The sequence below is a fragment of the Cetorhinus maximus genome, chromosome 8 (genome assembly GCF_964194155.1).
Source record: "Cetorhinus maximus chromosome 8, sCetMax3.hap1.1, whole genome shotgun sequence".
Taxonomy (NCBI): Eukaryota; Metazoa; Chordata; class Chondrichthyes; order Lamniformes; family Cetorhinidae; genus Cetorhinus; species Cetorhinus maximus.
This window is the reverse complement of record NC_135886.1, coordinates 21,061,392-21,201,394: the sequence shown is the minus strand read 5'-3', so window position 1 is coordinate 21,201,394 and position 140,003 is coordinate 21,061,392. Positions and strand designations below refer to the sequence as shown.

Sequence of the window (140,003 nt, the reverse complement as noted above, 5' to 3'; positions counted from 1 at the left end):
TAGGGGATCTTCCTGCTGTGTCCACAATATCTCACTAACCCAGTGAATAAAGGAAATTGTCTACACTGATTCAAAGTGCTGGCAGCTTCAGGAACATAGGAAGGGTTCACTCCAGTTACTGCATTGCGTTCCACCAATTTTTTTTCCTGCATTAGTGTCAGGGGGAGGTTTGTGCCATTTTGTTGGGGCTCCATAGATGCAGGTTTCAGTGGCTCCAAATGGTTGACATTAAGGCTGCCACTAATTGTGGGAGGCCCTTGCTTCTGGGACCCGTGACACAAGCACCTCACTGCCGCCAACACGAGTACAGATTTAGAAAGACTTGTTCAATTTTCTTTTGAATAAATTGTTTTACCAAAAATTCACCTTGTTCTGAGAGCCGACCTATAGTACCAGATTTTGTGACTATACTGCAGATTGGAACTGCAGTACATTCTACATACAACATTTCATCTGGGAACCGTAAACACATGTTATAGCATACTGTAAAGTTAGTTTCTAACCATCACTTTAGAATGTTATAGATATAGCATACAAGGTAACTTAATGACCACAATATATTTTTCTTTACCAGTCTAATACTACATAATGTGATCACATAACCATAAATGGCAGCATCCAATGTGATCCACCTTGAATAGATAAAACAGATGCTGCCTGCATCAATGAATTATATTTTAAAATGGTAAATTTACATTTGCCTGAGGAGATTTGAAGAGGAATTAATGTCCTAATCTATCGACTCATTTTGCAAGATTTTCAGTGTCCCTTAAAAACTGAAAAATGGTTGCAATGTTTAAACTCAGCAGGTCTGACAGCATCTGTGGAGAGGAAGACAGAGTTAATGTTTCGTGTCTGTATGACTCTTCATCAGATCTAAAGAGAAATAGAAATGTGGTGAAATATAAGCTGTCTAAGAGGGGGTGGGACAGATGGAGCTGGATAGAGGGCCAGTGATAGGCGGAGTCAAGCCCACCGACCCCCACAGCTACCTCGACTACAGTTCCTCATACCCCACTTCCTGTAAGGACTCCATCCCATTCTCTCAATTCTTTTGTCTCTGTCACACCTGTTCCAATAATGCCACTTTCCAAAATAGTTCTTCTGACATGCCTTCCTTCTTCGCTAACCGAGGTTTTCCACCTACGGTGGTTGACAGGGCCCCGAACCGTGTCCGGCCCATCTCCCACGCATCCGCCCTCACACCTTCTCCTCCCTCCCAGAAACATGATAGGGTCCCCCTTGTCCTCACTTATCTCCCCACCAGCCTCCATGTTCAAAGGATCATCCTCCGCCATTCCCACCAACTCCAGCATGATGCCACCACCAAACACATCTTCCTTTCACACCCCTGTCAGCATTCCGTGGGGACCATTCCCTCCGGGACACCCTGGTCCACTCCTCCATCACCCTCTACACCTCAAACCCCTCCCACTGCATTTTCCCATGCAACCGCAGAAGGTGCATCACCTGCCCCTTTACTTCCCCTCTCCTCACCGTCCAAGGGCCCAAACGCTCCTTTCAAGTGAAGCAGCACTTCATTTGCACTTCCCTCAATTTAGTCTACTGCATTCGCTGCTCCCAATGCGGTCTCCTCTACATTGGAGAGACCAAACGCAGACTGGGTGATCACTTTGCGGAACACCTTCAGTATGTCCACAAGCATGACCCAGACCTCCCTGTCGCTTGCCATTTCAACACCCCATCTTGCTCTCATGCTCACATGCCCGTCCTTGGCCTGCTGCAATGTTCCAGTGAAACTCATCGCAAACTGGAGGAACAGAACCTCATCTTCCGATTAGGGACTTTACAGCCTTCCGAACTGAATATTGAGTTCAACAATTTTAGATCATGAGCTCTCTCCGCCATCCTCACCCCCTTTGTGATCCCCTTTTTTCTAATAATTATTATTTTTTTTTTATATATATAGTTTTCTTTTCTCACCTATTTCGATTATTATTTTTAAAATTTATTTCCATCTATCGTTTTATCTCCACCTTTTAGCCTATTTTGATCCATTCCCCCCACCTCACCCCCACAAGGGCCATCTGTCACTTGCTCATCCTGCTTTCTACCCTTAATGTCACCATTAGCACATCCTTTAACTAATATCACCACTGTTAACACCCCTTTGACCTTTTGTTTATGACATATTTGGCAACCTCTTCTTTGCCTCCGCCTATCACTGGCCCTCTACCCAGCTCCACCTGTCCCACCCCCCTCAATCAGCTTATATTTCACCACATTTCTATTTCTCTTTTAGTTCTGATGAAGGGTCATACGGCCTTGAAACGTTAACTCTGTCTTCCTCTCCACAGATGCTGTCAGACCTGCTGAGTTTTTCCAGCTATTTTTGTTTCTGTTTCAGATTTCCAACATCTGCAGTATTTTGCTTTTAGCAATGTTTAAAGTGTTTTTCATTGTCGATATACGGTAACACGTGTTGGTACTTTGACACCTTGCTACTGACACCTGTGGACCTCAGATTTTTCGACAATGTGTCTTAATATATGCCTCTAAAGTTTGATCTTCAGACCAGATTTTAGAAAATTTGAAAATATGAAATACATTGTGGGAAGTGGTTCAATTTGTTGTGGATGCTTTTTTAAAAAAAAGTTAAGTGCATGTTTTTGATTAAACTGACAAAATATTTTTAAATAAGAATATTGTGTGTAAAATAACCCTAATGTGTTTTGCCTCAGCTTACAGCTTTTCTAGGATTGCAGTGTTAAGATTACTAACATATGGCTCACTGTGGTAAGGTGTCAAAAATGTTTTAACATTTGTCTGATAAATATGATTTATACTTCTAAGCAAAAATAATAAAGATAGTTAAAACAATGGACGTTTTTGATTTTGCATAGAACTTATTGACTGCAGAGAAACATGGTAGCAATGAATAGGTTCACCATGAGATAAGACATCTATTCTATTCAGTGCATACAACGCAATTATTTTTCATCACTGGGAAAACTCAGCTGGTCTGACAGCATCTGCGGAGAGAAATACAGTTAACGTTTCGAGTCGACTCAAAACATTAACTGTATTTCTCTCCACAGATGCTGTCAGACCTGCTGAGTTTTTCCAGCCTTTTTTATTTTTGTTTCCGATTTCCAGCATCCACAGTATTTTGCTTTTATTTTTCATCACTGTTTATTAAAACACTTAATTAAACATTAGTCCGCTATACCAGCACATCGCCGTTAATTGACAGGAGCACAGGGACCTTGCAGCCGCATATCTTCTTTGTTCCTACACACCATTGTATAAGCATTGTATGTCATACATGGACACGCAGAACATTGTGATGGTTTACATTGCCAGCTTGTATGGATTTTCCCTGACATTGGGCAGGGCCAACAACCACCAAAACGGAAGAAACGATTGTGGGCGCCCAATTACTTCACTATTGCTTTCAGTGCTCACAATCCCAGCTGCCTTGAGAACAGGGGTAATTTCAGAGAACTAATGGCCAGCACGTGGAATTGTTAATAGAAATGGCTCTGTAGCCATTGCATTGGTTACTTATTTAAAAGCCTGAAATGATCATTAATGATATTTAGGATCTTTCTGGGTCTCATTTAAAAGTGTGCATTATAAACATTCGCCTAATATTTTGATAACTGAGGGGCATTGCAACTTTAACCTTAATCCAAAACTATCAACAGACTGAACTGAGTTATGGTTATTAAGTGTCCTCAATCAAACAAGTTTGTCCAATTCCAATTTTCTATGGCCCACAATATGAAATTCAGCTTCAGTAGAGCATTCAATAGTCAGAGAGATAAACTCCCCATAAAGCGCAGAGGTTAAATGTATCAGCTATGTTGTCATTGCCATAAGAACATAAGCAATAGGAGCAGGATTAGGCCACTTTTCAGGCCCCTCAAGCCTGCTCTGCCTTCTAATAAGATCATGGTTGTTCTTTGATTTCAATTTACTTTCCTGCTCAATCCCCATACACATCATGAAAATCCCAGATCAATTTGTGGCTTGTGTTGAGGTAGCTGATCTCTGTCAGGGCATCATAGGGATCACTATTTACATGAGAAACAAACATCATCCAAGATTCCTTATCACATGTGTTATCTCATGACTCTTGATAGAAGGTAAATACTCATGTTGGATAAGGATAGGTTTAGGTTGGACTGTAATTCTGCAATCTCAATGTCTGAGTTACACATGGAAAACATATTCTTGCAATAGCTTTAAATGCAATGCTATAAATAAATATTTACCAAATGTTGGTGAATGAAACTCAACAGTAGTCTACAGGAAATTTGGTGACAGGTCTAAAATGAAAATGACAATTAGTGCCTATGGAATGATCGCTTTGCACAGTAATTATTTAAAATTCTTGTGCTTGGTTTCATAATCACTCCATGGTTCCACCTCTCCCAACTCTGCAATCTCCTCCAGCCCAACAAACATCCGGGATCTCTGCATTGCTCCAATTATGGCCTCTTGTGCATCCCCAATTTTATTCACTCCACATTTGATGGCTGCCTAGACCCTAAGTTCTGGAATTCCCTCCCTAAGTCTCTCCACCTCTCTCCCTCTCTTTCTACTTTTAAGATGCTCCTTCAAACCAATCTCTTTGACCAAGCACTTGGTCACCTCTCTGAATATTTCCTTATGTGGCTTGGGGTCAAATTTTGTTTGATAATCACTCCTGAGAAGCACCTTGTGATGTTAAAGTTGCTACATAAATGTGAGTTGTTGTTAAGGCATAGTTAAAAGAAATCTCCAAATCAGTTACCAATGTTAGCATTTTAAGCATGACAAATGATGGAAAGCTTACTAAAGTAGGAATGTTGACAGGTTTAAAACCCTGAAAATATGTGTTTAATGTAGTTGCCAGATTTTTGTTGGCCCTTGTTTTGGTGGACTATTGACTCCGTGCTTTCAATCTCAGCCTTCCTCCTATGGAGTAATGATTCACCTCTGAATATCCAATGGAATAGTTCGCATTGAAAAGTAATTTTTCTCCTTGACTTTAAAGTACACTTTCTGAAGTGTACACTTTTCTATCATTGGTTTTAATTCAGTCAGAATGGTTTTTTTTTAATATCCCATGCTTTGGCTCTTCCTCAAAGTGCTAATAATACAATTCATCTTGTGTATTGCTGAAAAAAAGATTCAAGCTGTTGAAGATTTTTATCTTGCACTCATCAGGACAGACTCAAAAATACCAAATTTCAAACCGAGCAACAATTTATACTGCATGAGAAGAGGGTGCTCATTGGTTAGCAGGTGGACTCTGATTGGTCGAGGCATTGCCATGGAGAATGTACCAGAAAAAAATTACACCCCAACTTTTGCTTGAATACATAAAAGGCAAGTCAACTCTGATTGGTTGAGGCATTGTCATGGAGAATGTACCAGGGAAAAGTTGCCTCCCATGCATTTGTTTAGTTGAAAAGGCACAATGCCTGGACATGTTCTTTATGTTTGCAAAGGACAGGACCCTGCATATGAACACATGTAGCTTCTAACAAGTATATATGAGCCACTTGACGAGCCCGACTGATAAGCTTAAATTGTTTGTGAAATTCCTAGCACACTCAGGATTGATCAATAAGTGCTGTCCAATCATGGAATCACATCTAATGTTGGACACTATATTCTGCGTTTTGCAAGCATGGGCTGGTTGAGTACAGTCAGGGCTCGCAATGTAGCTCATTTACACTTGCTAGAAGCCATATGTATTCATACATAGGGGCCTGTCTTCTGCAAACAGAAGGAACATGTCCAGGCATTGTGCCTTTTCAATGAAGCAAAAGCATGGGAGACAACCTTTTCTTCATGCATTCCCCATTGAAATACCTTGACCAATCAGAGTCAACTTGCCTTTTTGAATTTAAACAAAAGCTTGGGACATAACAGTTCACTTGTGCATTCTCCATGGCAATGCCTTGACCAATCAGAATCCACTTGCCAACCAATCAACACCGTTTTCTCATGCAGTATAAATTGTTGTTCTTTTTGAAATTTGGTATTCTTGTGTCTATCCTGATGACTGCAAGACAAAAAGATTCAACAGCATGCTTCTTTTTACAACAATATTCAAGTTCTGTAGTACCAAGCGACTAGCTCGTCTTGTATTAAAATGTTTAAAAATGATATACTGTTTTACTTTTGATATGTAGGCAAAGGGACTAAAGACTGTGTGGGACTGATTTGTTACAGGTGATTGTGAGCTCCAGACATACTTCCACTTATATGAATGACCTTCTTGACTTCCAGCTTTAACAGTCATGAAGAACTGTGCAGCTCAGCATCTTCATTACTGACACATCCTTTGTTTAATTTAACAGTTCAGTCAACAATGCAGCCAATATGTGTTGCCAAAGGTTTGTTTCAGAACTCCCCGATCCTGTGCAGGTCTTTGCCAAAGATTTGATGTGCAGGTTTACAAAGCTTTCTGTGCACTATCATAAATTAAAATGTTTCAATAAAGTATGGAAACATTAATATTTTGTTGCTGCTGTGCCAATGTACGTATTGCATGTTTATCAGTGCAAGCGTAATTAAGCCTTTGAAGCTTGATCTTTAGTACTTAAGATCTTTCATGCTTCAGTTAGTCTCAAGCACAATGGCTATAAACGTCATCCCATGATTCCGGTCGGCGAGTGGAGACGGATCTCGCTCGCTGATGTGTAAAATGACACGTGGTGATGTCAGACAGGCGTCACCGCACGTCATTTAGATTTTCAGTTCGGCGGGCGTGCAGCCAAGTGGCAGCTGTGTGCCTGCCGAACAGTCAAAGGCCTATTAAGTCCTGTTAAAAACTAATTTAAACAATTAAATGAGCTGCCCATCCAACCTTAAGGTTGGCGGGCGGGCAGGCGAAGAGCCCAGGTGGCCCTCGCATTTTTCATGGAACCTCATCCACGGGCGGGATGAGGTTTCATGAAGTGTTTAAAAATTCAATAAATTTTTTTTTTTAAATCATTGATATGTCCCAGTTCATGTGACACTGTCATATCAGGGGACATGTTTTAAAAGTTTTCAAATACTTTATTTAAAAATTTTAAATTTAAACACCTCCGTGCCTCAGGGAGATTTCTGCCCTCTTTCATGCGCATGCACGAAAGAGCACACTCCCGACTCAGGGAACTCCCCCCCCCCACCCGCACAGGGAGTGCTCAGCGCTTCCGGGCGAGCGTCATACTGGGCGGACCTTAATTGGCCCACCCACATAAAATGGCGGCGTGCACCCAATCATGGGCACCGATCGGGTTCACGCCCACCCCCGCACAACCCCCCCCCACCCCCCAACGGGGGTCAAAATCAGCCCCAGGAGTCAGCAGTTATACATTAATTATTTATCATAGTGAATATGTTATTTTCTCTGCTTAGGGTACTTTCAACTTTCCACATTGCAGTATGGCAGCCAAGTGGATGGAGAAGAGGGAGAAGTAAATTCACCTTTTTTATGTTAGATCCGATAACTTCTTCAAACAAATGAATTTATTTTGGCGAAGGGTGAAAAATAGGAACTGTGTGTGCTGTGCTAATAAGATACACCTCGTCTTAGCACAAAATTTTGGCGATTCTCATCATTTGAACTTGCTTGAAGATGCTAAAACAGACGCCTGCTGAAGCACCGAATAGACACAATTTTCGTGGACCAGGATATGTAGGCTCCACACACCCATGTCACTGAAGGTGTGGAGTATTCTGGTTTTAGGGTGGATTGGGGACCAGGTGAGTGGGTGCACTGGTTCTCAGACACATCACTGGTGGTCCTGGTGGAGGAGGTCCAGAGGAGGTGGGACCTCCTATAGCAAGTGAAAAGTATGTTCTTATTTGCCCTTAAGTAGCACTCATAAACCTCTTCAATGAGTTGTTTATTCTCAAATCATCTGGCTGCTGTTAGATGGTGTTAGATCAAGCACTATCCATCAGAATACTGTGCAGTCTCCTTAGTGAGTGCAAACCGACAATTTAAGATGGTCAGTGGGACATCCAGTCCCGGCGCTGGCTTCAACTCCTTTACCAAGTTGACGTCTTGCCCTAAACATGGACTAAGCCAGTGTTTCAGTTTAAAACCCCAGCTTGCCCACCTTGGAGGCTCCCTAACACCTAAAGTACCTGAGGAAAACTGCCCCCAACAGGCCACAGATTGCATTGAAACCAAAGACAAACAATAGGTTAGAGTAACTAAAATTGCTTTCACTGCAACGTGGTTAGCCTGCAGAAACCAAGCAACCTGCTTCTATGTGGTCATCAGATTAGCATATCATAAAAATTCTAGCAAACACATTGAGGAGGTGGGATATATAATTTTGTTAGAACACAAAGATAATTTGATTGCAAGATATGAAAAACTTGGTCCATTTTGTCAAACTGTAATGCTTAATACACTAATGATAAACTGTTGATAACTAGAAAAGGTGGTATTATTATGAATATTCTGATGAAACATAAGGTGTTCACACCATGTCACTTTGGGTTTTATATGTAGATTCATTCTTAATCATCAATTAGTGAAAGGTAGATACAAAGGCACACTGGGGCTGACATATTGCTGATGGATTTCATGGCTAGAATCCTCGGGTCAGTGTGCAGGGGCGGGCTCCACTGGCCGACGCGTAAAATGACGCGCGGTGACATCGGGCGTGCATTCCGACGTCACTGCGCGTCATTCAGATCTTCAGTTCAGCGGACGTGCATCGGTCGGCTGCATGTCCGCCGAACTGTCAAAGGCCTATAAAACCATTTAACTATCAATTAAACTAATTAACAGAGCTGCCCATCCAACCTTGAGGGTGGGGGGCAGGCGAAGAGCCCGGGCGGCCTTCACATTTATAATGAAACCTCATCCACGGGCAGGATGAGGTTCATGAAAGTTTTTAAAGTTTAATAAAATTTTTAAATAAAGTTCATTGACATGTCCCAGCTCATGTGACACTGTCACATGAGGGGACATTTCTTAAAATTTTTATTGTCTTTATTTAAATTTTTCAAACTCAAACTAATCTCCCTGAGATAGCTCTGTGCTTCAGGGAGATTTCTGTGCTCTTATGCATGAATGCATAAAAGAGCGCAGGCCCCCGACTCAGCCTACTCCCCCCGCCCACAAAGGGAGCACTCAGTGCTTCCGGGTGCGTGTCGTTTAGGCCTACCCACATAAAAATGGTGGCGCGCAGCCGATCGTGCTTCACGCCCGCCTGCGCCCACTCCCGCTCAGCACCCCCCCCACCCCCGCTCAGCACCCCCCCCACCCCCAGACAGGGAGAAAATTCTGCCCCGTAGTTTCTTGTATCAGTTTTTTTTATTCCAAACCTGATTTCGTAGTAAAGTTTGGCTTTTGAAATATCATAAATGCTAAATGAAACTAGAAATATCTACTGTGTAATTTTAATGGTCCAGTACAGTGTCACGCTTGACGCTGCAAAATTAATCTCTGTAGAAATGATTTGTCTCATTGTTAAAGCCTGCTATGGCAGGCTTTGGCATTATTTATCCAACTACAAGCATTATTAATAATTATGAATTTGATTGCTGCCCAAAAGTTCAAAAAGAATAGATTCTGAATCTAAACCAGGGGTCCATAAATTTGAGTCCGTTGAGTTTACTTGCTTCTGTTGGATAAGTTTAGTCACCTCATCCAACCCTGTGAGATCAAATCCACTGCTCCAGTGATAGCTCTGACTCTCAGGTAAGAAAAATCTTCTCCATTCCTATTCACTCCACAAAAATATATTGTTCTTAGCTAGGCGAGATTGTGTGGAGATTAGAGTCACTTGATGTGATGTGTTACTTGGCATTTAAAATATATTAAATGTTTTATGGTACATTTGATGATAGTGGTATTTACTGGAATTGCACTGTTGATAATAACTAATTGTTTTAATGAGGTGATGGGGGGTTTTGATGTGGAAATCGAGGTACACCACTTCATTAGAAGTGTTGCCGCCTCTATGCAATTGTTGTTTTCCCAAGACACAATTCCACCACATGCATCAATCACAAAAGGGATCCATATGCAAAGTAAGAATGCTTGCAAGTGACTGCAAACTCTTGTGTTCAACTCACAACGCCTTCGTGCTGCCAATCAACACTTCCAAGCACTTTGAACAAGGAGCTCAAATGAATAGACAGTTCCTTAGGTCCGTAATTATAGTCTGAGAAAGGTCCTGTGACGACCCTCCATCATCTCAAATCACCAGAACAGTACAGGCATAATGAGACATGATGGGCAAAATAAAAGATAACTGAAGTAATATTTGGCATGCTGCAGCTAAAAGCCAGAACTATATGCCAATATAAAAAAACATGCATGAAGCTCCTGCAAGCTGTATCACAATGTCTGCTTTTGATTACTTTTGTTGGGCTCTGCCTATTCATTGAAGTGCGTGGGTCCTTTAAATCTTCTTGTGCGGCTGCAAACGCAATGTAATTTAAAGGGGCTGACTTGTGTTAGGCCTTGTTGGACACTGCATGTATGCTGCGCTGCTTAGAGAGAACATGGCTCCATAATCATGCCTGTCAGGATGCATTGCAGCAACACATCAAGATTAGTTTTACCACATATCCCACCCCTTGAGCTCCACCAATGAGAAGGACAAAAGCATGAGAAAGGCATCTCCTCCAAATTACATGCCACTCTTCCTTAGACAGGTATCACCACTGTCCATTAGCACTGGGTTAACATCTCAGAATCCCCTCTCTAACACCATTGGGGAAAAGCCATTTCCACTAAGACTGCAGGAGTTCATAGAGGAGACCCACCATTATCTTCTCAGGGCAACTAGGGTTGTGCAATAGATGTGGATGTTTCCAGCATTAACCACATCCTGAGAACAAATTGAAAAGAAGATGAAACACATAGAAATCTCATAATGGCTCAGTGATTAAAGACACCAAACAATGTAATACTAGCTATAGAGAATAGAATGTTCCTCTTCTGAATGGTTAACTGGTCCCCAAATGGGGCAACCACTGAAGCACCACAGTTGGCTCAATATATTCAGGTGAGGTGAGAGTGACTGCCCTTGACATCAAGGTAGCATTTGACCAAGTGTGTCATCAAGACGCCCCAGCAAAACTGGAGTAAATGGGAATCAGGGGAAAAACTCTCTGCTGTTTGGATTCATATCTAGCACAGAGGAAGATGGTTGTGGTTGTTGGAGGTCAATCATCTCAGTTCCAGGACATCACTGCAGGAGTTCCTCCGGGTAGTGTCCTAGGCTCAACCATCTTCAGCTGCTTCATCAATGACCTTGCTTCCATCATAAGGTTAGGAGTGGGGATGTTCACTGGTGATTGCACAATGTCCAGCACAATTTGCGACTTCTCAGATACTGAAGCAGTCCATGTCCAAATACAGCAAGACCAGGACAACATCCAGGCTTGGGCTGACAAGTGGCAAGTAACATTTGCACCACACAAGTGCCAGGTACTGAGAGAATCTAACCATCACCCCTTGACATTCAATGGCATTACCATCATCGAATCCCTCACTATCAACATTCTGGGGGTTACCATTTACCAGAAACTGAACTGGACAAGGCATATAATTACTGTGACTACAAGAGCAGGTCAGGGGCTAGGAAACCTGCGGTGTGTAACTCACCTCTTGTCTCCCAATCTACGAGGCACAAGTCAGGAGTGTGATAGAATACTTTCCACTTGCTTGCAGCTCCAAAAACACTCAAGAATCTCAACACCATCCAGGAAAAGCAGCACCCCATCCATAAACATTCACTCCCTCCACCAAAGCACAGGTGGCAGCAGTGTATACCATCTACAAGATGCACTGCAGCAACTCACCAAGGCTCCATAGACAGCACCTTCCAAACCTAGAAGACAGATGGAAACACCATCACCTGGAAGTTCCCCTCCAAGCCACTCAACATCCTGGCTTGGAAATATATCGTTGTTCCTTCACTGTTGCTGGGTTAAAATCCTGGAACTCCCTCTCCAACATCACTGTGGATGATTCTACATCACATGGACTGCAACGGTTCCAGAAGGCAGCTCACCATTACCGTCTCAAGGGCAATTATGGCCAATAAATGCTGGCCTAGCCAGTGATGCCCACATCCCTTGAATGAATAGAAAAACTGAAGGAGCAGAAAAATCAGCTAGGGTTCCCTTTCCTAAACAGGCATAAGCATATAGTTTGTCTGCCTCATGCATACCTAGATGCAGGAAGCCTTCTAAATCTAAATATAATTTGAAGTCCCTTTCCTGATTGTTTTCCACTGTTCCCTGTTAAAAAGTGTGCAAATGCAATCAGTGTGAGAATAGAATCAGTTTCATTTGTAATGCTGCTAGTGCCCAGTAACCTCCTGGTACTTGTTCCTTGGTTCACATGTGAAGAACTACCATTTGGATAAGGTTCCTGAAGAACCTACTTCTGGAGAAAAGGAGAAATTGGAAATGAAAATAGCCATAGAAATTTAGGGTGAGGTGAGAGTCCTTGCTAAAGAAGATTCGGAGCTCCAACAACCAGCAAGAGAATAAGACACCCTGGGAATTCAAAGGGAAGTGAGCTCCACTCTCTGTTGGAATTAACAGATAAGATCTGTCCTTTATCCGGCCAAAATATATCTGACTCACCAAGATTCCACGACAGAGGCTCGAGAATCTTACAAATAGACCTAGTGTATCAGTGAAAATGACAGGAGGAGGTCAACTGTGTAGGTATTATCTCCTCAATGCATTGCTAATAGGAGAAAATTGAAAAGAATCTCCTCTAGACTGAGGACAATTACCATGGTGAGTAAGGCTAATGGGTCCCCACCAAACACATGAAGTTGCTCAAACATTGCAGGCTCCAAGCAGTCAGTTCAAAATATGCCACCATATCTGCCCAGTTCCTAATTATCTGAAACTGCCTCTACAACTTGCTTCCAAAATGGTGGATTCCCTTTCATAGACACAATGCTGGATCGAGAATACAGATAATGCGAGTTCAAATCCCACTATGGTAGTTTAAAATTCAAATTCAGTTTTTTTTTAAATGAAACCAGTATCAGTAAAATTGACCATGAAGCTCTCACATTACTGAAAAACCCAACTGGATCACTCATTCCTTTTAGTGAAGAAAACCTGTTTTTCTTACAAGGCAATTATAGGTAAAATGCTGAGATTATTTGTCATGTGGTAACTGCTTCTGCTGTTTGGTTTTGATAGTTTAGGGTTAGTAATGATAAGTGGCCCTGATGCTGGAGCTGCTTTATTGCTGTAAAATTAATAGCCACGTCTATCCCTCTGCTGCAAGGTAGTGTACAGTGTCCAAAACCACTGGGACCAGATACAATGCTAACACATGTTCCTTTTCTTCTGCTGTAGGGATCTCCCAGGGTGAGGATGCTGGTAGCAGGGAATAGGGGCAACCTCAGCACCCAATCCAGATCTCATGTGCAGCAGCCCAAATAATCCACTGTCTGGAATTTTGATGGGAAGGTCAGGATGTAATAACTGGTAAAGCACTGAGCACCAGTGACTAGGGGCAAGAGGAGGTGGAACCAGCAGAAGGGAGAATTAGGATAGGGAAAAACAGCTTATGCAGGATTTGTATCTTATGCAAGAACACAAGAAATAGGAGGAGGAGTAGACCATCTGGCCTGTCGAGTCTGCTCCGCCATTCAATATGATCACGACCGATCTTGGGCTTCAACTCCATTTTCCTGCCCGTTCCCCATATCCCTTAATTCCCTGAGGTGAAAGATCTGGCTTTCCCAGCCTTAAAAAATATATTCAACAAACAGGAACTGCATACTAATCTGCACTCATTAATCAGTAGGTGTTTACCATGTTGTCCTTAGATAACCTCCAGACTCATCCATCTATCCTTCACACTTAAATTACTGCAGATCTGCCAACAGGTGAGCAGGAGACACTGCAACAGACACTGCACTAACAATTGTAGAGCCATCTCATTAACATAAGGGGCAGAATTTTAACTGCAAGGGAGGGTGGAGTGGGATGGGGGTCTTTTTGCGTGCATGTGAGGTTTGGGCTTGGGTGTAGGCAAGGGTTTAAAAACCTAAAAAGTGCTGTCAGCTTTCACCACAGCATCGGAGAAGCATATGCAGTTCTACCTTGCACCTCTGACGAGGAACAAGGAGCAGCAACACCAATAGCATCAGGAGGAGCAGGGGCAACACCAACAGCAGTCTCAGCTTCCTTCTCCTCACCCACATGCCACCCCACAGGACAGAGGGGAAAGACACAACTCCAAGGAGGTGAGATCCCTAACATAGTGCCTACAGGCAAAGAATCAGCTTTCTTGACATGTGTGAATGCCAATTTCTCAGGAGGCTCAGCCTTTCATTGCTGACACCTGCAGCCTTCTGGACTAAGAACTCCTTCCCAGTGGACCAGGACGGCACACATTGCCAAAGGCTGACATGGTGGCCATTACTGGAAGCATCCTGCCCCAACCCCACCCCCAACCCCATCCCCACCTCCACCAGTTCTCTGCCCCTGCCTGGAATTGTGCGCTCTCTTCTCCTGCAGGGAGAGAAAGCAGAGAGTTGTAAGTGCAAGAAATGGATTGTGTGGAGAGGCGGGAAGGACAACTATTGTGGAGACTGACTGTAAGGCAGAGGGGCAAGATGGCACAAAGATGAGTGCATGTGTATTGCCTGTTCAGACAGGGATGTGAGGAGATTCTTGGAGCTGCAAGGTATGTTGGTCTGAGGAGTGTTGTGCAGGAGAATGCTGGGAAAGTCAGAGGCTGGGATTTTCCGGCCCCCATTTCGGGTGGGACCCACCGTGGGCAAGGCGGCGCCCTAGCCAGGAGCCCATTGACTTGCGGCAGGACCGGAAGATCCCGGCGGTGGGCGGGTGCAGAAAATCCAGCCCAGAGTGTGGGACTTGCCACTGACCTTCCACCCACCACCACCCCCCACCCCTTTGCCACTGACCTTCCACCCACCACCCCCCTCCACCCCCTTTACCGACCTCGCCGAAGTTTTTGAGACAGAATCCATCTCCAAGTTTGAGGGACCTCACTCTTGCTGTTCACTTCCGCGATCACGTCCATCCATGCCTGCCTCTTTGACAGGTCAGCACCTTCCTCCTGTGCCTGGGAAACACCATCTCATCCCAGTCCTTCAGATCCTTGAGCAGGGCCTCCAAGTAAAAGTGGTGGGTGGAGGGGGGGCGGTGGGGGGTGGTTGAGGGGGTTGGTGGGGAGGTGGGAGTGGTTGGTGGGAGCATCCTATGGTTGTTGAAGCCTCAGGAATCAATGTGCAGTTCAGCCATTGTGACCCCTGGCAGGTCCCTTTAGCTAGTAATCCTTTCTTTGCCAGGTTTGGCACATCATTCCACCCACCTTCTCTGATTGGTCGGGGAACCCAGAAATGAGATTCTGATACCATGGCTGAGTTAAAGAGCCATGGCAAAGCCCGCTACTGAGTCAGACGCAATCCCAGCCAGCTAGCGTCCTTCCCGCTGTGTGCTGGTCCGTTAGGATAAAATTCTGTCCAAGGAGTCAGAGAGCTATAACAAAACAAAGCGACTCGCGCTGAGATGCAGCAGCCAGCTTCCTTATTCACTCCTATCACCGGTGGAGAACTAAGAAGGTACCCTATGTTTGGCTCCAAAGGACTTAAATTATGGACTGTCACCAAGAGGAAGCACCAGAGTGAAAAACACCAGCTACAAATTTACTCACATTTCAGTAATTACATTTGGTTGCAATTTATTTCAATTGTGTCTAGACAGTTTTCTTCCCCTAGTGTAGGGTACGCCTTTAGTAGATGAAGGAACAGGAACCATGATAAATGAACTGGCGTAGCTGCCAATTTTGGTGAAGTTATAGTTGGACACGATATGATGCAGATGTGATGATGACTGTTAATGGATTGGACAGATGAGGCACTTGGTCTAATGGTTGAGACCTTCAAATGTTGCAAGGCCCCAGCTAAAAGTAGCATCAAATATCTCCTCCTCCTGCATTGTTACATCTCAAAATGGGTGCAATGTGAAGCACACAGTGGGCAGAATTCGATGCCTCGGAGACAGTGGGGAGGTACCGTGTGATCTGCTTGGAGGGTTTAGGGTGGAAGCCCCAGCTCCTTTCCATTTCCCTCCGATTAAGTCCGGAGTGGGAAGGCTTCGGGGCGGCCTCTCCACCCAGAGGCCAGTTGAGTTCCTTAAATGGCCATAAAAGGGCTGCATCCCACACTTGTTATTATTCAGTCAGCGGTAGGTGGGCAACTTGTCATCCGGAGAGGCCGTCCACCAGACTCTGACACACAGCACAGCATTCCACCTGGAGGGGGGGTCTCTCATTCATGGACACTCTGTGCAATTGAGGGACCCAACATCGGGAAGGTGCAGCAGCCCCTTCTCTTGCTTCTAACCCCCAACCCCTCTTTACCGGTGGCCCACTCCACAGTTCACCTTTATCTCAGGATCCATCAACCGATTCCTCTGGCAGACCACACTGTAGTACCAACCGTGGCCACCTCTCCTGGTGGTGCTGCCCGCACTGGAGAGCTGCTGACCTCTGATTGGCCAGCAGGTCTCGGGAGCGGGATTTCACCCTACTGTGGGCTTAATCAGATGGAAGACCCAACGCTGACCAGGTAAGTGCCTGATTGGAATTAACTCATGTCGGGCTTCCCGGAGAAAAACAACACGGGTCTCCAATCAGTTCTCCACGCAATAGGCAAGAGCCCCGTCGCATAATTAAATCCTAGTCAATGATTCTGAAGATCTTAAATGGGGCTGTATTGTAGGATAGCATTTGTCCAGATATCTTGAATGTTTCTTACTGTGCATTCAGTAATGATCAAAGTGGTTGCACACCAAGTTGTAGCTGCTTTGCACAATGTCCCACAGGTGGCATGAGTCAATGCCCAAAAGGGTAGCCTTGTTCTCCAAAAAGCCAAGCACATATTCTTTTTGGTGATGCCATTAAACTTGGCACTATGGACTGCTTTCAAATGCAAGTATTATACAAAAAGAGAAAATGTTGGAAACAAACAGTGGGTCAGTCGACATCTGTCGAAAGAATAGGTAAGTTTCCATTCCATCTTCAGAATTGAAACATAAGGGATCGGTAGGCAGTGAATACAACCAGGAAGAAAGGGAAGGGAAGAAATATATAACAGAGACAAACCCAGAGAGGAATCGTGAGTGGAATAATGTGAAGCTCATTTCAGTCAAGTAATGGTCAGAAGTATTGAGATATTTAAGAAAAAAAAGGGTGCAAAAATAGTTAACGTATGAACATACAAACATGCAAATTAGGAGCAGGAATCGGCCATTCAGTCCCTCAAACCTAAGGAAGTGGGAATCCTGGGCAAATGCAAACAGGAAAGATGGAAAATGTGGTAAGACTAGGGGTCAGAAACTAAAACTGGTTTGAGAACAAAAACAAAAACTGAGGATGCTGGAGATCTGAAATAAAAACAGAAAACGTTGGAAATACTCAGCGGGTCAGGCAGCTTCTGTGGAGAGAGAAAGAGAGAGCGGAACTATCCCAGATTTCCACTAAGCATGGCAGCGGGCAGGAAAAAGAACATTTTACCTGCCAGCCACAATGGCGGCTTCTCACGCCGTATTGTCCAAATCCCGCCTCATTAATCATGCATTCCCGGGAAACATGTCAGGTTGTTGACAGGCGGCCTCTCATTTGCCCCCCCCATGGCATCACTTCACCGCTTCCTCGTGCCAGACGGTATATTTAAAGTGCAGCCGCACGCACACCTCTCAGTGCATCCAGCCCAGGACTGCAGTACAGACTTTGAAAATAGAGTCATCCAGCTTGTCGGCAAAGATCTGGACCGGCCCCGTGCTGACGGTGAGGTCAGCGGTGCTTTACCAAGTGAGGATCCAGCAGTGCAACATCCATCATGCTGTGAGTGATGTGTCCTCTTTCACAGGCCACTGCCCTGCACTAATTATCTTCTTGCTCCAAAAGGCAGGAAGACTGCAGCCCCCCCCCCCGATTCAGTGACGCGTCCCTCGAGCGCCTTTTGGATGCTGTGGAGGCCCGCCGTGATGCCTTCTACCCCGACTCTGGCTGTAGGAGGGGCAGCAACAGCATCAATACAGCTTGGGAGGCGGTTGCAGCTGTGGTCAGTGCCAATGCCCTTCAAAAGAGGACCACAACCCAGTGCCAAAAGAGGATGAATGATCTCTTCCGTTCCGCCAGGGTAAGTCACTCTTCTCATCACTCTCAACTCACATACTCACAAACCCATCACACATCCACAGGGCCCTCACTCACTGCCGGTTCAAGGGAGATCACCATTCACTCTCTCACACACACTGCATTGTCCTCATCCCATCTATGGGACCACTCACCACCCACACATGCCAGGCATACTTATCTCGCCTGGCAGGTGTCCTGCTTACACTCTCTCCATCTGTCTTCATGCAGGACAAGCTGGCACACATCAAGAGGGAGAGGTCGCAGACTGGTGGAGGAATGCCCAACATCAAGGTCCTCACAGACTTTGAAAATAGAGTCATACAACTAGCTGGCAAAGATCTGGACCGTTCCAGTGCTGATGGTGAGGTCGGCGATGCTCAACTAAATGAGGATCCAGCAGTGCAACATCCATCAGATGACCATGCTGTGAGTGATGTGTCCTGTTTCACAGGCCACTGCCACGCACTAATTATCTCCCCTTGCTTTCACAGGCACATCTGGGAAACTGCCGAGGTCCTCAGCTCAAAGCCTGAAGACACCTCAGAAGAGGAATCTGTTGAAACCCTAATTGAGAACCCATCACAGTGCTCATCCACACTCTCCACCCACACAGAGGCACGCACTCGGTGGGACCAAACTTAGAGTAGGCCTCAACACTGTCATCCTCGCCATCGAGGACCTCCTCACCCTCATCCCCGTCGATGTCCTCCTCATTGGAAGAGGTGTGTAGCTCTTCCACCTCCTCCTCAGCGAGCTCCTCTCCCTGTTGCAGTGCCAGGTTGTAAAAGGCGCAGCAGACAACACGTGACACTCTCTGTGGACTTTGCAGGGCTCCGCCAGACCAGTCCAGGCACTGGAACCTCTTTTTCAACATCCCGATGGTTTGCTCCACCAAGTTGTGAGCTGCAGCATGAGCCTCATTGTCACTTATCTCTGCTGCAGTCTGAGACTGCTGGACAGGAGTCATCAGCCATGTCCTCTGCGGGTAGCCCTTATCCCTGAGGAGCCAACCCTGCAGCCTCTGTGGACTCTGGAAGACGTCAGGTGTCTGAGACCTACTGAGAATGTAGGAGTCGTGGACACTCCCTGGGAACTGTGCGCAAACCTGCAGGATGTATTTGTGGCGGTCGCACACCAGTTGAACATTCAGCGAGTGGAAGCCCTTGTGGTTGATGTAGCTAACTGCTTGTTGCCACGGAGATCTGAGTGCCACATGAGTGCAGTTGTTGGCACCCTGCACCAGTGGAAAATCTGAGATCTGGTCTAATCCCAGCACTCTTGCTTCCTGGCTTTCCTAATCCCAGGCAAAATGCACAAAGTTGAGTGCCTTTGCAAAAATGATATCCGTGACCTCATGGATGCATTTGTGGGTGGAGGCTTGTGATATCCCACAGAGGTCACCTGTGGAGCCCTGAAAGGAGCCACTGGTGTAAAAATTGAATGCCATGGTCAATTTCACGACCACTGCCAGTGGATGCCCTCCATGTTCCCAATGCGCCAAATCCTGCAGCAGGTGGCAGATGTGACCAACCTGTTCCCTGGACATGTGCAGTCTTCAGCGACACTTGTTCTCAGTCATCTGCAGGAATGACAAGTACCGTTAATAGACCTTGGGTCTAGCTCGGTGCTGACCATCGATGTCTCACTGTGGCTCTTCAGCAGCATGCACAGGAGCCCCAGCTGCCCCTTCTTCCTGAGGATGCTGCTCCTCCCTCTGCCCAGCCAGGCGCCTCCGTTCCTCTCTTCTCCTTCGTCTCTGCTCTCTGTAAGCCATGAAGTATAAAGCTAGATCACCAAGCTCCATGCTCCTGATGTACTCCTCACTCCTCCTACAGGATGAAGAAGAGAGATGTGTGGGTTAGCTTGGGTGTACTAAGAACCTCTCTTGGTTAAGTCTGAATGTCCCTTAATGCATCCGAGGGGTTGCTGGCCACCGCTTGAATAGGCAGAGTTTAATGCATTGCATGGCTGTGCAGTCTGTGCCCAAGAGGTTAAAATCTCTGGAGCATTTGGTGGCACTTTCATGCCTCTGTGTTGCTTGAGTGGGTAGATAAGCCAGAGGCCCAACTCCAAGCATGTCAATGTGGTTGCGCCTGAACTGTCTCAGCTGCGGAGGGATGGTCACTTTATACAAGGTTTCCCTAATGAGTGGCCACTTCCCTCCCCACCCCACCCCCCACATGTGCTTGTGCACTACCTTCAACCACTGTGCAACCCTTGCGCCCCCCCCAATTCGCCTCAACCTCAATGCAGCCCTTGTTCCCCCACAACTTGCCTCAACTGCAGTGCAGCCCTTGTCTCCCCACACCCCCAACTCACCTTAACCACAGTGCAGCCCTTGCCCCAAGGCCGCACTGTCAACCAGCCAGGGAAAAGCGACTTGCCTGTGCCCTCACCTGAATGTGCGGCACCTCAATGTTGAGGTCCAACAGGCGATCCTCGTGATCTCTGCGCAACGTTACTGTGCACTCACCTCCGAGTTCCCCTCGAAGTGCAGCTCGCCAGGTGCATGCCTTATAAATGCTGTTATGAAACGCGTTGGCATACAATCACGCTGGCGCGCTCAGATGATCCAGATTGGGGGGAGGGTGATTCCGGCAAGCTGGGCTTATATTGATATGCTGATGTATTACAATGAAGTTCCCAATGTGTGGTGGCGGGAAACACAGCCCACCATTGACGGGTGGAGCAGACGATTGCAAACTGGTTTCACGATGTCATGAAACCGATTTTTGCCATATTGTCCACTCATGCCTGCCATGACACCCGACACCAGTGGGCAAGGAAAATTCCGCCCTGAGTTTTCAGGTTGACGCTTAGAGAGTGCTTAGGAGAAAGATAGATACAAAAACCGGCGTTTTTGAAGGCTAGAGGCATGTAGAGTTAAACGGGTGTCTAGCCCATTACCTTCCCATCACACCTGAGCTGTCCCCCATATTACAGTGAGCAGGTAAGGTGTCAGCCAGCCCACCTGCCCTTTTGCCTATTGAGGCCTTTAAATAGCCAACTATAGGTCACTTAAGGGCCTATTTCTGCCTCCGTTGCCATAATACAGGGGATGGGGGAAGTCAGAAGGAAACTAGCTGGCCCAGCATGGAGCAAAGGAAGGTCCCCCATGCCCATCAGCGACAGCCTTCCAACCAAGATGGTACTCACCCTTTGTGCCTCCTCATCCAACCACCCCCCACCTCACTAGGGTCCCCAGTCCTTCCTTGACAAAAACCCCCGGACTCACCTTGAAGTCCGGTATCCATGGATCTTCTCCTCCGGACTGCCTTGTCGTCCTTGCACATTATTGCTGCAGAGCAGCCCTTTTTAAAGATGACAAGGCGCCGAACGACTTTTCTACTGGGGGTGTTGGGGGGGGGGGTCGAGCAATATGCCCACCACCACCCCCCACCCTGTAAAATTCACCTCATTGTTCTCGAAACAGGCGTTGATTTACATTGGAGCAATCTACAGAGTCAATGACAGAGATGAATGTTCTGATGAAAGGTCATCGACCTGCATCGTTATCTGTTTCTCTGTCCACAGATGCTGTCTGACCTGCTAAATGCACTAGGCTTTAGGGTGTACACATAAATTGCTCTGCATTGATTGGACATATTATGCACTGAGTCTAGTGGGACAACTAGTTATCATTCTCTAAGTACATGTTTGCTTATTTTTTCTTCTTTGGTGAAGCAGTCTACAACTTGCATTATATTTCATCTGTCATTTTTCTGCCCACTTATATCTTTTGTCCAACTCATTCTGCCATTTCCCAGCTGCCTCCTAAATTCAACTGCCACTTCCCAGTTAGATATTACCTATAAATTTGATCACTTTGGCTTGCATTTCTGAATCCAGGTTATTCATTTAAATCGGAAATATTAGTGTCCCCACACTGAGTCCTGACATAGACGACTGGGTACTTCCACTCTCTCAGACATACATATTTTGCAGCAAAAATGATACATATTTTCAGACAGTATGTCTGTCTGCTATAAAAATGGTTTATGCTGTGTTCGCAAGGGATTTTATATGAACAATACATCCATTACAGTTTTCACGATAGTTCTATGCTGCCCCCTGTTGGAAGTTTTGTCAGAAGAGCCGAGATATAACAAATTCACTTCTGCAACCTCACAATTTATAATTAGTAGTTCTTTTTTGCTGAAGTAATAATTGCATGGTTCTCTGCTCATGCATACGGATATGTTATCACAGTGTTGCTATTAATATGTTCCTGGAAGTAACTGCTCAACTGACTATCTCGTAAGGTACCCATTGGAGCAATTAATTTGATAGAGTATAATATGAGAAGGCGCTGAATTTGGCAGCAAAAATTAAAGTATATATTTAGGCTTGTAAAGTTGATACATGTTATTGCTAAGGGATTCCAATTTAACCCTCTGCATCCCAGCATGCAGTTGTAGTCTGTTTATAAACAGCAGAAACGCATGTGGGAGGAACCCTGTGACTCCCGGCTGTTCACCTTGGGCCTAAGTGGACAGACTGTCACCTTCATGATTTTTATGTCTTGCAAATGCGTGAAACTTTATAGGCTTTAAATAAAAATCTTGCTTTGAAGTAGAGCTAAATATTCTGGAATCCAGGGGGTGAAACAAGATAGAATAAGCTGACCAAGAATCTGTCTTGTAGTATCAGAATGGACAATGTCACAATTAGCCTCCGTGTCCCTAGCTTGATGGGGAGAAAATCAGCCAGGATTGCCGCTTTGGCCACTGCTTGACAGTGAAGAGAAGTGTTTTGATTGAAAACAAGGTTTGGGGTTGTGTTGGTCCACAGGCGATAAAGCAATTCAGGACTGGTGTGAATGGTGTAGAAGGAGGCAGCGAGATATTGTCTCCCATCAAACCGTGCTCCAGGGGCGGAGAGGGAGAAAAAGAGAAACCCACTGGAAAACAAGCTAGAGAAAACAAATAAAATTAACCCCGCTTATACTCCCTCTATAATAAAGTGGACAAAGATCAAAAGGAATTAAAAGGACTCATTTGAGAACAGCAATGTACAGCACAAACTGGGAGAATGTGCCATTCTTGTTTCTTCCGATGTTTATAACTGTCTCATGGATGATGGAGGCCATTCAGCCCATCAATCCTGAAAGACCCTAAAACATTCTCATTGCGTGACATACATTATTCTTGTAGGGAATTCGTTCCATGTGTTATTCAGCTCCTTGTGTGTAGAAGAACTTCTTAACATCAGTCTCCAATTTCCCTTTTACTCATTTAAACCTATGAGCATGTTGCCCGACCCTCACAGTTTAATTTAAATTTCCATATATACAATCTTTATAAGTCTTTAAGTTCATCTCTCAGGTGTTTCCTTTCAGAGCTGGTGAACCAAAGTTTCTATAGAGTTTCTTCATAGCTGAAACTTATAAGATTGGGAATCAGACTCATAGCTTTTATCTGCATCTTAATATTGTATCCAGTTCTGGTCAGTGAGGCATATGAGTGCTGGAGGCCTAGATCCCTGAATGGCTTGATCATGATTTACCCCGACTTGTTTTCTACTGTTTTGTCAATGTAGTTCAACTTTCTGTTGGCTTTGTTGATTGTTTCTCTGTATGGGTTGGACATTTTAAGCACTGACTCTGCTAAGGCATCGATCCCATCTTTCCAAAAGCAATTCTGACGAAAGGTCACAACCTGAAACATTAACTCTCCCCACAGATGCTGCCAGACATGCTAAGTATTTATGGCATTTTCTGAATTTATTTCAATTCCATCTTTGGCTATTTCAACACCATTAATACATGTGTTTCCCATTTAGCCTGCCAATATGTAGCATTTTACATTTGTCCGTAGTAATCTTTGTTCACCATTGTTCTTTCCACTTAGCTATTTTGTCCACTGCAGCACTGAGGGCGTACTTCACTGTTCAGAGCTTTTCAGATGAGGTGTGAAACAAAGGTGCCTTTTGCCCTCTCAAGTGGACTTAAAAGACCAGAAACTTAACTGGACCAGCCGCATAAATACTGTGGCTACAAGAGCAGGTCAGAGATTAGTTATTCCATGGTGAGTGAATCACCTCCTGACTCCACAAAACCTTTCTATCATCTACAAGGCACAAGTTAGGAATGTGATGGAAAACTCTCCACTTGCCTGGATGAGTGTCGCTACAACGATGCTCAGGAACTTCTACACCATCCATGACAAAACAACCGACTTGATCAGCAACCCCATCCATCATCTTAAACATTCACCCCCTCCACTGCCCGCGCACAAGGTGCACTGCTGGAACCCCCAAGGCTTCTTTGACACCACCTCCCAAACCCATGACATCTACCACCTAGAAGAACAGGGATAGTAGACACATGGGAACACCACCACCTGCAAGTAACCCTTCAAGCTACAGGCCAACCTGACTTGGAAATGTATCACCCTTCCTTCATTGTCACTAGGTCAAAACCCTGAAACTGGCACTGATAACTTGGTCTGAATCATTTTTTAGTTGCATTTAGTAGGTGTCGGAAATAAGTGCCAGTTTCCTTTGCAATTCTGCAATGAGCTCTTGCCCCAATTGCAGCCCCTGACCCTGCATTTTATTCAGACTACTCAGTATGTGAGATGATGTGCTGCATTTATAGATATTGAGCTGTCTAATCTGTGGTCCTAGGGACTACTGGACACCATTCTGATAAAAGGCCCAAAACTTGAAAACCTTTGTCTTTTTGGAGTCAGAAGGGGGAGCAGTGCCTTTCACTGACTCCACAAGACAAAGAAAGAAAGTCTTCTATTTATATAATGCTTTTCACGACCACCAGACATCCCAAAGTGCTTTACAGCCAATGAAGTACTTCTTGAAGTGTAGTCACTGTCGTAAATCAGGAAACGTGGCAGCCAATTTGCACTCGGCAAATTCTCACAAGCAGAAATGAGATAATGACCAGATACAGTTTCCAGACCCCTTATCCAGCATTCCAGAATCCGGAAGGACCCGAAATCCGGCAGTTTGGAATTGGTGCGCAAGCCCTTTTATTCTTCATTAGATTCTCCTCATTCAGTGACATTTTGTTAACTTGGTATCAGGAAGGGCTCTACTGTATCTCATCCTCCAGCTTCTACTTAAGAAGCGTAGTTGACAGCTGACCTTATCAAAGAAGTCTTGGAGTGTCACTTCTGTTACAATCGGCGATGCTGGTTGTATCGGAGATGCTAGGAAAATACTGGGAGAATGTGTCTGGATGGCTCCCTGACTTCTTCCCATCACTGGTCAAAAATTCCCCCGGGCAGCTGGGGACCAGGAACAGGACCCCTCTGGCCAGTGACAGGTATCCAATTCAGGCTGTTATGGGGGTCATTAACTGTGATTTTGTGCAGCGATTTGAATGTTGTAGGAAATGCGCGGGTCCCACAGATCTTCAGTGGCTTAACAAATGAGGTGAGAGCACAACAGGAGGAGGCTGTTGTTTGTAACTTTATCCTTCATGCTTTATTTTACTTTACTTTATGTATTAGAAATACAGGACTCAAAATTTGTAAGGATACAGGGTCCCACACCTGTAATCTGTTCTTTGTGATGTTGATTGAGGGATAAATATTGGCCAGGCCACACTGCTCTTCTTCGAAATAGTGCCATGGGATCTTTAACATCCATCTGAGCCAGCAGCTGGGGCCTCAGTTTAATATCTCATCCAAAAGACGAAATACTGCAGCACCCCCCACCTCCCCCACTCCCCCCACCCACCCTGGCAGCTCGCCCACACATCCTTGAGGGAAGGCAGGGACATAGTGAGGGGATGCAATGGCGGAGTGAAGAGAAGCGGTAGCATAGTGGTAATATCATTGGACTGGCCTTTCAGAGACCAAGGCTAATGCTCAGGAGACAGGGGTTCAAATCCCACTGTGGCAGATGGTGGAATTTAAATTCAACTAAGAAATCTGAAATGAAAAGCTAATCTAGAGGTGACAATGAAACCATTGCTGATTGTTGTAAAAACCTATCTGGTCCACTATTGCCCTTTACGGGAGGAAATGTGACTCCAGACCCACTGCAATGAGGTTGACTCTTAAATACTCTCTGAAATGCCCTAGCAAGTCACTCAGTTGTATCAAGCCACTAGGAAGCCCAATAAAAGGACTGGATGGACCACCCAGCATTGACAGTGACCTCAACAGCTGGGGGATCAACCCTGGTTCAATGAAGAGTGCAGGAGTGCATGCCAGGAGCAGCACCAGGCATACCTAAAAATGAAGTGTCAACCTGGTGAAGCTGCAGGGCTACTTGTACACCAAACAGTGAAAGTAGCAGGCAATAGACAGAGCTAGGCAATCCTGCACCAAAGGATCAAATCTAAACTCATACACAGGCATCTTCCACCCCCTTAAAAAGATTTTTGGGATTTGGAAGGTAAGGACTCTCATGGGCAACTCCGACAGCGACAGACCGGAATCGCATACTGCTATCATTGCCCGGAAGCTCAGATGTTTCGACATTGACATCACTGCCCTAAGTGAGACCCGGCGGGCAGGGCAAGTCCAGCTCAAGGAACAAAGTGGCAGTTACACCTTCGTCAGTAGAAGATCGCCATGTCTACGGGGTTGGCTTTGCCATTAAAAATGAACTAGTTGGCCATTTCAAAGATACCCCTTGCAGAATAAATGGGTGCCCCATGACCCTTTGGCTCACCCTAGCCCAGAACCAATGTGCTACAGTCCTCAGCATGTACGCCCCAACACTGAGTGCTACAGACAAATCCAAAGAGGAATTGTACTCCAGACTCGAACAATCCCTGCCCTGAGTCCCAGCAGGCAATAAGCTGATCCTCCTTGGCGACTTCAATGCCAGAGTTGGGAATGACACAGACCTCCGTGGAGATGGTAGGGAAATCCAACGCCAATGGTACTCTTCTCCTGACAAAATGTCTAGAGCATGGCCTTGTCATAACCAACACCTTGTTCCATTAGAGAGACAAGTACAAGGCCTCATGGCTGCAGCCTCGTTCCAAGCACTGGCACCTGCTCGACTACATCATTGTCCAAGCGAGGGACCATATGGATGTGTGTATCACCTGCACCATGACAGGAGCCAATGACTGCTGGATGGACCACCACCCAATTTGCTCTGTCATCAACATCAATGTATCCCCAAAGCAGCGATGGCAACAGAAACAATGCCACAGGAAAAGCAGCACTGAGGCACTCAAGGATCCTGATAAGAGAGCCCTATTCAGCCAGTGCTTCACTGCCAACTTGGCAACTCCCAGTGACCCAGAGATGCAGAGTGTCCACAGCGCCTGGTCTGCTCTCAAGGCCTCCATAATCAGCACCTGTGAAGAGATGCTTGGTCACTTGACCAGGAAACACCAAGACCGGTTCAATGAGAATGACCAGGAGCTCCAGGAGCTGATAAGCTGCAAGCGCAAGGCACTTCTGAAGCTGAAACAGCAACTCAATTCGAGAGCAAGAAAGCAGCTCTACAGATGGCTGAAGGCTGAGGTCCAGCAAAAAGACTGCAACCTAAAGAACAAATGGCAGGTGGAGAAAACGCAGGAGATCCAACTGTTAGCCAACAACCGTGACGTGCAAGGTTTCATTAGCGCAGTCAAGACCACCCACGACCCAAGCACCCAAAGCCCCACTCCATTGCTGGCCAAGAACAGCGAGGTGCTTACCAAGGGCAGAGAGGCAGTCAGCGCCCGCTGGAAGGAGCACTTTGAAGATCTTCTTAACAGGTCCTCTGTGTTCAACATGAGTGTCCTCGACTCTATCCTGCAGCATGACACCCATCAACATCTCAGCACAACCCCAACCCAGCACAAGGCAGAAAAGGCTATTTGACAGCTAAAGGGCAACAAGGCATCAGAAGTAGATGGAATCCCCGCCGAAGCACTAAAGCATGGCGGAGAAGCACTATTGGTGCGAATACGTGGCCTCATCTCCCTTAACTGGAAGGCGGAGAGCAGGCCAGGAGATCTTAGGGACGCCGTAATCATGACCATCTTCAAGAAAGGTGACAAGTCTGACAGCAGTAACCATAGAGGAATCTCCCTGCTGTCGACCACTGGGAAGGTCATTGCAAGAATCTTCTTCAATCGTCTTTTCCCCGTGGCTGAAAAGCTCCTCCCAAAGTCGCATTGCGGATTCCACCCACTAAGGGGCAAAACAGACATGATCTTCACCACGCAGCAACTGCAAGAGAAATGCAGGGAACACACCAACCCTTGTACACGGCCGCCTTTGACCTCACAAAAGCCTTCAACACTGTCAACCGCAACGGGTTATGGAGCATCCTCCTCCCTTTCGGCTGCCCCCAAAGGTTTATCACCATCCTCCGCCCCACGATGACATGCAAGCCATGATCCTGACCAATGGATCCACTGCAGGCATGATACACATTTGGACTGGGGTCAAGCAAGGCTGTGTCAATGCACTGATTGATGCACTGAAGATCTTCTCGATCTTCCTTGCCGCAATGCTCCATCTCACCCTCAGCAAGCTCCCTGCTGCTGAAGTGGAGCTAAACTACAGAACTAACGGGAAACTGTTCAACCTTCACTGCCTGCAGGCCAGATCTAAGGTTGTCCCAACCTTTGTCATTGAACTACAGTTATGTAGACAATGCTTGCATCTGTGCACGCCCAGAGGTGGAGCTTCAAGCCATCATCAACACCATACCATCACCAAGGCGTACAAGAGCATCGGCTTTACACCAAATATCCATAAGGCAAAGGTCCTCCTCCAACCTTCCCCCTCCACCCCCCCCCCCACAAACCCACTCCTCCCCGACCCCCGGGTTATCAAAATCCAAGACGAGGCCCTGTACAACGTGGACCATTTTCCATACCTTGAGAGCCGACTGTCAACAGGGGCAAACATCGAAGACGAGGTTCAACACCACCTTCAGTGTGCCAGCGCAGCCTTCGGCCACCTGAGGGACAGAGTGTTTGAGGACCTCAAGCCCGGCACCAAGCTCACGGTCTACAGAGCAGTAGTGATACCCGCCCTCCTAAATGGCTGAGAGATGTGGACTTTATACAGCAGGCACCTCAAAACTCTGGAGAAATACCAGCAGCGCTGCCTCCACAAGATCCTGCCAATCCATTGGCAGGATAGGCGCACCAACATCGGTGTTCTCACTCGGGCCAACATCTCCAGCATCGAAGTATTGAGCACGCTCGATCAGCTCTGCTGGGTGGGCCACATCGTCTGCATGCCTGACACGAGACTCCTGAAACAAGCGCTTTACTCGGAGCTTAGACATGGCAAGTGAACCCCAGGAGGGCAGAAGGAATATTACAAGGACAGCCTCAAAGCCTCCTTGAAAAAGTGCATCCCCACTGACATCTGGGAATCCCTGCCCCAAGACTGCCTGAAGTGGGGGAAAAGCATTCAAGAAGGAGCTGAACACCTTGAGTCTCATCACCAAGGGCTAGCTGAAGCCAGTTGTCGACATCAAAAGGAGCGCATGGCAACCCAGGCACTCCACCCACCCGTTCCCTCTACCATCTCCTGCCCCACCTGTGACAGAGACTGTAGGTCACGCATTGGACTCTCCAGTCAGCTGAGAACTCATTTTTAGTGTTGAAGCAAGTCATCCTTGACCACGAGGGACAGCCTAAGAAGGAGAAGAGACAGTGGCTGCAGTGTGTACCATCTACAAGATGCACTGCAGAAACTCACCAAGGTCCCTTAGACAGCACCTTCCAACTTCGTGACCGCTACCACCTAGAAGGACAAGCGCAGCAGATACATGGGAACACCGCCACCTGCATGTTTCTCTCCAAGCCCCACACACCACCTTGACTTGGAAATATATCATTGTTCCTTCACTGTCGCTGGGTCAAAATCCTGAAACTCCCTCCCTTTCAGCACTGTGGGTGTTCCTACACTGCATGAACTACAGCAGTTCAAGAAGGCAGCTCATCGTCACCTTCTCAAGGGCAATTAGTGATGCTGGCCTAGCTAGCGACGTCCACACCCCATGAAAGAATTTTTAAAAAAGCTCCCCACCCCTAACCTCTGATCACATCTGCAACCCCACCCCCCACCACTAACACCTGGCTTCACAGATGTAATTGTGGGCCTTGAAACTAATGGAAATTGAGAAGGCCCAGCCCAGGGAGGCAGAATTATGAAAAGAAGATGTAGCCGTTAAACCAAATTAAGTGACTGACAATTAACTGCCAAGCATTGTTTGAAATTTAAACCAAGCAGCTTGACCCTGACCAATTGCCTTGATCAATCAAGGTCAAGCTGCCTAATTCAAAACGTCAAACAATGCTCGGCAGTTAACTGTCAGTCACCATCAATGGTGCATTCTCCATGGCAACGCCACTTGCCAACCAATCAGCACTCTCTTCACATACAGTATAAATTGTGTTTTCCCCTCACGTTGGTTTCTTGCGAGCTGTCCTGATGAGCACAAGATGGAAAGCTTAGACATGTCTCTTTTTTCAGCAATCCTCAAGTCCCTCATCCTTGGGATCATCCTAGTAAATTTCCTCTGCACACTCTCCTCAACATCAACCATGGAGTGCGGTCCCCAGAATTGACCAAAATACTCCAGCTGGGGCTCAACCAGCATTTTATAGTGTTTTAGCATGATGTCCTTGTTTTTTGTGTTCATGCCTTTATTTATAAAGCCAAGCGTACCATATGCCTTTTTTTAACAGATTCCTGAACATCTTCCTGCCACTTCAAACATTTGTGCACATACACCTCCACATCTTGCTGTTCCTGCACTTAATTTAAAATTGTGTCATTTAGCTTATATTGCCTCTCCTCATTCTTCCTACCAAAATTAATCATTCTCACCTCCCTGCATTAATTTCCATGTGACATATGTCTTCCACCAGTCAGTCTATGTCCTCCTGAAATCTGTTATTCATCACAGTTCACTATATTTTGAGTTCCGTGCCATCTGTAAACTTTGAAATTATCCCCTCTATACCCAAGTCTATGTCATTAATATATATCAAAAAGAGCAGTGGTCCTAATACTGACCCCTGGTGGGCACCACTAGACACTTCCCTCCAGACAGAAAAACAACCATTACGATTCTCTTCTTTCTGTTTCTTGGTTAATTTTGTACCCACATTGTCACTGTCCCTTTAATCCTTTGGGCTACTCTTCTGCAATAAAATTTATGATGTGGTAATTTATTGAATGCCTTTCAAAGTCCATATGCGCAACATCAGTTGCACTGCCCTCAGCAACCCTCTCTGTTACTCCATCGAAAATTCCATCAAATTAGCGAGACATGATGGTCTAAATTTTCCAGCCCTGCCCGCTGCAGGAATCATCGCGGGTGGAATGAAAAATTTAACGAACCAGCTAAAGGCCCATTGATTTAGGGTGGGAATTTCCGGTCCCACGGCAGGCGGGACTGGGAAATCCTGCCAGATTTAATAAATCTTTAATAAATTTGTGCTGGCTTTCATCTATGAAACCATATTTTCTCAAAAAGCAATTCCTTTTGTTCAGGATTATTGTCTGTTAAAATTTTCCCACTGTCCCGTGGTTGTTGTGTTTATTCCTTTCCCCTTTTTTAAACAGCTGTGTAACATTTGCAACCCACCAGTCCTCTAGCAACATCCCTATATCGAAAGAGGATTGGAAGATTGTGGCCAAACCATCCATAATTTCCACCCTTACTTCTCTCAATAACCTTGGGTGTATCCCATCTGAACATTTGAGCCCTGCCAACAATTTTAGGTATCTCTCTTTATCTAATTTTATCTTATCCAATTTCTTTACTACCTTCCCCTTTACTATGGCACTGGTAGCATCCCCTTCTTTAGTGAAGACAAATACAAAGTATTTAATACCTCAGCAATGCCCTCTGCCTCCACAAGAAGCGTCTGTTGGTCATTTTCACGACAACGGGAAATTGTGACTGAGTCATATCCGCCTATAATTTCAGCAACTAACCAAATGCAAGCTGGATTGTTTAAAAAGGATCTTTTTTAAAAGAAAAAAAAACACTGACCAAAGATGGCTGCCACGAGTCACTTGATTTCTGGAATTGTAAGCTGACCTTTTCTGAAAAGTTACAAGATGGATTGCACTACAGAACTGCCCTGACATGTTGCTCTGGAATTTCACACTTGGGGGTGTCAAGGACCACTTCAAAAAGGACCATTGAAAGGAATGGACATGTCATTTGCATCTTTATGAGCTTACCTCTCCAGCAGAGACTGGGAGTCCATCAAGACAATGGGAACCTGCTAGCCAGCCAGGATATACAATCAACAGACATTCAAACCCCCTGTGGAGGATGAAAGGGCCCCATCTCCTGTTGAATTCTTTTATCTTGAAATGTGTCTGAAGTTTCTGAGATGAAACACAAAAATGTAATTACTTGTTCGATAACAGTGACATGGTAACTTAATTCCTTTGGAATATACAACAAGCAGGACTTTAAGAACTGGGTTTGTCAAGCAGAAGCAGAGGAATCTGCTAATGGAGCAGTAAGGAATCTCTCTCTCTCTCTCTCTTTTACCTATCTTTCTCCCTGGGAATAAGTGAAGCACCTGGTTCAAAAAATCAGTGTACCCAAAATCTACTAACAAACCGAGGTCTCGGAAGGATTGCAATATCTTCTACATCTACCTGCCACAAGGAACCACGTAATTTCAAATGGCTGCAATGTTTAACAATCTACCCCTTAAAGACAGGCAAAGGGCTTCTAACCGTACATTCTTCTAACTTCTATTTGGACACTAACTTTCCTTACTTCTGATACCTGTGCAATTGTGACATCACATCTTTTATTATTTTTTACTCGGGTTTAGTGGCTAATAACTTACTCTTTCTTTGACTCAAATAAACCTTGTGATTGGCTCCTTATTGTTCACTGCATAGATAGTAAAAGATACATTTGGATTTGGAAAAGACATCCACGGGGAAAAGAGATTTAAAAACCTTGGTGGTGACCAACTGAGGACGCTGAATAGAGGGGAGCCAGTTCACTCCTTCTCATCTGGTCGTAACATTGCGATTCTGCTATTCGCATTTACACCTCCTTCAGACCAATTTTTTGTTTCTTTACTTGTCCCATTTGCCCTGCACCATCGTTCTTTCTGTCATTTAATCTCTGCTTTCCACTCTATTAAAAGTCTTCCATTTTGTTCTTTCCTCCCCTCCCTCACTTTACCTGTCTCCGGACTTGCTTTAACATTTTCAAGTTCTGAGGAAAAGCCATCGACCCGAAATCATCCCAGATTTGCATTATGTGCGATTGCGGGCAGGAAAAAGGGCGCAATGGCGGCTTTGCACTCCGTATCGTCCCATTCCCGCCTCACTAATAATGCATTCCCGGGAAACACACTGGGTTGCTCGTGGGGCAGCCTCTGATTCAACGGCCCACCACCACCTCAGGCATTCATTACACATGGCGCCATATGTAAAGAGCTAGCACTCTTCGAGGGATAGGAAGCTGCTGGGAACTGATGGCTGCCAAAGGGAGGAAATATGCTGCCCCAAATTTAGCGACACCTCCCTCGAGCGCATACTGGACATGGTGGAGGCCTGTCACAAAGTCCTCTACCCCTGCTCCGGATGAAGACCAGCAAGCAGGGTCACCAATCCAGCATGGGAGGCAGTGGCAGCCGTGATCAGTGCCAACGACCTGCAAAAGGGAACAGGAATCCAGCGCAGGAAGAGGTTGAGTGCTCTCATCTGTTCCTCCAAGGTGAGTCGACCACCTCATCACTCTCAACTCTTACACTCCCAAACCCATCACACATCCACAGGATCTCACACCTCAAGGGACAACACCACTAACTCTCTCACACACCCCCACATCTCCAACAGACTCCTATCCTCTTGAGCTCGCGTCCTCATCCTGTCCATGGCTCCGCTCACCACATAAACATTCCATACAGTGTCATGTGTCCTGCTCACACCCCCTCCATCTGTTTTTATGCAGGAGAAGCTGGCTCACAGCAGCAGGGGGAGGTCCCAGACCAGGGGTGGAGCAGCCCACATTAAGCCCCTCACTCACTTTGAAGGTCGTACCATCGCGCTGACAGGTGAAGATGTGGACCATGCCTGCGGTGATGGTGAGATCAGCGGCGAACACCCACATGAGGATCCTGCACCAGATCATCCCTTTCTCAACGCAACTGTGAGTGCTCAGCCAGCCAGCCCCTCAGCTCCATCCACGTCCTCACCACAAGCCAAGAGGACACCACCTCCATTGAAGAGCTGGAAATAAGCAGCCTGGAAGACCTTTCACAGCACTTACCCACACCCTCCAACAGTGCAGAAACCCACACCTCAGTGGGACCTAGATCTAGAGCAGGCTTGGGTTCACAATCTGGCAGTCACTGCACGGACACGTGTCCACAGCAGGAGGGAGGGAAGTTCGGCCGAGTTCTCTGGCACTCTGAGGACTGCTGGGGAACAGGAATCTGTGAGGTCTGAGTCAGATGACAAGCCTCTGGATTCAGCCTTCCAACTCATCGTGGAGAGTCATCAGAAGGCGGGGGAACATCATGCAGAGCTGTTGGAAGCCCTCAACAGAGTGGCATGCGAGTCAGAGGAGTGCATCCACCTGCTCTCTGATGAAATGGTGCCCACATGTGTGGGTACAGAGGTCTCCATGGGGAGGATGGCAGACGCCATGAAGACCCTGGTCCAGTTGAACACGGAGATGTGCACAGACCTGCACTCCATTGCGGTAGCCATGGGTGAGTTCCTGCAGTGCCAAGAGAGAAATAGGGCACCTCGACGACCCTCCAGGTGCTCCTTCCCATCAGAGAGTTTGGCCGGGGCCCTAGGGCACCCAAAGGGAGGAGGAGCAGCTGCTTGACACCCCTAGGACATCTACTCAGGAATCTCAGAGGCTACCCTCTCCCCTCTCAGTCCCCTCTGCCTGTGACCCCCCCTCAACTTCATCCTTTGTCACCGCAGAAGGAGCGGCTGGCCCGCAGAAGGACAGCTAAAGCAAGCCAGGGCCCTCAAGGCCTTGGCTCTTTAGAGGTCACATGCCAGAGTCATCAGAGGCAACAGGGCTAATCATTGCATAGGCTGTTTCCACCCCTCGTGCGGGCAGGACATAGAAGAAGTGGTAGGCCTAGAAACATTCAGAAATTCTGATCATGTGGTTGCACGAGTGAACACATTTTGTCACTTTATAATCTGAAAATAATTCCACTTTCACTGAATAATGTATAATGTTGTCTTTCAGCTTCATTTACAGGCTTCACGTGTCATCCCCCTGCATTCCCCACCCCCACTACCACCAGCAGTTCCACTGCATGCAGCCAGACCAGGTGTGATTCTGGAGGGAGAATCATGTGTGTGGCAGGGCCTTTCAGAGCCTCGTGCAAGCAATGTCCATCGCATGCGCATCCTTCCTCCATCACATTCATCTCAATGTCCTGAGCATTTTCAATGCTGCCTGCTGGGGTTCTCTTTCTGTTGTCCATCTGAGCTGAACCTGCATCTCCGCTCACCCACTGACCACACTCCCATGCAGCACCTGTGCCCATCCAACAAGAAGCTCTTCTCACTTTCGATTTCAGAAGCATGGTAGTTGTAAGGTTTGTTTTCAGCTCCCCTTTCCTTTTCCCTCCCCCAGTCACCCATGTACTTCCCCCCATCATTGTTGATCCCCCTGGCATCACCTTCCACCTCCCAACCATCACCTACCAACCAGAACCCTTTTCTTTCCAGGATGTCCAGATGAACATGCACATTCCCTGTCTTACCGAGGACCCCACCCCATCAATATTGACCTCCCCAACCTCCTCCTTCCCACCCCCAAGGTCCGTGTCTGCCTCCGAGTCCCCACTAACCATTCTCGCCATCCCTTCTTCCACTACCATTGCACCCTCACCCTCCCATCCTGTTGGCCCACTCTGCCCTCTCCCATGCTCACCATTCTCTCTTGCACGTTCACCTGGATATCCCACCCTCTTACTCCCTCCTCCACCCTTACTCCCTCCTCCCCCTTGACTCCTTCATCCCCCAGGACTCCTACCTCTTCTGAACTCTTTCCTCCCCCCAGACTCCTTCTCCCTTCTGAGCTCCTTCCATTACACCTTCCTCCCGGCTTACACTAACCTCCTCAGTTGCCACCTTCTCCCCCGTTACACCCTCCTCTCCCCGTACGCCCTCCCCCTCCCAGCTTCATCCCTCCCGACACTATCATTCCCCTGTTCCCAACCTCACCTCCCCTGACATCTTTGTTCCCCCCCGCCCCCCCACCCCCCCTTCCAACCTTGGTACACCTTCTTCTCCCACTCACAGCCGGACCTTCCTCTCCACCCCCACGACAATCATCCGTAGCAGCCCAAGAACAAGACCCTGGTGTCCTGGAACAGACCCCAGACATCAACCCACCTTGCATGAGCTGCATGAGAATCCACCCAGCGATGCACGTATTTCTTCCGGGGCCTGGTATCTGTAGGACTCCAGCATCTTCTGCTCCTCGGATGTCTGCAATATCAACAAGGCCCTAATGGTAAGTCCTGATTTCTGCGCGTCACACCTGTCAAGCCGTGTTTTGGGCCAGCGTGTTTTCCAGCTGTTCATGCCCGAATGATCCAGCGTGGGGGGATGATTTGGCGAACGAGACTTATAATTATATGCAGGTGCATTAGAATGATGTTCCTGATGTGCGTCAGTGGGAAAGGCAGTCCACCATTGATGGTTGGAGTGGGCGATGACAAACTGGTTTCACAATGTCATGAAACTCATTTTTGGTCTTCTCGCCATATTGTCTGCTCATGCCCACCATGACGCCCGAAGACATTAGCTTTGTTTCTCCCTCCAAAGATGCTGCCTGACCTGATGAATTTTCCAGCATTTTCTGGTTTAATTTCCAATTTCCAGCATTTGCTGCATTTTACCTTTCTGTTATAAAGGATACCCTGTGGCTTAATGAGCATTCGTGGAGAACATCCAAAGTACACTGAGGCTGCATGAGTGAGAAGTAATCACTCTTTCCATGCATGCTTAAGATTCAGCTACCCTGACTGACAGTTTAGTGTCTTCACCAAGTGTGCCATGATAACAGATCCTATCATATAATATAAAAACAGAAAATGTTGGAAAAACTCAGCAGCTCTAGAAAGACAGAGGCCAGAATTTTCCCGTCGGCGATTTGGAGGAGGGGCCCGCTCACCGACGGGAAAATGACACGAGATGATGTTGGGAGGAACCCCCGATTCTGAACCCTTTAAATTTTTAGGAAGGCGGGCGGACAGCGAAATCAGCTGTCTGCCCGCCGACCTGTCAGTGGCCAATTGAGGCCATTGACAGGCTAATTAAGATCATTAAAGGTCCTGCCCATCCAAACTTATGGCTGGCGGGCAGGCCAGCAGCCCCAGCGGGCTTCTGATAATACATGAAACCTCATCCACCAGCGGGATGAGGTTTCATATCCGTTTTTAAAAAGTGTAATAAAGTTTATGTCGTTTTTATTACATGTCCCATCTCGTGTGACATTGTCACATGAGGGGGACATGTTAATAATATTTTTATTTTTCTACATTTTAACTTTTGTGCACTGTCACTAATCTCCCTGAGACAGCACTTTGCCTCAGGGAGCAGTGCGCTTTTTCGTGCGCATACGCAAAAGCACACACTTTGACAGCTGGGGATTCCCTCCCCCCCACCACCCCCGCACAGGAAGAGCGTAGTGCTTCCCGTTGGGAAGGCCACTGGGTGGGCTCTAATTGGCCCGCCCACTCAAAATGGCGGCGGGGGTCGGCTGTCCGCTCGCCGCCAAGCCAGTGGGGCCCACACGCCCACCAAGGGCAAAATTCTGCCCAGAGTTAACGCTTCAAGTCTGCATAACTCTTCTTCAGAGCTGGTGCTTTTGCTTTTAAGACCCTATCATAGCATTATGAGATTAACGTGAGGTTATGTTGGGGTGTCGTACATTAACACACTTGGTTCGGTCATTGAACTTTTAGCAGTAATACAGCCAGGTTTGCAGAATAGTGCAGCTTATACTAACGTGTGTCACTATCTCCTGTCAGGTACTCTGTCCGACAACCATCTAAGAAAAGAAAATCCCCCGCATGGCACACTTCTACAAAAATACTTCTGTTGCCATTTCTGTAAATCAGGGCATTAAGGCGCTGGAACAACAATTATGGATATAACTGTTCCTTTTTGCAATATTCTATGATCTCCTTTGCTAACAGAAACAAATAATGCTTTTGCAAATTCCAGCCGGCCTTTACAATTTCCTGCCCACTGTGGCTGAGCTACCAATGACATACTGTCCACAAAATACAAATGAAGCTGACCCCTAGAATATGCACAAAGTCAACATGCTAATAGTTGAGAGCCACTAATAGCATGTTGTCTGATTCACTGCAATGGAGGTCCCAGGCAATGGATGACAATAGCCTGACCTCTAACAGATAGCCCTAACCTCATGGCTTTCAGCTCTCTCAAGTAGCTTGTTTGATTTGTGCTATTGAATTTGTAACATGCTCATATTGAATATTGTAGACCCAATTCTCATTGTTTTGTTAAATAGTTCAGAGTGCCCAACTATGCTGCTCTTATGTGCTGTCAGGCTTAAATGTTACTCTAACTGCTTCTTATTTCTGTATGGATTTTACATTCTTCTTCTGTTGTTTTAGTTCCCACAGAGAAGGTCTGATTGAAACTTGCTTTGTAACACAGCCTATAAAAGCAATATTCTCTTCTTAAGCCAACTCCCACTTAGCAGATTCATAATATGCACATGTAACTGATGATAGCCTAAGCAGGCAGGTAAATTTAATGTGTGCATACAGAAGGCCAGCTGTACAGCAGCAGCAGCTTTAAAAGGGAATGAGGAGGGTCGCATCCAAAAATTATGTTACATTTGAACAGGGTGATATACTGCAGTTGGTATTGGCTAAAGTAGAAAGAATACTCAAAGGGTAATTTCAACAACCTGTCGAATTAAAAGAAGCACACATTATATAATTAATCAACTACAAAGTAACGTTACAGCTAATCGCCAGGCCCAATTGCAGCTGGGTCCCATTCTCCTGGCAGCATGGAGCAGTGTGACAGATGCAATGGTGAGGGAAGAGTGACTGACCTTAACATCAAGGCTGCATTTGACTGATTGTGGCATCAAGGAGCCCTAGCAAAACTGGAGTCAATGGGAATCAGGAGAAAACTCTTCACTGGTTAGAGTCATACCTAGCACAAAGGAAGATGGTTGTGGTTGTTTGAGGTCAGTCATCTCAGTTCCAGGATATCACTGCAGGAATTCCTCAGGGGAGTGTCCTCAGCCCAACCATCTTCAGCTGCTTCATCAATGACCTCCCTTCCATCATAAGGTCAGGAGTGGGGATGTTCGCTGATGATTGCACAATGTTCAGCACCATTCGCGGCTCCTCAGATGCTGTAGCAGTCCATGTCCAAATGCAGCAAGAACTGGACAATATCCGGGCTTGGGCTGACAAGTGGCAAGTAACATTCGCGCCACACAAGTGCCAGGCAATGGCCATCTCCAACAAAAAAGAATCTAACCATCGCTCTTGATGTTCAATGGCATTACCATCACTGAATTCCCCACTATCAACATCCTGAGGGTTACCATTGACCAGAAACTGAACTGGACTAGCCATATAAATACTGTGGCTACAAGAGCAGTTTAGAGGCTAGGAATTCTGTGCCAAGTAACTCACCTCCTGACTCCCCAAAGCCTGTTCACCATCTACAAGGCACAAGTCAGGAGTGTGATGGAATACTCCCCAATTGCCTGGATGAGTGCAGCTCCAGCAACACGCAAGAAGCTTGACACCGTCCAGGACAAAGCAACCCGCTCGATTGGCACCACATCCACAAACATTCACTCCCTCCACCACCGACGCACAGTAGCAGAAGTGTGTACCATCTACAAGATGCACCGCAGGAATTCACCAAGGCGCATCAGGCAGTACTTTCCAAACCCAAGACCACTGCCATCTAGAAGGACAAGCGTAGCAGATAATTGGGAACACCACCACCTGGAAGTTCCGCTCCAAGGCACTCAACATCCTGACTTTGAAATATATCATCATTCCTTCATTGTCGCTGGGTCAAAATCCTGGAATTCCCTTCCCAACAACACTGTGGGTGTACCTAGACCACATGGACTGCAGGGGTTCAAGAAGGCAGCTCACCACCACCTTCTCAAGGGCAACTAGGGATGGGCAATAAACGTTGGCCCAGCCAGCGAAGCCTACATCCCATGAACGAATAAAAACAATAGTGTTTTGATGAAGTTTGAGATTATTGGCAATATGTTTTAGTTATAAGAATACAGACTCCAGTCATTACCATTTTCAGCTGTGCATGGTCTTACAAGTTAACCATGAAAATACATGGGAAAAGAAACGGAAGTTCTAAATGTAGCTCTTCTATCAACTAGCCCCTTTAATAGCGAAACATGACTTTCATGAAAATACGGTAATCAGTCCTGTAACAGGGATTCAAGTGTTATCGTGGCCACCTTTGCCAACATTTTGTAGTCTATGAATAGCAAAGGCTTTGGGTTGATAGTCATTGCACAGGAGAAAACTCTTGCTCTCTTTCATAAAATCAAATATCACGATAAGATTCATGGGAGTCAGACAACCTAGCTTCTTTCAAATCACCACTATAAACTAATGAAAATCTGGCTTTGAATTTCACACAAAAATCTGTTCAGATCTATCATCGTTGACTGGTTCCAGAGGATATTGTTTTCATGGCAATCTGAACTTCAGCCACCTGATGGGTCAACATTGCTTTAACTATGTGAGGAACTGTTACCTTAGCAAAACAAAGGTAGCTTTGAAGAGACTACACTGAATCCTATTAAAAAAAAGTATTCCCAGTTCTACCAACCAGACACTAACTTACTTTATGACTGATGAAGGATCGTCGACTTGAAACATTAACTCCTTCTCCACAGAGGCTGCCTGATGTGCTAAGTATTTCCAGCATTTTCCATTTTTGTTATTTTATTTTTACTCACTTAGTAAGTTTCAAAAATATTCACCAATGTGGGAAAAATTTGTCCTCAGAGTTTTCTATATGTGTTTTCATTTCAGGGTCTTCTCATCAATGCTCATCCTAGCAATTGCTTTCTTCCAAAATGTAAGGGTGTAAGGTCATAATATCCCATTTTTGCATGTAGTGAAGCTATAACACAGGACTATTTGCGTGCCAAACAGCAGAAGCAGCATGCAATAGACAGAGATAAGCAATCCCACAACCAACAGATCAGGTCTAAGCTCTGCAGTCGCACCACATCCAGTCGTGAATAGTAGTGGACAATTAAACAACTAACAGGAGGAGGAGGGTCCACAAATATCCCCAACCTCAATGATGGGGAAGCCCAGCACATTATTGCAAAAGATAAGGCTGAAATATTTGCAACCATCTTCAGCCAGAAGTGCTGAGTGGATAATCTATCTCAGCCTCATCCTGAGGTCCCCAGCATCACAGATGCCAATCTTCAGCAAATTCGATTCAGTCCACGTGATATCAAGGAATGGTTGAAGGCACTGGATACTGCAAAGGCTATGGGCCCTGATAACATTCTGGCAATAGTAATGAAGACTTGTGCTCCAGAAATAGCTATGTCCCTAGCCAAGCTGTTTCAGTACAGCTACAACACTGGCATCTACCTGCCATTGTGAAAAATTATCCAATAGACAGAGCTAAGTGATCTCACAACCAACGGATCAGATCTAAGCTCTGCAGCCCTGCCAAATCCAGTAGTGAATGGTGGTGTTCAATTAAACAACTAATTGGAGGAGGAAGGTCCACAAATATCCCCATCCTCAATGACGGGGGAGCCCCGCACATCAGTATGTCCAGTCCGTTAAAAGCAGGACAAATCCAACCTGGTTAATTACCGCCCTATCAGTCTATTGTCATTCATCAGCAAATTGTTGGAAGTTGTTGACAATGATATCAAGCGGCACTTACTCAGCAATAACCTGCTCAATTAAGCTTATTTTGAGTTCCACCAGGGCCTCTCCATTCCTGACCTCATTGCAGCCTCAGTCCAAACATGGACAAAAGAGCTGAACTCCAGAGGTGAGCTGAGAGTGACTGCCCTTGACACCAAGGCAGCATTTGACCGAGTGTGACATGAAGGAGCCCTAGCAAAAATGGAGTCAATGGAAATCAGGGGGAGAAGTGGTTGGGCTTATACCTAGCACAAAGGAAGATGGTTGTGGTTGTTGGAGGTCAATCATCCCAGTCCCAGGGCATCACTGCAGGAGTTCCTCAGGATAATGTCCTAGGCCCAACCATCTTCAGCTGCTTCTGACCTTCCTTCCATCATAAGGTCAGAAGTGGGGATGTTCACTGATGATTGCACAATGTTCAGCGTCATTCCTGACTCCTCACATGCTGAAGCAGTTCATGTCCATATGCAGCAAGACCTGGACAACATTCAGGCTTGGTCTGATAAGTGGCAAGTTACATTCATGCCACACAAGTGCCAGGCAATGACCATCTCCAACAAGAAAGAACCCAACCATCTCCCCTTGACATTTTATGGCATCGCCATAGCTGAATCCTCCACTATCAACACCCTGGGGTTACCATTGACCAGAAACTGAACTGGATTAGCCATATAAATACTGTGACTACAAGAGCAGATCAGAGACTGGGAATTCTGTGGTGAGTAACTCACCTCCTGACTCCCCAAAGCCTGTCCACCAAAGCACAAGTTAGGAGTGTGAGGAATACTCTCCACTGGTCTGGAATAATGCAGCTTCAACAATAGAAGGTAGATAGTGGCATAATGGCAATATCACTGGACTAGTAAATAGAGGCCCAGGCCAATGCTCTAGGGACATGGGTTGAAACCCTACCATGGTAGTTGATGAAATTTGAATTCAGTTGAAATCTAGTCTCAGTGGTGATGACCATGATAGCTATCACTGATTAATTGGGTAAAAACCTATCTGCTTCACTAATGCTCTTAGGGAAGACAATCTGCTGCCCTTACCTGGCCCAGTCCAGAGCCACATCAATGTGGTTGACTCTTAACTACTCTCTGCAATGGCATAGCAAGCCACTCAGTTCAGTTGTCTAGGCCCTAAAACTTTCTGTCTTGCCATCGCCTTTAAGACCTTCCTTAAGCCCATTTCTTTGACCGAGCTTTTAGTAAACCTCCTAATATCTGCATCTTTAGCTCAATGTCAATGCTTTTCTAATTACACTTCTGTGAAACACCTTGGGATATTTTTCTATGTTAATAATACTGTATAAGTATAAGCTGTTGTAAAATGCTTTGAATGTTTTAAAATTGCAATAAAGACCAGTTAGAATCAATGTGCAAGTTCATGTAATTCCAGACTCAAAATCTAATTTTAATCCCAACTCGTGTCTGTCTCATGTTGCGCGCACTTAAAATTAGACTTGGTTACAGATTATACAGCTCCCTGCAGTGAGGAACAGTGAATTACAATTCAGTCCAGCTGAACTAAAAAACTATAGCAACAATTTGAGTTTAGAATAAGGCTGGCCATCCTAGATCACTATATATTTATTTTGCCACAAAACAAAACTAAAACACCGATTAAATGGTCATAAATCTGACTTCCCGTCTGTGGACTTTTCCGTGTGCAAATTGGCAGCTGCATTCGCCTAAGTAATAACAGGGATTAATTCTTGGATTTAGGCATTTTTGCACATCCTGTGCAAATAATAAGGCACTATATAAATGAAAGTTCATTCTTTTTGCTAAAATAACCAGTTGCCATGATGCAGTATCAGTGTCACTGATGCAAAATAATAATCATTATTATTATCGGTTAGTTAATATTGCCTCCTTACTTATACCTGGTGTATAGGTCGGATGGGATAAATGCTTATTTGAGATCTGTTGTTTTTGCTGAGCTCCAAAAACACTGAGGTAATTTTACTAACAATCTCATAGCAAGTTCTTCAGTACCAAATGCAGTGCCACACTAATGTGGTTTGTCTTTGGTCTCAGTAACACAGAGTGTTACACTTAATCCCTTCTTTATGAACATTATTTTTCCTGCTGTTGAAGCTTGCTTCATTTACAGTGCCATCATGGATACATTTCAAAAGCAAAGATGTTTTTGATCATTTCCAAGATTATGGGAGAAAATTCTGTTTATTCCAAAAATGAAGCAGGTTATCAGGGTTATCAACGTCACGGGATATTTGTCTATAAAGCATGACATTGCTTTTGGTCTAATTGCTGGTCTCTCTAGAGGATATTGCAACATTCTTGGTGGTATTTACTGAAGAAATAGCAATGGAATATTGCAGGCTGTTTGGCAGCCACAATACATGCACATTAGTCTCTAAGTTACAGAAGTTCCAACCAGCTTTGAATCTTCCTTTCTCAGTCGAACCTGCTCTTGCCACATTACAGACATTTCATCCTCCAATCCACTTTCTGTTTTCTCTATTTCACTCATAAACATTGATTGAGACATTGGCTACCAACGAAATGTGAAGACTTTCTCAGATCATAAAAATGTAAGAAGCATTCCCCCAAATCACAATCTTCTCCAAGGATAGGACAGATAGGTATGATCACCCCTCCCTGTTCTCCTTCCTTCTTGCACACTTACCTGATGGCTGCTGACTGCAGAGCAAGATGATCCGAAATGGGATCACTTGACATGACTGAGCTGCTTCTAGATGGATGACAGGTGCTGGCAGCTCATCCAGAATATTAAAACAAAGACGAAGGTGGATGAACGTCAGGTGGTTCTTGGGTCAGATTCTTCTGTATGTGCAGCATGTGTGCTACTCAGTTTGCAGCCAAAAATGGATATGGATCATTTTGTTTACTGATGTATTCATTTACACTAACTGACCTCTTGTGGCTTACTACACAAACAATCAAGGCCAAGGCTTCAGGATCCCTCATACAGACTCAAATGGGGGTCATAAGCACCTATGGTGTGATAAAAAGTAATTCACCTGTGATTTCCCTGAATTGGCCAATTAATATCAAAATGGCAGGCTTGCTATCCAATTAAGGTTGGCAGGCAGGCTCTCGAAGCTGGAGGGCCACCAGGAGGCCTTCCAGTTTGAAAGCAGCAGCAGGATGTACAATGGCAGGTATGTGAGACAGAGGGCACCCAAAATGAAGGCTTCTTCTCTCCAAATGTTTGAAATTTAAAGTGAAACATAGATTCAGCAGCCTGGCCACCATTGTCGGGGGTTGGGAGCAGAAAATCCCCTCTACAGGGCATCTTCCGGCTGCAGCCGGACCCAGGCAGGGAAGGTATCCTGCTCCTGATCTGCCACCAGGGGTGGCCCACTCCAGGATGTTGCACTGTCTTCCGCTGCCTGCAGGGAGCTGGAAGCTGACTGGAAAATCCCAGTTCACCTCTGACAATTGTCCATAAGTTGCCATCAGCTCGGTGAATGGGTTACCCGCAGATGGTGGGTTGGTAGCCCTGCTGCACCCGCACCCCCCCTCATCCCAGCTCTAGGAAAATGGCCTGGATGAAGGATGGAGCCAGGGAACCATTCTGCCTCTGTCAGGGCCTAAAAACCCAGCCTCATGTGTACTATTAAGGTGAAGCGTGGTGAGAAGGTGGGGGAATAATTTGATCAAATCACACGTGCAATTTTATCCCAATTTTAAAGTCCTTATTTTTGTATTTCCCATTATAAACTCCTTTGACCACATTTACAATGGCAACTGCCTATGGAAAGATGCCCGTTACATCCTCTTCCAGTGGAAAGCAGAAGAGGAAGGGAGGAGGAGAGATGCATACAGAGAGATAGAGTTGCGAGAGTAGTTGAAAGGGGAAGAGATAAGGGATGGAATAATTCTAATATTTCTAACTTTTCTTCTTCCCTTCTCAATCCCTCCAAAACTAAATAAGCTTTGAACTTTGATACGTTGAGAGTGTTAGATGAAGGAACATGGAAGAAGGCTGAGTTGAGCATGTACACAGGCATATAACAGATGGGTGCAATATTTCTGTGCTGTATATTCTATGTAATTTCACATAGTTGGATCATCTTAAATGCAAAGTCTTGCAACCCCACTTGATAAATCTTGTTCTTAGATTCTATCACAGAAGAGAGGACATAATGCCATTCCCAGAGTCAGGTGCCAAAATATGATTATGTTATCACTCACACAGAATTAAATCTTTCATTTAATATGTTTACGGGACTGACTACAGTGCCACCTGTATACAATTCAAATGCTTGCCCCGGTCATATTCTTCAAGTCTTTGCATTTGGACAGCCCCAAGTTGGGGTACATCTATGTTGAAAATGAATGCAAGATAAGTGTGAGTGAAAGATAAGCAAGGGGTGAGAGAATGGACAAAAATTTGGCAGATGGAGTATAATATGGGAAAATGTAATGGTGTTCACTTTGGCAGGAAGAATAAAAAAGCAGAGTATTACTAAACAGAGAATGGCTGCCGAATTCCAAGGTGCAGTGGGGATCTAGGTGTTCTCGTGCATGAGTCACAAAAAGTTAGCATACAGGTACAGCAAGTAACTAAGAAGGTAATAGAATGCTATTGTCTATTACAAGAGGAATTGTACATAAAAGTAAGAATGTTATGCTTCAGTTATACAGAGCATTGTTGCGACCACATCTCAAATACTGTGTGCAGTCTTGGTCTCCTTATGTAAGGAAGGATATAAATGCATTGCAGGTGATTCAGAGGAGGTTTACTAGATTGATACTTGAAATGAGCAGGTTGTCTTATGAGGAAAGGTTAGATCAACTGGGCTTGTTTCCAGTGGAGTTTAGAAGAGTGAGGGGTGACATGATTGAAGTATACAAGATCCTGAACAGTGTTGACAAGGTGGATGTGGAAAGGATATTTCCTCTTGTGAGTGAGTCCAGAACTAGGTGGCACTGTTATAAAATTAGGGGTTGCCTTCTAGCACAGAGAAGAGGAGAAATTCTTTTCTCGCATAGAGTTGCGTGGCTTTGGAACTCTCTGCCTGAGAAAGCAGTGGAGGCGAGGTCATTGACTATTTTTAAGGCAGAGGTAGTTAGATCCTTGTTAGGCAAGGAAATAAAGGTTCTCGGGGGTAGATAGAAATGTGGAATTCGAAACACAAACAGATCAGCCATGATGTTATTAAATGGTGGAGCAGGCTTGAGGGGCCAAATGGCCTACTTCTGCTCCTATTTCGCATGTTCGTATGTAACTATAAATATTTCGCAATTGTGGTTTACACCACTTTTTCTGATTTTATAAATACCTCATTGTTAATTCTTCTTTGTGTAAAATAATGATGAAATGTTTGAGTGGGAGCTAAATGGACCAACCCAAAAGATGGAATAGATTAGGATTTGACTAGTTTTCTGTCCAGAATGCTATTGGAACCCACCCTGCTCATTACCACAGCAATCTGTTTGGTGCAGGGTGTGTAGGAGGAAGGAAGAACACAAGTGTCATTTGTCTAAACAAAAAAAAATGCATTGTCAATGTTTGTTCACCATTCAATTTGCATCCTGTTTTATAAATTATTTGTGCTCCCTCACTAGGCCATCTTATCAATGCAACTGAGAACATTGACAGAAAAGAGTCCACAGATATTTGCCAGGGCACCACTTAAGTTGATCTCTCGGAGACACATAACAATGATACAAGTTGACTCCCCCTCTCATTTTCCTTCTCTTTCTCTGTGAAAGGATCTAATTTTAGATTTGACCCTCACGTCTAATGGACAGATGAGCCTTGGACGTCAGTGTGTTAGCAGCCACCATGAAAATCCATTACCCAGCATCACCAGCTGCTACAGGATTAAGCAACTATTATTTTTTGTAATATATTGTACTACATTGTGCAAAATTCATACATAAGAATTACATTTAATCTATCAAGATACGCATTGCTTTCTACATGTAGGTCAGTTTGAAAAAGAATGATACCCTCTATCAAACTTCACTGAATGTAATTCACTGGTTTTCAAACATTCCTGTGTCTGGTAACCCCTACAAACTTTCATAGGTCTTTGCACACCTCTTGTCCTGGAAGTTCAAAGAATGTTGTTAATGACCCAAAGGTTAATGCACTGGAAAATGCTGTTTCTTTGGAATTACAGCTACTCTGACAAGAACCAAGGATGATCTGACAATTTTTCTGCTTTCTGGCCTTACCCCAACCTCCCAAATCCATGGGCCTCAGTTTAAGAAGCACTTATGTAAAACAACCCTTGGCTACAATCTTTTTGTCTGTAGAGAATGACCTTCACAAATGTTACCCAGAGCCCCAGCTAGCAATTCCAATTCAATGTTTAAAGAATTGGCATGAAGTTTTTATTTAGATAAATTAAGTAGAATTACATAAGACTTCGGGAACAGAAATAGGCCATCCAGCCCAACAGTTCTGTGCTGGTGTTGATGCTCCACAGAAGCCTGCCTCCTCCCACGTCACTTAATCTCACTTTATCAGCATAGCCTTCTATCCCTTTCTCTCTCCTGCACTTATCTAGCTTCCTGTAATATGTGTGTACGTTATTCTAATCAACTCCTTGCGGTTGTGAGTTCCAAATTCTAACCACTTGCTGGGTGAAGAAATTTCTCCTGAATTCCTTATTGGATCATTAGTGACTATCTTAGTGGATCTGCCACAAATGGAAACATCTTCTCGCTGTCTACCCTATCACAATCCGCTTTATCGTTTTGAAGGTCATCCCTTAGCTTTCTTTCTAAAGAAAAAGAGCCCCAGCTTGTTCACAAGCAAAATACCGTGGATGCTGGGGCTGGAAATCTGGAATAAAAAATTCCATTCTGCTAACAGAAAATGCTGGAAAGACTAAGCAGCATTGTCAAACTGAAACCTTAGCCCAGCTTGTTCAGTCTTTCCTGATGGTTCTAGCCTCTCAGTTCTGGTACCATGCTTGTCAATGTAATGTTATTTGCGTCTTCTGCAGTGCTTGGATGTCCTTGTTAAATGCAAGGACAGATCAATGCAGAAAAATAAAGTGAATTCCGGCAATCGCAACAACATGCCGCAATTAGTTTTCAATTGCCACCAGGCTGAGACAGGCTTTATTATTCATTGCAAATGGCAGGTGGCGCGATTACAAGATATATTACGGTAATTTGGATTCCGAACCCTAGAAGTTTCCATGGCAGCTGAGGTTGTCACATGCCCCCCGTGTTTTTGTTTTTAAAGTGCGTCACAGCCACGAGACGAATGTGATGGACAGCTGGCATGGACCAATGGGAGCTCTCCTTACCCTTCGCATCGACGTCACAAGGGCGGGGGCGGTGCCGATGCGCTTGTAACAAATTTAAGAATGTAAATAAAGAGGCGCGGCGGGAAGGGGTGGGGGTATTTATTTGTCAATATAGCAGTTGCTCAGGTGCGTTTTTAATCCTTCAGTCTCTCTTAACACTGTTTTATGTTCTGTATTTTTTTAGGGAGAAGAAATGATGCAGAGGCAGAAAGAGAACGAGGGGAATAAGTGGCAGCGCAGTAACTAATGTTCCAACAACGTGAGTCAGTGTTTACATCCAAACCCCCCTCTTCTGTCCTTAATACCCAGGGAAGGACAAGTCTCAGCCCATTTGGGTTTCTTTCTATTCCTGTATGGCGCCGTAATGTTTTCTATCGCCCTCCCCCAGTTTGATGCAGCATGAGTATGATTTTTAAGTTGTTTTTCTTTAAATTTAAAGGCACATTGTCCATGGGAAGGGCTGTTTCAGGTATATTTCTGAAGGTTTGTGTATCAGTGATGTTGGCTACCTGTGTTTGGGGATTTGTTCATTTTATATCATGCTGATGGTAAACAAGTGTTGTTCATGTTGTCCAGTAGTCCATTTTTAGTCTGCATTGAAAATAATGTACATTTGAGCACATTTATGAAATCAGCACTAGTGACAGCATTCATGATGGCAGCTCAGTGAGCATGAAGAAATCTGGTGTGAGGTATTTCACTTCGCTTAACTGAATTTCACTGGTAACTCATCTGGTATTTTTTTAAATTATGCAATTATGGAAATGCAGCATTCACAGACCTTTCGTTGCTGAACTTTTTTATTTTCAAGAATAATATGGTCAGGGCAGTGAATATAACTCACCTGTAAAAATCACAAGATCATGTGCAGTCCATCCCCAAATGATCTTATATGCTTAGATGTATTATTGCTTTAAATGATCACATTCTATCTGTTACAATGTGAAATGTGTTAAGGATGATAAACTCGTACTTTATAAACACCTTATTATCCCGATGTTCTGTTTCTTAGACTTATGGTTGTTTGTATTTGGCAGGGTTGCAATGTTATGCAGTTCAGAAAGTGTTTTTGTTGAAAGACCTGAAGATGTTGGATTAACAATGTGCAGCTTTGCTTGCTATTTTTAATTGTACAGGATTCAACTACAAAGTGCAGATGTGCTGCAGGTTTCTGGACTTTCCCATTTGCCAGCTTCTAATTCATGATATCATTCTGTGGTCTTCTGACTGCCTTGTCTGCACTGGAGTGCTGCTTTGGGTGCATTAAGCTGGAGTTTGAGGAAGTTCGATGAAGAGGAAAGGAAGTGCTTTTTTTTTGCCTTTCCTCAACATCTAGTAGTTGGCTCTTACTTTGCTATAGGGGAAGAAGCTGATTGAATGTCATAGGAGCTCATAAAGCAGCAGATTGAAAGGAGTTTACGGATAAAATCTAAAAGTGACGTCATAGGAGTCCCATAAGTTGATTGGTTGGTAAGTATAGGCCTTTCTGGACTCGGCACAGAGACGACGATTAGTGAGTGACAGGTGAGTTATTATATGCCATAGTGTAGTAAACAAAGTATAAGGTATGTCAGTGCAGCTCAGCCATTTGGAATGCACATCCTGCGGGATGTGGGAAGTCATGCAGGCACAAAATGCCCTTGATGACTACACCTGCAGGAAGTGTCACCAGCTGCAGAAACATGAGCTCTGGGTTGCGCAACTCGAAGGGCAGCTGTAGTCACTGTGGTGCATCCACAAGATTGAGGATTATGTGGATAGTATGTTTAGAAAGGTGGTCACGCTGCAGCTAAGAAGTACACAGGCAGAGAGGGAATGGGTGGCTGCCAGAGTATCTAAGAGAAACAAGTAGTGCAGGAATCTTCTGAGGCTATCTTGCTCTCTAACTGCTTTTCCATTTTGGGTACTGGAGATCAAGATGATTTCTCAGAGGACTGTAGCATGAGTCAAGTTTTTGGCACCATGGGTGGATCAGCAACACGAGGGGAGGAGGAAGAGTGGAAGTGCTCTCGTGGTAGGGGATTCCATAGGGGAGCAGACAGGCGTTTCTGCTCCATGGATGGTATTTTGCCTCCCTGCTGCTAGGATCAAGGATTTCACAGATCGGCTGCAGGACATTCTTTTGGGGGAGGGTGAACAGCCAGAGGCCAATGACATTGGTAGGAAAAGGGATGAGGTCCTGAAAGCAGATTTTAGGGAGTTTGGAAGGGAATTAAAAAGCAGGACCTCGAGCAGTAATCTGAGGATTACTCCCAGTGCCATGTGCTGGTGCGCATAAGAATATGAAGATTGAGCAGTTCAACACATGGCTGGAGAAATGGAGTAGGAGGGAGGGCTTTAGATTTCTGAGGCATTGGGATCGGTTCTGGGGCAGGTGGGATCTGTATGAGAATGATGTGTTGCACCTTAACAGAACTGGGACTAATGTCCTTGTGGGGAGGTTTGCTAGTGCTCTTGGGGAGAGATCAAACTAGATTGGCGGGGGATGGGAACCGGAGGAGAAAAACTGGCTGTAGAAAGTAGAGAAGGATTGGTGAAAAAAGAGCCATGTCTGAGCTTTTCATCTTGCACTCTTCAGGATGCCCACAAGAATACCTATGTAAGGGGAAAACAACAGTTTATACTCTATGTGAAGAGTCTGCTGATTGGCTGGCAAGTCGTGGAGAATGCATCACTGGTGACTGGCAGTTAACTGCCAGTGCTATCATCAGAGAAACAAATTGGCAAAGAAACTACACAGATGCAAGAATTGGGAGTAATTTTAATGGGGGACTTCAATTATCCAAATATAAACTGGGATGGGAATAGTGCAGAGGGACGAGAGTTCCTGAGGGACGAGAGTTCCTGGAATGTGTTCAAGATAATTTTCTGCAGCAATATGAGGCAGGCACTGGACCTGGTTCTGGGGAATGAGTTGTCCCAAGTGGATCAGATATCAGTGGGAGAATATTTGAGGGGCAGCGACTATTGTAAGGTTTAGGTTGGAAATGGAAAAGGACAAGGAACAGTCCAGAGCAGGGATAATTAATTAGGAGAAAGCCAACTTCAATGGGATGAGAATGCATCTCAGTCGAATGAGTTGGTATCAAATGTTGGTAGAAAAGATGGTGGCTGAACAATGGGCCACCTTCAAAGAAACAGTATTGCAGGCAATGTCAAAGTATATTCCCTTGAAGGGGAAAAGTAGGACAAATAAATTCAGAATGCCCTGGATGACGAGAGATAAAGGTGAAGATGAAAAGGTAGAAGTGTGCGGACAGCAGGTGTCATGTAGAAAATACAATGGAAAATCGGGCTGAATACAGAAAGACCAGGGAGGAAGTGAAAAACTAATAAAAGCAAGGAGAGAGCATGAAAAGAGACTGGCAGCTAACATAAAGGAATCCCAAGGTCTTCTATAAGCATATAAATAATAAAAGGGTGGTAAAAGAAAGAGTAGGGCCAATTAGGGATTAAAAAAGGGGACTTGCACATGGAGGCAGGAGAAATAGCAGAGGTATTAAATGAGTACTTCGCACCTGTCTATACAAAAGAATAAGATGCTACCCAGGCTCAGGTGAGAGAGGAGGTAACTGGTACACAAGAAGAATTTACAGTTGAGAAGGAGAAGGTGTTAGAAAGGCTATCTTTGCTTAAAATAGATAAGGTACCTGGACTGGATGAGCTGCATCCAAATGAAGTGAGGGGGGAAATTGCAGAGGCGCTAGTGATAATTTTCCAGCATTCCTTAGACACCGGGGTGGTGCCAGAGGACTGGGGAATTGTGAATGTTACACCCTTGCTTAAAAAGGGGTGCAGGGATAAAGCTGGCATCTACAGACCAGTCAGTTTGATTTTAAATGGTAGGGAAACTTCTGGAAAATGTAGCTCGGGACAAACCAGTAGTCACTTAGATAAGGTAAGCCAGCATGGATTCATTAAGGGAAAATCATGTTTAACTAACTTGCTGGACTTTGTGGGGTTAAAAGAGAAGGTTGATAGCAATGCTGCTCTGTGGTGAATATAGATTTTCAAAAGGCATTTGGTACGGTGCCACAACAGACTTGAGCAAAATTCTAGGTCATGGAAGAAAAGGGAAAGTCAGCACTTGGATAAGAAATTGGCTGGGTGACAGGAAACAGTAGTGATAAATGATTGTTTTTCAGATTGGAGGAAGGTTTGTAGTGGAAATTCCCAGGGGTCAGTATTGGGACCCTTGGTAGTCTTCAATGACCTAGACTCTGGTGTTCAGGGCATGGTTTCAAAGTTTGCAGATGATACGAAGATTGGAAATGCTGTCAACTGTGTTGAGGATAGTCTTGAACTTCGAAAAGACAGACATGTTGGTGGATTGGGCAGACAAGTGGCAGATGAATTTCAATGCAGAGAAGTGAGGTGATTCATTTTGGCAGGAAGAATATGACAAGACAAGATAAAATAAAGGGATAAACTAAAGGAGATGCAGGAACAGCGGAACCTCGATGCATATGTACATAAGTCATTGAAGATGGCAGGGCATGTTAAGAGAGCAGTTAATAAAGTCAAAAGATAGATTGGAGAGGTTAGGACTGTTCTCCTTGGTGAGAAGAAGGTTAAGAGGAGATTTGATAGAGATGTTCAAAATCATGAAGGGGGCTGGGCAGAATAGATAGGGAGAAGCTGTTCTCACTCATAAAGGCTCAAGAACGAGAGGGCACAGGTTTAAAGTGATTTGCAAAAGAAGCAAATGTGACGTGAGAGAACTTTCTCACACAATGAGTGGTTCGGGTCTGGGATGCACTGCTTGGAAGTGTGGTGGAGGCAGGTTCAATCGAGGCGCTCAAGAGGGCATTAGATGATTGTTTCTATTCAAATAATGTGCAGGGGTATGGGGAAAAGGCAGGGCAATGGCACTCGGTCACAATGCTCATTTGGAGAGCCGGTGCAGACACGATGGGCCGAATGGCTGCCTCCTGTGCTGTTAAAATTCTGTGATCCTGAGTATCTTAGGCTTTATTAATAGGAGTATTGAGTACTAGAGTAAGGTGCTAGCGTTGAACACTAGTTAAGCTGCATCTGAAGTACTGCATCCAGTTTTGGGTGCCAGATTTGAAGGATATGTGAAGCCATTAGAGAGAATAGAGATTCACAAGAATGATTCCAGGGATAAAGAACTGTAGCTATGAGGATAAATTTGAGAAGTTGGGACTGTTTTCCTTGGAGAAAAGAAGGCTGAGAGGAGACTTAATAGAGGTATTCAAGATCCTGAGGAGTATGGACAAGGTAAATAGTGAGAAACTGTTCCTACTCGGAGCATCAAGATCTAGAGGGCACAGATTCAAAATAATTGGCAAAAGGAGTAATAGTGATGAGGAATTTTTTTTCACCCAGAAGGTGGTTGGAGTTTGGAACGATCTTCCTGAGAGGGTGGTGGAGGCAGGTTCAATTAAGGTATTCAAAAGGGAATTGGATAGCTTGCTATCTGAAAAGAGAGAATGTGAAAGGTTTGTGGGGATAGGCAGGGGAGTGGGACTAGGTAGAATGCTCTTTCAGAGAGCCAGTGCAGACTCAATAGGTTGAATGGCCTCCTTCTGCACTGTAAAGATTCTCTGGTGGTTGTGCCTTCAGCTACCGGGGCCCTGAGCCCTGGATTTCCCTCTCAATTCCTCTCTCCTTTTCCCCTCTGCCCTCCTTTTTAAGACACTGCTCAAAAACTACCCTCTTTGACCAAGCATTTGGTCATTTGCTCTAATAACTCCTAATTTGGCTTAACATCTAATTTTTGTTTGATGCTCCTTGGGATGTTTTACTATGTTAAAAGAGCAATATGATTGCAAATTTTTTTTTTTCATGTTTAAGTCGAATGTTATTATCAATTAAACTAATCAGCCAAGCTCAATCCTGTTCTGATGATCAGGCATTTTTTCCAGAAGTCACTGAACAGCAATCGAGAGCACGAGCCCTGGTTGAAGTTTTCTCGCCAACATCTAGACCAGAAGCACTAATCCTAATCTTGTGTTGCTACCTTGTTTGGGATCAGCTTTCTTGACAGATTGGAAGTGGATTGTGGAATCTCTCATCTTCGTGGCTCAGTGCTATACAAAGTTATTTATAAGCTACAGGGATTGCTGAAATATTTATTCTTGTGTTTTGCAGCAGCAGGACCTGCTTCCTCAGCAAATTTGGAATGAGAAAACTGCAGATAGTTTGCTGTGGTGCCGGGCTAAATGCAGGGTAGGTAGTGGTTCTGAATTCTAGTTTGAATTCCAAAATCAATTCCTGGCAACATGAGGGAGATTCAAACAAGGTCTGAATACAAAATAAGCAGAAGTGTACCATACTTAATATCTGTTCAATAATTCATTAATAAAAGCCACCATTTGAGAAGTATACAATTGTGATCAAAACTTTTTTTTTAAAAACCCACTGTTCTGCATTAAAGCTTTAACAAGGCTATACTTCACTTAGAACTGATTCATAGTTATTACAACACAGAAGAAAGCCATTCAGCCCATTGAGTCCATGCCAGCTCTCTGTAAGGGAATCCAGTCAGCCCCATCCCCTCTGCTGCATCCTGTAGCCCTTCAAGTTTGTTTCCCTACAGTGCCTATTTCAATTTCCTTTTGAAATCACCGTCTCCCCTTCGACCACCCTTGTAGGCAGCGAAGTCATTTAGCCCTGAAGGTGACGGCCAGGAAATAATAAAATGGCTTTTAACCAAGAACAAGTTATTCTGGGCGTCTGGATAGATTTAGTCAGTATGACAGGATTTTCCATTTAGCATAAAATCATCAAATTGTTGCTGCAAAGTTTCTTCCCCAGTGTGGTTAAGGCATTTTCTACTGTGTTTATATCTTCCAAATGTTTAGCTGTATTTTATCTTCTAAAGTTAAGAGGCTATATCTTGAATTGGTGAGTGGAAGATGTGCGCTTTCGTGGAATAAAATCAAATTGAAAATAATTAGGGTGAGATTATACCTAATTAATTTGAACAGCAACCTAACATTGAATCCAACTTGCTGGGTTGTTAGATTCCAAGGTATTTGGGATGCTGTTGCACGAAATTTGCAAATATCACAGTGTATCTCAATATCTAGATTTTGACATTGGTGTGACAGTGTTCTAGCACCATCCAACAATACAATATAAAGATATAGCTTATATTTATATCAGTATCATAAACCTGAAAATCTTTGTTAAATCTTTAGCAGTGGGCAGATAAACGAGGGACTAGCTGAAAAGAAATACTTGCATTTTTATAGCGCTTTTCAGGATGTTACAAAGCACTTTACAGCCAATGAAGTGCTTTGAAATGTAGTCACTGTTGTAATGTAGGAAACACAGCAACTAATTTACACAAGATTTAAAAGAATACATGGCAATTAAATAGGCCATTTGGCCCAACTAGTCCATGCCAGTACTTATGGCCTATTTCCATATTTCCTTATCTAAATCTACCATCTAATGTTTGTGCCATACAAATGCCAGAGAATGACCATCTCCAACAAGAGAATCTAACTAACTTCCTTTGTCATTCAATGGCATTATCATTGCTGATTGCCCACTATCAATATGCTGGGAGTTGCCATTGACCAGAAGCTGAACTGGACCAGTCATATAAATACTATGGCTACAAGAGCAGGCCAGAGGCTGGGAGTTCTGTGGTGAGTAACTCACCTCCTGACTTGCCAAAGCCTGTCCACCATCTACATGGCATAAGTCAGGAGTGTGATGAATACTCCCCACTTGCCTGGATGAGTGTAGCTCCAACAACACTTGAGAAGCTCGACACCATGCAGGAAAAAGCAGACCACCCCCCAACTTAAACATGCACTCATTCTAACACCATCACGGTAGCAGCAGTGTGTACTATATGCAAGATGCACTGCAGCAACTCGCTAAAGCTCCTTCAACAGCTCTTCCAAACCTGCAACCTCTACCACCTAGAAGGACGAGGGCAGCAGATGCATGGGAACACCACCACCTGCAAGTTCCCCTCCAAGCCACACACCATCATCCTGGCATTGCTGTTCCTTCACTGTCACTGTCAAAATCTTGGAACTCCCTTCCCAGCAGCACTATGGGAGTACCTACGCCAGATGGACTGCAGTGGTCAAGAAGTGGTTCACTACCATCCTCGCGAGGGCAGTTAGGGATGGGCAACAAATGTTTTGCCAGAGATATTCACATCTCATGGAAAAAATATATTAAAAATCTATTCTCTGCTCCTTCAAATGCTTGTCGAGCATTCCCTTAATTGCACCTATACTATTTCCGCCACTCTGTGGTGGCAAGTCCCACCTTCGCACCACTGTTTAGGTAAGGTATTACTGTGGGATACTGCAGCAGGCTTATGGGGTGGGTGCTTGCGTGCGGTTTAATTAAACTGAAGGCAGTCAGACTGCAAGGTTTCAATCATCAAAAGGGTTTAGGTGTAAATTAGGCATTTGAAATGGAGATGGGTAAGCTAGGGTGAAGTTTCAGCAGATAGTGTGAAAGGGATTTGCATTTTTAGATAAGTTGAGAGGTGGTTTGATTTTCAAAGGGACATGACAAGGTGTTTACAACTCGCAAGATAAATAAGGCAGAGTTATTAAGTTTATTTTTTCTCGAAGTGCTGGCTATAATGACAACATGAAAGATTTTAGTGTTCTGGGAAAAGTAACTTCCAAAGAAAGGTTGGAGCAATAGGACTTCAAGATCAAAATGGAGAAAATACATTTAAAGAAAGGTGGAAAGCTGTGTGTGGTGTGGCCGTCTGAGACCTTGGAAGGTTCCCTGTGTGAAACAGACTTGTAGAAAAAGCCTCTCTCCACCCTGGAGAAGTTTGCTGGTCCAGTAACCAAGGTTGTGTTAAAAGCCTTTGGAGTTCCATTGTTGAGTGAGAAGGAACAAGAAGCTGTGAAATACCTCCCTTATAGTAACAGTGGGTGCTTCTAGTAATATTACTGGATTTTTTATAGATTTAGAATCTATCTGGACTGTTGCCTGAAAGTGGTGTGAAGTTGGGAGTCTAGTTAAGTAGAAATCTTGAACTATTATGAAACTAAATGTAACTGTAACAGTAGTCTTGTGTGTTTAAGTTTTCTTTTCTTTTATTAATAAATGTTTTAATTTAATCTTTAAAATCTCCAAAGGTAGTAGTGCGCTTATTACTTCAAACTTCAGTGCACAAACTTTTGCGTAATAAATACAAATTGCAAAATCGTTGTGACAGCATGGCCAAGTTTCCCTTTGGGATTTGGTCAGCCTGGTAAATACCACCTGCCATATCATAACACTGAATTCCCCTTTGGATTTCTTATTGACTATCTTATATCGATGGCCTCTAGTTATGCTCTTCCTCACAAGAGGAAGCATTATTTCTATATCCGCTCTATCAAAATCTTACATAATTTTAAAGACCTCTAACAAAGACCCCTCAACCTTTTTTCAAGAGAGAAAAGACCCACCCTGTTCATCCTTTCCTGATATGTATGCCCACACATTTCTGGTATATAGGAAAAATATAGTAAAACGTCTGCCGTTCTTGGGATGTGGGCGTCACTGGCATTTTTTGCCCATCCCATTGCCCTTGAGGATTTTTAAATCAACCACATTGGCGTAGGTCTGGAGTCACATGTAGGCCAGAGCAGGTAAGGACAGCAGATTTCCTTCCTTAAGTGGCGTTAGTGAACCAGATGGGTTTTTACAACAATCAACAATGATTTCATGGTCACCACTAAACTTTTAATTCCAGATTTTTATTGAATTCAAATTCTATCACCTGCCGTTTGAACCTGGGACCCCAGAACATTTCCCAGGGTCTCTGGATTACCAATCTAGTGACAATACTACTACCCCACTGCTTCCCCTAAGTACAATACAGGTTTAGTATAACAGCTTAATTTTCAATCCTGCCCCTAGAGGGCAAAACAGCCTAGTGCTTGGTTTGCTTTTTTATCCCCTTGTTAAACTGTGGTGCAACTTGTAGTGATTTGATGCATTTGTACTCCTTGAGGTTCCTTTGTTCCTCCACCCTACCTAGACTTGCACCTTCCAAGTAATGTGACATTCCTATTCTTCCTACCAAAATGTACCACCTCATTTATTTGTAACCTTTATTCACCTAGCCTACAAGCCTGTTATGTCCTTTGTAATTTGGTCCTCTTCAGTGTTGACTATCCACCCCCCCCCCCATTTGGTGCAATCCACAAATTTAGAAAATTGTGTTTTTGATTAGAGTCCAAATTGTTAATGTAAATTGTGGACATTAGCAAGTCCCAGCACTGAACCCTGTGGAACACCATTTCCTGCCTTCGGCGCTCTGAATAACTATTTTTAATTTAAAGTTAAAAGTTTGAAAAGGTTGGAGAGAGGTTGCCTCTGTTTTGAAGCACCCTATCTCTCACTTACCTGCCACGGTTTCCTGCTGCTGCTTTCAAGCTGCAAGTCCTCTGGCTCTCCAACTTTAAGAGCGTTTCTGCCACCCTTAGTTGGCCCTTGGGAAAATCACATTGAATGAATGTTTCGTACGCAGTATTGACTCGCGTTTGAGCCTGCCAATGAAGTTCAGAAGCCTGCAGGTAAAATCCTGTCCAAAGTGTCAATTGACACCACTGTTGTCAGCTAGTGAGTGGGAGGTGGGGTGGGTCTTGTAGGATTCTCAGCAAACAAAAGTCTGTTTACTCAGCATGATGTCCATAATGCATGATATGTATTGCATTAATACACCATTCCCTCTCTACCAAAATGCAGCAAGTGGAGGATAGTTACATACAAATTATGTGCACAAAATCAACCCAGTTATTGACAGGAATTAGTAGTGTCACTCTCTGTATGCTGCCCTTTTAATGGCCTGTGCAGTTTGGGGATTTTTTTTTTTAAAACCCTCCTAGGAAGGAACTATGATAGCATGTCAACCCAAAGCTGGCTTAGAAATGGCATTGTCTGAACCTTGGCAGTGGGTTGTTTGTTTTTTGTCTCCAGTTTGGAATTAGCGCATAACATTGGGATTGGGGGCGGGGATGGACAAGAGCCTATGTAGCACTATGTTGTGCTGTTAGGGCATTTCCTCTAGAGCATCGTTGCACTGATGCCATTTTTATCAGCTATTCAGAATTACTGGAAAGTTTCCCACAGAGACTTGTCTATTTGTTTTTTATTCACCATGTCAATTGTTTTATGTGCTCAACATTTCTTGGACGCTTTTGCAGTGGAAGTAATTATGCAGGGAAATGAAGCCGCATTTTAGCGGCATGAAATAATACATCTGCAGTTAAAAGACCAATTTTGTTTACAGTGAGACCTTTTATTCCTCCTGTTGCACACTCATAAGGTAAACCTCTGTTGCAATGATTCATTAACCCATATGTATAATTTGCTATTTTACGAATTATAGTGGGAATTTTGTATTATGCATGTTGCCTGCCAATCATGATCCCAGGATTGGCAACTTTTCTTGTCTTGTTGCCAGACTACTACAGAAGTCGCCATTTTGTGACGTCTGAAAATAATGGCATTGTGCTTTCAGCCAGTAGTCTGTGTGACCATTTTGGATTTAGGAAAGAAAGAAAGATTTGCATTTATATAGCGCTTTTCACAACCACTGAACATTTCAAAGTGCTTTACAGCGGAGTCACTTTTGTAATATTAGGAAACGCAGCAGCCAATTTGCACAAAGCAAGTTCCCCACAAAGAGCAATGTGATAATGGCCCAGGTAATCTGTTTTTGTGAGGTTCATTGAGGGGTATATATTGTCCAGAACACCAGGATTAATTCCCCTGCTCTTCTTTTGAAATACTGCCATGGGATCTTCTACATCCAAAGCAGGCAGTTTAACTCATTCGAAATACAGCACCTCTGACAGTGCAGCACTTCCTCTATTCTGCACTGGAGTGTCAGCCTTGACTTTGGTGCTCAAGGCATGGACTATCTCAAAAATCGCTCGATTTCCTGTGGTGTTGCATGCAGGAATTGAAGGCCAGATGTGCAGCCTTCAGGTGAAATGGGATTAATGGAATTAGGTTGCAGGAATATCGTAAGGTTGTGATTTTAAAGTCATGCATTTTGTCCATATTATGATACCAGAGTTTTAGATTAATTGTAGTTAAATAGCAAAGCAGTAGTTGGTTGATGGAGAAGCAGAGTTGGGTGGAGCATAGGAGCTTTTCTACACAAAACCGACACGCTACTATGCTGTTACTGGCAGAAAAGCACTTTGTGTTATAAATGTGATTTTTGCAAATTACTTTGGGGTTCCAAATACTCCTCTGGTTGTTATTAACGCCCATGCAAACCAATTCACTTATATTTACGCTTAAGATGATCTTTGGAAGTTGTCGGATGGTGGCCTGTCCAAATCTTTATGCTACAATGTCCCCTGCATTAGAAGTTTTGGGTCTAATTGAAAACTTGATTCTCTATGTAAGTAAGACTACAATTCCCAGTGTGCAATATTGGGGCCCACAACAATCATATGATCAAAGGTTGCCTGAGGTTGGGTTGCTGTGGCAACGGTTCATCATTAAAACTGTGTAAAATATTCGGAGGGGGGATGATTTAAAATTATTCTGGTACAGCACTTTTGTTTAAATTTAAAACAAATGTTCTTGGGGAACCTTAATGTCAATGACAATATTTTACACGATAGGGAAGTCTGCTAAGCACGCTGGGAATTTGCTCTCAGATTACAGACTTAAACTAGATGCCTGAAAACGCACTGCAGATCCAAGCATCTAAAATAGTAGGATCATTAAATTGCTTCGGAAGCAATATTAAATGGAAGACGTCTGCTGTTCTTTTAAGCTGATTTTTAAAATTGATTTCAGAGCCTTATTAATGGGATTTTTAAAAAAAACATGTTTTCCTTTCTTGAAATGTGTACATTGAAATGATCAAAAATGTGAGGATTTGATCCCCTGTATTAAATGTTTTGAATATATTTTTACCACAGCATTTACAGAAGGCAAGCTGGGATTCGGCATTGGGGATGCCCGTCAGCAAAACTTAACTCTTTAGTAGCATTCGCTGAATAGATGATTTTTTTTGTGTTAACTTTGGAGTGTGGGAGTGGGAAGTAACTAAATATCATTGGTGGTAGTCATCTTCATCCAGGAATAGTTTATTTAAAGGTTCTCCTCCTGTCTGCCCTATCAGGCTAGAATGTAGACTGTGAACAGATAAGGAATCTGATATATTTCATATAGTTCAGATGAAGGGCCAATGTATATATTGTGACAATCTGGATATTTACTTTTTAAGGCTTTGAATTGGTTCTGTGTATTGTTGTAGGAAGTGCTTGTTCAGCTTTCTTGAGCTTTGACTAAGAAGTCAACGCCTGTCCACGTCTACAAATAGTGCTTAAATATTCCTGGTCCAGGCCCATATTGAGAGGTATGTTCATTAGTGAGAGCTTGAGAGCCATAGACTTCCTTTTGAATGGCAGTTAGTCTGTTCCTTTTTATCTAGAAATGAGTAAAAACTGTAAATGGTAACCTGAAAGCAGGCTCATCAGAACTATTAAATAAGTTCATCAGCAAAGCTTATTGTGAATAACAGGAGTGTCATGACCAGGTGAGGAGGGGTTGAATGGCTCCCTTTTCCCTCTCCTCGTTTTGGCACAACAGATGTTTATTTCTTTGTTTGTTTTGAGAAGAATTGCCAATTCGATGAGCGTTTAACTGTTCACGTGCTGTGATCATAAAAGAAGGAATCAGACAGGTTTTTTTGAATTTAACAAAAAAAAAGGTTCATGTCATTACTCTTTGATCTAAGAGTCCAGAGAAATGAAATAAAAGGGTTAAGCAGTCTGTAGTTTGGTGGCTCGGCTGGCTGGCTTCAGCCAAAATTCAGTGGTCTTGCAATTTCTTTCGCTAATCTCAATGCTTCTGATTTAAAGGTGTAAACGGTGGATTTGGCTGTTCTTCAGGAGATGGTAGTGCTGGGTTGAATTCTTTTAAGTCTCTGTCTGAGGCATGAGTGTCTCTGGATGGTTACTGTCAGCAAACAGGGTTCGGAGCTTGCAAAGTGGGTTGGAGAGAGAGGGAGGAAGGAGGGACCCTACTCTACTCTTCTCATTAGCATCTCAGCTGCTTATCTTCTAACTGGAGAAAGCAAAAATTTAAACACACAGGGTGGACCTGTCACATAACCATCACCCAGTGATTTCAAACATGTTCATGACTAGTGTATTTCCCCCTTTAACTTAAATCAGTTCATGTCTGGGAATCCTCTCTCTCAGCCAATGTCCCATTGTTCAAATGATTGGGTTTAGCATTTTCCCATTGTAGCTTGATGAGTTCATATCTGTGAACCCCACTGTTGAATGCCCCAGGCGATTGCTAATGGAGACAGGATACATTGCTCAGTCGTATTTTCCTGAGGTCATTGCCCTTGAAGATTCTTTGCAAATGTGGTGTCTCCATCTTCAAAGCAATGTGGTGAGCACAGTGATGCCAATCGTGTAGCCATCTTTGCTGCAAGCTCAAGTTACACTTCTAGTCTGTTTTAAGAAGTGTTGTTTTTCCAGCCAGTGGATTAAAAATCATCATTTGGCATAAAGCATGTTTTCAGGATGAGTATAAACTCTCTTTTTCTGTAGAAATGGAATGAAACTTCAGAACACTTGCAGAGATTCCAGTGCGTATAAGAAAGCCCTAGGTTGATATTTGCTTTGCACAGGGATGCCACTGTACCCTCTCCCCTGACTCAGTTCATGGTGGATCACTCTCAACACTCTTTATTCACACTCAAGATGAGGAAACTTCCAATATGTATCTCCTATGAAATGGAGGGGCAAAAAGGGTGTGTAGTATGAATGGAATAGCAGATTATTTTTAAAAGGTGAGAGACTAGTATAAGTTGGGATGGATCGCAAAGTTGACATGCAGACACTGAGAGAGCAATTAGAGGAAACAAATGGTATGTTAGTATTTAATGGAAGAGGGTTGAGTATAAGAGTGGGGATATCTTGCTGCAATTAAACAGGGCTTTGGTGAGACCACACCTGGAGTACTGTGCAGTTTTGGTTTCCCAACCTAAGGAAGGATATATATGCTTTAGAGGGGGTACAATGAAGGTTTGCTTAATTGATTCCTGGGATGAGAGAGCTGTCCTGTAAGGATAGGTTGAGTAGAATGGGTCTGATGAGAGCCGATCTCGTTGAAGCATATAAAATTCTGAAAGGGTAGATGCCAAGAAAGAGGTCTTATGTCCCAGAGGGTAGCGTCCCTGCCTCTGAGCCAGAAACTCTGGGTTCAGTCCCAGTCCAGGACTTGATGGCGAAGGAAGCTGTATTCATAACAGCCAAACAGGTTGAGTATCAGCTGATCAATTCTTCTGATATACACCAGTGGCTTGTGATGGAAAGAAATTGGAGCCTCTACCATCACTTTCCATAGTTCCAGGCTATAATATGCATGTATAAGTGTATGTTGCCACAGCAACTCAGACTCTTTTTGGGGGTTGGATGGCCAGTGTGGATCAGATTGGTGCCAACAGCATGGGGTTCAATCTCTGTTCTGGCTGTGATGGATTCGGGACCTGCATCCTTGCCCTGCCCGTGGGGGAGGTTGTGGTGTTGTTGGTCAGACCTGCCTTTGAATAGAGAACTCAAGAAGATGATGTTGAGAAGCTATTCCCCTTGGCTAGATTGTATAGGACCAGGGGGTCACAGTATCAGGATAAGGGGTCAGCCATTTAACATAAGACATCAAGGACTGAGACGAGGAGAAATTTCTTCACTCAGAATTGTGAATATTTGGAAGGCTTTACTCCAGAGAGCTGTAGATACTCAGTGAGGTGAATTTATTCACGATTGAGATGGATAGATTTATTTGGGCACTAAGGGAATCGAGGGACAGGGGATAGGGTGGGAAAGTGGAGTTGAGGTAGAGATCAGCCATGATCTAATTGACTGGTAGAGCAGACTTGATGGGCCGTGTGGCCTAGTCCTGCTCCTGTCTTCTGTCCTTAGACTGGACTATATAGGGTGAAGGTTCTAAGTCATATTTTTGCAGGATTAGTAGTCTCCAGTTGATGGAGGTGTTTTTTAATATGTGCACATATGAGGTGGGCAGAGCGATTTGTACTGCCTGCTCCATACCAGCTGTGAGATCCAAACCACTTTTGAAGCTGCATTCATATCGCTTAGTGAATAGTTGCCGAGCACCTGGTGAGGACTGACTGGCAGCTCACTTACCTGACTGGAAATCTGGGGGAGGAACTCTGTCAGCTGAGTGCAGGTGTTGCAGTTTGAGCAGTGCACCCAATTTCCCAGACTACATGACTACTGACTCAGTGATTTAAAATTGTGTAAACCAGTGTAAATACTTAATGCTAAGCAAACGTTTTAAGCAGAATTTAAAGCCCTCTCCAGTGGCGAGTTTGGTGGCAGGGGGCATTAATCAGGTGGGAGGTTGGTGAGTGAGGTCTCTGCTGCCCTCCTGCCATTTCCCCGATTTTTAAGTCTCTGGCGGGAAGGCTGGTGGGTGGCAATTACTGTCCACTTAAGGGCCTCAACCCAATGTTGCAGGTAACGGTGGGTGGAGGACGAGCCATGCAGAAGACCAAAAGCAAGCCTTAAATTTATATTAGTTATACTGTATGCACATAAGATTTAGCAAAATCTATGTTTGCATAGCACAGAAACTAAAATCTGGTTCCAGCTAAATATTGCCGTATCATTTATTTTCACCACCTACAGCGCTATACAAAAGGGACTTGTTTGAAGTGCCTGATTTGTGCCCAACCCTAACATCCTGTAATAAAAAAACAATTCTTGGGTCAGTGTCCAACAATATCTTGCACATTTCTCGCTGTAAAGCAACACATCCTATGACTCACTGGGAGCAAAGTTCATGGGAAATCTGCAAAAATATAATGTAACAGATATATATATATTTATACTTATTTGAAACAGAGTTTTGTTTTAAGCAGAGAGCACGTTTCACCCTTGCGATGTTTTCTCTCCGAAAGTTGGCAAGTATTTAGGGATTACAGACACCAACCTGCTTTCTAGTGTTATGGTATCATTTTGACACTTCAAATAAGTCCCTTTTGTATAGCGCTGCAGGTGGTGAAAATAAATGACACTGCAATATTTAGCTGAAACCAGATTTTAGTTTCTGTACTATGCAAACATAGATTTTGCTAAATTTTGTGTGCATACAGTACAATTGATATAAATTTAGGAATTCATGTTTCACCTTAGAGCTTACAATCTTGACAGCTAAGGCGCTTTGCAAACACTCTACCATTATTATTGCATCTTCATTGCAGAGCAATTTAAGTAAAAGTCAAAAGTTCTTCAGTTTTTTAATTCATTTATGGGATGTGAGCATCACTGCCTAGGCCAGCATTTATTACCCATCCCTAATTGTGCTTGAGAAGGTGGTGGTGAGCTGCCTTGAACTGTTGCCATCCATGCACTGTAGGTACACCCATAGCACTGTTAGGGAGGGAGTTCCAGGATTTTGACCTTGGGGTGGCAGGATTGTCGTATGGGCAGAGATTGGGCTGTATTGACTGGAGTTTAGAAGAATGGAAGGAGATCTCATTGAAACATATAAAGTTCTGACAAGAATGGACAGACTGGATGCAGGGATGATATTTCCTCTGGCTGGTGGGGTAGGGGGAGTTCTAGAACAATGGGTTCACAGTCTCAAGATACAGGGAAGACCATTTAGGACTGAGATGAGGAGAAATGTCTTCACTCAGGGTGGTGAACCTATGGAATTCTCTACCACACAGGGCTGTGGTAAGAAAGAAATAAATTTATGGACTCTATTGGTGTCAAGGGGTATGGGAAGAGCACAGGAGTACGGCGTTGAGATACAGGATCAGCTATGATCATACTGAGTGGCGCAGTAGGCTCAAAGGGCCGAATGACCTACTCCTCTTATTTTCTATGTTTCTAACGACTGAAGGAATGGCCATATATTTCCAAGTCAAGGTGGTGAGTGGCTTGGAGGAGAACTTCCAGGTGGTGGTGTTCCCATGAGTCTGCTTCCCTTTGTTCTTCTAGATAGTAGCAGTTGTGGGTTTAGAAGGTCTAAGGAGCCTTGGCGAGCTTCTGCACTGCATTTTGTAGATGGTACACACTGCTGCCACTGTGCATCAGTGGTGGAGAGAGTGAATGTTTGTTTGTGGATGGGGTGTCAATCAAGCAGGTTGCATTATCCTGGATGGTGTCAAGCTTCTTGAGTGTTACACTCATCCAGGCAAGTGGAGAATATTCCATCACACTCCTGACTTCTACCTTTTGTAGACGGAGAGGCTTTGGGGAGTCAAGGGGTGAGTTACTCACAGCAGGATTCTAGCCTCTGACCTGCTCTTGTAGCCGCAGTATTTATATGGCTGCAAAATTGCAGAAGTCTGTTACGAGCTCAAAACGTTAACTCTGTTTCTCCCTCCACAGATGCTGCTAGACCTGCTGAGTTTTTCCAGCTTTTTCTGTTTTTATGTATATGGCTGGTCCAGTTCAGTTTCTGGTCAATGGTAACCCCCAGAATATTGATAGTGGGGGATTCAGTCATGGTCATGCCATTGAATGTCGAGAGGCAATGGTTAGACTCTCTTGTTGGAGTTGGTCATTGCCTGGCACTAGTGTAGCGCAAATGTTGCTTACCACTTGTCAGTCCAAGCCTGGATATTGTCCAGGTTTTGCTGCATTTGGACATGGACTGCTTCAGTATCTGAGGAGTCACGAATGATGCTGACATTGTATAATCATCAGTGAATGTCCCCACTCCTGACCTTCAATGACATTCCTTCCACTAATGAAACCGCTGAAGATGGTTGGGCCTAGGACACTCCCCTGAGGAATTCCTGCAGTGATATCCTGGAACTGAGATGATTGACCTCCAACAACCACAAACATCTTCTTTTGTGCCAGGTACCAGCAGAGTTTTTTCCCTTGATTCCCATTGCCTCCAGTTTTGCTAGAGCTCCTTGGTGCCACACTCAGTCAAATGTGGTCTGGTGTTCAGGCAGTCACTCTCTCCTCACCTCTGGAGTTCGTCTCTTTTTTTTTCTGTGTTCGAACCAAAACTGTAATGAGGTCAGGATCTGATTGACCCTGGCGGAACCCAAACTGAGCGTCAGTGAGCAGGTTATTGCTAAGCAAGTGCTGCTTGATAGCACTGTTGATGACCCCTTCCATCACTTTACTGACTGAGAGTAGACTGATGGGGCGGTAATTGGCTGGGTTGGATTTGTCCAGCTTTGTGTACAGGACATACCTGGGCAATTTTCCATATAGCCAAGTAGATGCCTGTGTTGTAGCTGTACTGGAACAGCTTAGTTAGGGGTGTGGCAAGTTCTGGAGCACAAGTCTTCGGTACTGCTGCCAGAATATTGTCACGGCCCATAGCCTTTGCAGTAACCAGTGCATTCAGCCGTTTCTTGATATCACATGGCCTGACATCTCTGATGCTAGGGACCTCTGGAGGAGGCCGAGGTGGCTCATCCATTCGGCACTTATGGCTGAAGATTGTTGCAATTGACACAGCCTTATCTTTTGCATTTTTAATAAAATTCAAGGGCTTGAATTTTTTTTTTTATAGCCCCCCCAACCACCATTGTGGCTGGGATTGAGGGTGGACAAGCACTAAAAATATCACAGCTGGAGACTGTGCCAGTTCCCTGGCTCCATTGCACCCTGGGCCTATTTTGCAGAGGCAGGATGGAGGTGGCAGCAGGGCTAATCATCTGCACACGGGTACGCCAGTCCAATTTGTTATCGGCCACTTAAGGCCAATTCAGTCAGCCTTGGTCCTCGGCCTCCAGTACTGTCTGCCTGGATGTGCAGCAGTAACCATGGGCCACCCTGCTGAAGGTCTCCTGCCCCACCCCACTGTGATGTTCTGGTTGCAAAAGCCATTTTTGTTAAATTTAAAAGGTTGGTGAGAGAGCGCCTCAATTTTGAAGCTCTCTCTCTACTCGCCTTCCATTGCAATCTGCTGCTGCTTTCAAGTGGAATGCCTCTGGCCCTTTGAGAGCCCGCCCACTAACCTTAATTGGACGCACACCGGCCCTCTGGCTATTAATTGGCAGCCCCAGGAAAAGTCAGTGACTGCATGTTTCCCACATAGTTGGACTTGATGGTGGGATTCAGAACCCCACAGGCCAAGTCCTACCCGAGGAGTTGAAAAGCGAATGAGCATATTAAAATGGGTGGCTATTACCAAAGGTTTTAATCTAAGAAATGCAAATATTTACATCAATCATAATGCTATTTTCATGATGCGTAATGCAAGAGAATGTAGACTCTTAATTACACTTTTTTTTTCTTTGAAAGAACTCTAGAATGTATTGACTTTAGCAGACAAGCACAACTCCACAATTCCTTCATCATTGCTGCTTTTAAACTGCAGCTTTGCACCCTGAAGATTTTACTTTGTCATAAAGTGAAAATTACGATTGGCAACTCTCCAATGGGCACAACACTTGACCGGATTCTAACACCAGGCCAGCAGGGAGGTGAGGCTGTGAGGTGAGGCGAGGTTCTGAGGTTTTTCTCCTTCTCTCTCTACATCATTGTAGAAGTACTGAACACAGTAGCTTTTGGTTTCAGATGAAGGAAAAAAAAATGCCTGTTGTTCTCAAAGCAGCAAATATTCTGCATCCTAATAGGAATTGCACAAGTACTCACTGTCCTTGATTTATATAAATATCAGGGTGCGGAGCCCCGATTAAAGATCCAAACATGACTGTTAATGAAGAAATGTTCTATCCCTTCACACAACATGAAATGCAGTACATTTGACATTCAACAACAACTTGTATTGATTTAGCGCCTTTAACGTAATGAGACATCCCAAGGTGCTTCAGAGGCACCTGTAAAGCAAAGTGTGACACTGAGCCACCCAAGGAGATATTAGGTTGGATGACCAAAAGCTTGAATCAAGGAGATATGTTTTAAGTGTTCTTTTTAAAGGAGGAAAGAGAGGTGCAGGGAGGGAATTCCAGAGCTTGGGACCTAGGCAACTGCAGGCACAGCCACCAATGGTGTAGCAATTATGGTTGGGAATGCACGAGAGGCCAGAATTAGAGGAGCGCAGAAAGAAGGTTGTGTGGTTGGAGGAGATTACAGAGATAGGGAGAGGCATGGAGGGATTTGAAAAGGAGGATGAGAATTTTTAAGATCAAAATGTTGCGTAACTGAGAGGTCAGCAAGCACTGATGTGATAGGGGAAGGGGACTTGTTGCAAATTAAGAATAAAGCAGCAGAGATTTGGATAAATCATGATGGATAAATTCCCAAATTGTGCAGTTTATTTCTTGAAAATTGCAAATCATTTCTTAATGCCTATGTTATTAAGGTAACTAAGAATAGCTGTTGGTGACTGAGGGTGGGAGTTCCTGTACCTGCCCGCCGCCAGGATCTTCCGGTCCGCCACAAGTCAATGGATTTATGGCTGGGGCACCGTCTCGGCTGTGGCGAATCCTGCAAGCAGCGGGGCTGGAAAATCCTGGCCTGAGGGTTTGTGTTGAAACCATCATTCATGATATTTAACTAAACCCTTAAAATGCATCTGACTCTAATAGACCTATGGGTATCTAACCACATGGTCATTGATTCATAGTAAAACAATAATGCAGATTTCCTCATCTGTCTGGTATGGAAAATTCTGTTAATTTTTTTTTTTAATAATATTGACTTCCCTGAGAGCAAAAAACAATCTTAAAGGCTACACTATCCTTGTTAGTGAGCTTTTGTTGATTTTTTTTTTTATTGACTTCCCTTGCTCAGCCTGTCAGGTTCAGTTCATTAGTAGAGGTCTGGGCTTTTAGCCACTGCTGAGAGCACAGGCAGGTGGGCACAAAAAATAGTGCCCCTGGCGTGTCATTCCCTGGCTCTGTCTCATCCTTGGCCCATTTTTGCAGAGCCAGGTTGGGGTTCAGCAGGGCTACCAATGCACACATGGGTAGCTGATCCAGTTAATTATGTCTTTGCTTTCTCTCTTCTCAAAATAAAGCAGCTTAAGTGATTTATCTCTGGATCCACCTTGTCAAATGCTTAAGCCTGTCGTCAGAAAGATCAGAGAAGTGAACGTGAAGGGAACAGTCTTAAGTTCATATGACAAGAAGGTCGTCTTGTTACCTTTTGTGGGTTATGCCACAATCTCACTCCTGAATGTAGGATGTTTGGAGCGCTAATGGCAGACACTAGCGCTGCTGTATTTAAGACCTAGTTTAAAGTGGACTCTAAGCTTGAGATAGCCATGTAACCTTGCTGTAGAGTGGGGATTGATACTGGAATGTGACGAGGAATGCTCATGTTATTCTATATATGGTTAACAAAAAAAAAATCAACTAACTGTAGATAACTCATTGATCAGCTTGCTGGTAGTGAATTAAATTGTGCTTCTGTATGCACCTGTCAACTTATCATTTAAAAATTCCAATGTTCGTATTTCTAATAGAACTGGCTGTGTGAACTTTCATGCTGCAATAAACACTCTCCTGTCACTGAAATCACTGCAGTGCTGCCATAAGTGAGAGGGTATAATTGCAGCATGGGAAGTGCCCATTTATAAATGTGGACTTGGGGGTTACTTTTAAGGATAGAATATACAACTTTAAAATGGGGACTAAATTGTATCTACATTGGGCCTGGCAATTATTCCTCATTCTCTAACCTGTTTGTCTTTGAAGACTACATTTAGGCTTTTCTCCTGTGTGTTCTGTCATGGGAGATCAACTAAAAGATAAAAATACAAATAGAATATCCAAACAATGGCCGATTTGCTTCTGCACGCCCAGGCCCAGCTAGTATCATAAGCTGAAGATGATACAGGCTATGTCTGTGTGCAACACCATGGGAGGTCAGTTAGTGGAGTATTAGTATTGGTATGTCATGTTGAAAAGGTCTACGCAGACATCTTACAATAGAATTTCCCATGTTAAATGTGTCCGTTTTTGATCAGAACCTTTTGATTACAAGTCACAGCAATGTGTACCATCTACTGCAGCCACTTGCCACTGCTTCTTCGACCATACCTTCCAAACCCATGACTGCTACCGCCTAAAAAGGCATGCAAAGACAGCAGGCACATGGGAACACCATCACCTCCACATCACTTACTACCCTGACTTGAAAGTATACTGCCATTCCTTCACTGTTGCTGCTTCAAAATCTTGGGGCCACCTACTTAACAGGACTGTGGGCGTACCCACACCACATGGACTGCAGTTCAAGGAGGCTCAGTGCCATCTTCTCAAGGGCAATTGGGTATGAATAGTATATGCTGGCCTTGTCTAGTGCTCACATCCCAAGAATGAATAAATGAAAGAATACATTTGTACCGCTGGACATGTCATGGAGAAATATTTAAAAATTGCTTTGAATCGATATGCATAATTTTGAACTTTTTTTTGGAACAAGATTTGTATATGTTTGAGAGATTGTGGAAAAATTACAGTGCACTGATTACATGTCTGTTGTAGCTTTAACTGTGTATTCTGTAGACTAAAAGCGCATTAAGCAGAGATGAAATGAGCTGTATTATCACTTGAATTTTGTTGATAGAACAAAATGTTCTGTGTACTAAGACAGACTGACAGACTGAGACCGATGTGCAGGCGCAAATCGCAACAAACACTTCCATTGCATTCAGAGATCCCTTAGAAAGTCTCAGACCAATTCTGACAAAGATGGGACATTCCTGCTTGCCCTGTACACCACCCCTCCTCTCTGACAGACACCTGCAGTCCACTTGTATAGCACCCAGAGTGCCAGAAAAGAAAACCCTTATAAGCTGCCTGTCTGGAATGCTATCAAACTTCAGGGCCTTCGCCTTAATTCTGCCAAACACCAGAACTATTTCTCAGTGCTGCCAAAGTCTTGGACTATCCCCCAAGTGCAGCTAAATACCATTTTCTCTCCACAATGCTGCTAAATACCAGATATCTAGGCCCAGTTTGTGCATTTTGGATGGTTCTCAACTTCAAATATTGAATAGGATAAAAAAAATCAATTACACAATTTATTCCCTTACCTGTGTCACTTATTTGCTTTTTTTCACAGATGAATAGGAAAAAGCTGTGAAATTCAATCCTCAAAGCACCAGGAGAAAAAAAAATACAGAATAGCATTTAATCATTTCCAGTGGCCCTGATGTTGTGCGTTTACTTATAAGCGCCCCTATTGTTACAAAGCAACAAAACCTCTGACTCATAGCTCACTATGTGTGGGCTGAACCATCACAGACCAGACAGACCTTGACAAAGTATGCAAGAATACACGAGTAACGCAAAATGGATTTTGGATCTTTTTGTTTCTATTTGATGGACCCTGTTTCAAATGACCATGTTGCCAACACGCTGGGAGCAGTGTCACACTTGTCTTTATTTGTCATATTGCTAATTTAAATTAGTAATCTATAACCCCTCGTTTAGTTATCTATGTATGAAGATGTAAGATGGATAGGAGTGAGCATCTAAAATCATGTACTAAATCAGAGTTCTCTTAGACACTTAAAATTATTTACAGGTAAATTTCAGTGTTTATTTTTGGACTTCTTGGTTAACGCAATTGATGTGAATAATGTTCCAGTTTACAGCACTGCAGCAACAAGGTAGAGATTCATCTTGAGCTGTAGCCATTTATTTTACTTTATCTGAGATTATCAGCATTGACTGGAGAGATCAACTTCGGCATGGTATGTTGCTTGAGCAAATGGATGATAGGAGCAAAGTTTGTTTTGATAAATATTTTAGGTGACTGATTGTTTGAAAGCACAAATTGTTTTAAGATCAGATTTCAAGCCTTGATGGTTAGGAATAGGATTGGATTGGATTGAGATTAGATCAGTTGAAAGTGTTGTTATGCATAACATTCACAAACACATGTCTCTTTAGAAATATCCTGTTGGCCACCTGCCATTTCGATTATGAAAGAAGAAGGGGGCATAACCTTAAAATTGGAGCCAAGGCACCCAGGAGTAAAAGCAGGAAGCACTTCTTCACGTAAAGGGTAGTAGAAATCGGGAACTCCTGAAAAGGCTGAGGGCAGGTTCAAGTGAAACTTTCAAAGCTGTGATGAACAGATTTTTTGTTATGCAGGCGTATCAAAGGTGGGTAAATGGAATTGAGATGCTAAATATCTAATTTGAATGGTAGAACATGTTCGAGGGGCTGAATGGCCTACTCCAGTTCCTACATTCCATTACAATTTCCCCATTTGCATCCAGGTGTTATGAACTTGGATGACTGTCCACATTGTGTTCCCTCAACCATGCAGATAGAGGCTCTAATACTTGGCCATTCTTTTTCATTTTTGCTGTATGCTGCGTTCACCTCAACATATCACCTTCAAGAAGATGGTGAAAAAGTTTGGGGTTTGTTAGACGTGCCTAGGTACGACTTTTAAAAGCCGATGCAGGATCAGAATTCTCATCATCTACCAGATATCCTGCATTTTCTTTCCTTTGTGAGCCCATTAGGAAGAGGAGGAAGGACTAGCCTCTCGACACCAGGCAGAATCAGCTCCCTGCCTCTCAGCATAGGAATGAGATCCTGTTTTCAAGCAAGTGCAGTCTTTATTTTGCTGGTTTTAACTATGCTAATTATTTTAAGTAGCTAGTCTGTTCTTTTGTCCCTATCCCCAAATTGATACAAACGTCAGCTGTCTGTCCTGTCTTGCAACTGGTAAGTGACAGGACTTCAGCCATGTTGCTTTGCTTCATGCTCTGTTCCATCACTGCTAGACATAGGAATGGAGACAGGGAGGGATAATGACAGCGAGACCAGGAGGGCTAACCTTCAAGTGAGCAGTGGGTGCCCCTGCTTCTTGGACCACCCAAGGGGTTCATCACTTGAGGTTGATCTTATTCAAAGCTCCTCCCTAATTCTAAGCAGCAACAATTAGGTGCTGGCTTCTGTCATCATTAATAATAGCTCTGCCCCTTTCAGGCCCTACAGCTAGTGCGGCATTACAACAGCGTAGGACCGTCTCTGTTAGCGGTGGGTTCCCTGTGTGTTACTGGGAGCCCAACTTGCATGTGTAGTTGACCCAACCCGGAAAATGGGTCAGCCTGGTGAATGGAAGACCCACTCTGACCCATTTACAGCAGGAGGAGGAAAATCCAGGTCACTGTCCTGGAAAACAAATCAATGCTTTTACAAGATCTGTTTGTCTTGCTGCAATGGTTGAATGAAGCTTGAAGCAGTAAATATAGGGAGCAATATAATGCATCATAATTCAGGTATTTTTTGTATAATAACCTGATGATGTCAATCATTTTATTTTTTAAAATGAAGCCAAGTTAAGTAATGGTTTTAAAGATATTTCTTCATGTTTGATTGACAGCATGACTGACTCACAGCCAATCTGTCCATTTTCTAAGTGATACAACCAGTAAAATTAAGCAAGCAATTTTTGTAAGTGAAAATAAATGTTAAAGTTTCCACATGTGATTTAGTGTTCCGGCAGCCAATTAAGTAGAATCGTTGCATTTACTTGTGCAAATCTGGTCTGTACTTTTCTAAGGAAAATTATATTTAAATAGTCGTTTAGTAGTACAGAACTTGAGTATTGCTGAAAAAAAGATATGCTGCCTAAGTTTTTCATCTTGCACTCATCAGGACAGGTCATTAGGACAGATTGCAAGATTACCAATAGTTAAGGGAACAACAATTTATGCTGCATGAAAAGAGTGCTGATTGGTTGGCAGGTGGATTCTGGGACGTTGCCATGGAGAATGCAGCAGGGGACAGCTAACTACCGAGCTTTTTCAAACAAAAGCTTGGCAGTTAACTGTTCCCTGCTGCAATCTCCATGGCAACACCTCTACTGTACCAATCAATCAGCACTCATACGCAGTAGAAATTGTTGTCCCCTTTACTATTGATAGGTAACCTTGCGATCTGTCCTGATGAGTGCAAAATGATAAGCTTAGACAGCATGTCTCTTTCAGAAAAATTGTATTTATTTATTTGTTCTAGAACCAATTGCAAAATATGTAATTCATGGACTCTGGACATCTGCATAATTTACAATCCAGTGCTGCTAGATCAAGGGTTGTCCTCGTTTCCAATATTTCCAGCACTTTTTTTATTTCAGATTTTCAGCATCTACAATATTTTGCTTTTGTTCCAAGAGTCTTACGTGTATATTGCTGAAAAGAGATGCGTATTTCTGAAGCTTTTCATCTTGCACTCATCATCAGCGGCTCCTGGGTAATTCAAAAAAGGCGCAAAGCTTGATCATATTGCTTTTGTTTGCAGAGAACAGATCCCTGCATATGAATGTATGTCGCTTCGAGTAAGTGTAAATGAGCCACGTTACGAGTTCAACTGATTATCTTAAATTGTTATTAGTGTAGCTATTAGCTCACTCAGGATTGTTCAGTGCTGCCCAATCATGGAATCACATCTAACATTAGATGTTTTGTTGGGTTTTGCAAGCGCGTGCTGTGTACAGTCTGTGCTGTGTTTATAATAGCTAACGAGGGAGCTTGCTGCTTGATTTGATCAGCTAATTGCTGGGACATACAGCCTACATACCTGGCATTGCACTGGCACTGAAATGTGCACAATGGTTAAGTCCCCTTTGCTTTTTCCATGGCAGCGTCTTGGCTAATCTGAGTCAACTAACCAGTCAGCATTCTTTTTCTCCTGTAGGTTTAGTATAAAGTTGTTGTGATAGTTTGAAATTTGGCATTCTTGCATTTGTCCTGATGAGTGCAAGATTATCAGCTTCGGCAACATGCCTCTCTTTCCAACAATATTTAAGTTCTGTACTATCCAGCGACAGTTCTACATGTCTTTACCCATAGTTGTCTTTTTGCCAGGGTAACTTGAGACTATTGACAGTTGACGCATGATGGGTTTACTTTAATACAACTACTGAATATTTGGCACAAAATGCAAATCCACAATCTCACATTAAGGCAGGAGCTAAATTACTTGATATGTTAAAGGGCGACTATGAATAGGACTTCAGAGACACAGGACCCTGTTTCCAGTAAATGCATAGTACAACTCACAATTTGTGTAACCTATTCATTGGTTTTTATGGATATTTGCTACTAAGTTTGAATTGTCATCCTTGCACTATTTACGACTAATAAGGTTAAGTACATGGCAATTGTGTAGTTCCCATCAATGTCAGGAAACGTAAAAGTGATTGTTAAGCTGTGGGTTCCAAACTGTTGGAGTGTGACTAACAACAGATCCAGGAATGTACAGTGGGTATATAGAAGGAAGGAGGTAGCATGCATATTTTGAAAGTACAAAAATACTGGGGTCCCTATTGTTGTACCAAGCCCTGAAATGGTGCAGCCTATTCATTGGGCTGGCAATGGGGCATTTCACAGCAAAGAGGAGATAGAGTGGGAAAAATCAGTGTCTTACCTGATTCCTTGGGGAGTCATGCACGCCATTTGCAACAAGGGAAAATTCTCTGTTTTACAGAGTTGGATTTGATGGTGAGGGAATAGGGCTCCCAAGGTTGGAATTGGAACAGGACTTAATTATGCCAGATTGTTGCCTTTCTCACTAGTCAGCATTTCTGGGCCATTTGTGGCTGAGCACATGGTAACCTTTCATGGGCAAGCACATGAAAATGCAGGAAATGTCATTTATTCCCTTAGCAATAGACATAAGGGATGCAATCGAATTCCTGGCATCCAGCATTGCTGAGGGCATCAGCGGGCTTTGCTAAAGGCCATGGTCCAGGTATAGTAGTGCCATCAGCAAATTGTATCCAGTTTGATTTTGAAGATGTCATTTTTTTGAGGACAGCCAAGTTTTGCAATCAAGGTCTAGGTAATGTTGCAAATTGTGTAACTATTATTGTGGTGAATTTTGGTTGCTCCTTGAGCAACAAGAGGAATGTGAAGGTTTGTGTTCCAGTAGATTGTGTTGAATAGTAAGTCCTTGTACCTATTATTTAGTACAGTTTTTTTATTTTTCACACTTTTTTTATTCATTCATGGGACGTGGGTGTTGCTGGCTTAGCCAGCATTTATTGCCCATCCCTAATTGCCCTTGAAGGTGGTGGTGAGCTTCCTTCTTGAACTGCTGCAGTCCCTGCGGTGTAGGTACACCCACAGTGCTGCTCCAGGATTTTGAACCAGTGACAGTGAAGGAACGGCCATATATCACCAAGTCAGGATGGTGAGTGACTTGGAGGGGAACTTGTTGGTGGTGTTCCCCTGTGTTTGCTGCCCTTGTTCTTCTGAATGGTAGTGGTCGTGGGTTTGGAAGGTGCTGTCTAAGGAGCCTTAGTGAGTTCCTGCAGTGTTCTTGTAGATGGTACTCAGTGCTGCCACTGTGCATTGGTGGTGGGGGGAGTGAATGTTTGTGGATGGGGTGCGAATCAAGCAGACTGCTTTGTCCTGGATGGAGTCAAGCTTCTTGAGGGTTGTTGCAGTATGGTATGACTCCATTCAGTGGAGGAGTTTTCCCCCTGATTCCCAATGACTCCAGTTTTGCTAGGGCTCCTTGATGCCACACTCGGTTAAATGCTGCCTTGATGCCAAGGGAAGTCACTTTCACCTCTGGAGTTGAGCTCTTTTGTCCATGTTTGAACTAAGGCTGTAATGAGGTCAGGAGCCGAGTGGCCCTGGCAGAGTGTCAGTGAGCAGGTTATTGCTAAGCAAGTGCCACTTGATAACACTGTTGATGATCTCTTCCACCACTTTACTGATGATGGAGGGTAGACTGATGGAGTGGTAATTGGCTGGATTGGATTTGTCCTGCTTTTTGTGTACAGGACATACCTGGGCAATTTTCCACATTGCTGGGTAGATGCTGGTGTTGTAGCTGTATTGGAACAGCTTGGCTAGGAGCGTGGTAAGTTCTAGAGCATAAGTCTCCAGTACTAATGCTGGAATGTTGTCAGGGCCTATAGCCTTTGCAGTATCCAGTGCCTTCAGCTGTTTCTTGATACCATCTATCAAATCATCCCCTCCCCTCTGTTTAACCAAAAGCAGTACCCAAATTTTCAAGTCTTTCTTTGTATTTCTAGTTCCTCATACCAGACCGTGCCCTGGCGAATCTCCCTATTTGCCCTCTCTATTGCCTCATGATACAGGGTCCAAAATTGCACATTATTTCAATGGTGGCCTTACTAAGTTACATTAAGGGCTAAATCTGAAAGTGGACTGGGGAATCATCTATGCATGATTAACCTGCACCCCTTCAATGTAATGCAAGCAACTTCATACTACCTGCTCATTTGAATGATTGTTGCATGCTGACAGCAGGGAGCTTACATTTAAATTAATAAATAGAAATTACAACTCTGTAACCGGTTGGCCATATTGGTGTTTATTCTCATCCCATGTGCCTGCCCTATTTACATATCCTGTTCTCCTTTCCTTCAATTACCTTTCTGATCAGTTCTTAATAGTTGGCACAGTCTCTACTTCACTCGATAAATTCAGTAGTGCATTCCACAGCCTCACAAACCTTTTTTTTTTACATTTTCCTGTTCTCTATCCTATATTTAACAGTTAATCTTCTATCTACATCCCTGTTCCTATCTAATATGCCCCATCTCTTGAATTTTAAACACGTCTATCAAATCATCCCCTCTTTTCAAGTCTTTCTTTGTATTCCTGGTTCCTCATACCAGACTGTGCCCGAATGAATTCCCCTTTCTGCCCTCTCTCTTGTTACACATTACTTCAACTTTACTGAGCCTTACTAAGTTACATCAGGGGCTAAATCTGAGAATGGGCTGGGGAATCACTTATGCATGATTAACCTGCACCCCTTCAATGTAATGCAAGCAACTTCATACTATCTGCTCATTTGAATGATTGTTGCATGCTGACAGCAGTAACTGTGCTGTTCATTGGTTGTAACGATCGGCCGGGACCAGAATGTTCCTAGCAGCACTTAGTTAACCTGGGCACTTTGGGGAGGCGTATTGTAACCGGAGCAGGTGCTGGCAGTCACGCAGGAGGTGAATCTGACCTGGGAAACAATAAAGAGAGGCACAACATCCGTTGGAGAACATTCTCGGAGAGATTGGCCTCCACAGTGTTTGATGCTTCAGCAGAGGCCTTGCTGGGAGAGGTGGAATGTAGTAGAAATGTCCTGTACCTGCAGGGTGCCAGGATTCCCTCCAGAGATAAGCTCAGAAGAAAGTGGGAGCCATGGAGATCAGTGCCAGGAGCCAAATTCCAAGGATCTGGATGCAGTGCAGCAAGAAGTTCAATGTCCTCACACAAGTGGTCAAGGTCAGCAAATGCATCTTCAAATACCACACTGCACCACTAACTTACACTGCTCAAATCATCGTACCCCTATCACTAACCCACCAATAACCTATCAATCAGATCTCATAACTAACATTCATTCTTCACCTCCTCCTCACAAACTCTGCACTGCTGGAAGCCTCTCACCCACATCTCACAGCCTGCACACACTACCAGTTATTCAACGATGACAGCCACATCAGCCAAACAGACTGCACAAAGCCCAATGGCACATTTCCTTTCTCTTGTAGGACAAGGTGACGTAGGACAAGAGATAGCAAAAGCTTCAGACGGGAACAGGTAAGCCTGCATGTCCTAACCCCCATCAAGAAATGGTGCTGGTCATTATTAGGCACCTAATCCTCCTCCTCACATTTAACTTTTCCCTCATCCTATGCTCTTCTAATTTACAAGCTGCAGGCAGTGTTAATTGTGCACCTCTTTCTCCACTGCCCCCACCACTCCCCACACCACAACCTTACTCCTGTGCCTTTTCCCTTTCAAATACCAAGGAAGTGCAATATAGTCAGGCAGTGGAGGAAGACCATGAAGAGATTGATGATGATTGCACATTGACTCGCAATTTCACACTCTCAGCCACCAGCTCAGATACTGATACTGCACATCACTGAGAGGCTAGATTAGAGGTGGGATCTGCACATGGTGAGACACTGGGCATGAGGCTGCAGCCAGTGCAGGGGGCAAAGATAGTACAGGTGCCAGCTCGCTGAAGGTTAAAGTCACACAATGGTGTCACTGCAGAGAGCACAAATGCGTACTTTGAGGGGCAGCCTGCAGAAGAACGCTGATTGATATTCGCCTCAAAATGCTTGGTGCATTGGGAAGCTTGCCAGAAAGCTTTGTAGTCGATGTCGAGGAGCTCAGAGTCCAGCGTCAACTTGGCACAGAGCTTTGCGCAGAGTTTGGAACCCGTCTTCTCCAATATCTTAAGTGGTGTCGAGCTCCATTTACATACCTGTAGATCCAACCATGATGCAGTGTCTGAAGCCAATGTTACAGCACAAACAGCAGCCACCCGATGTCTGAGTGCTGCAGTGAAAGCTCAGACTGCTGTTATGCAATGTCAGCTTGCTGCCATCATGGCTGTGGATTGCAGCATGCAAAGAGTGTCGTAGCAGTTTCTGAAATAGATTATTAAGGTTGATAAGGCACCATGCAGGGAGTGGCAATGACTCCTTGGAACACAAACCTGCTGAATCCCAGGTTAAATAGCATTTGTCCTTCCATCTCTGCCACTGTGGTGTCATTGCTGTTGCCTGTCAACCAGCTAACCCAAACCCATGCCAAGATGGTACAATCAGCAGCTGGGCCTTCTAGGCCCAGAGTTGCTTAAGGTCAACTTTCAAAGCCAACTGCAGTGTCCTCCATGGAGTCAGCAGCCTCTGACCAACCATGTTGCAGCCACTGTGTAGTACTGCATTGGACTACACTTAAGAGTATTACGAGCATTCTGGTCACCACATTATGAAAAGAATGTTGGGGCCCTGGAGAAGGTGCTGATGAGATTTACAAGGATGATACACGTGGCTGTGCAGGGAGGATGAGCGAACTGACCACAGCACCGTGGTACAGGGAGCTATTCAAGTGGGGGGGAGGAAATGGGAATGTAGTAGTGGTAGGGGACAGTATAATTAGGGGGATAGAAACTGTTCTCTGCAGCGTGAACATGTGCCCCGAAGGCTGTGTTGCCTGCCCGGTGCCAGGGTTAAGGACATCTCATCTGGGCTGGAGAGGAACTTGGAGTGGGAGAGGAGGGATCCAGTTGTTGTCATCCACGTTGGTACCAACGACATTGATAGGACTAGAAAGGAGGTTCTGCTGAAAGAATTTGAACAGTTAGGAGCTAAATTAAAAAGCAGAACCTCCATGGTAATAATCTCGGGATTACTACTTGAACCACAGGCAAACTGGCATAGGGTAAATAAAGTCAAGGAGTTAAATGCGTGGCTCAAAGATTGGTGTGGGAGGAATGGGTTTCAGTTCATGGGGCACTGGCACCAGTACTGGGGTAGAAGGGAGCTGTTCTGGTGGGAGAGGCTTCACTTGAACCGCGCTGGGACCAGTGTCCTGGCGAATCGCAAAACTAGGGCTGTAGAGAGGGCTTTAAACTAAATAGAGGGAGGGAGAGTTCTGGCGAGGGGATTAGTAGGCTTACAAAGCAAAAGGATATGGCAGAATTGCAGGGCAGCTATTTAGGTAATGATACCCAGAGTGTGACAGGAAGGGATAGCGTGTACAAACATTTTTTTAAAAAAAAGCAGCAAATAGGGTCAAAGAGGGGGGGAAAATGGTTAAAGTAAAAAAGGCAAAATTAATGGCTCTTTACTTAAATGCACATTTAAGGATTTGGAACAAAATAAATGAATTAATGGTACAAAGAGGTTAATGGATCTGATCTTATAGCCATTACAGAGACATGGTTACAAGAAGATTAAAGCTGGGAACTAAATGTTCAGGGGTGTGTGACTTTTTGAAAGGACAGGCAGGAAGGAAAGGGTGGTGGGGTAGCTTTGTCAGTACGAGATGGAATAAGTATGATAGCAAGAAATGATCTTGGATCATAAGATGTAGAATCCATATGGGTGGAGGTCAGCAATAACAAGGGGAAGAAAACATTGGTGGGAGTAGTCTATAGGTCCCTTAACAGTAGCTATACTCTAAGACCGAGAATAAATCAGGAGATAATGAGGGCATGTTTTTAAAAAAAACAGGCAGTACATTAAGATTGAGAAAATCAAATTGGCAGAGGTAGCCACGAACAAGAATTCATAGAGCGTATTTGGGACAGTTGCCTAGAACAATATGTTGTGGATCCAATCAGGGAGAAGGCTATTTTGCATCTGGTAATACATAATGAGGCAGGTTTAATAAATGAGTTCAAAGTGAAAGATCACCCTAGGAAACAGTGACCATAATTTAGCGTTCAGTTTGAGAGTGAGAAACTTGGGTCGGAAACATCTGTGCAAAACTTAAATCGGAGTAATTACAAAGGAATGAGGGCAGAGTTGGCTGGAGTGGGCTGGGAAAGGAGTTTAGCAGAAAAGGCGGTTGATGAACAATGGCAGGTGTTTAAGAAAATAGTTAATGATTCACAACAAAGAGAGATATCAGTGAGGAAGAAGGATTCTAGGAAGGGGATAAACCCACCAAGGTTAACCAAAGAAGGTAAGGATAGTATCAAATTGTATGTTTTTTTTTCAGTGTGGCAAAGATTAGTGTTAAGCCAGAGGATTGAGGAAGTTTTAAAAACCAGCAAAAGATGACCAAAAAAAATAGGGGGAGAAAATAAACTTTGAGGGTAAACTAGCAAGTAATGTAAAAACAGACAGTAAGAGCTTCTTTAAATATATCAAAACGACGAGAGGCCATAGTGAACATAGCCCCCTTAGAGAACGAGGTTGGGGAAATAATAATAATGAGGAACCAGGAAATGGCAGAGGAGTTGATTAGATACTTTGCTTCAGTCTTCACGGTAGAAGATACTAATAGCATTCCAAAAATACTGAATAATCTAGGGGCAAAAGGTTGGGTGGGGGGAGGAAATAAATACAATAACTATCACTAGAGAAAAAGTACTATGGAAACTACTGGGGCTAAAGGCTGTTAAGTCCCCTGGACCTGATGGGTTGCACCCTAGGATATTAAAGGAAGTAGCTACAGAGATAGCGGATGCACTGGTAGTAATCTGCCAAGAATCCTTAGATTCTGGAAAAGTCCCAGTGGATTGGAAAACTGCCAATGTAATGCCCTTATTCAAAAAGGGAAGGAGACAAAAAATAGGCCAGTTAGCTTAGCATCTGTCATTGGGAAAATGTTAGAATCTATTATAAAGGATGTAATAGCAGTGCATATAGAAATACAGCATGGCTTCATGAAGGGGAAATCATGCCTGTCAAATTTATTAAAATTCTTTAAGGTGGTAACAAGCAGGATAGATAAAGGGGAACCAGAAGATGTAACATATTTGGATTTCCAAAAGGTGTTCAATAAGGAACTACACATAAGGCTACTTAATAAGGTAAGAGCCCGTGGTGTTAGGGGTAGTATGTTAGCATGGATAGAGGATTGGCTAACTAATAGACAGAATTGGGATAAGGATTGCATTTTCAGGATTGCAACCTGTAACTAGTGGAGTGCCACAGGGATCAGTGCTGGTGCCACAATTATTTATAATATACATTAATGACTTGGATGAGGGATGTGAATGTACTATTGCCAAGTTTGCGGATGACACATAAACAAGTGAAGGCAAGTGGTGAGTATGGCAGAGTCTACAGAGAGTTATAGACAGGTTAAGTGAGTGGGCAAAAACTTGGCAGATGGAATATATGGGAAACTGTGAGGTTCTGCATTTTAGCAGCAAGAATAGACAAGCTGAATATTATTTAAATGGGGAAAGACTGCATAAAGCTGCAGCACAAAGGAATTTGGGGGTCCTCATGCATGAATCATAAAAAGCTAGCGTACAAGTTCAGCAGGTAATAGGGAAGGCAAATAGAATGTTGCCCTTTATTTCAAAGGGGATGAAAAAAAACAGGGAAACCTTGTTGAAACTGTACAAGGCACTAGTTAGACCATGCCTAGAATACTGTGAACAATTTTGGTCCCCTTACCTAAGGAAAGATATATTGGCATTGGAGGCAGTCCAGAGAGGGTTCACTAGGTTGATCCCGGGTATGGAGGGGTTGAGTAGGTTGGGCCTGTACTCATTGGAGTTTAGAAGAATGAGACCTTATTGAAACATGAGGGGGCTTGACAGGGTAGATGCTGAGAGAATGCCTCCACTTGTGGGAGAGTCTTGGACCAGATGGCATAATCTCAGAGTAAGGGGTCACTAATTTAAGACCGATGAGGAGAAATTTCTTCTGAGGCTCGTGAACCTGTGGAATTCTTTACTGCAGAAGGCTTTAGAGGCTGGGCAATTAAGTATATTCAAGGCTGAGATAGACCGATTTTTAATCAGTAAGGGAATAGAGGGTTATGGGGAAAAGGCAAAAAAAATTGAGGATTATCAGATCAGCCATGATCTCATTGAATGGTGGAGCGGACTTGATGGGCTGAATGGCCTACTTCTGCTCCTATGTCTTATGGCCTTGTGATCTTACAAAATAGGAAAGGATTGACAGGCTGGGTCTCTGCTGTCTTGAAAAAAGGCTGAGGAGTGACGTAATTGAAGTCTTAAAATTGTAAAATGTTTTCTTAGAGTGGATACAGAGAGAATGATTTCTCTTGTAGAAGAACATAACTAGAGGTCATTAATATAAGCTAGTCACCAAGATATCTAATAGGAAATTCAGAAGAATCTTCTTTACCCAAAGAATGGTGAGAATTTGGAACATATTACCACAGTGGTTGAAGTGAATAGCATGGGTGCACTTAAGGGACAGCTAGACAAGTGCATGAGGGAGAAGGGAAGGGCTCTAATGGTAGGTTTAGATGAGGAAAGATGGGAGGAGGCTCAAGTGGGGCATAAACGCTGGCATGGACTGGTTGGCCTGAATGGATATATAACTGCAGAAAAAAAGGCCAATTTATATAATCCCCCGTATGATGGGCAAAGGCACGTGGAACACAAGTACTAAGGCAAGGTGCAGGGAGATCATCGACTTTGGTGCACAATATGGCATGATTGGTTGGGGATGTTTACTTTGTGGTGGCACCTCTAACGCTGACCCTTTTTAAAAAAAATTCTTTCATTGAATGTGGGTGTTGCTGGCTAAGCTAATGTTTATTTCCCAGCCTTGACTGCTCTTGAAGGTAATGGTGAGCTGCCTTCTTGACCCACTGCAGTCCATGTACACCCACAGTGCTGTTAGGGAGGGAGCTTCTGTAATTGTAAACATTTCACCATTGGTGGTTATTCATTCAGCTGCCTCAGCCCTAAACTCTGGAATTCCCTCCCCAAATCTCTCTATACCTCACTTTCCTCCTTTAAGACTCTCCTTAAAACCTACCTCTTTGACCAAGCTTTTAAGCTTGGATGCCCTAATAAAATGTCCTCCTAATGTGGCTCAGTGCCATGTCTTGTTTGATAATGTGCCTGTGATGTGCCTTAAAATGTTTTTTTAAGTTAAAGGTGCTATATAGATATGTTATTATTATCTTTTTTATTTTTGCATTATGACCAGTGCAACACACTCTGGTCAATGACAGAGGGAGAGGGAAGATGTGGAATTATTGTTGAATTGGGGTTGCAGTCACTAGTATCTTTTGCCGCTGAATGTGTCCAGCTGTCGGAGGCTCAAAGAGGGTACTAGCTCGAGGGTTGAGGTTGAAAATGGCACTGAGTCAAATCAATATTACACACTAACTGACATCAGGATCTCTCTGCTCTGCACAGTCCCAGAGCATGCTCCAAAATGGCATTCTGTGTGGCCAGCACCTAAAGTGTGCACACAAGGCACAGATATGGTTTTAGACCCATAATTCCACCTGTAGCACTGAAAATATGGGTGCTACACAACCAAATTTTGCAGCCCAGAACTCGTAGCAGTACTCCCAAGTGTGGTCTAACCGAGGTGCTTTTATATATACCTTAACATGCTTGCTTTACAATTCTGTCCCTAATGAACCATAATGCTTGATTTGTTTTTTAATTATTGTCTTATTAACCTGTATTGCTACGTATAGTGATTTATATTCCTACTCCTAGATCCTTTTGCAACTCCTAATCCATTTGGATTCTTATTACCTCTTATGTGACCTCCTTGTTCTTCCTACCAAAATACACCACCTCAATGCCATTAAAGACCCATTCTGCAAGTTTTATTAGTGCCTTACATAAGGTTTTACACTGATTTAAACAATAACGTCTTGAATAAGAACATGGAGAGCTTGGATCTGTGTCAGACCATGAATTGACATTGATGCTGCAGTCTGATTAAAATAGAAAGGAGACTGGGACCATAATCTGCATGAATGATATTTCAGTAGTTTGTTCTTGATTTTAATGATATTTACTTAAAAACATAAAAGCTGTCATCTATTAGATAATTTAGGAGCTGATTTTTTTTTTTAAACTTAGCAGATCCGGTGCTAGAGAAGAGATGTGGGACAGGTCTGAAACTGAGCTGGAGAGGGCCCAAACATACCGGTGCGAGCCATTGTGCTGGCTTCCTGGCCCCTTTCACAGAGCCACCCATTTTTGCCAAAGCAGGTGAACCTGCTATCTGCCCCCACTGCCTGGAGGCGGGCACCCAATGTCGGACCAAGTGCCAGCATTTCAACTAGGCCCACAGGCCCTCCCTGCCTGTCTGGGTGCGATGCATAGGGATTCTTCTGTCCCCCACAGTGATGGCCTGGCTGCTTTTTCTGTTTTATATTTAATTTTTTTTTCCAAATAAAATAAGCCTCCACGTTGAAGCACCCTCTCAGCACTTACCCTTTTGGTAGGCTGCTGTTCCTCTCAAAATGGAAGATCCCTGATTGGCCCTCCAGCCTTGAGAGCCTGCTTTCTACTCTTGATTGGACAGGGAACTCTTCTCCACACCGATTATGGAGGTTCTCTGGTCAAAATCGTAGAGTGACTGTTTCTGCCCCTGGTGTGGGTTTAGGATCTGGAAACGTCTCCACTCCTACTTTCTGTCCCCATAGTGAAAATTCAGCCTTCAATGTGGGTGGCAAATTCAGCTATGATTATGAAAGGCATCAGTAGAAAAAATGTTGGACAGAGTGTATAGCAGGCAGATGATCCACTACTGCTAGTTTTGTCTCTTCCCTCAGCACCCTCCATGCTATATTGTCCCACCCTATGGGACTATATATACATAGCCTTTTTTGATCCTTTTGGCTAGTTTTTCATGCAGATTTCCTCTAGTGTACAGGAAACTATGTTTCACGTGTCGAACTTTTTTCCACCTCCAGCTCTGTGCAGGCCCATCAGTCTCCCAGAATGTTTCGTTCTGCCCAAGCTCTTCTTGGTTACTGGTCCTGGCTTGGTAACCCTGGTTACAGAATTACACACACAGGACCAATCCAGGCAGATGAGTGCATTTGGAACATCTTTACTGCACTGTCATTGGGTCAAAATCCCTGGAACTCCCTTCCTAACAGCACTGTAGATGTACCTACACCACATGGACTGCAGTGGTTCAAGAAGGTGGCTCACCACCACCTCAAGGGCAATAAATACTGGCCTAGCCAGTGATGTTCACATCCTGTGAGGGTCGGTGGGGTGGGGGGAAGAACAGCTATAATCAAGAACCTTTTTTATATAGGAGCCTTTTCATTTGCACAAAATTGACTGGATTGGGCCTCCTATTTTGCTGCCTTGCTTTCTCTTGCTGTTTTTAACTCGGTTACTGTTGTCAGTGCTGAGTTAAGTTAATGAATAGAGCATAGGAATAGGAGGTAGGCTGACCAGCTTCTGGTGTGAAAGTGAGAAAGGATGGGATGTTTGCAATGAACATATATTTACAATGGTGTTCACAAATAACCTTGTATCCTGGACGTGATTTCAAGGAATATCCAAGCAAACCACTTAATTGGATAATCCTAATTCTCTTCTGCTCTGACTTGTCCTTTTTTAGGTGATTTCTTTTTTTGTAATTGGCGCTCCCAGATGTACCTTCTCTCAGAAATACCTTTTCTGCCCCACTCCCAATAATCATGAGTTATTCTAACTTCATTTCCATCTGACTTCAGAATGATTTTTGCTTCTCACTAATTTGACTGCTGAGGCTGATAACCATGACTTTGTCACATCTATGCTACCTCTAGTAAGGTCATTTCTGACCACAAACCTTTTGGAATGCGGTAGATGTGAAATGTCTAGGACTGATGCGTTTGAATCAAAGATGTACACCAGAGCAGCAATTTGTACCATATGTCGCCTCCTAACTACATGGTTGTAATTGCATCAGATTATAGCTAAAGATGTGGGCTACTGTGGTAAACTTACTGGCATATGTGACTACAGCACTGAAATGGACCATCTGGCCAAGCAGGTCCATGCCAGAATTTATACTCCACACAAGCCTCCTCCCACCCATTTAACTCCAGCAGCGTATCCTTTTCATTATTTCTCCTTCATGTGTTTATCTAGCTTCCCCTAAATTCATCTGTGCTATTCACCTCTAACCACTCTCTGGATAACAGCTTTGCTTTAATTCCCTATTGGATTTATTGATGACTATCTTGTGACACCTAGCTCTGATCTTCCCCACAAGTGGGAACATGCTCTCTTCTTCTACCCTATCAAACCCTTTATAATCTTGAAATCAGGTCACCACCGCAGTCTTTTTTTTGTCTAGAGAAAGGAGCCTGAGATAAATCTTTGATAGGTATAACCTCTCAGTCCTGGCATCATTCCAGTAAATCTTTTTTATTTTGCACTTCTCTCCAGTGTCTCTGTCCTTTTATATTCTGTGGAAGCCAGAACTGATCACAGTACTCCAAATATGGTCTAACTAAGGTTCTAAACCTGTCTACGCCCTTTGATGCAGTTGACCACACCATCCTCCTCTGATGCCTTTCCATCATTGGTCAGCTGACTGGGACATATTTGCCTCAGTCCACTCTTATCTGTCCAATCGTAGCCAGACAGTCACATTCAGTGGCTTCTCTTTCCTCTTCTGCACAATTACTTTGGGTGTCTCCCAGGGATCTATCCTTGGCCCCCTCCTGTTTCTCATCTGTGCTGCCCCTAAGTGACATCATCCAAACACCGTTTCAGTTTCCACAGGTGCGTTGATAGCACGCAGCTTGACTCCACCCCCACCTCCCTCAACCTCTCGACTGTCTTTAAATTGTCAGAATGCCTTACCAGAGCAGGAATTTCCTCCAATTAAATATTGGGAAGAGCAAAGCCATTGTCGTTGGTCTCTAAAACAAACCCTGTTACCTAGGAGCTTACTTCATTCTTCTTTCTGGCAATTGTTCGAGGCTCAACCACACTGTTCACAATCTTGGAATCATATTTGACCCTGAGATGAGTTTCCTAATACATATCCATGCCATTACAAAGACCAACTATTTCCACTTCAGTAACATTACCTGACTTCGCTCCTGCCTCAGCTCATTTACTTCCAAAATCCATAACCTTGCCTTTGTTACCTTTTACATCTGACTATTCTACTGTACACCTCCTGGCCACCCTCCCACGTTCTACCCTCAGAACTCCAAAGATGGTGCCTGCATGAAGATTAAGTTACTGTGTGATGCCTCGATTGAGGGTCGATCCTATGTTTTATACACAGAGCTAATTTCTGATGTGTAACACTAAAGGATTTCTAATTGGTGAGAGCTGATGACATGTAAAGTGTGTGGCGTATGATGCAACTGTTTCCTGCTAACTTGCCAGTAGTGTTCTTTAACAGATACATATAAAGTTTATTGGTGGAGACATTCTAGTACTTTCCAGAAGGTATCAAGGAAAATTTGAAAATGAAATATCATAGTACCTAATTTGTTCACTATATGCATCATTAGAACCAGGGGGGCAACTGTAGATGACTATAATAAGCTTGGATGTCTTGGAAAATTACTTTGAAAGTTACTATTTACCAATGTTTGACAGGTTTGTACATAATTCAATGTATGCACAGCAAACCTGATCAGCAAGCCACGGTAGGCTCTGCACCGATCATCTGTACAGGTAGCAATGAGTCCCTAGCTCATGGTACAATTTGTTTGGCAAAAGGGTCACCGGCAAGCAAAATGATGGATAAAACATGAGCTGGGTTTCTTTTACAAGGTAGAATTGGCCATGCCTGGGTCCCTTAAATTTTGCACAATTGCTCAGAGAAAAAGATCCAGGAAAGGCAGAAACTAGTTCACTTGATTCAGCATGGAGAACAGAAATTATATACTGGGAGAGCGTTTTGGAGCTGATGTGGAGGAAGGCCATTGTGTCACTTACAACACATTGTAACCTTCTAGGTTAGCTACAGTGCTGCTTTTAGAGCACATCAAAAAATGATCCATTCTCCATATTCCATACTGTAGTATTAAAACACTAAAATGTAGGAGGATGGGTTATAAGATCAAGGATGAAATGCACACAACATTCTTGATACTACAGTCTCCAGAGACGAATGAGAAATTCCTGTGTTTCATTTGGAATAGTAATTCAGATTTTGACTTTGCAAGGTGATAAACATTTAACAAATGCAGAACAGAGAATAATACATTTTACATGAAAATGTTAAATTAGAAAACATTGCTTGCTGCCCAGTTTCATTGCACAGGAGAAGCTGCACACAGACCCTAGGGATGGGGTGGGGGAATTATGTTTTGTGAAAACGTTTATTGGCTGCACAACTTACAAGTGTTGTTTGAAATCTAATATGCAATAATATATGACCACTAATTTTTGGAAGGGTAAGAGAACAGAAAAAATGTTTATTTAAAAGTTATTTTTTGCTTTTTAAATCTAACTAAAGTAATGTTCTCTTTTTGGATGTGTACAAAAATACAAGACCGGCATTCAAAGAGTTAATGGTGTATTGCAGTATAGTTTTGGGAATTGCTTCAAGTGGATATCTCACAAGGACAGAGAATAAGCGATGCGCAGAGTGCACGTGCTAACGTCCAAATGGCCTGGACTCTCCTGGCAACTGGTAGGGGTTGGAAACATTGAAGTTCCACAGCTTGACACAGGGAGCAGGCTAGAGAAATTCTTGCTGCGTCACAGAGCAGTGCCGATAGGTCTGCAAGAGGCAGCACTGCTGCATCAAGAGGATAGGCAGAGACACCGATAGATAGATAGATGGAAAAGGAGACGAAAGTGCTGGAAAGAAAAGTGTTTACATGATTGACTCTAGGAAAAGGATGCTGTATACTGATGAAAGCGCACCTGAATTTCTAAAAATGTGGGTAGGTTGTTGTAGTATACAGTGATTATGTAAAGCAAGATGAGAACGGACTGTGATTTCTCCCGGAGGCAAGGAAAAGAAGAATACGCTGAAAGGGTTAATATGGATGATTTCTGGAATATTCCATGCAGGACGATTCGGCCAGAAAAGCAGATCCTACGTAAAGGAAGACGGCATTGCGCAGCAGCAATTGGCAACAGAATCATGTTCTAAAATTTAGTTCTTGCCCCACGTAGCTCCAAATCGGGAATTGTGTCTTCCAGTGGAAATCCCTGTCAGCTGTAAGTTAATAGTGTGATTTCTGCTTAACCTATAATTTTCAATTTTAAAAAGGATCATTGTAATCTTCAGCTCTAGGGCCTGCTTCATTGGTTGTCGAGGATGTTAGAATATGATAGCGCTGCGCTCGTTTCTGTCGCATTGCGAGGTAATGTGCGAAGAATGTAGGTTGATGGTGGCACAGTCTTGAATGAAGGGTGATTAAAGGCTATTGATGACTAGAGAGCTCTGCTGTTTCAATATACCAGTAGAGTAAATGTCAGAGCCTGGTGTTAGAAAGTTGTTTACCTTGTTCTCTGTGTCTCAATCTTGGCAATCAGCCAGCTCACTTGTGATAGACTTCCTTGTTGTGCTGCATCATCATGTATATGCCTGTGCTCCCATCCTATTGGCTGCAACAAAGCTGTCTGCAGGAGCTGTCTTGTGACTGGCTCAGAAGCAAGTTATTTGTATGGAGCTTTACCTGATTAGCTGAGGCAGATATTCCTGCTGAAAAGTTCACTTTGATTGGCTTAGGTATTTTAACTTTTCTATTATTGGCCGAGTGGCTAAATTACCTGGTAAAATTAGCTCTGCCTGGCTGAACATGAATTACTACTTGTTTTATTTTTTCATTTTATCATGCTATAGTTGAAAATCATAGTTTTTTTTTCTTAATATAGCAGTATCAATTTTTTTTTGTATAACTTCTTCATTGTTTTTTGTGGGGGTGGGGTGGTATAATGGCTTGAATGAAAGAGTTTAATGCTTAAAGATCCTGCATCTCTTTTCCTTGGCTTGCAGTTCATAAAAGTTCATTTTTTATTATTTCCAATTAAATGTAATCAAAGCCAAACCTGCAAAAGACAGATCCTGAGCTACAGCGAATTCTGTAGATTTTTCTGTGTTTACTTTTAAATTTGTTCAATTGAAACCGTTTACCAGAAGTCCAGAAATTTTGACATTCAAGCTTCCTCCCAACCTAGCAGGTTGTAATTAATTTGCTTTGTAAGCAAAGGGACGCACATCTGATATCTTTTTTAAAATTGTGATTATTGAAGAAGTAACGAGGCCATAGAATATTCAGCTACTGTAAATGATTTGTTTTCTAACGAGCGTACAGTAATTGCGTCACTGTTGTAGATACTGCAGTGTTAATATTATGGTGCATCAGCGCCGTGGACTACACCTATAATCTCTGCCACGTTGACGAGTGTTATTGCCACATAAAGGGCATAAAATTTGATCCTTCCCCGATTTCTATCTGCACCCCCCGCCCCTGATTTACATTTAAAACTACGCAACCATCCTTGAGCTCGTGCGCTGCGGAAATATTCGATAATGTCTCGGCAGGATCTGAGACTAACCTGACATTTTCTCACTTTCTCCAGCTGGAGGCACTAGACGATCATCTGACACTGGAGCCTTCGCTGATTTATTTGCTTATTTTGAAGAAACCCTTTTCTCCCAACCCAAGGAGACCGAGGTCAGTACTGGCACTCCTGTAGCTGCCGCAGGTGAAATCAACACCAAGCAGCCCCAAACCTGGGACTTCCCTAGCTGTACAGTGCAGTTCAGTGACAGCAGTGGATTTTATATGCATTACATGTTTTAACTGCGTGAGATCTGGCATATGTAGCGGGAAGACATGGAAAGGTAAAGTACCTTGAAGCTACAAATCCATGTAAATAATCACAGTTTTTCATGAGTGGTTTATTAGATTGTCTTATTAAAATTTTGGCATTGAGAACATTGCAGTTTCATTCTGCCACAGTAAGTGTCTAAGCAAAAGATCCAACCTCCCAGGTGACCTGGCTGCCAGTATGACCTTTCCCTCTTTCATATTTTCCAGGATTCGGAATTTGGATAATTTTGGTAGGCACCATCATCCACGCCAGTGTTGCTGGGGCTCCCGTCAGATTTGGGTGGGGTGGGGGTGCTGGTGGGTTGACTGAGGGAAATATGCTTCTGGCCAGGTCCTTGTCTGCATACCTAACTGGTCTTGCAGAATTTTCTTTGTAAAATTTGAAATTCCCTTCACAAGAAGATCAAGTTTTTATTTCCCTTGACTAAAAGCGCACTTAGTTTTCCACTTGATGAATTCACCCTAGAACCCTCCATTGATGGCCCTGCTTTTAATCCTGGGAAAATCCTGACCTAATGCAGGTAGACGGGGCCTTAATTCTTTGCGTGGAAATTGGGTCCTGCACCGTGCTGCACCCATGCTAGCTGCTACACACTAAGATACAGCTTCAATCTGTTTCTTTTTCTCTTATTCGTTTATGGGATGTGGGCATCACTGACCAGGCCAGCATTTTATTTCCCATCCCTAATTTCCCTTATGAAGGTGGTAGTGAGCACCTGCCTTGAACTGCAGTCCCTGTGGTGTAGGTACACCCACAGTGCTGTTAGGGAGGGAGTTCTAGGGTTTTGACTCAGCGACAGTGAAGGAACGGTGACATATTTACAAGTCAAGAGGGTGAGTGGCTTGGAGGGGAACTTCCAGGTGGTAGTGTTCCCATGTGTCTGCTGCCCTTGTCCTTCTAGATGGTAGTGGTTAGTTGTGGATTTGGAAGGTGGTGCCTAAGGAGCCTTGGTGAATTCCTGCAGTGCATCTTGTCGATGGTACACACTGCTGCTACTGTGCATTGGTGGTGGAGAGAGTGAATGTTTGTGGATGGGGTGCCAATCAAGCAGGCTGCTTTGTCCTGGATGGTGTTAAGCTTCTTGAATGTTGTTGTTTTCATCCCTGACAAAGATCAGGGCCATTGTGTCCAATGTAACAGTGAGCTATAACCATGTGAGACAGCAGCCAATCAGACTGGGAGTTTACAACTCATTGAGCCTTGGTGACACTTCCCTGATTCTCTAATCTCCTCTCCTCCTCTTCCCTGCTGCCCGCCCCCCACCACCAGTCCCACCTTTTCTGTTGTTAATCTTCCACCAACATTTTTTGCCCGATCTGTATGACTTCTGTCCCCACCTCCGCCCCAGCCCAGATTCTCCAACTCTTGCCTGTGCTGCTCCAGGGCTACACCTGCACTACACGTTTCCCAAATCCCACTCTCCAGATTGCTGAAGTGTAATGGAGTGCTATTACAGACTGGGGAGGCCACATTTGAAGCAGGTAATTACTATTGTTCAGCTTCTATAGCAACAAATATGCTAATTCAAAATGCTGCTCCAGCCTTTTGAATTGGAGCGGAGAAACAGCAGAATAGAAAAATCATCGATGTGCCCCCAAATTGGAGTCAACCCTGTTAAATTTGTTCTGCCAGCATTCTCTGGCCACTGAGTTCTCAAGTGGAAAGCTTCCCCAGCCACCAAGTGGATATTAACAAAGCTGTTATCCCCTCTTGTGTTTCCATTCTACCATTTGGGCCTTTGGCTGAGCTACGTTCCCTTCCTCCTCTGCCCATGCCCTGCTGCGTCTCTATTCAAGCCTCGCCGATCGTTTCGATCATGTTTAAGATAAAGCTTTGCTCCTTCTGTCATAATATCCGACTAGCCTGCTCCAGAGAGAGAAAGCAGCAGCTTAGAAGCAGAAAGCATATGCTTGTTATATAACAAAGCTAAAAAAAGTGAAAATATTAGAGGAGGAAGAGAAGGAAAATGTGAGGTAGCTGCTGGAGAACAGAAAAGGAATATCAAAAAAAATAAATGAGAAAGCCATGAAGGAATCCAACGCAAGTCCAGAACTAAGTGGTATCTATCCAAATGCACAAACCATTCAGAACAAAGTTACAGTTTGGAAAGCGTTATGGAGGAATGTGAGAAAGTAGCTGTAACAGAGAGGTGGCTGAAGTTTGAACAAAACTTAAGAACCAGATATCCCCAGTTATAACATTTCTAGGAGATATGGGAAGGGTGGCAGTGTTAGGATTCTATGCCGTGCTGGAATGTAATAATGTTCTGAGGGTTGTGGTAGAAGAGGATCCAAATGGGCGGAGATAAGAAGTAGGAAGAGAAAAGGTACCATTGTTGATGTGTGGTGCAGTCCACTGAAGCTGAGATAGGGATAAAGATCTGCAGATGTGAAAGAACAAACATAACAGTAATATTGGGTGATTTTAACTATCCAAAGATAGCTTGGAATGAGTATAATAGGTGGTCAAAGTAGTGAACATTTTTTTTAAGAATACAGCCATGACTGGTTCTCTCACCAATGTGTTTGGTTACTTGCTATATTTTAAACTAATGTGACAGTAGGAGAATAGTTGGGATATCGTGATTACAACATAACATTTAAATGTAATAAAACATAAATTGTGCAGAAGCTTTAATATTTGTAGGAAATGGTTTTATTAATTAAGTTGCTTCAGTTTTTCACAATTCTAATGGTCTAGAAATTTTGTGAAGATGAGAAGAGACGTTTGGAGACTATCGCACCCTTAAAATGTTTTAATAAGCCCAGTTTGCTCCTGTTGATAACTTGACCAGTGTGAATAACAAGGTGTGCAGGCAGCCTATTTGAGTCCTCTTCAGAAAGGAGTTTGGTGATAGAGAATATCTTGGTGAAATTGTTATATTGTGGATAATTTTTAAGAAGTTCCACTGCATCTGTTCAAATAGATTATTGGTGTCTTAAAAAGCACCAAATTGAAATTTGGCCTTTTTCTGATGGGACAAGTAGTGATGGGTTTTTTTTCTGAATACTTTTCTTTAATAATAAAAGTAAAATTTACTTTGCTCGTTAATCAAATAATGAAGAGACGGCCAGAACAAGATTTTTCCCTTATGGGCACATTAACAGACTGCTCGGGAGCATGCTCCAACTGTCACCAGACCTTCCAGAACGTGGAACGTAGGTGCTCTCAATATATGTAAAATTCTAGCAAAAATGTTTGTGCAGGCGCTGGTTGATACCAACAGGCGTTTTGGTGTTAGATGAGCATTCCTTTGAGAGAATTACCACTTGGCTTTCTTGCAGAGACATTCAAGCTCAGACCAATAAACAGGCAACAATTGCCTTAAGTTGTTGTCGAGACAAATACTATATGCTGAGTGAGTTTTGGACATAAACTCTGACAGTTGTTGCATGGTGAATAATGCTTATTTTGCAGCACACAATACAGAGGTCAGTGTTGATCTAACCATGTGTGACATTACTACGCCAAGCTTTGAGGGGTATGATTATCTCTGTAACTTCTAAGGACCACAATCATAATAAATTGATAAGAGCCTGAGGTATACATAAAAAAAAATATAGAGGGAATTGCTGCTTGTTTCCTGTGTCACACCTTGTGGCTGTGGCGGTGGTTGATGTATAACATGCCATCCGTTTCTGCTGCAGAGTTCAGAGGTGTGGAATCCTACATCACAGAAGTGGCTACATGTCAAAAATGATTCATTGGCTGTTGGTGGCGGTGGTCCCTCGGAATCGAGGATGACGCCCGTCAGGCTTGGTGAGACTTCAATGACCGAGCAGTCCAATTCTGGATCCATATTTCTTTCGCAGAGGGGGCACGTTGAGCAAAGGAGTGGAAATCGCAGCCCCGGGTTGGCTTCCTTCTTCCTCTGCTGTTGCCGTTCTGCCTCGCTGTCGAGTCGCTGAGCCTCGAAGTGGCTTGTGCCTTGATGGATCAGGTGGCAATGGCCCGTTCATCAGTGTTGACTTTGCAGGAGCAGGGCTTCAATGCTGATGGACGCTTGTGTTCTAGCGATCCTCCCATTTGACCCCCAAGATTCAACGCAAGCACCGCTGATGGAAGCTCTCGAGGGTCTTAATGTGGTGTCGGTGGACAGTCCATGTTTCGCTGCAGAGGAGGGTGGTCAACACAACAGCCTTATAAATGAGTACCTTCATTGACTTCCAAAGGTCCCTGTTGTCAAAAACATGTTGGCGCAGCTTGAAGGCAGCGCGGGCACAGTTGATTTGTTGGACTTCTTCATCGATGGTTGTCCCTTGGGAGGGGTGGCTGCTGAGATAAGGGAAGTTCTGCACATGCTCCAGAGCCGCCCTATCTATGTGAATGGTGCGGGGGGATGCTCAACTAGCCTGGGGAAGGTTGGTAAAGAACCTTCGTCTTGGCAATGTTTAAGAATCGTCCAAGCCTCTTACATGAGGTGAAGAGGTCAGGTGTCCTTTGCCCTTTGCATGTCCTGTACAGAGTGAGTCATCGCAAACTGAAGGTTGTGGATGTTCATGGTGGTGAATTTTATTTTTGCCCAGAAGCAAACAAGGTTGAAGAGTTTCCCGTCCAAACAATACAGAATGTTGACACCAGGTGGTAGTTTTCTCTAAGGTGGATGATGACGATCAGTAAATGGTGAACAAGCTGGGGGCGATTACACAACCTGTTTTGGCCCCGGCCCGGATGTGAAAGGTATCAGTTTCGGATCCTCCGGTGGTGGCCATGTTATCATGTAGGAGTCTCAGGACAGTGACAAACTTCAATGGGCAGCCAAAGTGTTGGAGGACGATCCTTAGAGCTTCGCTTTTTAAAGAATCAAATGCCTTGGTCAGGTCGATTTTTGAAGGCGACAAACAATTCTTGATTTTGCTCTCAACATTTTTCCTGGATCTGTCTACCCACAAAAACCATGCCCACAGTACCCTGGGATGGTCGGAAGCCATCCAGGAGGAACTCCTCAGCGACCGGACGAAGGTGGTTTAGGAGGATACAGGCCAGGATCTTGCCCGTGATGGACATTGTCTGTAAAGTGCTTTGGAACGTCGCTGGGAAGTGAAAGATGCCATATAAATGCAGGCCTTTCTTTAGATTGTCAAAAGTGGATGCATTGAAATGGCTGAATGCAACTAGATGAGTTAACTCTTATCTGGAGACAACCCAATTCATCTTGAAATGGGTTTACCCATGATTAAATCTTATCAAGTGTTTTCAGAACAAAAGGTAATGGATATTCTGCCCTAGGCATCAAGGCAGTTGAACTGCATCAGTGGATGGTTTTTCAATGCCCAATACTTATTCACAAGATACAAGCAGATTCAAAAACATAAATTTGTATTGACAAGGGAAATTGTTGTGGTATAGAGCTAAGATTTTTAAAAATCTTAATGAGCAAAACTCTGTATGTAACCTGCCCATGTGTCTGTATCTAGCTTAGTGCAGATTTGGGCAATTCTTTGTGCATGATTAACTTGCTTGCTCAGTCCCACTTAAAAGAACTGAGGTATGCTTCCACAACCGGGCCCTATGTGCATAAGTGACCGGAGGAAGATCAACTGAGGAGTAAAGCTAGGCAGGATATCGGGGTTTTATTACAGGGATGTCCTGCCTGGAGGCTAGTCAATATTAACTTGCTTATACATAATGCTGCCGTATAAGTTAAGATTTTAAAGGATGAATCAAAAGCAATGTAGGAATTGGGAACAAAATCTTATTTTTATAAGTTTTATGTATGGTAACAAAAGCAAAAAGTGGGTGTCCATAAAAGGTTTTTAATTGGGCACAAATACCTAATATACTTAGTACACATCCATCCCATTCTCTCAGTCCCTTCGCCTCTGTTCCGATGATGCCGCTTTCCAAAACGGTGCTTCTGACATGTCTTCCTTTAACCGAGGTTTCTCACCCACTGTGGTTGACAGTGCCCTCAACCGTGTCCAACCCATCCTCTGCCCTCACACCTTCCTCTCCCTCCCAGAACCATGATAGGCCCTCACTTTTCACCCCACCAGCCTCTGCATTCAAAGGATCATCCTCCGCCTTTTCTGCCAACTCCAGCATGATGCCACCACCAAACACATCTTCCCTTCACCACCCCCCCCCTCCCCCCCAACCTTGTCGGCATTCCATAGGGACCATTCCCTCCAGGGCAGCCTGGTCCACTCCTCCATTACCCCCAACACCTTAACTCCTTCCTACGGCACCTTCCCATGCAACTGTAGAAGGTGCAACAACTGTCCCTTCACTTTCCTCTTCACCGTCCAAGGGCCCAAACACTCCTTTCAGGTGAAGCAGTGCTTCACTTGCACCTCCTTCAATTTGGCCGCCTGCACTACTGCATTCGCTGCTCCCAATGCGGTCTCCTCTTCATTAGAGAGACCAAACACAGGCTGGGTGACCGCTTTGCGGAACACCTTCGGTCTGTCCGAAAGCATGGCCCAGACCTTCCTGTCGCTTGCCATTTCAACACTCCACCCTGCTCTCATGCCCACATGTCTGTCCTTGACCTGCTGCATTGTTCCAGTGAAGCTCAACGCAAACTGAAGGAACAGCACCTCATCTTCTCACTAGGCACTTTACAGCCTTCCGGACTTAACATTGAGTTCAACAACTTCAGACCATAAATACTCCCTCCTCCATCTTCACCCCTTTTTTATATCCCCTTTTTCCATATTAATTCTTATTTCTTAATTTTTATTTTTTCATTAATTTTTATTTTTTATCCACCTATTTTTATTTCTATTTTTATTTAAATTCATTTTTATTCATTGTTTTATCCTATTTTCAATCTTTTTTTTCCCACCCCCACCCCCACTAGGGCCATCTGTCACTTGTTCATGTTTTTCTTTCCAGTGTGCTTACCCGTGTCCTACATAGAAACTAGGAGCAGGAGTAGGCCATTTGGCCCTTCGAGCCTGCTTCGCCATTCATTATGATGATGGCTGATCATCCAACTCAATAGCCTGCTCCCGCTTTCTCCCCATATCCTTTGATCCCTTTCACCCCAAGAGCTATATCTAACTCCTTTTCGAAAGCATACAATGTTTTGGTCTCAACTACTTTCTGTGGTAGTGAATTCCACAGGCTCACCACTCTCTGGGTGAAGAAATTTCTCCTCATCTCAGTCCTAAATGGTCTACCCCATATCCTCAGACTGTGACCCCTTGTCCTGGACTCCCCCCCCCCCCCCCCCCCCCCCCCAAAATCGGGAACATCCTTCCTGCATCTACCCTGTCTAGTCCTGTCAGAATTTTATAGGTTTCTGAGATCCCCCCCTCGTTCTTCTGAACTCCAGCGAATATAATCCTAATCGAATCAATCTCTCCTCATATGTCAGTCCCGCCATCCCAGGAATCAGTCTGGTAAACCTTCGCTGCACTCCCTCTATAGCAAGAACATCCTTCCTCAGATAAGGAGACCAAAACTGCACACACTATTCCAGATGTAGTCTCACCAAGGCCCTGTACAATTGCAGCAAGACATCCCTGTTCCTGTACTTGAATCCTCTCGCTATGAAGGCCAACATATCATTTGCCTTCTTTACCGCCTGCTGCACCTACATGCTTACCTTCAGCGACTAGTGTACAAGGAGACCCAGGTCTAGTTGCACATTCCCCTCTCTCAATTTATAGCCTTTCAGATAATAATCTGCCTTCCTGTTTTTGCTACCAAAATAGATAACCTCACATTTATCCACATTATACTACACCTGCCATGCATTTGCCCACTCACTCAGCTTGTCCAAATCATACTGAAGCATCTCTGCATCCTCCTCACAGCTCACCCTCCCACCCAGCTTTGTGTCATCTGCAAATTTGGAGATATTACATTTAATTCCCTCATCTAAATCATTAATTTATATTGTGAATAACTGGGGTCCCAGCACCAATCCCTGTGGTACCCCACCAGTCGCTGCCTGCCATTCGGAAAAAGACCCGTTTATTCCTACTCTTTGTTTCCTGTCTGCCAACCAGTTTTCTATCCATCTCAATACACTACCCCAAAACCCATGCGCTTTAATTTTACACGCCAATCTCTTATGTGGGACTTTGTCGAAAGCCTTCTGAAAGTCCAAATAAACCACATCCACTGGCTCCCCCTCATCAACTCTACTAGTTACATACTTGAAAAATTCCAGTAGATTTGTCAAGCATGATTTCCCTTTCATAAATACATGCTGACTCTGTACGATTCTGCCACTGTTTTCCATGTGCTCAGCTATTAAATCTTTAAAATGGACTCTAGAATTTTCCCCACTACCGACATCAGGCTGGCTGGTCTATAATTCCCTGTTTTCTCTCTGCCTCCCTTTTTAAATAGTGGGGTTACATTAGCTACCTCCAATCTGTAGGAATTGTTCAGAGTCTATAGAATCTCAGCAGATGACCACCAATGCATCCACTATTTCTAGGGCCACTTCCTTAAGTACTCTGGGATGTAGATTATCAGGCCCTGGGGATTTATCGGCCTTCAATCCCATCAATTTCCCCAACACCATTTCCCTACTAATAGTAATTTCTTTCAGTTCCTCCCTCTCACTAAACCCTGTATTCCCCAACATTTCTGGTATGTTATTGTGTCCTCCTTTGTAAAGACAGAACCAAAGTATGTATTTAGTTGGTCAGCCATTTCTTTGTTCCCCGTTATAAATTCCCCTGTTTCAGACTGTAAGGGACCTACATTTGACTACACCAATCTTATTCTCTTCACATACCTATAGAAACTTTTACAGTCAGTTTTTATGTTCCCTGCAAGCTTACTCTTGTACTCTATTTTCCCCTTCTTAATCAATCCCTTGGTCCTCCTTTGCTGAATTATAAACTGCTTCCAATCCTCAGATCTGTTGTTTTTTCTGGCCAATTTGTATGCCTCTTCCTTGCATCTAATGCTATCTCTAATTTCCCTTGTAAGCCATGGTTAGGCCACCTTTTCCTGTTTTACTTTTGCGCCAGACAGGAATAAACAATTGTTGCAGTTCACCCATGCACTCTTTTGAATGTTTGCCACTGCCTATCCACTGTCATCCCTTTAAGTAACGTTTCCCAATCCATCGTAGCCAACTCGCGCCTCATACCATTGTAGTTTCTTTTATTAAGATTCAGGACCCAAGTCTCAGAATCAACTACGTCACTTTCCATCTTAATGAATAATTCTATCATATTATGGTCGCTCATCCCCAAGGGGACTCGCACAACTAGATTGCCAATTGTTCCTTACTCATTACACAACACCCAGTCGAGGATGGCCTATTCTCTCATTGGTTCCTCAATGTGGTCCAGAAAACCATCCCGTATACACTTCAGGAATTCCTCCTCTGCAGTATTGTTACTAATTTGATTTGCCCAATCTATATGCATATTAAAGTCACATGCGTCTCTAATTTCCTGTTTAATGCCATTCCCAGCATCACCACTACAGTTTGGGGGCCTATATACAACCCCCACTAACGTTTTTTGCCCCTTAGTGTTTCTCAGCTCTACCCATACAGATTCCACATTGTCGGAGCTGATATCTTTCCTCGCTATTGCGTTAATTTCCCCTTTAACCAGCAATGCAACTCCACTGCCTTTTTCCTTTTCCTTTTTGTCTGTCCTTCCTAAATACTGAATATCCCTGGATGTGCAGTTCCCATCCCTGGTCCTGAGGTTCCTTTGAGGTCCTACTTTTCAACTTACTTCCTAACTCCCTATGTTCTGCTTTTAGGACCTCATCCCTTTTTTTATCTATGTCGTTTGTACCAATGTGTACCACGACCACTGGCTGTTCACCCTCCCCCTTCAGAATATCCTGTAGCCGCTCTGAGACATCCTTGACCCTAGCACCAGGGAGGCAACATACCATCCTGGAGTCTTGTTTGCGGCCACAGAAACGCCTATCTACTCCCCTTACAATTGAATCCCCTATAACTATTGCATTCCCACACTTTTTACTCCTCCCCTGTGCAGCAGAACCAACCGTGGTGCAACAAGTTTGGCTGTTGCTGCTTTCCCCTGAGGCCTTTTTCCCCCAACAGTATCCAAAGCGGTATATCTGTTTTGCAGATCCTGCCATTATCACATTCTGCTTTCTGACCTTAATGCCACCATCAGCACCTTCTTTAGTCAGTACTGCTATCATTAATATCCCTTTGTCCTTTTGTCCATGACATCTCTGGCAATCTCTCCTTTGCCTGCACCTATCACTGGCCCTCTATCCAGCTTCACCCATCTCTCCCCCCACCCCGCAACAAACAGCATAAATTTCATTACATTTTACTTTAACTCAGAAGAGTCATACAGACTTGAAACGCTAACTTTTTTTTCTACACAGATGCTGTTAGACCTGCTGAGTTTTTCCAGCATTTTCTGTTCTTGTTTTAGATTTCTAGCATCCACAGTATTTTGCCTTTAACCTATATACTTATTACCTGCTGTCGTGAAACATTTTTTCTACATCTCCAATCACAAAGTTTGTAAATTTACATTTTGACTGCAAGACTGAATCATGTTTATTAGGGGAAAATTTGACAGGAACTCATTCTTGAATGCCAATTATTAATGCAGTTACTTCAGCTGTTGGTAACAGACATTTCAGTTAAGATCACATGCAATGGATTAGATAATTTTCCAGTGGTTTAGTTGTAACACTTGTTTCTTGTGTGATTTAGACTATTGAATTTAGTCTCCACTGTTACCAGTTATGTAAGATGCATAATCTCTTATGTATTTGTTTTCTTTGAGTAACAGTATCATCTTCACGGTCATGATCGATGCCAAGAGTTTCTCCATAAATTCCAGGCTAGAGGAAAAAATTAGACTTCCAAATGTTAAAAAAGGTACTGCTGGTAACATGCAGCCCAAAGCCCTTAGATTTCCTGAACTTTATTTTGAATACTTTGCATTTTCTTCCACCAGCAAAGGAACTTTCAAACTTGAGTGGGAGAAACAAAATAAGAGACTTTGGCAAATGTAATATATTTTTAATAGTTTTATAACTAATGCAATGTTGTGGAGTATCTAAAAGACGCTCGACACAGTTGACTGTAGGTAGATTCAGCAGCAGTTCTTTATTTAGTACAAGCATGCACACATGGGAAATGCTCTTTCAGAATGCTATAAAAGGCCATTTGAAGTTACACAGTTTCTGTCGGTTATATATACTATCTTTGAGAGAACTCATTATTAACTCTCAATGTTCTTATCTTGTATGTCTAAGTGTCCTTAATTACAAATGGGTTTACAACATAAACACAGAATGACCTGTTCATCACCTCTGTAGTTCCGGAGGAATTTGTAAAACAATCACAGAATGGCCTGACCTTTAGCACGAAAGATGTTCACGGTTCATTCCAAAACACAAACTTTGCTTATGTATCCTGGCATTTTGCGACTGTGCCTAGTCATTTGCATATCTTGACCCTGAGGTCAGGCCATCAGTCTATTACAACACAACTCATGGACCATTCATCAACTTTTATTTTATCCTGATCCAAAGGTCACATTCCTTTAGCTTTATCACGGACTGACCCGTAGGCTAGTCAATAACTTCCAGGCGTGGCCAAAAGGTCATATTCATTCTAGTTTTTTTTTAAACTGCAAGAACATTTTAAAACGTTTATTCGCAACATGGTCAAGCCTGGGTAAATCCACGATACATCCTGATATGCCTTTTCATGCACCTGTATTGTGTTATTTTTTATTAACATTTTTTTATAAGCCATGTTTCTCAATTATTTCTCTCCATTATACTTCAGATTACACTAAAAAGTATGTAATTGGTTTCAGAAATGTGTGGGGACATCCTGAGGTTGTGAAAGGTGCTATATAGATGCAAGTCTGTCTACTGAGCATGTACATCGTCAAACATTTATTGCTGAAATTCAATATTGCAAAATGTTTTGTATTTTAATGTCTGCATTAGAGTTTGACTTAATTTCAATTTATTCCAGGCTTTATGTACATTCTGAAACCAACATTTCAAATAGACAAGGTTATAAAGAAGCTAAAGATATTAAGAACTTGTAATTACTGTAGCACTTTATTACTTCCTCAGCAACTCGCCAAGTACTTCATGTCCAATGAATCGCCTTTTTAAGTCCAGTCACTGTTGTATGCAAATGTGACAATTAATTTGTGGGTGGGTCCTATGAAAGGAACTTGGATTAATGATCATTTTCTTTCAGTAATATTGAAGTGCCAGCCTGGGCTGTGGGCTGTGTGCCCAAGTCCTGTAGTGAGACTTGAACCAATTCAAAGATGAGCTCAAGCTAGTCGAACTAATGAGCAGAAAAGAGGAATGGAGAGGAAAACCATGGGTGATTTGGGAGACTGAGAAAATCTTTGCGAAATCAATCTTGGGTATTATGTTCAGATTTTTTTTTCCATTTGTTCATGGGATGTGGGTGCCACTGGCTAGGCCAGCAATTATTGCCCATCCCTAATTGCCCTTGTTCAGGGGGCATTTAAGAGTCAACCACATTGCTGTGGGTCTGGAGTCACATGTAGGCCAGACCAGGTAAGGACAGCAGATTTCCTTCGCTAAAGGACATTAGTGAACCAGATGGGTTTTTATGACATGTGTTTCATGGTCATCATCAGACTTTTAATTCCAGATTTTTGTTGGATTCAAATTTCACCATCTGCTGTTGGATTCGAACCTGGGTCTCCGGAGGATTACCCTGGGTCTCTGGAATACTGATCCAGTGACAATACCACTGCCACCACCTCCCCCTATTTCGTATACTCTTTCTGTTAAATTGAGGATTTTCATCTTTTTCTAGTTTTGCTCCTATCTCCCCTCTCTGAGCTCACCCTATCCATGAGACCCACTACTAGCTTTCTCGATCCTATTTTCACTAAGTTGCTGACCACTATACTTCCCCTCCTGCTCCCCCATTAGCTGATGTTAATGGTTCTTTCTCCAAGTGTTGTGTGTGTGTGTGTGTGTCTCCTTTTTTAAATTTGCCATCACCCATACTTGACGCCACCATCTTTGCAAGCTACTATCCCATCTCCAATCTTCCTTTTCTCTTGAATCTTTGGGTATGTCACCTCTCAAATCCATTCCTGTCTTTCCCGGAACTTCAAATTTAAATCCATCCAATCATTAAGTATCTGCCCGTGCCACAATACTAAAACAACAACTATCAACGTCACATGACATCCTGTGTGACTGTAACAAAGATAAACTTGCCCTACTTGTCCTTCTTGACCTGTCTGCAATCTTTGACATGGTTGACCACGCCATCCTCCTCTAACATCTCTCCACTGTGGTGAGATTGCTGTCACCTGGTTCCATACTTAACTATCTAATCGGAGTCAGTGAATCACTTGCAATGGCTTTTCTTCCTGCTCCCGCACTGTTACCTCTGGAATCCCCAAGGGATCACTCCTAATTCCTCATCTACATGTTCCCCTCAGTGACATAATCCAAAAGCAAAGTATTCACATGTACACTGACAACACCCAGCTCTACCTCCCCGCCAGTTCTCTCGATTCCTCCACTGGTGCTAAACTATCAAACTGCTTATCCGACATCTGGTACTCTTGAGCAAAGTTTTCCTGTAGTTAATTTTCTCCAATTAAATAAGGACGACTAAAGCCATTATTTTCAGTCCCTGCTCCAAGCCCCATTCCCTCGTTATGGATTCCATGCGTCCCTGCCAGCAGCCTGTTGCAACCTTGGTGTCACATATCCTAAGACGAGCTTCCAACCATATATTCATGCCATCACTAAAATTTTTATTTCCACTTCCGTAACATCGCCCCTGTTTGAGCTCATTCATGTCTTCCTTACCTCTTAGTCTTGACTATTCCAACGCACTCTTGGTTGGTCTCCCACATTCTACCCACCATAAACTTGAGCTCACCCAAAACTCTGCCCATATCTCACTCACAACAAATCCCATTCACCTATCGTTCCTGTGCCTGCTGACCTTCAGTGGCTCCCAGTCAAGCGACATCTTGATTTTTAAAATTCTCACCCTCGTTTTCAAATCCCTCCATGGCCTGGCTCCCCTCTATCTCTGCAACCTCTTCAGCCCCACAACCCTCTGAGATCAGCGTTCCTCTAACTCTGGCCTCCTGTTCATTCCAGATTATAATCTCTGCACCATTGATGGCTGCACTTTCAGTAGTCTCAGCCTCAGGTTCTGGATTACCCTCTTTCCGTCTCTATCCCATTGTCCTCCTTTGAGACACACCTGAAAACTTTTTGACAAGTTTTTGGCCTTCTGACCTGGCCGATAACTAACTTCCAATTTCTGGGGCGCCGTAGGTACCCCAAGGATGCGCTGGGGACCCCCGCCCCCACAGTCCCCACATACGGATTGCATGGCAATTGCCTGTAAAGTTCAAACTTTCCGTTGATTAATTGCCCTTCACTGGCAACCATCCAAAACTCTGATTTAAAGCGTAAGCTTCAGATGGTTCCAAATAGTTACAGCAACAGTTACCCAGGAAAAAGTTGGAAGAATTAAAACCACTTGTAACCTCTGGGTAATTATAGTACTGGCCAACTGACCCGGCCCCCCCCCCCCCCCCCCCCCCCCCCCCCCCAAACAACTGAATATCTCCCTCCCGCTGACCACCCAAACCCCCAACCCCACCTCACTTACCTTAAACGTTTCCTTCTCCCTGGCTTCTCAAAGTGGCTGGACCATTTAGCCTACCTGCTTTACAGCAGCTGTGTTGTGATACAGGGAGTGCGTCTTCCTTACCTTCAACTCGGGTGCCCTTGACACAAGGTCTTGGGAACCTGTTGCACTGCACCTTGCTCACCCGGCCTGAGTTGGAAGGTCAGATGAGAAAGCTGAGGCTGCATTTCAGGGAAAGTAACTAGGAGCAGAGTGGCCCAATACCTTACTCTCTGTCAATTTTTTTTTTAATGCTCCTGTGAAGCACATTGGGATGCTTTACTACATGAAAGGTTCTATATGAATACAAGCTTAAAACTCACAAGATGAAAGCTATTTTCTTTTAACACTCTGAAGCAAGCTTTGAAAAGGACACACTGCAGCATTGGCAGTGCAGGCTACTGCTAAGCAGAGAAAACTGATTTTGTTCTTTCTAATCCCAATTTCATCCTAGCCTCATCACTGCTAAAAGCTGCACCCAGTTGATGCAATGTCACCAGACTAGACTTTGACTGTAAACCTATGGGATTGCTTGGAATTAAAAAAAATATATATTATTTTGAGCTTAATAACACGAACAAGCACAAAAGATAATCGCAAAGCGCAATTAACAGAAAACTGTGGTAGGTGAGGCAAGGTTGGAGTTCGAATGTTTTATTTGAATGAAGAATTGGCTCAAATTATAAGTGTCTTCTGTAATTATTATATTTAGTAATTATTGATTTTGTTTTTTCTCTTGTTAATGTCAACAGCCTTCCTGTAGGGAAGCTTAATTATTCATTTAAAATCTGTGTACCTGATGGATCGCAATGTTTGGCAACTTGGCCCCAGATGTTGGCAACGATGTTGTCCCATTAAATCCTGAATTATGACTGAATTTCATTAACTTCAGAAGCATACATTCAGACCTGACACATCTGATAACAGCTTTTGGGATAACAGTGGCGTAGTTTTAAAAAGCTATCTGTTTTGTTGGATTTATATTAACATTTATAACCATCAATTATCAAATAAGCATGCATTTTTCAAATGGCACAAAATGGCGAGAACCCTCTCCCCAAAGGGCTGTTGAGGCCAGATCAATTGAAAATTTCATAACTTGAAACTGAGATTTTTTTGTTAGGCAGGGTATTAAGGAATGTGGAAGCAGCAAGGATAAAGGGGCGTTAAGATACAGATAAGCCATGATCTGTCCGAAATGGCAGAACAGGCTTGAGGGGCTGAACTCCTGCACTTATATCCCTGTGTGACCTTGAATCTGTGCTTTGTGTAATAAAATTGCAGGCCGAGATTTCGAGATTGCTGCGATTTGGAGCACAAAATTGATTTGGAATAACAGGATTCATTCTGCAGTCCCGTGCTCTCAGGTGGAAGGCAGAGTGCAAGTATTGCAGTGCATCTCCCTGACCTCCCCACTCCTGGTGAATGTAGCTGGGAGTGTGGGATTGCTGAATTCCCCCTGAGCTTGCAACATTTCTGCCACCTTGATGGTCCTATAATTCAGCAGTAACTGATGATTATGGTATAGTCTGGCATGATGGAACCATTATCACATTTTAATGAGTTCGGTTTGAAGGTGCTGGAAGCACAAATTGTGAGAGGAGAATTTTGGCAGGGGTGTGTTTGCATCAGATAAATTGCATTAAGAGATTCTTTTGCCATACAAAATGCTAAGGTGGAATAATGCAGCAATTGTGGTAAATACATTGCAACGTTCCTATGTTATTTTTGTGCTCAAGAAAAACATGTACGATGGGAACCTTTCTTCATGAGATTTAAGTAGGGCAGAGTTTAAGATGTGGTATAATATGCAAGCTGTGTGATCGGAGTGAAGTTGAAATTAATTTTCTTCCATGCTTTTTCTAGATGCTGCTGCATTCTGTCTTGCTTGGAACATCAACTGTGTTCTGTGACAAATAAAAACTGATGTCCCGCTCAACTTTTATCCTTACTCTATCGCACTTTTTGTATTCTTCACTGCTTTCCATTAATTTGTATGATTTGAAGGAATGAATTTTTTTTTTGCATGATAGCGAACTTCCATTTGCCTCTCAATGACATTAGCCTGGATTATGCAACCCGTGCCAAAGTAAGGCACTTGCTACTGGCCTCGAGGAAAGCTGTCCACTGAGCTCTAGCGATCTCTGATGGGAACTTCCCCTTTTCTGAACACATTTTTTAAATGTGGCACCAAGCGAGGGGAATGTTTTTGTGTGCAGGTGCAGTGATTTTGGCAAGCAGGTAGACAACCAGTCAAATGGAAGTATCCACATACAGCAAACCAGGAAGTTAAAAATACTTAAAGACCCTTCACTTTTAATTAAACTTTCAGAGAGAAATAGATGTATGACTGTTAAGATAGAAGGTAAAATAAAGATAAATAGATTTTAGTGGTACAAAATGTTGCTGACAGATCGGAATAATTTAAACTCTTTTAAAATTAAAAGTAACTTGTGTGAATGCATGAGAAATATATACATTAGCAGAGACCCGCAAAACATGTGCGATGAGATTAGTATCCTGAATGCGATTAGTACTTTAAATCCACTCCTATGCCATTCTGTCCTTCTAATGCCATCCTTCTCAAACCATATCCATCCCATTCCTTTCATGCCTCTCGTATCAACCAATCCCATCCCTTCCTTACCTCGGATGGATCCCACCCATGCCATTCACCAACCTCCCCCCCCCCCCCCCCCCTGCCCTCCTCCTCTCAACCCATCCAGCCAGGATAACTGATGTTTGGGCATTTTCTGCTGTTATTTTCTCCACCAATCTCTTTCTCCCCCCCCCCCCCCCCCCCAACTACTGCTATACCAATGGCAGCTGCATGCTCCAGCTGATACCACAGCAGCAACCACCGAAGCTCACGGAAAGCAAATTTTTTGAGGTGTTGGGGGTGGTGCTGTCAAAGAGCATATGTGAACTGACGCGGCTTCCAGCCCTGCTCCTCTCACTGAGTGAACTTTTGCCCTCCATCGTCAGACAAACTTGAAATCTCCCCCATCTGCAGGGGTGGATGGGGGCAGGGAGAGGGCAAAAATCAGATGGGGAAAGTCACACTAGGGGGGGGCTCTGGTCTTTCCTGGCTACAGGGGCTTTGGCTAGGGAGCCAGGTTTTGAGGCCTCTCTGGCCTTTTGGCGGCAGTGTTCAGCCAGCCAAAAAAAGATACATTTTTATTTGTTTGAATAACTTTACTGTAATAATGGAGCTGTTTGGTGACATCTGTCTGAATTTAGCTGCTCTCCAAGACCCTTGTCCTAATACGATACATGCCTCATGCTCTCCAGTCTTTGTCTGCCCCAAGTGCCTCCATGTGCTCCAGGCTTCCTCTTCAAACCAACCTACTAACCAATCAAAAGTGCTGAGAGGAGAAAAACTTTCATGAACATGTAGGGAGAAAATATTCAATAATCAATGTCTACTCTCTCTGTTAAGATATTATATATATTGCAACTTTTGCATTTAATACACACCCAATAGCTGCTCGATGTGAAAGTAGCCTACATTTTAGCTTTTTTTTATGAAGCAGTTCTTCCAGACCTTTGTCCCAAACCTGCCTTTCATCAGTCTGAATCTGCAGCCCCTTGTCTGACTGTCCATGGCTTTTCTTGAAGTTCTAGATTTACTTTTTCTACACCATAGGTTAAATGCTATTTCAAAAGGAAAGATTACTATTCTTCGTGGAGCTGTTTGGCTTTTGTTTATATTATTTTGGCAGGAAAGAAATAGCTGATTAGGCCCTGAAGGCCTCCTGTTTTCTAGGAGGAGAGAGATTAACATGATTTAAATCCATAGTTTTTGAGTGACATCAGGTTCTAATATGACCAGTTGGCTGCCAACTATTTGACTTGAACCACTGCCACAACCATGTAGTCACAGCTTTTGTTTGTGACTGCATCTACCCGATTTTAAAATGACTAGAATTGTGTGCAATTCTCATGGACACCAATAAAGTATCTTCAGTAATTGAAGCAAGGCTATTGCTAAAATGAGAATTGATTCTGTTTTGTTTGCCTGTGGCTATTTTCTTTCCTTTCAGAACTTCATCTCGTAATTGGACTGAGGATTCATCTTTTGATACTGAGAATCCCACACGTTTTTAAGTGTTGATAGATTGTCTTCAGGCTCCAGAGGTGAGCCTGCCTCTGCCTGGCCGGGAAGCCACAGCCACATTTTATGGTTGCCAGGCAATTCACTGATTCACTGCCTGAGGTCGTGGCTTTTGCCCTTATCCGGGAGGATGTTTTGCTTCCAACAGCTGCCAACTGATCAGATGGCCGGCAGCTCTCCAGTCCCAGTAGCGGTGCCAGGTGTAGTGGCCGTTGCTGGGACTGCAGTCAGTCCCTGACAAAGAGCCACGGAGCAGGCCAGCTAATGAGGGAAGTTTGGCCTCAGCAAAGGTGGGGTTGAAACGAGCACCTTTTCCGGCTGACCTCCATTGGGCAGAAGGTGCCTGAACAGAAGGCCCCCATCCCCACCCGAGCTCGCAGCCCTTGGTGGTCTCGCCACGTGCCATTAATTGACCGCTACAGAATCGTTACAGCGCAGAAGGGTGCCATTTAGCTCATTGTGTCTGCACCGGCTCTCTAAACGAACAATTCCCTTAGTGCCATTCTCCTACCTTCTACCCGTAACCCTGCACGTTTTTCCATTTTGTTCAGCATTCAAAAGGGAATCAGACTGTTTTGATTGAAGCTGACTCCACCACACACAAGCAGTGCATTCCAGACCTTAGCTACTCGCTGTGTGAAAAAGCTTTTCTCATATCGCTTTTGCTTCTTTTACTAATTACTTTAAATTGTGCTTTCTCATTCTCAATCCTTTCACGAGTGGAAATAGTTTCTCCCTATCTTCTCTGCCCAGCCCCCTCATGATTTTGAATACCTCTTTCAAATCTCCTCTCAGCCTTCTTTTCTCCAATTAAAACAGTCCTAACTTCTCCAATTTATCTTAACTGAAATTCCTCATCCTTGGAACCATTCTCATGAATCTTTTCTATACTCTCTTCTTCACATCCTGCCTAAAATGTGGTGCACAGAATTGGATACAGTACTCTAGCTGAAGCTGAACTAGTGCCTTATACAAGTTCAACATAACCTCCTTGCTCTTGTACTCTATGCCCTATTAATAAAGCCCAGGATACTGTATGTTTTATTACTCACACTCTCAACCTTTCCTGCCACCATCAATGACTTAAACATACATCCAGGTCCCTCTGCTCCTGTACCCCCTTCTAGAGTTGTACATGTTATTTTATACTGTCTCTCCATATTCTTCCTACCAAAATGAATCACTTCACATTTCTTGGCATTGAACTTTATCTGCCATCTGTCTTCCCATTCCACCAACTTGTCTATGCCTCGTTGAAGTTCTACACTATCCTCCTTGAAGTTCATAATGCTTCCAAGTTACGTATCATCCACAAACTTTGAAATTGCACCCTGTACGCCACAGACTAGGTCATTTAATATATAATCAGGAAAAGTAAAGTTCCCAACACTGACCCCTGGGGAACTCCACTGCAAACCTTCCTTCAGCCTGAAAAACATCCATTAACCATTACTCTGTCTCCTGTCACTCAGCCAATTTTGCACCCATGTTGCTACTGTCCCTTTTTATTCCATGAGCCACAACTTTACTTACAAGTCTGTATGGCGCTGTATCAAATGACTTTTGGAAGTCCTTGTTAACATATCAACATTGCCCTCACAAGCCCCTCTGTTAGCTCTTCAAAAACTCCAGCAAATAGTTAAACATTGTCCCTTAAACCCAGAACCTTAAAGACCACCACCTTCAACACCTCTTTGACCCTTTTGTCTCTGACATCTTTTGATTATCTGCTCACACCACACCCTCAATGTGTCTCTTCCCCCCCACCCACCTTAAACCAATTTATATTTCTCCCTTGTTGAAACTATGCTTCAGTTCTGCCGAAGAGCCATGAGGGCTCGAAACGTTGACTGATTTCTTCTCCGCCGATGCTGCCAGACTTGCTGAGTTTTTCCAGGTAATTCTGTTTTTATTTTGTCCCTTAAACCCATGCTGGCTTTTCTTAGTTAACCCACGTTCTCCATGTGACTGTTGATCTTGTTCTGGATTATTGTTTCTAAAAGTTTGCCTATCACCAAAGTTAAACTAATTGGCCTGTAGTTGCTGGGTATAACAAGATGTAAAGTTTACAATTCTCCAGTCCTTTAGCACCACCCCTGAGTCTAAGGAAGACTGAAAAATTATGACCAGTGCCTCCTCAGTTTCCACTCTCGCTTCCCTCAGTATTCTTGGATGCATCTCATCCAGTCATGGTGCCTTATCACTCTTAAGTACAGATAGCCTATCCAATACCACCACCTTATCAATTTTTAAACCCTTCTAAGAATTACCTCCTCTTTCACCACGGCCTGGGTAGCATATTTTTTTCCTTGGAAAAGATAGATGCAAAGTATTCATTTAATATCTCAGCTATTCCCTTAGCCTCCATGTGTAAATCCCCTTTTTGGTTCCTAGATCCTACTTTCCCTTCTACCATCCTTTTTTACTGTTTCTATGCTTATAGAAGACTTTGGGGGCAGAATTTTACATTCGACGTGTGGGGGCGGGCCTGACACGCTGGAACGTAAAATGACACGTGATGACATTGGGCGTGCATCCCGACGTCATGGCACTGTCTCGTGATATTTCTTCTGAAAGCCCTAATAAGGCCATTAACGAACTAATTAATGTCAAATTTACGCTGCCCCTCCAACCTAACGGTTGGCAGGCAGGCGAAAAGGCCAAGCGGCATTTATGGTTTTTTTTAGGAAACCTCATCCACGAGCAGGATGAGGTTTCCTAAAGCTTTTACAACTTAAATAAAAACTTTCTTTTGAAAAATGAAAAAATGTCCCATCTCATGTGACATTCACATGAGGGCACAAAATTTCAATTTTTACTGTATTTATTTATTTTTTTCAACAATCGCTTCAGTCTCCCTGAGGCAGCCTCTGTGCCTCGGAGATTGAAGTTCTCTTGCGTGCATATGCACGAAAGAGCGCTGGACCCAACTCCCTCCTCCTCTTTCCCACCCCCCGCTCGCACAGGTAGCGCTCAGTACTACTCGCATTCCATGCTGGGCGAGCCTTAATTAGCCCACCCACATGAAATTGCGGCGTGGAGTTGATCGTGGGCAGCTCCACGACCGCTCCTGCCGAGCCCACCCAACCAATGAATAATCCTGGCCTAGGATTCATTTTTATGTTAGCTGCCAGTCTCTTTTCATACTCCATCTTTGCCTCCCTTATTTGATTCTTCACCTCCCCTTTGAACCTTGTATATTCAGCCTGGTTTTCAATTGTATTTTCTACCTGGCATCTGTCATAAGCACGCTTTTTTTTTCTTCTTTATCTTAATTTCTATCTTTTTTTGCCATCCAGGGAGTTTTTGCTTTGTTTACCCTGCCTTTCCCTTTCGAGGGAATATACCTTGACTGTGCCTGAACTATATTTTCTTCGAGGTCAGCCCATTGTTTTTCCTGCCAACCTTTGGATCTGGGCCAAATAAATTGTGATTCTTACCCCATTGAAGCTGGTTTAACCCCAATTAATTATTCTTACTCTGGATTGTTCTTTGTCCTTTTTCATAGTCAGCCTAAACCTTATGATACAATGATCACTATCTCTTTAAATGTTGTTCTACTGTCACTTGATCCACTTGGTCCATCTCATTCCCAAGAACCAGGTCCAGCAGTGCCTCCTTTGTCATTGGACTGGAAACATATTGCTGTGGTGTTCCTATGTGCCTGCTACTCTTCTACTTCTAGACAGTAGAAGTCATGGATTTGGAAGGTGCTAGTGAAGAATGTTACCTACCACTCATCAGCTCAAGCCTGAATGTTGTCCAGATGTTGCTGCATGCTTCTCTGAGGAATTGCAAATGAAGCTGAATACCCTGCAATCATCAGTGAACATTTCCACTTCTGACCTGATGTTGGGGGGAAGGTTATTGATGAAGCAACTGAAGATGTTTGGCCCTTGGCCACTACCCTGAGGAACTCCTTCAGCAATGTCCTGGGACTGAGATGATTGACCTCGAACAACTGTCTTCCTTTATGATAGGCATGACTCCAACCAGTGGTGAGTTTTCCTTCTGATTCCCATTGACTTCAATTTTACTTGGGGTCCTGGATGCCAAAATCAATTAAACATTTTCCTAATGTCAAGGGCACTCACTTGCACCTCCCATCTTGAATTCAGCTCCTTTGTTCATGTTTGGACCAAGGCTATTCTTGTGTTCTAAAGCCAAATGGTCCAGGCAGGACATAAACAGATTATTTGTAAGAGAGTGCTGTTTGATGGCAGTTTTAGCAAAAACAGATTATTTTAATGATTGATAGCAGACTGATGAGGTGCTAAATGACTGGATTACATTTGTCCTGCTTTTTGTGGATACAACATTCCTGTGCAATTTTTCACCTTGTTTCCCTGTAGGGTGTATGTGTATTTAGCATTGGACCTGCTTATGTGCATAACATTACACTTTTTAATTTACCTGTTAATTGCCAACACTTTAGCCCCTTTCTCCCAACTGACCAAGATCCACACTGTATAGTCAAGTGTCATCTACTGGCACAAACCAGCCAGAAAAGTCATGACCTCCAAACCTGACATCTGAGTTATTAATGGAAATAGTAAATGGCAATGGTCCTAACGTTGATTCCTGCAGGACTCCACTAGTGACCATTTTTCAACCTTCTTTTCTGGAAGCCATGCTGAGTGTCCCTGATCAGGCCTTCCCTGTCAAGGTGGTCATGTAGGGCATCTCTAATGATACCTTTTGAGCATCTCATCTACTACTGAGGTCATGCTATTGAACCTATACCCAGCTCTGCCATATCACCCTTTATAAAATTCGGAGCTTGACCTGAAGAAACAGCTCCCAAGTTGCCGACTGCATTGAGCTACCAAAGGTGCAGGCAAAGAATTTGCATGGCACCTGTCCCATTTAAGGATCCTTGGGCGGATATAAGTTGGGCTGGTAGCCTGATGTATTTTAAATAAAAACAGAAAATGCTGGAAAAACTCAGCAAATCTAACAGCATCTCTGGAGAGAGAAACAGAGCTAACATTTAGAAACATTGACTCTGTATCTCTCTCGACAGATGCTGCCAGACCTGTGTTTTTTCAGTATTTTCTGTTTTTATTTCAGATTTCCAGCATCCTCGGTATTTTGCTTTTCGTGATCTATTTAAGGTTTCTCAGTCTATGTTCTCGTATTATAAGAACAATTTTTACTGTTACCCGCACCATCTAAGAAAATGACTGATGAGTATGTCTAGCATCTAATGTGTGCTTTTATTAAATCTTGCTAGGGGACATTCAGAAATTGATAAATATTTAATGCTGTGTTTAGGTTTTTTCCCTCTGTACTTCAGCATTAGAGAAGTTTTTTTTTACGAGTACCATGATGCTTTCAGTGATTCAGAACATCAACCCTCAACTATACCACAACTGCTCTGATTTTAATTAAACAAGTCCAGATTAAGAATTTCTTTTGAATTTCAGATTCTTTATTACCAAGTTAATTATGCAATTGTGAATTGTTTCAACAGCAAAAGAGCTAAGATTTTTTTGGGTCTTTTTTTCATTTAAGGATTTCGGTCAATCACTGAAAGAAAAGGGCACGGTCTTTCTTTCTACCTCCCTCAGAGTGAATAGCAGTGCAAGAAAATTACATTTAATCTCCCTTGGCAGAACTAGTGGCCGTTTAATTTCAATCTCCTTGCACAACAAACAACACAGTTAAACTTTGAAAACAACTGGGGCATCGACTTGCCAAGAAATGGGGAATTCTGGGTAATAAGTGAATAATGCCAGCTCCTTCCATGTACAATAGCTGATTGCTACCTGTTAACGCCCTAGTATTCAACCTGCGTCATTCTCACTGTGGAGAGCTCAATATTTTCCAACGCTGGAACACGGGATTCATTTCAGTAAGGAATATTTTGTGGCTGTATGATTGGAGTTCTCTTGCTTTTAAATTTTATTTAATAAAGACTTGAATCACTTTTGGTGTTCGAGGTGGCATCGGTGCTCAGGCCAAACTCGCTGAGAGATCTGCAGTTGGTTTGGGTTGTCGTCATAAATTTTAATTGTGATTTTATTGAATGCTGAAGCACGCCTGCATGAAATTCTGCTTCTGACATACCTGAGCTGCCAGCTGTAATCAGCAAATTAAAAAAAAAAAATCAGTTTGTGTTTACGTGGGCATGCTACTTGAATGAAGCTTTCAAATGTTACAAGCTGAGCTCCTGTCATCGTTTATTCTATTAGTTCAGGAATTTTTTCGATTTAAAAGTGGATCTGTTACCAAAATACCCCCAAAGAACATGTTAAGAAATTCCACCAAATTTGCTTCCGAACATATTGAGAGCCTTTTTTTTTCAAAAATGGAGAAATTAAGTAATAGCTTGGAAACGGTCAGTAATGTTGCACTGGTTTGTGTTTACAGATTTTTCTTCCTTTTGAAAATATTGCTGAGGTAATGAGCCTTGAAGGACAGTATATTACCTTCAGTAGTGTTTAGTTACTATTAAGTATGAATGCTGGAAGAATGTAATTTCCTATTTATTTTTATAATCAGGTATTTTCTTTCGATAAGTTTGATTCTGGGGCTAGATATTCCTTACTGGTTTACCATGAGAACTGCCTGTAACCTAACACACACCCATCATTATAACTGCACCTAGAAACAGTCCAGTTTTTCTCTGTTCATCTTCTACGACAGACTCCTGGAATCATTAGCCGTGTAGACAGTCCTCTGCAGCAGAGGAGAAAAAGTCAATGATTTTGGACCATCTGAAAGAATCAATGCAGCCATTTTGTGTCTGTAACAATGTTGTGTCTACAGGGCAGCAAGCCCACCAAATTAATAGCCCAGCAAACAGCCGAGATGTAATTCTGTCTCTTTTTAATTCGTTCATGGGATGTGGGCATTGCTGCCCACCCCTCATTGCCCTTGTTCAGAGGGCATTTAAGAGTCAACCACATTGCTGTGGGTCTAGAGTCACATGTAGGCCAGGCCAGATAAGGATGGCAGATTTCCTTCCCTGAAGGGCATTTGTGAACCAGATGGGTTTTACAACAATCGACAATGGTTTCATGGTTGTCATCAGAATTTGAATTCCAGATTTTTATTGAATTCAAATTCCACCATCTGCTGTGGTGGGATTTTGAACCCAGGCCCCCAGAGCATTACCCCGGGTCTTCTGGAATTCTAGTCAGTGACGATACCACTATGCCACCACCTCCCTGTAACCTATCAATTGAGAATCCAGCTTTTAGGTCTCAAGTGAAGAAGGCCCACCACACACCTGTGGAAGGAGGTGACCTTGGCAATGAGTGCCACCTCCAGTGAAACCTTGATTGGCTACTCAATACCGGAAGTTGTTCACTGGAGTTGATATTGTGACCTGCAGCATAGCCACAGGCACTAGCACCTTGTAACACTGCACTCCCATAAGCATACTTGCCAGTTGTAGCCACCACACATTAACGGTGTCAAACACCATCTAATCACCTATGTACAGGGGGTAACACAATATCTGTCATAGCCCTTTCCTTATTCTGCAAGTGTTCCTTCACTCATAGCTGAACACTTACAGAAGCAGTGGACAATTGTATAATGGGTATCTTTGTCAGTACCTGGCCTTTCCCAGATCTACTTTGTTTAGACCGGCAGCCAAAAAATAGGAAGCACCACCTCCAATTTCAGCTTTTAAAAAAACAAATAATCATTAGTTAATCACCTCACTCCTCTTGTAGAACTAAGACACCAGGATTGAAATGGCACAGATAAATAAGCGCCGAATGAAACTGGTTTTGGAGTAGGAACGTTGTGTGATCATTTGGGGCAAGACCGGGAAAGGCCTGCACAAAGGAGCAGTAGAATGATTTCCAAATGGTACTTCTGGAGGAGAGCTGCTCTCTGGCTTGGCATTTTAACCTCTGCAGCTTTCAAAAGCTGGTTGTGCCAGCCTGCCCGAGCACCCCCGCTCCACTGCCCTTCTCAGTGGGACTGCTCTCACTTGGTCCTGCTTTTTAATTATGCAATTGCAGCCATACATCTCGAGTAAAGAAGGCTTTTCCAAAGGCCAGCGCACTGGCCTCCAGAGTTTCCTGACTCTGGCCCTTATCCTTCTCATCATCTACATACTCCCAATTGGTGATGGCTTCTGCAGAGTTGGGGTCAGCTTCTTCCTAAATGTTGATGTGAGCTGTGGCAGAATCAAACATAACAGCTCAGTGCCTCTGCTTCTCTGACATTCAGTTTTGGATGAGCTACAGTTTCAAGCCCTAAATGTCGGGAGGATCCCCAGCTCCATCCTCTTTTCCCCAGCTGCTGCCTCAGGCTGAACTTAATGGCTCACATCCCTGAGGTCTATTTAATCCACAGATTTTCCAACCTCACATATCCCCTATATTGTAAACAAAAACCACGCGCTTCCACTTTTATATTGCTCAGCTCTGCCCCTACCTCCACCTCCTTCAATATATATATATATATATATATATATGCTGTTCAAGTCAATGCCAACACACCCAGCTCCCTGTGTACACATTTTCAGATGTGCTTGAATTTCTGGGCTGTGATCTGTGTTATTACTTAACATGGTGGGATCCATTGGGCCAAGTTCTCTTCAATGTGTGGAAGATTATGGCCAAGACCAGTTGCAAGTCATTGGGCCAAAATAACATACATTGGGCTTGTGAAGAGCTGTTGTTTAGCTAGCTCACCATGATGAGTACTTTAGCACTCCTAGCCAGCAAGCTGGCCTTAAGATTTAGTTCTTCAGAATCCCACTGGGAATTTTCCTACTGTGTAAATATTCTTTTCTATTGGCATTTGAAGGTTGAACAACAAGGGAGGAATGTTTTTATTATTTAATAAGTTTTGCTTTTAACATACTATAATTTTCTCTTTTGACGTAGAGAAATTTGCAGCTTTTGTATTTTTTTGGATGTTTCAGTGCTCTTGCTGTTAACTGGGGTATCCTTGTTACTTTGTCAGGGTAGAGAGAGACATCCTGGGCTCCTCCTTTATGTAAAGCAGAATGCAGGTATATCTGCCCTTTCAAAGTATGATTATGAAGGCAGTGCTTATGGGCAAAATTTAATGGAGGCTGGGGAGCTGGCAATAGCCCCATGTTACCTCTTTTAGGGAAGGCCTGCCATATCAAGTGCCACTCAGACACAACTGGATAGAAGCGAGCCTTTCCCAGGATCAAAGACCCAGAGGGCAGAAGTCCCACCCGCCAAGAACCCATCAGAAGGGGGCAGCTTTATTGAACAGCAGCACCACCAGAGAGGTAGTGGCTGCTGCTGGTACTACACACCTAAAGGCCTGGTATCATTGCTGGACCCTAGGCCACAGGTGACTCATGGCAGGACGTGGGAGAAGGGAAGTAGGTGGCTCTCAGTGGGACACTCTTTCCACCTCTTTCCCCCCCCCACCCCCCCCCCCCCCCCCCCCCCCCAACCATACCAGGTCCCTCAATCGGGCACTGAGTGTCTTTGAGTGGGGGACCATCTCTGGGAGCCTGCAAGCAATCCAGCATAGGCTTGCTTGTCATGCTCCCCCCCGCCCACCCATAACGGGCTAACCTGTGCTGGATTAATAACAGCAGCATCCTTAATTGGGCATTAATTGCTCAATTAATTAGGATAGAGAGGAAAGGCTGTGGAGTCCTCGCCTGCCAACCTCCCGCCTGATTAAATTCCCTATGCTCCCCCAAGCCACCAGACTCACTACAGGGGAGGACTTAAAATTCTGCTCTCTTACTGTCCTCTGGAATTATGGCATTACCGTTATTAGTGTGTATAGAATGGACATCTTCAAAATGTTGGAAGACCATTAAATGTGGAACTCATGCAGACCCCCCTCCACTGTTGGAAGTGTGTTAGAGCAGGAATTCTGGCTGCAAATCTGCCTGAACATAGATTTGGGATTGAGGTTGGCAGCTGTGGGGTATGGCCCTCTTATGATGCTCCCTGAGTATCCCTGCGAGTAACAAGGAAATTTCAGAACAACACCTCTGTTCCATGGTCGGTGATTTGTTTAAAAACTTGCTGGATGATATTTGCACATTAGAGTCAATGCTTCAGAATTGATACTTATCAGCTGTCAAAATTAAACCAACATTCTGGATGACTCTCTTGCCCCATTTATTCTGGCAAAATTCTAGTAATAAGGACAAAAGATGTGGGGCTTCACTTTTTCTACCAATGCAGGAGGGTATGGGTATAAGAAGAGCTTCTTCCCTTCCTCCCACCCCCTCTACTTGAAATTTCTCAATGTCTGAAATAAAAAAGCTGATGCCCAGGAGGGGAATGATCCTGACCCAAATAACTGGCCTCAAAATGCATTCCGTGGAGTTTTTTGCATTAGGTTTTATAATGGAGGGGAGAGCATTTGCATAACTTATCAAGACCAACAAATGCATCCTATAATCCATTCAATAGCACTGAATATATGCCCAACATTATTACAACCAAATGGTGTATCTGTACAAGTGACTTATTGGATATAAGATGATTACTACTGGTTCCTTTTTGCCATAAAGCTGAAGATATTTTGCTGCAAAATGACCTGTTTATTAAATGTCATTAGTTTCCTATACTTCAATCTTTATTGCAGCTAAAAGCACTCCATTTTGTGGAGCACACTGATGCTGCAGCAAAAGTGAAGACCTCTACTTTTTGCAATTGAAAAATTGGTATTTTATTACTTTTCTCCTCTGTTTCATGACTGACAAACAATATTTTTATTAACCTCGTGAAGGTCACTATACAGGACGAATTTTCTAACAATCTCTGTTAACTCCCTGTCATCTGAAGGTCCTAACAAAACACTAATTAAAGTTTTTTGTAAAACCTGGCTACAATCCAGTTAGCTGCCTACACACTCTCTACAGTGTCACAGTGCAATTCAAACAGATAACGAGCAGCCACATAAAATTCAAACATAAATCCATTAGAGGCCATTGCAGTTTTGTGTCCGGGGAGAAGAGAAATAAGATCCTTTTGTGCACGTTCAGAAAGCGTGAAGTTGCTCTTTTTTCACTCCGATCTCTGACAGTGAACAATGTATTTCTCAGAATGCCAGAAATCCTAAAGTGAATGAAGTGCTGTGAGGTATGTGGACAATCAAACTTGGACGCTTAGAAGTACAAGAACAGCATGAAAGAACTAGAGATCTGCTGGAGGTTTTTTTTTATATAACCTATATATATATAATTGTGCAATCAAGGGAGTGGCCACTGATTGAAGTGCATGACTAAAGGGGCATTGTGGGAGAAGAGTGAAGAGACCAAGACCGATTAGCACGTGTGAAATTGGGGGGAAAAGTATAATGACAAAGGTTGCAGGCATGATGTTGTGATAAGTTGTGATTTAGCACAGGAAATTTACACTCAAATCATAGGAGTTGTGGATAGAATTGAGAGAGATTCTCCTCAACAGCTGGTTGTTTCTTTGTGTAATGAGGGATTGGATTTTTGTTTTATCAACATCAAATTTAAGGAGAGTATTTTTCGCTTCAGTGCTCCTGGCACATGGCTGGGAAGGCAAAGTGAATGAAATCTCTCATTTTGGTACCTTATTTCTGCTCTTTTAAGATGGTAGAGACCTTTGTGTCTTAGTGGTGGGGATCAGCTGGAGAATTGAATTGTGACTGCTATCAGTTATAATTATAAGTTGACTCACAGCTGCATTTATAGGTGCAGTAGAGCTATGTGTGTATGATATGGTCAGTCATTCCAGAAGAATCTGCTGGAATGCTCAACAAATATATTTCCATTTCTCATTGTTTCCATTTTATTTATTTGATTCCTTCCTGAATTAAATTACTTTCATCTGATCTGCAACAAGTTCAGATGGTCTCTTTTTCCCATCTTTATAAAGCACAATTTATCATTCCTCCTGGCACGCAGATGCATTTAACACTAAAATGTGCTCTCCTGTAGCACAAAAAAGTAGCATTCCCTGCTGTTTTTTACTTTAAGTCAGCTCCTATCAACAAATTATTGAATTTATACCTTTTATAATGGAAAAGGTGGTGGTGGTGGCTCAATCATACACCAGCATCCCGACCAGTCCAAAACCTCAATCAGATCTCTAGTTCTTTCATGCGGCTCTTGCACTCTTAAGCGACATGTCCAGACATCCTATAGGGATGCCCTCCATCTGCTGCTGATGTATGTGTAGTCAGTCTTGATCAGGGTGTTACCACCTGGAGTCTTCCACGTCTTTTTGTGGATGGCCTTGCGTTTTGAAGAACGTATTCCCAGTGCTGAGATCAAGGCCAGTAGACATTCACCGTTTCCGTTGAGCAAACTTGCTGACCCATGGCACCTGTTTGCACAGCTCAGTCTTCGCCAGTTGCCATCTGGGTGACATTTGGGTCACTGATCAGTAGCTTGATGTCAGAGCTAAGTGTCTTGTTCAGTATGTCCTGCAATTGGTGGTAGAATTCATCTTTCTCCACCTCTGCTTCTCGCTCTCGCTCTCGCTCCCTCTCCCACTTTCTCTCTCTCTCTCATGCTTAAGCTTGCACAACAGTGACTTCTGGGTGCCCTGCGTGGAATCTGGTGATGAAGATGACCCAGCTAACGTCTGCTGAGCATCTGTTCGAGTATGAGGCCAACTGGATGGGTGTGATGCTCTTCTTGCCCAGAGAACAGGATCCTTGCGTCCTCACCGCTGATTTGTTCTTGGCCTGCCCACTGTATCTTGTTGATGACTTAGATGTTAAGCCAAGAGGTTCTGATCTCTTGGCAAGATCCACCTGAAGCTGAGGCAGGCAATAACTACAAAGTTATAACAGCCATTTGCAACAGAGAAACTGAAGGACAAGGACATGATAAGGATAGTTTCTTGCTGGTCCTCTCCAGATTTGAAGTACTACTGAGGTTGGGCAACATCAAAGAACAGTGGGACATCTTCAAAAGAGGGATTAAGGAGAGTGCAGAAATCACCATTTATATGAAGAGGAACCAGCAAGGAACAATGGATCACTGACCCACCGTGGAAGTTGATTGGTGAAAGAAGAGCAAGAGGAACCGGGAAAAGAATATTGAGCATAGATAAGACAGAGAAGTTCAGAAGGCTGGATGAAGTGATGAATAAGAGCTGCAAGAGAAACAAACTAGAAAAGGTTAGTCTTTAAAAGCAGGGAGGTATAAAAACAAATTGTAACAACTCTAGGCACTACAAGATTATACAGGAGCTGACTGGTGTAAGGAACAACCACTGTACCAATCAAGGGCAAGGTTGGCAGGTGTCTACTGATGGGAAAGGAGCAGAAGGCAAGGGATGAAACACTTTCAGGAGATTCTCAAGCAGCCCAACCCCAGCTCGGAGTTCAGGTTCGATAACAGCATCGCACTTCGGCAGCTGAACTTCAACCTGGGGGAAATTGCCACATTGGAGGTCCAAACAGCCATCAAGCGTCAATTCTAGGCACCTTGTTCTTCAGGTGAGATACCTGCAGAGTTACTGAAACATGATGATAACACTATCACAGAGCCTCACGGACCTGCCTAACAAGATTTGGACTGCAGAGGACGTCCCACATGATTGGAGTTGAGGAGTAATTGTCAAGCTGCCAAAGAAAGGGAACCTCAGTGACTGCAATAACTGTGGCTGTCAGTAACTGGCAAAGCCTTCAATATGATGCTCCTCAACTGATCGAAAGCAGAGGTAGCCAGTACCCATCATGATGAACAGGCAGGTTTTCAAGGTGGCAGATCATGCTGCGAGCAGATCTTCTTGCTCAGGAACATCATAGAGCAGAGCCTAGAGTACCAGAAGACGCTTGTTATCAACTTCATTTGATTTCAAAAAGGCTTCCGATAGCATCTATCAGCAGTCAATTCAGTACATTGCAAGAAGGTTCGATATCCTGTCCTGATGCGGTATATTAACATCTTCAAAACCTTACATCAGAACTCCAGCTGCTGCACCAAGACCAGCACAGGCGCAAAAAATTCCTTCAACATTATCACAGGAATGCAGCAAGGCTGAATACTCTCCCCATTACTTGTCCTATTGGTTTATTAATTTCATCATGAGGAAGGCGATGGTGGGTGCAGACTTTGGCATCCTGTGGCAGCACCACTGGTTGACGGACCTGGATTTCACAGATGACATCGCCTTGCTAGCTGAAGAATCACATGGGTCCCATGACATGACCAACACTCATGAGAGTAGCGGCACCAAGGTTGGCCTAAGCATCAGCTGCCAGAACACCAAGATAGGGACAACTGGACAGCACCATGGTCCTCCCATCGCCATCAGGCAACAGAACATGAGGACGTCGACCACTTCCCATAGCTAGGAAGCAACATCTCCAGGGTGGGCAATGTAGAGATTGATGTCCACACAAGAATTGGCAAAGCAACATTGTTTTCCAGTGGCTGGGCATCCAACACCACCGTGAAGCTGGAATTCTACATGTCCGTTGTACCAACCGCAATCTATGCCTGCAAGACACAACAGCAAAGCTGGACATCTTCTGCCAGCGCTGCCTACCTCACATCCTGGGCATCACATGGAGAGACAGCATCACCAATGAAGAAGCATTACAGAGGACTGGTCAGAGCTGTCTACAGATCATTGTGACAGAAAGGTGACTCAGGCTGGCAGGACACACATTTCACCTTCTGGACATATGCCCTACCAGAGTATCAGAGTAGAATGGACACCACCAGGCAAAAGAAGATGGGGCCAGCAAAAGAAGACCTGGTGAAGTACCTTTTAAGGAGCACCTTCAAGAGTGGGACACCACACAGGCTGGAGCGAAAGAGACTGCAATGGATTGGGTCCGGTGGTGGAGTCTGCTGCCTGTTTTTCTGCATGAGACTGGAGGAACCAAGTCAAAGTCCAAGTATAATGGAAAATTGAGTACGTTTTGAACAGGTAAGATAGCACAGGGAATTGCGATTAATTTTGGATTGCCTTAGCAAAGGTCAAGTGTAGAGGATTGACTCAAAAACAGAAAATGCTGGAAAAACTCAGCAGGTCCAACAGCATCTGTGGAGAGATTTTAAAAAAAGTGTTTCGAGCCCGTATGACTCTTCAGAGCTAAAGAGAAGTAAAAATGTGATGGAATTTATGCTTTTTAAGGGGGGTGGAGCAGGTGAAGCTGGATAGAAGGCCAGCGATAAGTGGAGGCAAAGGGGAGATTGTCCTTTTGTCCATGACATCTCTGGCAAAAGGGGTGTTAACGATGATGATACTGGCTAAAGGAGGTGCTGATGGTGGCATTAAGGTCAGAAAGCAGAATGTGATAATAGCAGGACAAGGGTAAGCACTCTGGAAAGAACAACATGAACAAGTGACAGGTGGCCTGGGTGGGGTGGGGAGAGGTGATGGTGGTGGGGAAAAAAGATTGAAAATAGGATAAAAGGTGGGGATAAAAAATGAATAAAAATGGAAAAAAGTGGATTAAAAAATAAAAAGTAAAAGATGGAAAAATAAAAATTAAGAAATGAGAATGAATATTGACAGAAGGAGATAGAAAGGGGGTGAGGATGGAGGAGAGAGTTCATGATCTGAAGTTGTTGAACTCCGTGTTAAATCCTGAAGGCTGTAAAGTGCCTAATCGGAAGATGAGGTGCTGTTTCTCCCGGTTGTGTTGAGCTTCACTGGAACATTGCAGCAGGCAATGAGAGAATGGGATGGAGTCCTTACAGGAAGCGGGGTGTGAGGAGCTGTAGTGGAGGTAGCTGTGGGAGTTGGTAGGCTTGTAGTGAATATTGGTGGACAGTCTATCACCAGAAATTGAGACAGAGGTCAAGGAAGGGAAAGGAAGTGTCAGAGATGGACCATGTGAAGGTGATGGAGGGGTTGGAAATTAGAAGCAAAATTGTTCAATTTTTCCAGATCCAGACGAGACCATGAAGCGACACCAAAACAGTCATCGATGTACCAAAAAAAAATTTGTGGGAGGGGGCCTGATTAGGACTGGAACAAGGAATGTTCCCCACACCCCAGAAAGAGACAGGCAAAACTGGGGCCCACGTGGGTACCCATAGCCACATCTTTTATTTGGAGGAAGCGAGACAAGTTCAAGGAGAAATTTTTGAGTGAGAGCACAAGTTCAGCCAGATGGAGGAGAGTGGTGGTGGATGGGGATTGTTCGGGCCTCTGTTCAAGGAAGAAGCGGAGAGCTTTCAGACCATCCCGGTGGGGGATGGAGGTGTAGAGGGATTGGATGCCCATGGTGAAGAGGAGGTGGTTAGGGCTGGGGAACTGGAAATTGTTGATGTAGGGCATCAGAGGAATTGTGGATGTAGGTGGGAAGAGACTGGACAAGGGGAGAGAGAACAGAATCAAGATAGGAAGAAATGAGTTCCATGGGGCAGGAACAGGCTGACACAATCGGTCTACCGGGACAGTTCTGTTTGTGGATTTTGGGAAGGAGGTAGAAGCGGGCTGTCCGAGGTTGGGAGACTATCAGGTTGGAAGCTGTAGAAGGAAGATCTCCAGAGGAGATGAGGTCAGTGACAGTCCTATAAACAATGGCCTGATGTTCAGTGGTGGGGTCGTGGTCCAGGGGGAAGTAGGAGGAAGTGTCTGAGAGTTGGTGCTCAGCCTCTGCGAGGTAGAGATCAGTATACCCTTGTACTGTACAGCACCACCCTTGTCAGCAGGTTTGGTAACAAAGTCAGGGTTGGGCCTGAGAGAACAGAGTGCGGTGAGTTCAGAAGGAGATGGGTTAGAGTGGGTGAGAGGAGCAGAGAAATTGAGATGGCCGATGTCAGTTCTCAATGAAAAGATCAAGAGCAGGTAAGAGGCCAGAGGAAGGGGTCCAGAGGGAGAATTGACTGATTGGCCTCCTGTGCGGAAAGGTTCTATGGTTCTAGAATCTCAACTGAAGTTTGCATAGTAGGATCACCTGGAGTATTGACTGTATTGGTGCACCCTACAGCCATTACTCCATCAGATCAACATAATGCAATAGCAGCAAATGGTGTTTGTCAATGTCAAAAGCAAATGACTTTGAGACAAATCTACATTCGTCACAATCTCAGGATGTCCATCTCAAGGATTAGAAAGTGGTCCAGCTGGATATAGACTTTTACATTCTGCATTTAATTTCCGACACCTTTTATCAGTGTGACTAATTTTCCACCTCCCTCTTGCCGTGGACTACTTCTCTCCAGCATGTATGCAGTTTCCTGATTGACTGGGTAGATAGGTTGGCCTCTTTGTACAAAGATTCGAAAAAGTGATTTGAACTTAAAAGGCACGGGTTTTTCCATCCCCTCTTCATCAAGTGTGTCCTTCACCACCATTGGAAATATCTGGTGTCACATTTAGCTGAGATGAAGAGCTTGCTGTGTAGTGAAGAACCAATATCCAATTATTCTAGCATGTCTAAACCGAGCAATCTAAAGTATGGAATTCTTCCCAATATTGTCGTTTGAATTGTTTCAACAATTCAGCTGTAGCCTTGTTGTGAACCAGCGTTACAGAATATGGCTTCGTACTCATTACAATAGGGTCCCCAGGTCAGGATAATTTCAGCTGAAGACTCGGTAAGTGGCTTCAAATCAAGTGGGAACATGATCACAAGTGCACTAGAAATAATCTTGCCAGTACCTAACTTTGTAAGAGGAATTTCTGCTTTGGTAAAACAACTTGGTGTATGGAACTAATCAAGCTTTAGTTTATTGTCAGTTCGCCACTTACCGGAAAATAAAACTGCAATGAAACACAAAACAAATGATCCTCTTTGGAAATTAATTAGGCCAAAGGTAGGTCGCTCACCAATTTAGGTATTAAATCTCATGTGCCTTACTTGGAATTGTTTTGAAATGTGATCATCACCAGGCTTATATTTGTTTTAACTCAGCTGCAGATTTGATTAACTTCTATTGTCAACATTGTTTTTACCATTCGCAGTAACTACATTAGATGGCCGTCTATATCCAGGTGTGTGTATGATTTACTTAATTTACTATATGCTTTAGATTTTCCTTTATTGAAAAAATCAATATGACCAAAAGCAATTTGTGAACTAGCTGTGGAAAATATGTATCCAGAAAAATGAACATGGGTTCTAACAATATCAGATTAGTTTGGGGAAATTATGTGAAGTTTGCAGGAAAAGGGGAGGCCATTAAAGAAGCAATTTGCAAAATGTCTTCAGTTTCATGATTTATCTGATAGCACTTAGTTTGTTTATCCTCCATTTGCAAAGGAATCGGGCCCCTGTGGGGAGGATCATAACTTCTAACAATATTCCCTTGTTCTAACTCCATAGCAGTTACTTCATAACCTGTGCACCTTCCTCTCTGTATGTTAGGACTCATTGAGTACTCGTTCACAGGAACATTGCTGGCAGTTTCTCCTTATCGTCTAACCACAAAGACATTCCTCTGTTATCATCTCCAAATACTTCAAAAGCTTTTTCTTCTTCCCCACCAGAATTGCTCTGTTAACAGCTTTTTTTGTTTAATATACTTTTTGCGAAGTTTTCAGTTAAGCACCAATTTTTCATTGTAGAAATTTTTCTAAAAAGGAAAAATTTGCATTAGTAAGTGGTGCTTTAGTTGGATTGAGCCTTTTTCTTGCTGAGGAAATCCAGCCATTGACTGCTTCCAGCAAAAGATCCCCATTTTTAAATTGTTACATTTCCCCTATTGAAGCAATGTGTAGGTTATTGCAACAAATGTCTTAAGTAATGGCCTTTGATCAGGAATGAAAGAATACCTTTGCTTAATGCACATTTAACCTTAATTGAGATCTTGGCCTCCATTTTACTAATCCAAATCCAAGGAGCACAAACATAAAATAGACTTGTGCATGGGAGACCCTTGTCATCAGTCACTGGACCAGTCAGCTACACATGAAACGATTAAAGCAAATTCTGCAACCCACTCCCTTGGTTGCACAAAAATAAATGTTTAAACATTTTGGGGTCTTTTTTGGTCTATACGGTCAGCTGGTTAAGATGCTCGATGGTGGAGTATGTACACTTTACTCATTTATTCCTCAATTGCAACCAGAGTCCTATTTATGTCATAGGATTCCAGTTTGCATATTTAAAAAGTGGCATTCCATTTGAATGGGTGGGGCGCTCCAGCAGCCATTATAAGGACCCTACCCAAACTGGCAGTGGCCATAATTAGTGGGGCAGTAAGTGACCAGACATCATTATTACTAAAATAAGATAAAAGCAAAATACTGTGGACGCTGGAAATCTGAAACAAAAACAGAAAATGCTGGAGAAACTCAGCAGGCCTGGCAGCATCTGTGGAGAGAAAGACAGAGTTAGCGTTTCGCTTCCCTATGACTCTTCAGAGCTATTTACCACCAACCGCTGGCCTTCCATCCAGCTTCACCTGCTCAACCCCTCCTTAGTATAAATTTCATCACATTTTTACTTCTTTTTAGCTCTGAAGAAGAGTCATAGGGACATGAAAGGTTAACTGTCTTTCTCTCCACAGATGCTGTTAGACCTGCTGAGTTTTTCCAGCATTTTCTGTTCTTGTATCATTATTACTACCCTGCCAACCCCATGTTGATGCTGTTAAAGTCAACCTCCAGGCGTTAACTGGCTACTGGAAAGTGTCTTTAATTTGGAAAAATAATAGTTCTGTCACTTTGTGATCCAACTATTTGAATTTCCATGAGAAATTTCATTTTGTAATTCCCAAAAATAGCTATTTAATTTATTGTGCCATTGTCGCCCCCAACTTCAGTCTGGTCAGGTAAACCAAGCTATCTTGAGACCTTCCAAGAGACATGATTTTCGTCAGTGCTTCCAGATATGCCATTGCCATTGAAACCGGTTTCCTCTTATCGTGTTGCTTGTGCCTCCCCAAAGGTGCGTTGTCTTTTCTTACTCTCCTTTTGAACTCTCCTCACTGCTCAGGAAGCCTCAGCAACCTCAGAAAATAGTCATGAATTGCAACTTTCACATAAGGCTGGATTTGATGCCGGCTGTTGTAGCCAGAACCATGGCAGCTGGGCCCATTAATTGCTGTGGAGGCCCTAGCTCAGTCTTTCCAACGGCAGCAAACACTGACCCCCACCCCCACCCGATTTTTAAGGTGCAAGGGACTGATGTAGGATTCCCAGCCACAGGCAGCAGGATGTCAGTTAGACTAATTTAATGAGCCAGTTGACACCCCTTACCCCTGAGCCCACCAGAACTGCAAGGCTTTCCCGCACATGTCAAAGCCTGCCCAGTGACCTCCCAGGGTGGTGGGGCCCCTCATAATGAGGCACTCGGTGCCTGATCGAGGGACCTGGCATCAGGAAGGCGGAGTGACCACGGAAAGCCATGACCTGCCCTTGCTTCCAATCCCTGCCCTGCCCCATGATCCCCCAACCCGATCTCACTCACTCACCTTTGACCTGCGGTCCCTCGGCAATCCTGGAATTCTGCTAGGTGCATTGCTGGCCACTGCCGCCACTCCTCCCAGTGGCATTGACAGACGATGGAGAACTGTCGGCCTCCGGCCAGCAGCTCTCGGCGGGTTGGAGTTCCGCTGCCAGGGCGCTGAATCCCAAAGAAGGCCCAACAGTGGCCACAGACACTTAGTTCTATGGGTGAAGTTTGATGGTATTAACAGGATTCCCCACTGGGTCCCCAACCCGTGGTTGAGACCCTGTTGAGCCGACTAAATGCGCAATTGGAATTTGTCTTTGAGTATGTCACATTAAACCAGAAGTACGAGACGTGTGCAGTAACATCACCTATTTAGCACTTATGGATCAACAGTTATTCTAAGGCACTATAGTTTGTGTAACTGATGCAAGTGCTAATTTTGCTTATTGAATTAATTACAAGTAGAACACAAGCATACAGTCATTAAAATACCAATTAAGCAACAGACTTGACTACAGCTGGGTATCCAGTTTGTAAATCAGGGACTAATTCCTCAACTTCTCAGGTTGGTGCTAGTAATACTGTGAATAATTAATGGCCCCTGGCATATCCCAGGTATGCCATGGCGTTTTGTTTTATGCAGGGTCTGTTAGGGACTTCGTACTAAAAGTTACTGTGGTCACAAACACCTGTGGAGAACAGGAATAGGAGAGATTATGGCGGCTACATTGTTATGAGGGGAGGTAGTATTGGTCCTTATCGATGAGATGATGCTTGCTAGTGACAGACTTGAACTTGAATTCTCTTACTGCCTTAATATTCTTTCTAGTCAGGGTTGTCCACAATGGTCTGTTTCAAAGGAGTTTTAAAGGTGAGTAATTTCTGAGCCCTTCTCCAGCTTCCCTCGCCAAGGGGATGATTTCATGCAGAACCTCAGGGTGACTTCTTGGTATTAACTGGCATCATGACATGCTGACGGAGCATGTGCAGTGGCTGAATTATGCTGAAGGTGCTGTCCATCATTGGCGTCATTACAGCTGGATTCTGTTACATTGGCTTTTGTGTGAGAGGCCCTTTTCAGGTATGTGTGTGTCAAGCTGTAATGTACCCTCTGGGTATGGATAGTAAATAGTGGAAGATCTATAAAGATATGTGAAACTTGGCATGGGCCAGCAGTAAAGTTGCCTTGAAACATTGTGACATGCATGATCACTTGCCTAGCAAGTGAAACTTTAAGGTAGCTTACCTTCGCTTCTTTAATATTGCATCTTACATAACTGTTTTTTCGACCTTGCAGGTTGTGACTGCATTATCAGGTTTTTCCACCATTTCCTGCCAGGGCTGTTTCCTCATGGTATGTTTGTGATGGTTGCTTCCTCGTTGATCCTAGTCCCTTGTCTGTGCTCGTGTGCAGCTTTGTTTGGTCTCGTAGGCAGAACACTGGTGTCAGTGGTGGGTTATGGCATTTCTGTATGTAACACCTTGTGCAAGCGGGACTGCTACTTGCAAGGGTTGCTGCATTTGTGCCCACTTATTTTTTTTTTCAGATGGGAGAGAAGAATACAGGGTGTTCCTCAAGGGTTGGTACTAGGCCCACTGCCCTTTTTTTTAAATTAATGACCCGGGCTTGGGTATACAGGGTATAATTTCAAATTTTTCAGTAGGGGAAGATCATATCTAACTAATTTAATCGATTTTTTTTTTTGCTGAAGTAACAAGGATGATTGAGGGTAGTGCAGTGGATGTTGTTTATATAGATTTTAGGAAGGCATTTGATAAGGTCCCACATGCAGACAGGTGAGAAAAGTAAAAGCCCATGGGATACAGGGGAATGTGGTGAGTTGAATTCAAAATTGGCTCAGCGACAGGAAATAAAGGGCAATGGTTGATGGATGTTTTTGCGAGGGGAAAATGGTTTTCAGTGGTGTTCCACAGGGCTGTGTTGGGCCCCTTGCTGTTTGTTGTAGATATTAACGATTTGGACTTAAATGTGGGTGGCATGGTTGGGAAATTTGTAGATGACAGCAAAATTGGCCATCTAGTTGTTAGTGAAAAAGATAGCTGTTGTCTCCAGAATGATATCAGTGGTTTGGTTGAGTGGGTGGAAAAGTGGCAGATGGAATTCAATCCAAAGAAGTGTGAGGTAATGCATTTGGGGAGGGCAAACAAAGCAAGGGAATGCACAATAAATGGGAGGATATTGAGAGGGGTAGAGGAAGTGAGACACCTTGGTGTGCATGTTCACTGGTCCCTGAAGGTGGCAGGACACGTGGATAAGGTGGTAAAGAAGGCATATGGAATGTTCTCCTTTATTGGATGAGGTATAGAATACAAAGTATGATGGAACTGTATAAAACGCTGGTTAGGCCACAGCTGGAATTTTGTGTGCAGTTCTGATCGCAACATGACAGGAAGGACATAATTGCTGTGGAGGAGATTTTCAATAATGTTCCAGGGCTTGAAAATTGCAGCTAGGAGGAAAGATTGGATAGGCTGGGGTTGTTTCTCTTGGAACTGAGGAGACTGAGGGGTGACCTGATTGAGGTGTACAAGATTGAGAGGCCTAGATAGAGTAGACAACGGGGATGCCCTGTTTCCCCAAACAGAGGGGTCAATTACCACGAGGCACAGATTTAAGGTGATTGGCAGAAGGATTACAGGGGTGAGGAACAACTTCTTCACCAAGAGGGTGGTGGGTGTTTGGATTTCCACCTTCAACATCTCTTTGCCCTTTTGTCTGTGACATCTTTTGGTTATCTCCACCTATCACTGGCCCTCTATCCAGCTCTACCTGTCCCACCCTCTCTCTCTCTCTCTCTCTCTCCTCTCCCCACCCCCACCCCCCCACCTTAAACCAGCTTATATTTCACCTATTTTCTATTTGTCCTTAGTTCTGTTGAAGAGTCACACGGACTCGAAACGTTAACTGTGTTCCTCTACGCAGATGCTGTCAGACCTGCTGAGTTTTTCCAGGTATTTTTATTTCTGTTTTGGATTTCACTGCCTGGTTTGTTGGTGGAGGCAGAAATCCTCAACTCATTTAAAAGGTACCTGGATCTGCACCTGAAGTGCTGTAACCTGCAAGGCTACAGACCAAGTGCTGGAAGGTGGGATTAAAATGGGTGGCTAGCTATTTTAATTTTTTTCTTTCTCGGCTGGTGCAGATATGACGGGCTAAATGGCCTCTTTCTGTGCTGTAACTTTCTATGGTTCTATACAAATTTTGTAAAGATAGTAAACAATGAAGAGGATAGTAACAGACTTGTAGAGAGTGCAGAGCTCTGAGTTGCAAGGAGATCTAGGGGTCCTAGTGCAGGAATGACAAAAGACTAGTATGCAGGTACAGTAAGTAGGAAAGCTAATAGAATGTTATTATGTATTGCGAAGGGAATTGAATACAAAAGTAGGTAGGTTATGCTTCAGTTGTACAGGGCGTGGTGAGACCACATCTGAAGTATTGTGTACAGTATTGGTCTCCTTATTTAAGGAAGGATGTAAATGCATTGGAAGCAGTTCAGAGAAGATTTCTTAAACTAATACCTGGATTGGGCAAGTTGTCTTATGAGGAAAGGTTGGACTTGCTAGGCTAGTATCAGCTGGAATTTCGAGTAAGAGGCAACTTGATTGAAACATAGGCCAGAATTTTACACTCCTTCCCCCCCCCTTCCCCGCCAACCCTTCAACCCCTGGGTGGGTTATGAGTGGGGGGAGCGTGAAATTGTACAGATGGAATTCCCTCCAGTTCCAAACTCATGGTGATTTTATGCTGGGGTGGGCAGGACCTCGTATGGGAAGCCCACCCTTGCCCATTGAGGCCCTTAAGTGGTCAGTAGAGGGCTGTTCCCACCCAGCCCCAATTTTTAGGCTGGCGGGTGGATGACAGCTCTGAGGGGAAGCTGGAAATGAAGAAAAGTCGATCTCGGGCGGGAAGGGTTGAAGGGGGGAATGCCCATATCAAGAGCCCCCTTCTGACTGGGGTTGCCCCCTCCCCTTAAGGCCCAGTGACCTCCAGACCCCCCCCCACCCCCATCCCCAACCAACCCCTGGCCTATCCCCAAGACCCCAATTGCTCCCCTTGCGACCTCCACCTCCCCCAAAGCCTTCTCATCCTCCCTGCCCTGGGACCCCTGACACTTACCTGGCCCTTCGGTTTCCAGGACTTACGGTCGCCTTACGCCAATCAACGCTTGTTAGAGTGTAAAATGGCAGCGAGGCTCTGAATCGGAGGGGCGTGTTCCCCACAGACACTTCACATGGTGGGGGCTCAGCCCCCATCATCCTAAAACTTTAGTCCATACGACCCTGAAGGGTCTCGACAGGGCCAATGTGGAGAGGATGTTTCCTCTTGTGGGAGAATCTAGTACTAGGGGCCACTGTAAGGGGTCACTCGTTTAGGATAGAGATGAGGAGAAATGTTTTCTCTTGGGGCTGAGTGTCTTTGGAACTCTTTTCCTCAAAAGGCAGTGGAAGCAGCATCGTTAAATATTTTTAATCTGGAGGTAGATAGATTCTTGATAAGCAAGAGGGTGAAAGGTGGCTGGGGATAGGCAGGAATGTGGATTTGAGGTTGCAATCAGATTAACCACGATCATATTGAATGGTGAGTCAGGCTTGAAGGGCCAAGTGGTCCACTCCTCCTAATTCGTTTGTAGACTTCAGAAGGACTTGGGCTGATGAAATGGGTAGACATATAATAGATGAAATGAGGGAAGTGTGACATGATACATTTTGGTAGGGAGTCAGTATGAACTAAATGGTACAATTTTTAAGGGGCGGGAGTGCTGAAGGACCTTGGAGTGTATGTACACAAATCCTTGAAAGTGGCAGGACAAGTTGAGAAGCCTGTTTAAAAATGCATATGACATTCTTGGCTTCATAGGTAATAGGTGAATAGAGTACTGTACAAAAGCAAGGAACTTATGCTAAACGCTGATATAGGCCTTAGCAGAAGTATTGTGTTCTGGTGCATCACGCTTTAGGAAGGATTTCAAGATCTTGAAGAGGCCACAAGGGGGGGGAAGTGAAGTGATTAACAAGAATGATACCTGAAATGTCGGACTTCATTTATATAGAGAGGCTGGGGCTGCTTTCTTTTGAGGCTGAAAGGAGATTTGATAGATGTTCAAAATAGTGAGGAGAGAGAGTAAATATGGAGAAATTGTTTCCACAGATAGAAGGACTGGTAACCAAGGGACACAGATTGAAGGTGATTTACTAGCAAAATAACTAAAAGAGGTTAGCAATACATGAGGAAACATACACCAACTTGCTTGCAAAAAATATATCGGGGAATGCACTGCTTGGAAGAGTGGTGGAAGCAGGTTCATTAATAACACCCAAAAGACAATTGGATAAATACTTGAAGAGGAAAAGAAATTACAGGGCTATGGGGGAAAGAGCAGGGGAGTAGGATTAATTGAACTGCACTATCAGAGGCACCATGGACCAAATGGCCTTCCTCCTGTGCTGTATGATTCAGTGATTGTATGATGTATGTTAGTGCAACAAAAAGAGAAAAACGGTTCTCGCATGCTCTGAGCTCACAGAAGACAAACCTTTACCAGCAAGGCCTTAACTTCATATTTGGCACTTCACCAAATGAGATGAAGCATTATTTTCCCCAGATATGAGCGACCTGTGAGACTGCATTCGCTTACTCTGTCACCAGAGAGAATGGTCACCTGCCCCAGAACAATCCATCGCCTGTTGTTGCGCGTTGTATAGCAATACTTTCAAGGTGCCCTCACTGAAGGGCATAGTTTTGCTCACAGTGCTCCCCGTGACCTAGTATCCTCGCACAGATAGTGGTGTGTTTGCAGAGTCAGCAGCAGCTGTCTAAGATCTGCTGAGTGCCCAGATTTTATGACTCTCAGCCAATAGTGCTGCTGGCCTGACTCCCTGTACCTGTTTTTTTTCACATCTGTAGCCTGTTCTAATGAAGGGTTAGGGGCCTGTGTACCAAAATTTGGCAAGGCAAGCTTTCTCTATTCCTGTGTCATAGATAAACGCAGCTGTGATTTTTGCTGGTCTCAGAAAATCAGAGCTTTGATCTGTCCGGCCTTTGAAAGCCTGAAGGCCTGTCTTCTACAGCAGTATTGCAGCAAGAATACTGCACCATGTCAGCCTTGGCACAGTGGTAGGACTCTCGCCTCTGAGGCAAGAGTGCTGCCACTGAGGTTGAAAGGCACTAAATAAAGTCCCTTTTCATGTATGCCCCAGCTTATTTTTCCTCTTGTGTTCACTTGGCAGTTGACAACAATGCCTCTGTGATGCTGCTTGCTGGGAGTGACCAGGCCTCCTCCATCTACTTGGAGCATTTCCCTTTAGACGTAGCTGGAAGGATGAGATATGACTGGATGAACATCCATAAGGATGAGCACACAGTCAGGTTAATCCTTCACATTAAAAATGTTGCACCATAAACACTTGGGATTCTCTCACCTCACCACTGTTAGCACCTTTACTTTTCTTATTGTTACAGTTTATGATGCATTATATGGTGGCTCTGTGGTTGACAGACATGCGTTGACCTGCACAGACGACAGGATGCCTCGTACAGGTAACCAGGAGACGTCAGAATCACTATCACGCCATAAGAATGTTCCCCTCAATTTTTGGATGTCTGACAGCCTTGACCTTTCCTTCAAGCTGTAGGTGAGCATAAACAATCAGTATTTTCCCCTGACATTTAAACAATCAGTGTTGCGGCAGTGGCTTTCTGCCAGTTCCCTTTATTCACATCAGCCCCAAGTTACCTTTCATTCTGTTTGTTGCCCACTTGCGTGCTAATGCTTCCCGTGATGTGTGATAAGTTGTATGTTCAATAATAGCATCACTTTTGGGTACCTTTTCTGGGGTACATTTTCAAGGTGTCCCTGGAATAACAAGTG

The 140,003-nt window shown here is 43.8% G+C and overlaps 1 long non-coding RNA gene across 2 annotated transcripts; it reads left to right on the top strand.

The window, feature by feature from the left end:
- The first annotated feature begins 49,260 nt into the window (after positions 1 to 49,260).
- On the top strand, positions 49,261 to 139,653 carry LOC144683513 (uncharacterized). Of its 2 annotated transcripts, XR_013577282.1 has the most exons (5): positions 49,261 to 49,313; positions 49,436 to 49,510; positions 55,366 to 55,443; positions 93,887 to 93,981; positions 139,595 to 139,653. It is a non-coding gene; the product is annotated as an uncharacterized LOC144683513 (long non-coding RNA). The 2 variants fall into 2 exon arrangements; XR_013577283.1 differs by lacking the exons at positions 93,887 to 93,981; positions 139,595 to 139,653 and adding an exon at positions 73,221 to 73,866.
- Positions 139,654 to 140,003: the final 350 nt, after the last annotated feature.